Source organism: Moschus berezovskii, chromosome 6 (assembly GCF_049115385.1).
Source record: "Moschus berezovskii isolate FMDL1 chromosome 6, NW_MosBer_1.0, whole genome shotgun sequence".
Taxonomy (NCBI): Eukaryota; Metazoa; Chordata; class Mammalia; order Artiodactyla; family Moschidae; genus Moschus; species Moschus berezovskii.
This window is the reverse complement of record NC_142465.1, coordinates 71270190-71414368: the sequence shown is the minus strand read 5'-3', so window position 1 is coordinate 71414368 and position 144179 is coordinate 71270190. Positions and strand designations below refer to the sequence as shown.

The following is a 144179-nucleotide window of genomic DNA, read 5'->3' as shown; positions in this document are numbered from 1 at the left end:
CAAACAGTAACAAGTCAGATCAAACACAGACAAGTTTCATGGCCAGCCCAGGGATAGGCTTGAGCAGAGCCAGTGGCCCTGCCCTCCAGCTGTCTGTGGCTCCATTGACACCCAGTGGGCCTGACAGTGCAAATCTCCAGACTTTACTTGACAGGGATGTTCAAGGTCCCATTTATCTAGAAATGGAAGGAGAAGAAGATAACTCACAAAATGAGGGTTCTATGTGAAGTGCTCAGATGCTCAGTCATGTCCAACTCGTTGAGACCCCATGGACTCTGGCCCACCAGTTTCCTCTGTTACTGGTATTCTTCCAGCAAGAACACTGAAGGGGGTTGCTGTGTCCTCCTCCAGGGGACCTTCTTGATCCAGGGCTTGAACCTGCATCTCTTGTGTCTCCTGCATTGGCAGGCGGATTCTTTACCACTAGTGCTACCTGGGAACCCCCAGGGTTCCATGCTTCCATCCATAAATGGAGTAGTGGCACTCCCTTTGCTTACCTGTCAAGGAATTAGGATGTTGTTTGTAAATTCAGTTTGCAGATCCCTCCACAGTTTACAAGGGTTGCCATTGTTGTAATAGGGAGGCAGGACACTGACCCCCTTTTGTGTGAATTACTCAGAATACAGAGCTTCCCACAGGGCTCAGTGGTAATGAATCTGCCTGCCAACGCAGGAGACACAGGAGACATAGGTTCGATCCCTGGGTCGGGAAGATCCCCTGGAGGAGAAACTAGCAACCCACTCTAGTTTTCTTGCCTAGGAAATCCCAAGGACAGAGGAGCCTGGTGGGCTATGATCCGGTCCAGAGGGTTGCAAAGAGTCAAATACAACTGAGTGACTGAGCATGCACACACACCCAGAGAAGTGGAGAGCTTCCTCTTTCTCCTCCCATGCAAAAAGGTCTTAGTTTCTGGATCTTCAGAGCCCTCTTCTATGTTAGGGAATCCTGGAGGTAGATCATCCCTTAGATGAAAACTGCATTCGACACCAGGATCTACATGGGGAATTAATGGTCCCGGTGATACATAGGGATCAGCTACCCGGGACACGTGAATTGCTGGGGCCCTGAATCTCCTGCCATCTTCTTTCCACCCTGCTGGAGGCCAGGCCACCTTTTCTCACAGGCTGCACTCCCGCTCCCTACGTGTTTGCCTTCTCTCTGTGGAAAGGAGATGGGCCTCGTTGCTTTCTCACAGTGGCTTCTGTGCTTTTTCTCTGCAGGGAAAGGAGTTCATGTTAAAAGTGAAACTAGGTTTCCCATTGAAGGAATCATTTAATAGAATCCTATTTAGAGTGGATCCTGAATAAAGGGCAAAGAGAGTACAAAGATGAACACAGGCCTTACATCCTTGACTTGAATGGGAAATTTTGGGTGCAACCCTCAGTGTTGAGGAGTGTCAACCCTATAAACCAGGGGAACTTTGAGAAAAGTGAGTGTGCAGGAAATTCATAGCAGATATCCCTTTCCCAATAGCTATCATCTGTCTTGGGGTCTTTGCTGCCCCAAGCCTGTGCTGACACTGTCCTACCCAGGGAAAAGAAGTTCATTACTATGAAGTCTACTCTCTCCAAGGCACCCTGCCCAAAGCTACTTCAGAAGCTGCCCAGCCTGGGTTGAGTCTACCAGCCTGGGATGGCCTGTGAGAATAGGGGAGGGGATTTGGCTGAGCCTCTGGGTCGCAGCAGCCAGGCCTGCACCTGCATTAAGGAATTCAGGCTCCAAACCCATCTATTTGCTTTTTCAATACGCCTTACAAAGGGAGGGGAGGGGGGAAAGCTGGAAAAACAAAACAGAAAAAGCACAAACTATTATTTTCTTGTGGCTTTTTGGTGAGGGAGGGGAGCTGCGGGGAGGGGAGGGGGCAATTTGCAGCCACCCTCACAAATCCTTTTGAAGTTCTTCAAATAAGAAGTGATGCTGCAAAGTCTTTATTTATTTTTTTTTTCTAAAGCCCCATTTACATTATGATTAAATACCTTCCTCGGATAAGCATAAAGAAAGTCGTTAATCTATATAGCTCTCCAAAGCACCAATACGTTCTGAACTTTTGTAGGATTTGTTACACCCTATTTTGTTACAGTAGGCCAGCTCCTCCAGGTCTAGGCACATGGCTCTCCTCCCCGCCCCCCTCCCCCACCTCCTCCAAGAAAGGAAATAAAGTGAAGGTCTTTCACGGTAAACAAAACCAGCTGATTCTTCACAGAGAACCCATGAATAGCTGGAGAAGGAAAAAAAAAAACTTACAATAAATGGTGCATTTTTTCTCTGCTGGGTATAGTATTCAAGGATCGGGGCAGTATTCAAACAGAGGTCCATTTTTTGCTCAGCAAGAGAGTTTAGAAAGGGAGCGTGGGGTCCATTCAGCGCTTTCCCCCTTCACAATCACTGGGTTCTATGAAACCTATCTTCCGTGCCTCGTCCGAGTGTTTCTGGGGACCAATTAGTGCTTTGTTGCACGGCTTCTTTGCTGAATCTTTGAGCAGCAAGAAAAAGCGCTCTCGACTCTCCCCTTATTTTGACCATTTCAGTCATTACTCAGTGTAATAATTAATATGACAACTGGACGCTCCGGTTTGTATAGAAACACCTCAGCGACAGGAGCGAGCGTGCCGTGGGTGGTAACGAGCGGCACATCAGCCCGGAGAAGCCACACACACAAAAAAGGGAATGAATGGCCAGGGAGAAAGAGAAGGAATAAAGATGAAATAGTTGGCACAACGCAGAAGAACAGAAAACAGACGCGAATGCAGAGCGGGAGGGGAAGCGGGGACAATTAGAAAGGCAGGGGGAGAAACACCCGACGGAGGTTAACTTATTTTGAAACTGTTTTCTGAATAGGACCGTGGACGTGAGCGGCCGGCTGTCAGCCCAGCGCTGACTGTCAGCCCCCTCCCCTTCTAACTTTCTGAACTCTCTTGGAACTCGGTGGGGAGTGGGGGGCCAGAGTGGGGAAGGGGGGTGAAAGGAGGACTCCTGCATCCTTTAGGTTCTCCCTGAGGTCGCTTTAAAGGATGCGTCCTTCACACCACTCCGCCCAAATCCCCTACTCCCTGTTTACCTTCCATTTTTGCAAAAATCTTGCTTTCGGTTAGCAATAGAGAAGATGTGGCGCGAGTACAGACAAGAGTTGAGTGCTGAATTACCTCCCTGAGGGTGAGTTTTGGGGAGAGGGCACTTCTGATACACCCCCAACAACTCTGCAACGCTGCCTCCTGGAGCAGCGTCCCGAGGGGGCCCTGGCGTAAAGGGTCTCTCCCGGGGAGCGCGCAACCAGCCTGGGTCCCCTCAAGTGCGCCCCGGGGTGGCGACCCGCTCCGTGACGGCATAATAAATAATTAGAGGGTTTAAGCGCGTTAGACACATCTCATGCTAATGAGCCAGATAAGGGCTCAGTCTAACCCGAAGTGACAGTTTGCATATCGCAGGAAAGAAAAAAAAAAAAGCCCGGTTATTTTCCGCCCCCCCTCCAACTTGATCGCCTGTTCTCAAATTCAGGCGTCCCCAAACCCATATTCCCCTGATTCGCTCTCCTCACACCCCCTGACCTCCTGCCACATATGCAACACACACACTCCATCCCGCTTTTGACCCTTCCTCGTCTTTCACCCGGCCCGACCACCTGGTGACAGGGCAAAATCCCTGAGTGTCTCTATCTGACCTGCCAGGAAAGTTCACTCCCAGCGCGTTCGGGCCAGACTCAGCGCCCAAGCGGAGATGGTTCGTGTGTCTTTCTTTGCCAAGTAGGGAAAACACCGAGGTGCGCATCTCAGGGAAGGGCTTTGAGACTCAGGGTCAGAGGCCTCTGAGAGCTTCGGGGGCCCCAGCGCTCACCAGTGCGGGCGAGAAGCGCTACCTGCTGGGGAGAGGAACGCGGGCGCCCCGGGCCCTTGAGCTGGAGCTCCTGAAACGCTCCTGCCGTCTCCGGAAAGCAGGGGCAGTTTGCCGAAGTGACTGAGGTCAGTCGTGTGTCCCCATTGTGTGGCCACGTGTCCGGTGTCCATCATCACTTCCCCAAAGTCCGAGCTCAGCCCGACTCCTTGCGGCGCGGCCTGGGAATGCTCCCGCCTATAAATCAGCCGGTGGCTGCGAGCCGTGGGCACCGAGGCGCAGCCCTGAACGCCCGCCCTGCCGGCCAAGGGGAAAGTTTGCTCGAACCACGTTAGCTAGAAAACTGAGGCTGCCAGGGCCCAGGGTCCGCTTGAGCAACTGTAAGCCCCTGCGGTGGGGCAGTAAATTCTTTCCTCCCTCCCCACCCTCTTCCCTAGCATTTGCAGAATCTTTGGGGGAAGGAGGTGGAGGGAGGGGAAGAGGGTAATTTCTGATACATGGTTATTCATTGTCATGGAAACTTCAACACACGGCAATAAAAACAAAATTAAATGAGTTAATATTTGTAAAACGCTGAGAATAGTGCTGGGCACTGAGTGAACACTTTATACATTTGTTAAATAAATGCAGGCATCATAGGAGATGCTCTGCTCTTCTCAGATGTTAGAAAATATTGCTTTGATCCCAAAATGATCAAGATGGATATGCTCACTGATTCGTCAAATAGCTATTGAATATAATCAGAGATAAATAAGACTATCTGCCTTCAGTAACCTTCTAGTTTAGCTGACAAAAATGGAAGAGTAAAAGACAAGAAAATCCATTAAAACACAGTTTGAAAACAATGGAGAGCCCTCTGCCCTCTTCCCTCATGGACTGTTAGTGTGGACTCCACCCCCCAACCCCTGCCTCTTGTCACCCTCTTGATTACTTCAAATAAATACACAGTCTAGGTAAAAAGTGGACTTGTTGATGCAGACAGAACCAGGCCCTCTTCCCCAACCAGATGATCACTCCCAGCTTCTCCTGTGTGACAGTTCATAAGCAGACACTAATAAAGTAAACACACACACCTTTAACACCTGTTCAGTTCAGTCACTCAGTCGTGTTTGACTCTTTGCGACCCCATGAATCACAGCATGCCAGGCCTCCCTGTCCATCACCAACTCCCGAAGTTTACCCAAACTCATGCCCATCGAGTTGGTGATGCCATCCAGCCATCTCATCCTCCGTCATCCCCTTCTCCTCCTGCCCCCAATCCCTCCCAGCATCAGGGTCTTTTCCAATGAGTCAACTCTTTGCATGAGGTGGCCAAATTATTGGAGTTTCAGCTTTAGCATCAGTCCTTCCAATGAACACCCAGGACTGATCTCCTTTAGAATAGACTGGTTGGATATTCTTGCTGTCCAAGGGACTCTCAAGAGTCTTCTCCAGCACCACAGTTCAAAAGCATTAATTCTTCAGCGCTCAGCTTTCTTCACAGTCCAACTCTCACATCCATACATGACCACGGAAAAACATAGCCTTGACTAGACTGACCTTTGTTGGCAAAGTAATGTCTCTGCTTTTTAATATGCTATCAAGGTTGGTCATAACTTCCCTTCCAAGGGGTAAGCGTCTTTTAATTTCATGGCTGTGGTCAGCATCTGCAGTGATTTTGGAGCCCGAAAAAATAAAGTCTGACACTGTTTCCACTGTTTCCCCATCTATTTCCCATGAAGTGATGGGACCAGATGCCATGATCTTAGTTTTCTGAATGTTGAGCTTTAAGCCAACTTTTTCACTCTCCTCTTCCACTTTCATCAAGAGGCTTTTTAGTTCCTCTTCACTTTCTGCCATAAGGGTGGTGTCATCTGCATGTTTGAGGTTATTGATATTTCTCCCGGCAATCTTGATTCCAGCTTGTGCTTCTTCCAGCTCAGCGTTTCTCATGATGTACTCTAACACCTGTTCAGCTCAATTCATTTCAGTCGCTCAGTCGTGTCCGACTCTTTGGGACCCCATGAATCACAGCATGCCAGTCTCCCTGTCCATTACCAACTCCCGGAGTTCATTCAAACTCATGTTCATCAAGTAGGTGATGCCATCCAGCCATCTCATTCTCTGTGGTCCCCTTCTCCTCCTGCCCCAATCCCTCCCAGCATCAGAGTCTTTTCCAGTGAGTCAATTCTTCACATGAGGTGGCCAAAGTATTGGAGTTTCAGCTTTAGCATCAGTGTCAAATGAAGTGAAAAGGCAAGTCACTTGAAGTCAGAGACTCCAGGTTCTGGAACTTTCCAGCTCTGTGCCCTTAGGCAAAAGGCTCACCTTCTCCTAGACTTTTCTCATGTACCAAATGAGGGGACTGAGTAAACCACCCCCCAATCAACCCCCACCCCCAGCCACCTTCACCTCTAACTACACAACTACACAGGCAATAGAGGCACAGCCATCTGCCCCTCTACTGACAACAGCTTTTCTCTTTGAGCAGACAAACATCTTTTGCTGATCTTTACTGCAAGAACCTTCAGAAGGCGCATGACCTCATTCAGAGTTTCAAGATAGAGACCAGCCCTGGCTAGTGCCAAGATTATGGCTCCTAGTGGCCAGAGGCTGAATTATAGGGTCAGCAAAACTTTATCCCTGGGGGTTAGATGGGCCATTGTTTCATGGGGATTCATGCAAAGAAAAGAATACCACCACTCTGACTAAGACTTTGCCTGGGAAACAGGATTCTCCTTGACTGCCTGAGCAGATTTTGGTTTGGGATTTGGGACTCAGCAAAACGCGACATCCTCCTTGCTGGGTTGTGTGAATCGCTCGCCACCTTCTGGTCATTTCTTGAACCGCGGCGAGGACTGCAATTCCATACTTTACACGTCTGTTTTGCAGTCGCTAAGTCGTGTCTGAATCTTTGCGACCCCATAGACTGCAGCACACCAGGCTTCCCTGTCCCTCACCATCTCCCAGAGTTTGCTCAAACTCATGTCCATTGAATCGGTGATGCCATACAACCATCTCATCCTCTATCGCCCCTTCTCCTCCTGCTCTCAATTTTTCCCACCATCAGTGTCTTTTCCAATGAGCTGGCTCTTCTCATTAGGTGGCCAGAGTATTGGAGCTTCAGCTTCAGCATCAGCCCTTCCAATGAGTATTCAGGGTTGATTTCCTTTAACATTGACTGGTTTGATCTCCTTGCTGTCCAAGGGACTCTCAAGAGTCTTCTGCAGCACCACATTTCAAAAGCATCAATTCTTCGGCATTGGGCTTCTCTTGTGGCTCAGCTGGTAAAGAATCTGCCTGCAGTGCTGGAGACCCGGGTCCGATCCCTGGGTTGGGAAGATCCCTTGGAGAAGGGAACAGCTACCCACTCTAGTATTCTGTCCTGAAGAATTCCATGGAATGTATAGTCCATAGGGTCGCAATGAATTGGACACAACTGAGCTTTCACTCATACTCACTTAGCCTTCTTTATGGTCCAGCTCTTATATACGTACATGACTAATGGAAAGGCCATAACCTTGACCATACATACCTTTGTTGCAAAGTGATGTCTTTGCTTTTTAACACACTGTCTAGGTTTGTCATAGCTTTCCTGCCAAGATGTAATCGTCTACTAATTTCGTTATAAGTAGATTCTACTAATTTTACCCCATATAGTTCAGTTCACAGAGCATTCTGCTGTCTGTGTCACATCCACACAACACTTACATTAGAAATATATGAGAAGCCTACTAATGTTCAGATTATAAAGCTTCATCCCAGACCTACCAAGTCGTAATCTGGCCAGCTGGCCTTTTTAACAAGCTATACAGTAGTCATTTTGTACTCTGCAGATGGAGAATTAGTACTCTAGAGGTGTTCCAGGTGATAAGACATAGTCTTCATTATTCAGAGCTATGAAGAATTAATCTTCTGATAAAGAAGTTACACCAGTTCCATAAATATACTTTCTTGGGATGAAGGGGGGTCCCAATGACTTCTGAAGGGAGTGGATATGATTGGTAAGTTATTAAAGAGATGGTCTTTGATGCTGGCCCTGAAGCACGGATGGAAATTTGCAGTGGCAAGAAAAGGGCTATGGGAGCAATCTGCCCAACACAGAGCATCTTGCTTCCTTGACTTTTGACACTTCAGCAAGCTTAACTTCCACTCCCTTTTGTTACACTCCTCCAAGGCTACATCCTGGGTGTGGTCTGCACTCAGAACAGCTCCACCTTGGAAATCTTAACTTCCCATCGATTCCTTCTCATCCATGTGTTTTATTATCAAGTATATTCCCAACAAGGAAAGAAATTCTGTTTTTTTTTAATTTGAGGGAAGTTGCTCAAGCATATGATATTTCCCCCCAATTTTATAATTAATTGACAAGTTAAAATTGTGTATATTTAAGTTGTACAACTTGATGTTTTGATGTTCATATCACAATAATCAAGTAATTAACATATTCATCACCTAATTACCATTTTCTTTTTCCTCTCTCTCACATGTGTGTGTGTGTGTGTTGAGCAGACTTAAGATCCACCTGCTTAGTAAATTTCATTTATGCAATACAGTATTGTTAACTTTGTTGTGCATTAGCGCTCCAGAAAGGAAATTGTTTTAATCAGGGGCTGAAGAAAACTGGACACTTAGGCCACATTTTCAAGACTTCTGACTTTGAATCTAAGAGTCAGTGACCTAGGAGAGAAACAGTAGGAGTGTTCCTGGAAACCCTTCTTACTTCTAGACAACCAGCAATAGCTATCCATGCAAGTGACAGCAAATGACTTGAATGCATCTACTAAATATAGATTAAATGAATCTTCATCTTAACTTCTCCTTAGGTTGATCTCCAAAATGTCTGGGTCACTGCATTTAAATATTTATTCAGTACACTATCATATGTAAAATAGAGAACCAGTGGGAATTTTCTGTATGACTTAGGGAACTCAAGCCGGGGCTCTGTGACAACCTAGAGGGGTGGAATGGGGTGGGAGGGAGGTTCAAGAGGGAGGGGCCATACGTGTACCTATGGCTGATTCATGTTGATGCATGACAGAAACCAGCACAATATCGTAAAGCAATTATCCTTCAATTAGAAATAAATTAAAAAGCAAAATAGAAGTAAAACCATAAAATAGTATGGATGGAGGCATCTCTGAGGATGGCACTATTTCCATTGACTCAGCAGCCCAGAAGTTATCTTTGACCTGTTCCTCACCCTCACCCACCATATCTAAATTGACTCTTTCAACCTTCTAAGTCTTTCTCAGATGCATCCCATTTTCTTTATCTCCACCATTTTAGTTCAAGATGTCCATTTCTTGCCTGAACAACTGTAATTACCTCTGAACTGCTCTTGCTATGCTTCCCTGCCCTCCACTCCACCATCCCGAGTGATTTGTTATAATGCAAATATCATAAAAAGTGTTAGTTGCTTAGTCGTGTCTGACTCTTTGCAACACCATGGACGGTAACCCACCAGGCTCCTCTCTCCATGAGATTTCCCAGGCAAGAATACTGGAGTGGGTTGCCAGGCCCTTCTCCAGAGGATCTTCCTGACCCAGGAATTGAACCCAGGTCTCCTCCTGGCTGAGCCACCAGGGAAGCTGGCAATCTCATAGAAGAGCACCGTTTTATTATATACTTCAATGGCTTGGAAATTCTTCCAGGAAAAACATTAAAAAAAACAAACAAAATCTCTTCACTTGGTCTAGAAGACTCTGCATAGTCTAGTTCTCTCTAGCTCTCCGGCTACATCTTCAACCTTATTCCCCATTGTTTCTACCATATTTGAATTTTGCGTGTGCTTCTCCTTCTACCTGGAAGGTTCCAGACAGTTTCAGATTCTTCTCTTCCTTTTTCATCTGCTGCTGCTGCAGCTGAGTCGCTTCAGTCGTGTCCGACTCTGTGCAACCCCATAGATGGCAGCCACCAGGCTCCGCCATCCCTGGGATTCTCCAGGCAAGAACACTGGAGTGGGTTGCCATTTCCTTCTCCAATGCATGAAAGTGAAAAGTGAAATTCGCTCAGTCGTGTCCGACTCTTAGCGACCCCATGGACTGCAGCCTACCTGGCTCCTCCATCCATGGGATTTTCCAGGGAAGAGTACTGGAGTGGGATGTCCCTTTTCATCTGCTGCTGCTGCTGCTAAGTCGCTTCAGTCGTGTCCGACTCTGTGCGACCCCATAGACGGAAGTCCACCAGGCTCTGCCATCCCTGGGATGCTCCAGGCAAGAACACTGGAGTGGGTTGCCATTTCCTTCTCCACCTTTTTCATCTAGGTATTCCTAAATCAAGAAAACCTCCTGGGGAAAGCTTCTTACAGTATCATGCATGTCTCTTTCATATTCTCTGTCACAGCTGTAAATTTGAATTTATCCCTGTAATTTTACTAATCCTAAAAAGAACATAAACTCAGGGAAGCATTTATACTTGGGACTAGAATAGTGCCTGTTTTGCAGCAAAACTTTAATACATATTTTTAGTTTGTATGGATGAATCTCACTCACTTCTAGTCCCCCCAAGTATCTTCTCAATCTTGAGTTCAGCTAGCACCACCAGTCCTCCCACCAGTGAGACAGATGCAAAAGAATTAGAAAAAAATCAAGGTCTAAGATCATGCATGTGTTTTACAAGAAACTGGGCATCCTATTGGTCTAGTGGGCTGCATGTCTCCCAAATTAATTACTTTATGAATAATGGTCACAACCACTAAGACCGTAGCTTTCAAATGGCCAAGCCTACCGAGACTACAGGGACCAGGGATCTCTGAGTGGACAGAGGTGTTTATACCACCCTTGCCTTCCACAGAAGGCTCTTCTCTCACTCAAGATTCTATGGGAAAGGATAATGGGTATTTTTCTCAAGACTAACATCACCACCCCAGGTCTTTTGCTTATATCTCAGATTCCTCATCCATACAAAAGAAACATCCAAAATCTATCCCACTGGATTCTAGAATGAATTAAATAAGACAGCCTCTGCAAAATGCCTGGCACTGAATAAATATTTAAATACAGAATAGATATGTGTTCCTTTCTGTTTCCAGAGAGTAGGAGACAGAAAGAGTAAATCAGAGGGATAGACTTTTATGTCCAATTAGAAATCCAATATGGCTTTGGGAAAATTTTCTAGGCAAGCTCCTTTATTCCTTGCAAATTTCCTTCTATATATACATTTAAATGGAAAAAATAACAACCACAGCAACAAAACCTGTTCTCCCAATCACATAACTAGAGAAAATTCCTATTTCTCATTCTTTTTTGTTGTTTTTGTATGCCTCCTGACATATTTACACAATGTGGAATACAAGACTTTATGTTTTACTTTTATCAGTCATGAGTTGAATTGTGTGTATTTGGAGTATGATAAATGTTTATGAAGTATGATAAATGTTTATGATTTTTAAAAATAATTTTTATGACTGTATCTATTATGTGAATGAAATATAATTTAATTAATTCCCCTATTAATGAAGTTTTCATTTCTCCCCAAATTTTTTTGATCTGAACATCTTTGTACATATTTTTCTACATTCTCAATTAAACTAATATGAATGAGCACTTAGTATAATAAACCAGACACCACGCTTAGTCCTGGAAATTAGAAAGACTAAAATTTGGTCTCCAGACTGAGAGTTCTTAATCTTGAAGGAGCAGACAGAATAGTGAAAACAAGAGAATTTATAAGTTTAGTTATTGAAGGAAAGTCAAGATGCTACCTGAGTCAGGGAGGGGTGACCACTCCCACCTGGGGGCAGTGTTTTTTGGAAGAGGTGGTATTTGCCTTGACCAACCGAGTGCCAACACTTACTTGTAAGCCCACTACTGTGGCAACTCCCCCTGGTTTTGACTTTGGATTTTTCTTAGACCGAATCTTACTCTGATCTACTTGGATTTGATGCCATAGATCTATTGACCAGTAGCTGAGCCCACTCTGCCCTAAAGTGTATTCAACCCCTGGACTGACTTTGTTGTCTTGCTTCTGAGGCATCTGACTTCGAACCAGTCCTACTTGTGGTTTTGCTGCTGTAGCTATTGTTGATGGAATGGTGGTAAATGTTTAACAACCCACTGACTTCACTCCTCATGTGTGGTGTTTGCTGATCTCCCTGGAGTAAATATTCCTGCTTTGACAGATTTCAAGCTACCAGTGTGAGCATGAAGTTGAGAACAGAGATGCGGCAGCATATTATTACATAGTGTTTCTACCACAGATATAAAATGAACATAAATAACCTTAGGTGTGTGGATAATAAGATTTAGTAAAATAATTATGAAATAATGTCTTGAGGATTTATTACCTTTGTTTTAAATATAACTTACTTAATTTTAAGTTTATATAATTTAGTTTACAGTCAGGGATGTGTTTAGCAACAGTCTCACAAAACTGAAGGATGAGCTCTCTCACATCTATATAAGCAGGCTTTAGTATGCCGTGGCTGTAAATACAGGAACTGGTTCTGCCCACCTCTCAAAACTCAGCTCACCCCTCTCTCCCCTTCACTGTCTACTTCAGTCATGGCAGGCCTCTGTCTGTTCCTCAAAAAAGTTCCACTACTCAATGTTTCAGAGATTTTCTAAAATGTTCCCTCCAGTGGGGTCCTTCTGCTCTCTCATCTTTACATTTGGAGTTGAGCCTTCTTATGATTCAATTCACAGTTCAAATATTAAATATTACCTGGTTGAATAAGTCTTCCTTTTGCATCTAACTCAAATCGGCCTCTTCAGAACAGTTTATTTCCTTTATAATACCTCTTTTCAAAACTTTATTTCTTCTCGACCATCATTAATATTGAGTGTATCCTGCTTATTTTCCTCTTCTTGTTTACTCATCATATCCCCCTTAAAAGAATGTGAAATCAGTAAAAGCATGGACTGTCCTGCTTACCAGTGTCTTGAACCATGCCTGATGGTTCAAGAGTATATTCAGTTGCCAGGTCAGAAAGATTCCCTGGAGAAGGAATGGAATATACTCAACAATTTGTTTAATGAATGAGTGTATGACTGATACTCAGTGACTTCAACCTTATGTTGCCAAAAGGGCTAATGGCTCCAGAGTCTTAAGATTTATATCTATGTCTATCTATCTATACATATATATAATAAAAACCTTTGATCAAGTGCACTTGGTTTACCAAATGATTTTATTATTACCCAAGGAAATGTCTGAGTTCTGCTAATAATTCCTAGAATACTTTGCCTTGAATCTTACTTTGATGGAAACCACTATGTAAGTTGATTATTAGTTTGTGTGGACATTGATTGATAGTGATCATCAGATTTCTGGGTGGTCTGTGTGGAAAAAGTTAGACTGAAAAGAAGCAGACCATAGGAATGAGGTTCTGAAGAAGCTCATGGCCAGTTGACTTTGCAAGGTATGAAATGTGGGGGTCTCTGAAATTTTTTCCAATGAGGTATTGCACTGTTTTTTAAATTCTAATGAGGAAAGAGTAGTTCTTGCATAGATAAATCCATCTTAAATATTATTCTCACATCTCTCGTATTGCTAGAAGTAGATTTGACCATGAGTGGCAAAAATTTCAAAATAACATGGGTTTAAACAAAATAGAAGTTAATTTTTCTCTTATGTCAGTGTCTAAGGCAGCAGTCCAAGGCCGCTGGAGTGATGGTCCATGGTGTCATGAATCAGGCTCCTCCTGTTTTGTTCCTTCTCTTTTTTGCTCTGAAAAGCATGGCTTCCATTTCTATGCTTACCTCACAATCCAATATGGCTGCTCCATCTCCAGTCAGCATTTCTGCATTCCAACCTGCAATAAGGAGAAAATAAAAGGAGAAGGACAGGCTTCCTTTAGGAACAATTCTTAAATGTTGCACAGACTACTTCTCTTTGTATGTGCTATGTTGTTTCAGTCATGTCCGATCTTTGGGACCCTATGGACAGTAACCCACAAGTCTCCTCTGTCCATGGGATTCTCCAGGCAGAACACTGGAGTGGGTTGCCATGCCCTCCTCCAGGGAATCTTTCTAACCCAGCGATTGAACTCATGTCTTTTATGTCTCCTTCATTGGCCGGAGGGATTTTTACCACTAGCTCCATCTGGGAAGCCCCTCTCTTTGCATTTCCTTGATCAAATATTAGACCTGTGGTTATATCTAGCTGCAAGGAAACCTGGGAGATGCTTTTATTTTGGGACGCCTTGGGGCTGGATAGCTAACATTCAGAGCTTCTATTTCCTGAGAGAGAGAGAAAGAAAATGGGGCAACTGGTTACATATGCCACATCTTTGTTTCTTCTCTATCAAGTGGGTTAAGCAGTTCCCAAATATCAGTGTAACTACTAGGCTCACATGTCAAATTTCCATGAAATCGGCCAGTAAGGAAACAACAAACCCAAACGAATTTAGGCAGTAAATTTCTCAGAGCACAGCAGGCAACTTGTTTTATGTTCATGTTGGCTTCCCTTGTCCCTCAAGTTCATGGGCATCAGTGCAGAGTGAATCTGGGCAGATGCTGAGCACATGTTGGATCTGTGTCACAGCAGAAGAACAAGGAGCTCAGGAAACTCCGATCTTATTTAAGGATCGATGGCAACTTTCCCATCCTCCTCTCCAAAGTGAGGCATTATCTTTACCCCAGAACATATGAAAATCTTCTCTGGGTAGAGAAGAAAGCTTTATTCTCATGGGGTGTCTTCTGGAATGGAGAGGTTCTCTATCATGCTGATCAACATTCTGCCCTTTGACACACAAGATCTTATCTCCCAGTTCCAAGGCTGTTTGCTCTGCCAATAACTTTGAAAAGGTAGTCCAAGACATGTAGAAATGCTGTGGAAATTATCTCTTCACATTCTCCCTTTCTAAATTCTACACAAATGCATACCCTAATTACACATGTAAAGGAATATCCGAATTTGTTTGAGACCCTCAGTTCCTGTTATTACTCTAATGATATGTTAAATGTGATGGTTTCATGGTTGTTATTTTGGAGTCTGACACTCTATGCAGTACATTCTAAGAGACGCTGAAGCCCATTTTGCAACCCTCAGCTCAACACTCACTTTAAGGATGTATAAGGGGAGTCTGGTAGACTAACACAAATGGCTGGAATAGAAAATTTTTTAGAGAGAGATCTGTTAGTATGCTGGGGCATCTTTCCTTTCCACTGATTAGTGTGCTGCCACATTTCTCCTTTCTTTTTTCCCAGTCTCCCAATTTATCCCTCCTTACCCTCCCACCCTGGTAACCATAACTTTGTTTTCTGCATCTGTAACTCTATTTATGTTTTGTAGATAAGTTTGTTTGTTCCCATTTTTAAGATTTTACATAGAAGCAATATCATAAGGTATCCATCTTACTCTTTCTTCCCAGACTTCTTTCTCCTTCACCTTGCAGCAAGTTAGGGAGGTTAAAAAGAACCTAACAGAGAGCATGGCCTTTGTCCTCTGGAATTTAGGGGATGGACAAACTATGCCTGACTCTTGTATAAAGGCAAGAAACTCTCTTGCTTATTTGAATATTGAACATGAATGTGTGATCATAGTGACAGCAAGCTAGACTCCTCCGTTGAAAGGGCAGAGGTATGTCTTTCTTGAACTAGGCTACATGGTGAGATGACCCGAAAGAGACAATTCATTGTGGGGTGAACCTCTTTAAGTCAGAGGCCATCACTCAGACCACAGAACCATATTTAAAATCCCCCAATGGGAAATCTCCAAGCTATATACAAGACTCTCTGTTAGAGAAATAATCTGAATTGGGACATTTTTGTGTGTGTGTGTACCAGAGAACAACAATACTAGATTATACCTGTAGATGCTTCCATGAAGAACAGGTACCTTCCACAGTGCAGTGTAACTGGGGTTGGGGGCAAGGTTTGGGGATAAAGCCCCGAGTCTCTGTCCTGTCCAATGATTTAAACTGTAATGGGCAGGGGTATAACTCAAGGTATAAATAATTCACAGAAAAGCAAATAGACACCTTGCTCAAAATAAAAGATATTCTAATTAAAACTATAATGAGTTTTTTTCCCCTCAAGATTTTCAAAGATTTTAAAATATGTAAGTGCAGAAGAGGTTTCATGGCTGGTCTAAAGGCCACATGTGTGGGTTCTCCTCTCACAGTGATGAATTCATAAATGTTCTTGGCTCAAGTGGTTCATATTAGTGTGAAGAGATGGTAAGAGGGAAGTTAGTTCTAGGTTTTGTGCTATAGCATCTTCATCAGCTTATGCAATGGATGGCTGAGGTCAATGACTTCTGCTTGATCCAGGAAAGGCTCTGAGATCCAGACCTGCCTTAGTCTCATGGTCATCAGGTTGGTGTGAAGGCAAGTGCTGAGCTCCCATAAGGTCTGATAGATCTCTCATTCACTCAAATGTTCTAGTCTGTGTGTGTGTACTCACCCAAGAAGGCTATAGTCCTGCTCATCCCCAGATAAGGTTGATGACCATTTTGCTGTGAATCCTGACTTGGCAGATTTTTAGGTTTCCTCAAGCGATGTCTGGTTTTTCTGTGTATCTGAACCTACTTGTTAAGAATTGTCAGTACTGAGGTAAGCAACCTCATATTTGGCTGGAAAAATTATAGGAAATAGATAAAATAGGTAACAAATAGATAAATAGAAAATAGATCAAAAATAAATAGATCGGATAAAAATACTCATCTGATAGTGTATGAACTGTCAGAACCCATAAGGACTGAAAAACTATTCATAATGATTTGCCTGAGATAGTCCCAATTTATACCTGTTATGTCAGTGTAATTATCACTAGCACTACTTTCACTATCAGTTTTTGGATCTGATCTATCAACTTCTGAAGTGAGCATGTTCAGTTCAGTTCAGTTCAGTTCAGTCGCTCAGTCGTGTCCGACTCTCCATGACCCCATGAATCACAGCACGCCAGGCCTCCCTGTCCATCACCAACTCCCGGAGTTCACTCAAACTCATGTCCACAGAGTCGGTGATGCCATCCAGCCATCTCATTCTCCGTCGTCCCCTTCCCCTCCCGCCCCCAACCTTTCCCAGCATCAGAGTCTTTTCCAGTGAGTCAACTCATCGCATGAGGTGGCCAAAGTATTGGAGTTTCAGCTTTAGCATCAGTCCTTCCAATGAACACCCAGGACTGATCTCCTTTAGAATGGACTGGTTGGATAAGGTATCTATATCTATCTATATCTAAGAAATAAAGAAACCCTATTTTTTCTATTATATCTGAAAATTTTGAATATCTGAGAACAATTGGCCACATGTACTTGGTCACCAAAAAGGCTTCAGTAAACCCCAAAGAATCACAGTGAAAAAGCCTGGGCTCTTTAGTCGTGAGGCAATTCAGTTCGAAATTTTAAAACTGAGAGCTAAAACCATCTCCAGTATTTTGAATTTAAATAACAGACTACTAATAACTCTTGAATTATTGAGATCATTATATTCAAAACTTAGAACCAAACAATAACAAAAACACTAACTGTATCAAATTAATGAGACACAGCCAAAGCAGTACTTAAAACCACTTCATTTTAAATGCATTTCTCAGGAAACAAAATTAAAAACAAATAAACTAAGTGTTCAACTCAGGATGTTTGGAAGAGAACAACAAAGCAAGCTCAAACACAACACAATAAAGAAAAGTGGGGAAAACAATGAAATAGATGACAACACAAACAACAGAGAGGAGCAGTCTCGTGAAACGCCAACTCTTAGTGGGCAAACATCTGGCAGGATAAGAGAAAATCCAGATAAACAAAATACAAAGGAAAAAGGGAGAAATAAATATAGACACAATAGAACTCCAAAAAATAAGAAAAGAATGTTATAAACAGTAATATGTTAGTTTTGTTGAGACCTTAACAGAATGAATTAATTCCTGAAAAAATAGAAACTAAGAAGAAACATAACATAAATATGCCAATAAAAGTGAAATAAATTGAACTGTATTATTTTCCTGCTTTCCAAAATTTCAGTCCAACATATTTAAAAGAGGTCCGACCAAATCTTCAAGAAACAAATAATTTCTATCTTCTACAGGTCATTCCAGAAATTATAAAAACAGGGCAAGTTGTACAACTCCTTGTGCAGGACTACTATAATCTTGATTTCAAAATAAGATGATGGTACAAGTAATAAAATTTAGTTTCATTTCATTACTAAAAAGAGATGGGAAAATCTTATATAAAACATAAGCTAACCATATCTACTAGTGTAATAAAATCAATATATCATAATCAAAAGAAGATTTATCCTGGCATATAAGAAGAGTTCAACATCTAAAAAATCTACCAATGTGATTCATTATATAAATAGATGAAAGGAAATACATCACATCATTTTCTTGGTAGATACAGAAAAAGCATTTGCTAAAATTCAATGCTTTATAATAAAAACAAGCCTCAGCACACAAGGGCAGAGAGATTTTGTAAATCCAATGATTGTCAAAACATCAAAAACCTACATCAAGTATAATATTGATGGGGAAACTTCAGCTGCATTCATAAATTTGGATCTAGTGTGTATGTCTGCTCTTGACTGCTCCTGTTTAACACAAGTGTCCACAGATTATCTAACACATTCAGGGTTAAACTAATCAATGTTTCAGATGTTTTCAAAGTTTCAAATAAACTTTTGAAAACATGCAAGCAAGAAAGGGGACCTGACAACCAGATATTAAGATATACTACCAGACCATATTGTAATAATAAATGTAGTATGACACTGACACAAGAAGAGACATAATGCAGTACACCGATGGAATACAATTAAGCTTTAGAGAAAGACTCAGGTACAAATGGCAATTTCACCTTGACTCAGAAAATTCTGACATAAAAATTGGGGGGAATTTTTTGCACTTGTTATAGAAAAGCTGACTTGTGATTTGGAGAGAGAAGAAAAAAACAGCTGGGTCATTGCCGTATCCCATATACAAGAGATCCAAAAAGATTAAAGATCTGAATGTGAAAGAGAAAACTCAGGATGACAGAAGAAAGAAACGAGTATCATAGCAACATAGGAACAAGGAAGGACTTCTTTAAAAAGATCCCTATAGCACAAGCCACAACATTTTTAAGATCGATTTTTTATTATATCTGAATTATAACTTTTCTCAAGGAAAGACACCAGTTGGCAGTTAACTGAGAGTGATTGGTGACGAGATGATATCTTTAGTGATCTGAGAAAGGCACTAGGCTAATATCGAGACTACACAAATTATTCCTGCAAATAAATACAAAAGCCAGGAATCCTAATTTAAAAACTGGTAAAGTGTTTGATAAAGAACTATTCAAAGCGGAGCCTAGTGGGCTGCTGTCTATGGGGTCGCACAGAGTCGGACACGACTGAAGCGACTTAGCATGCATGCATTGGAGAAGGAAATGGCAACCCACTCCAGTATTCTTGCCTGGAGAATCCCAGGGACAGAGGAGCCTGGTGGGCTGCCGTCAATGGGGTTGCACAGATTCGGACATGACTGAAGCAGCTTAGCAGCATTCAGAGTGTAGTTCTTAAGTACATAGATACTCAAACTCATTATATGTGTGTGTGTGCATTTGCAATCGTGTCTGACCCTTTGCATCTCCATGGAATGTAGCCTGCCAGGCTCCTCTGTCCATGGAATTTTCCAGGCAAGAATACTGGTGAGGGTTGCCATTCCCTTCTCCAGGGGATCTTCCTGACCCAGGGTTCAAACCTGAGTCTCCTGCATTGACCGGCAGTTCTTTACCAGCTGAGCCACTAGGGAACATTCCTTTTCATATTGAACATATTGGCAAGGAATCAGACATTTGGAAAAGACCAAATATTGAGAATACCTAGCTTCAGGAACCCATTTGCTCTGCTGGTGGGATTGTGGACTCATACAAGCCATTCAAAGGGGCAATCTGGCATTACTTTGTGAAATTAAGGATTCATGTTTCCTACAATTCAGGACCTCATCCTAATATCCCAGAAAAAATTCTCACACAGGATGTAAGAGGACAAGGATGAGGATATTTATCACAGTGTTACTGTTGGGGGTGGTGGAAAGTTAGAGACAGCCTAGGATTAATCACTGGGGAATGGAAAAATCAAATACGGTAGTTACACAGTGTGAAATATACTACACTAGTTAAAGAAGCAAAGAGTTACTACATTCAGGAGCATGGCCACGTTCCAAGAATGTAGAAAGAAAAAAGTTAGAAACCAGAAAATCTATAGAAAATCTATATACATTGATATGCTGTAGTAAATCTATACTGGGGCTTCCCAGATCGCTCAGGAGTAAGGAATCTGCCTGCCAATGCAGGAGACACAGGTTCAAATCCTGGGTCAGTAATATCCCCTGGAGTGGGAAGTGGCAACCTTCTCAAGTATTCTTGCCTGGAGAATCCCATGAACAGAGAAGCCTGGCGGGTTATAGTCCATGGGGTCACAGAAGAGCTGGACACGGCTTAATAACTAAACAACAACAACAAATGTATATTATGACATCACTCATGTTCATGAAAAATACATACACACACCAATATTTCCTTGTAGCTAATAAATCCATGATTAAATATTAAAACATGTGAAGGATGTTGTATCTAGGGGAAGGGAATGGGAATGTGGCATGAAGATAAATAAAACAAGAGAGGGGCCTTGGAGGTTTTGATTACTTGCCATGAACTCAGAGATTATGATTAACTCAGCTCTCTACCTGTGAGGTTAAATGACAAGTGTTGAATAACCTCCAGTGATTGGGAAATGTTCAACTTCCAAGTGAAGGTCAACTCTAAGTTTACCAGGTATACAACTGCACATCTTGCGACATGGTGCCTACCTCTTCCTGGTTGGTCAGCAAATCTCAGTGGTTGACAGGCTGAATTCTCTTTTTTTTAAAAAAAATAATTTATTTAAATTGGAGTCTAATTACTTTACAGTATTGTAGTGGTTTTTGCCATACTTTGACATACAAGAGAAGACTCTACACATGGACATCACCAGATGGTCAACACCGAAATCAGATTGATTATATTCTTTGCAGCCAAAGATGGAGAAGCTCTATACAGTTAGCAAAAACAAGCCCGGGAGCTGACTGTGGCTCAGATCATGAACTCCTTATTGCCAAATTCAGACTTAAATTGAAGAAAGTAGGGAAAACCACTAGACCATTCAGATATGACCTCAATCAAATCCCTTGTGATTATATAGTGGAAGTGAGAAGTAGATTTAAGGGACTAGATCTGATAGACAGAATGCCTGATGAACTCTGGACGGAGGTTCGTGACATTGTACAGGAGACAGGGACCAAGACCATCCCCATGGAAAAGAAATGCAGAAAAGCAAAATGGCTCTCTGAGGAGGCCTTACAAATAGCTGTGAAAAGAAGCAAAGCGAAAAGCAAAGAAGAAAAGGAAAGATATAAGCATCTGAATGCAGAGTTCCAAAGAATAGCAAGGAGAGATAAGAAAGCCTTCCTCAGCGATCAATGCAAAGAACTAGAGGAAAACAATAGAATAGGAAAAACAAGAGATCTCTTCAAGAAAATTAGAGATTCCAAGGGAACATTTCGTGCAAAGATGGGCTCGATAAAGGACAGAAATGGTATGGACCTAACAGAAGCAGAAGATATTAAGAAGAGGTGGCAAGAATACACAGAAGAACTGTATAAAAAAGATCTTCACGACCAAGATAGTCACGATAACGTGATCACTGACCTAGAGCCAGACATCTTGGAATGTGAAGTCAAGTGGGCCTTAGAAAGCATCACTACTAACAAAGCTAGTGGAGGTGATGGAATTCCAGTTGAGCTATTTCAAATCTTGAAAGATGATGCTGTGAAAGTGCTGCACTCAATATGCCAGCAGATTTGGAAAACTCAGCAGTGGCCACAGGACTGGAAAAGGTCAGTCTTCATTCCAATCCCAAAGAAAGGCAATGCCAAAGAATGCTCAAACTACCGCACAATTGCACTCATCTCACATGCTAGTAAAGTCATGCTCAAAATTCTCCAAGCCAGGCTTCAGCAATAGGTGAACCGTGAACTCCCAGATGTTCAAGCAGGTTTTAGAAAAGGCAGAGGCACCAGAGATCAAATTGCCAACATCTGCTGGATCATGGAGAAAGCAAGAGAGTTTCAGAAAAACATACATTTCTGCTTCATTGACTATACCAAAGCCTTTGACTGTGTGGATCACAATAAACTGTGGAACATTCTGAAAGAGATGGGAATACCAGACCACCTGACTTGCCTCTTGGGAAACCTGTATGCAGGTCAGGAAGCAACAGTTAGAACTGGACATGGAACAACAGACTGGTTCCAAATAGGAAAAGGAGTATGTCAAGGCTGTATATTGTCACCTTGCTTATTTAACTTCTATGCAGAGTACATCATGAGGAACGCTGGGCTGGAAGAAGCACAAGCTGGAATCAAGATTGCGGGGAGAAATATCAATAATCTCAGATATGCCGATGACACTACCCTTATGGCAGAAAGTGAAGAGGAACTCAAAAGCCTCTTGATGAAAGTGAAAGAGGAGAGTGAAAAGGTTGGCTTGAAGCTCAACATTCAGAAAACAAAGATCATGGCATCTGGTCCCATCACTTCATGGGAAATAGATGGAAAAACAGTGGAAACAGTGTCAGATTTTTTTGGGCTCCAAAACCACTGCAGATGCTGATTGCAGCCATGAAATTAAAAGACGCTTGCTCCTTGGAAGGAAAGTTATGACCAACCTTGATAGTATATTAAAAAGCAGAGACATTACTTTGCCAGCAAAGGTCCGTCTAGTCAAGGCTATGGTTTTTCCCATGGTCATGTATGGATGTGAGAGTTGGACTGTGAAGAAAGCTGATCACCGAAGAATTGATGCTTTTGAACTGTGTTGTTGGAGAAGACTCTTGAGAGTCCCTTGTACTGCAAGGAGATCCAACCAGTCCATTCTAAAGGAGATCGATCCTGGGTGTTCATTGGAAGGACTGACGCTAAAGCTGAGACTCCAATACTTTGGCCACCTCATGCAACAAGTTGACTCACTGGAAAAGTCTCTGATTCTGGGAAAGGTTGGGGGCGGGAGGAGAAGGGGACGACCAAGAATGAGATGGCTGGATGGCATCACCGACTCTGTGGACATGAGTTTGAGTGAACTCTGGGAGTTGGTGATGGACAGGGAAGCCTGGCGTGCTGTGATTCATGGGGTTGTGGAGAGTCGGACACGACTGAGCAACTGAACTGAACTGAACTGACATGCATCAGCCATGGGTGTACATGTGTCCCCCATCCTGAACTCCCCTCACACCTCCCTCCCCATCCCTCAGGATTGTCCCAGTGCACTGGCTTTGAGTGCCCTGTTTCATGCATCAAACTTGGACTGGTCATCTATTTCACATATGTAATATACATGTTTCAAGGCTATTGTCTCAAATCATCCCACTCTCGCCTTCTCCCACAGAGTCCAAAAGTCTGTTCTTTATATCTGTGTCTCTTTTGCTGTCTTGCATATAGGGTCATTGTTACCACCTTTCTAAATTCTATATATATGTGTTAATATACTGTATTGGTGTTTTTCTTTATGACTTAGTTCACTCTGTATAATAGGCTCCAGTTTCATCCACCTCATTAGAACTGATTCAAATGTGTTCTTTTAAATAGCTGAGTAATACTCCATTGTGTATATGTACCAAAGCTTTCTTATCTATTCATCTGCTGATGGACATCTAGGTTGTTTCCGTGTCCTGGCTATTGTAAACAATGATGAACATTGGGGTACACGTGTCTCTTTCAGTTCTGGTTTCCTCAGTGTGTATGCCCAGGAGTGCGATTGCTGGGTCGTATGGCAGTTATATTTCCAGTTTTTTTAAGGCATCTCCACACTGTTCTCCATAGTGGCTGGACTAGTTTGCATTCCCACCAACAGTGTAAGAGGGTTCCTTTTTCTCCACACCTTCTCCACACCGGCTGAATTCTTGGATGTTCCTTTTACACCAATTTCCTTAGGGTTCACCACCACCCTTAATCACACCAACAACACATTGCATTCCATCCCAATTAAAATGATAGTTTTTTTAAAAAAAATATCAGTACAAAATTCATGTCAGCAGCAATCTCATGGTAAGTGAGTTTTAATCTTATTGCATGGATAAATTTCCCCTTTTAGCCAAAACAATTTTGGAAAGAAGCTGCTGCTGCTGCTGCTAAGTCACTTCAGTTGTGTCCGACTCTGTGTGACCCCACAGACGGAAGCCCACCAGGCTCCCCCATCCCTGGGATTCTCCAGGCAAGAACACTGGAGTGGGTTGCCATTTCCTTCTCCAATGCATGAAAGTGAAAAATGAAACTGAAGTCGCTCAGTCATGTCCGACTCTTCGCGACCCCATGGACTGCAGCCTACTAGGCTTCTCCACCCATGGGATTTTCCAGGCAAGAGTACTGGAGTGGCTTGCCATTGCCTTCTCCGTGGAAAGAAGCTACTAAATGTTTTTCCCTAAAGCAGCAGACAACTAATTGTGCTCTCCTCTCAACACAGAATTGGGTCATTTTTATGTGAGAGGAAATTAAGAATTTTATTTTTAGTAGATGATAAAAGAAAAAAAGAAGTGCTATTATTTTGTTGTCCTAAAAATCATTGCTGTTCTTATTTTTAAAAGGGAAGGAAGAGTAGGTAAGAGCCAGTGCCTTGGAACTGGGTGAAATGTAGTTTGACTTTGAACTACTTATTTAAACGTTCTGTGTCTCAGTTTCTTTATTTATAAAGTGGGGATTCATAGTTCAAGGTTTTGGAGGGGAAAAATGAAAGCACACATGTGGAATGCTTGGCAGTGTCTACCATACGGTGCACATTTATTTAAGTAAGAAGCTGTTATTGCTTGCTTTTATTCATCGCATGCCTCTTAAACAGCAACATAACAGGGCTGTCACATCCAGTGCTCTCCTTAGTATGGCAGCAACATCAAGGGATGAAGTGATGTTTGCAAGGCAGTCTTGGGGTGGAGGAAAACTCTTCATCTCGTGTCTGTGTGTATGTGCGAGCTTAGTCACTCAGTCATATCTACTCTTTGCAGCCCCATGGACTGTAGCCCACCAGGCTTCCCTGTTCATAGAATTTTCCAGGCAAGTATACTGGAGCGGGTTGCCATTTCCTACTCCACGGGATCTTCTAGACCTAGGGGCCAAACCTCATGCCTATCACACTAGAAAAACACTGGAGTCCGATGAAAGATATGGATTCTCCCGAGGGCGCAAGTCAAGGTCTTGGTCATCTGTGTTCAACAACATTGATTCTCCATTGACCACAGGGAATATTAATCACACACCCAAAGACTCCTTTTGGACAGAAATTATACTTATGTCTGTATTCATAGAAACCAGTAGAAAGCCAGACATGTAATGGAGACTCCAAGAATCCTAAACAACCCTTAAAACCCCATTTTTTTTTATTGTTTTGCTGCTTAAATTTATTATGTATTTATTTTTAATTGGAGGATAATTGCTTCACAAAGTTGTGTTGGTTTCTGCAGTACAACAACACGAATCAGCCATAAGCACATATCTACCCCTTGCCTCTTGAGCCTCCCTCCCACCCCACCTTCATATCACCCGCTAGGTCATTACAGAGCACCGAGCTGGGCTCCCTGTTAAAACCCTGTTTTAAAGACAAACTGAGGCAATGACTTGACCAAAGTTAGTGGTGGAATCAGGAGTCAGTCTGTTTGTTTTGAATCCCAAATCTGAGATTTTTTTTTTTTTTTTTCAGTCTTTTGGCAGGTGCCTGGTCATTCCTTCTAAGAATCATGGGAGGGGAATGGGTGGATTTCTAGCAGCCTCTATTATTGGCTTGTTCACTTGTTTTCTCTTAGCCCATTACACTCTCCTGGATAAATGTTAGGCAGAGATTCAAGGCCTTGACGATCTTGATTTGTTTCACATCTTTTCTGAACTTCTGTCTTTGCAGTGTTCTTATAAATTAGTTTTGCCTGCTGGGAATGAGTGTCTCATCTCAGTGTCAGAACTGAAAAAGTGGAGGTGAATGACATCTTCCTGCAGATTAGCCCATCCCCCTATTTTATTTTCTTCAGAAGGCTTAACTCTGCCTAAACTTACTTATATGTTTGCTGTCTGTCTTCCAGAATGGTAGCATGGTGGGGGAGGCAGGGTCCCCCCCTGCATTCCCATCACCACCTGACACACAAGAAAGGTCCGCAGTAAGCATCTGCTATGGTATACTTCTAAGCAGCATCTCCCAGTTATTGAGTGTTGAACTATATGGCAAGAACTCTGCGCGTGCATGCTACCTCACTTCAGTCCTTTCGGAATTTGCAACCTTGTGGGTCCTAGCCCGCTAGGCTCCTCTTCCATGGGATTCTCCAGGAATTCTCCTATCCTATGGACAGAGGATACAAGAATAGTGAAGTGGGTTGCCATGCCCTCCTCCAGGGGATCTTCCTAACCCAGGGATCAAACCTGCGTCTCTTATGCCTCCTGCATTGGGAGGCAGGTTCTTTACCACCAGCGCCTCCTGGGAGGGTGGGAGGGTGGCTCAGAGGGCAAAAACTCTGCTTAATGTTAAAGGTGTCACCTCATGCTTTCTCTTACCCACAGTCTTACTAAAACGTCCTGGTAAGGTGGTGCTACCATCCTCTTCTGCGTGCTCCCTCCCAGCAGTGATGTAAACAGCTCAGTTTCACACTGGCTGCATTTCAACCCAGGTCGTGCTCTCACCTTTGCTCCTTAGCAACAGTGCCCAGTATTCACAACGTCATCTATTTAGTTTTCGGAAGTCAGACCCCAAAAGGTCGTTTCTTTCGTGGTTAATAGAAAGGAACCCCTCCTCAAACTCAACTAAGATCTTGACTCTGCTTCTTATAATTATTTTCATCAGGCAGCCACAGATTTACTCCAGTGGCAGATAATCTGTGCCCAGGCTTTGGAGAGTCCTGGAAATGCCCAACCTGTCTAATCGCCAGGGCACAGGTGGTCCTGCCCCCCACTTGCTGGCCTTCCAACATCCCAGGAGGGCAGCCAAGTTCGGCCTCTCGGCATCCGCCACACCCTCCCCGGCCGCTCCCCCTGCCGCTTCCCTCTGGGTGGTCCGGGTCCCGACCCAGAGCCCTGCAGCGTCAGGACAACGCCCATCGCAGGGCGGTCCCGCGGCGGGTACGCGAGAGGCGCCCCTCCCTAAAGCCAGGTTAAAAACCTCAGCAAACATGTTGTTTGCGCTATTTGCAAATCTCCCTGTGGCTGGCTGACGGCCCGTAACTGTAGAGAAGGCCCGCGCTACGAGCCAGCATGTCAGCTCTGGTCCTGGAGAGCGCAACCTTGGGCAGGAAACTCAGCGACTTTGCACAGGTGAGCCTGGGGGGCCTTAGCTGCGCAGGCAGGGGAGTTTGCCCCCCTCCCGCCGTGGAAAGAGGTCAGAGCAGTGTTGGTGTTTCCAACTCCCATCAACTCACCAGGACATTGAGAGTTCATTTGAGGAGGATGGAAACGTTTAGGAAGCTGACAGATAACACATGTGCTCAACACGTTTCCCAAGGAGAGGACATCTGTCTTGCGTGACTTTCAGGGAATGAGCTCCAGGAGTTGGGGATCGGCTTTCAGAGCTGCCACGGGTGGACTCGCTGTGTGTCTTTGCACGTCTCTGTCTCCCTCTTTTTCTTCTGTACACTGGTCCTTAACAATCTGGAATGGGAGTTGGGGTCCGTCCGGATTTACTCTTCTGTGATGTTTTACAAGTGTTCTCAGCTAGGAATCAAAATGGCAAAATTGTAAGAAACTGTATACTTTTTTTCACCTTTGGGAGAAAATGGGTCATGAAGATGGTCCCAGGCTTACTCCCACCTGGGGAAGGAGAAAATGAAACACAGGAAAATACTCCAGAGTCAGCCTTGATCTTGGAATGTAAGAGAACCTTAAATGTGGCAGGAATAATGACCTGGGTGCATTCTATTCTTTAGAAAGTGTTCCCTGTCCCTTGAGGTGAACAACTGCAGAGTATGTTCTTTAATTGACTGGCCACATTCCCAGAATTTAGGGTTCAGACCTAAAGCCCAGCCCTGGGAGATAAGGTGGGTCTATGGGGATTTGTCATCTGTAGGATTACTAAGAACAATTTAAAGACCAGGGGGGCTGGAGGACAGAGGATGATTGATGTTTTAGTATAACTAGAGAGTGCAGAAAAGTAGACTTTTTTTTTAATCCGAAGAGAAAGATTTCCTTTGGAAATGGTATGTAGGACTTGGGAGACAGAACTTCATGTTGAAGAGGGACACCATGGGTGTCAGATCCCAGAACAGACCCCAGCTGTGCCATTATTTCGCTTCTGTGCTGCTGGCTGTGGAATCCCCACAAGCATGGCAGGAGGTTAGGGGCAGCAATCTGGTTAGGGAGCCATGGTAACTGAAAACTTCATTTACAGAGCACTTAGAAGCCTAAGAACCACAAATTGTCATTATTGATGACGGCAGGGGGAGGGGGGCGTGTAAAGAGGAGGGTTTAGAGAGTGCCCTGTAACACCTGTGTGTTGAAAGCAAGCTATTTAACTTTGCAGAACCTCAGGTCTATTCATTTGAAAGGTTGGAATAAAAATACCCATATCCTAGAGTTAGTATGAGAATCAAGTGAAATAACATCTTTAAAGCTCTTAGCACATTTTCTGGAGAAGTGCCAGGGGTGTCTAGCCAGAAATTATTTGTCTGTTCAACAAAATGTGTCAGAACACTGGCAGGAGGAACACACACTAAGTCAAGCCCAGTGGCTGGTGGAGCTTCTCAGTGGAAAGGTGATGGACCCGGGATCAGGTGATGTGAACTCTGTGTTTAGTTTGCTGATGCTGTGTATCATCAAGAAGTCCTCTAACTGGGTGAAGAGGCTCAGTTTGGGATCTGTAACACGGCGGGGCTGGGAGGTGGGGGAGGTGGATAGAAAGTAGTCTCTAGGAGGGCTTCCCTGGTGACTCAGATGTTAAAGAATCTGCCTGCCATGTGGGAGACCCAGGTTTGATCCCAGGGTAGGGAAGATCCTCTGGAGAAGGGAATGGCTACCCACTCCGGTATTCTTGCCTGGAGAATTCTGTGGGCAGAGGAGCCTGGTGGATTATAGTCCATGGTGTCACAAAGAGTTGAACAGGACTGAGCTACTAACACCTTTGAGTCTCTAGGACTCCAGCTCTGACAATCTACAAAAAGACACATTTATACCTCTGGAAGCTCTAACCCAGATAAGCAGACTACCCTAGGTGTAGTCCAGATAGAAAGCTGATCTACACATGCAAGCACACTTCCGACAAGAGACGTCTGGCTCATTCATTCACTCAACTCAACAAAGACTTATTGAGTACCTACTCTGAGCCAGGCACAGCTAGCTGGTATAAAGTATGCCCTGGTGAAACTTAAATTCTTGTGGAGAAGACACAACTATAACATTTAACCAAATGAACATATAATTTCATTTGGAGGATAAGTGCTGTGAAGAAAAATAGAATGGGATGATGGATTAAAAGATGAAGGAAACTCAGAAATCATAGCTCTAAATGGCACAGAGTCAGTGTTCAAACGCAGGTCTGACTCCAACACCCTGTGCACTCCTCCAACCACACTGCTTCCTCCTGTAGATAAATTCTGCAATATACAGGCTTAGTGTGTCCACAGCAGGATGTCTCCTCTTGTTTCTGGGTGTCTTACACTGAAGATGTATGTTTGTATAATCACACATGTGAAAACACACCTCTGCCCATGACCCCCCAAAGCACTAAGGTCGGCAGTGAGTGCCCCTGGAATATCTTTGCTGTAGATTAATTGCGTATAGTTATGAAAACTGCTCTTTTTCCAAATAAATTAACAAAGAATGTATTTGTTAGACAAAAGCAAAGAGAATTTATTTCTGTTGTTAAGTGTATTTCTCAGTTCAGTTCATTCACTCAACTGTGTCCAACTCTTTGACACATGCTACCTTGGACTGTAGCATGCCAGGCTTCCCTGTCTATCACCAACTCCTGGATCCTACTCAGACTCATGTCCATCGAGTTGGTGATGCCATCCAACCATCTCATCCTCTGTTGTCCCCTTCTCCTCCTGCCTTCAATCTTTCCCAGCATCAGGGTCAGTTCTTCGCATCAGGTGGTCAAAGTATTGGAGTTCTAGCTTCAGCATCAGTCCTTCTAATGAATATTCAGAACTGATTTCCTTTAGGATGGAGTAGTTGGATCTCCTTACAGTCAAAATGACTCTCATGAGTCTTCTCCAACACCACAGTTCAAAAGCATCAGTTCTTCTGCACTCACCTTTCTTTATAGTCCAATTCTCACATCCATACATGACTGCTGGAAAAACCATAGCTTTGACTAGATGGACTTTTGTTGGCAAAGTAATGTCTCTGCTTTTTAATATGCTGTCTAGGTTGGTCATAGCTTTTCTTCCAAGGAACAAGCATCTTTTAATTTCATGGCTGCAGTAACCATCTGTAGTGATTTTGGAGCCCAAAATAATAAAGTCTGTTACCGTTTCCATTGCTTTCCCATCTGTTTGCCATGAAGTGATGGGACCGGATGCCATGATCTTAGTTTTCTGAATGTTGAGTTTTAAGCCAACTTTTTCACTCTTCTCTTTCACTTTCATCAAGAGGCTCTTTGGTTCTTCTTCACTTTCTGCCGTAAGGGTGGTATCATCTGCATATCTGAGGTTATTGATATTTCTCCTAGCAATCTTGATTCCACCTTGTGCTTCATCCAGCCTAGCATTTCTTATGATGAACTCTGCATATAACTTAAATAAGCAGGGTGACAATATACAGCCTTGACGTACTTCTTTCCCGATTTGGAACTAGTCTGTTGTTCCATGTCCTATTCTAACTGTTGCTTCCTGACCTGAAACAGATTTCTCAGGAGGCAGGTCAGGTGGTCTGGTATTCCCATCTCTTTCAGAATTTTCCACAGTTTGTTGCAATCCACACAGTCAAGGGTTTTGGCATAGTCCATAGAGCAGGAGTAGATTTTTTTTCTGGAACTCTTGCTTTTTTGATGATCCAGTGGATGTTGGCAATTTGATCTCTGGTTCCTCTGCCTTTTGTAAATCCAACTTGAACATCTGGAAGTTCACGGTTCACATGCTATTGAAGATTGACTTGGAAAATTTTGAGTATTACTTTGCTAGCACGTGAGATGAGGGCAGTTGTGCAATTCTCAGTGATCAAAATTCTTTTCTTCTTGGTTGCTAGTAAATAATTTTTTCTCCCTTCTTTCTTTCTCCTTTTCTAGTTTTTAAACTAATTTTCTGTACCTTTATGCATCCTGAGTGTACATGTGTTTTTAAGTCAACTCACATATCTATTTGAAGCAAATAATTACAGATTATGAGCCAGTTTAAACACATTCTGGAAAGGGTTTGCTCAAGATCCCATGCTGGTCCACAGAACAGTATTGGAATCAGAATCCACCCAAGATCACATCATTTCCCAAAATTCCATGAGCTTCCTTTCAGTTCAGGTCCCTCAAGCTTTGAAAACGGGAGCTATTGTTCCAGTTGGGTCACTGGGATTTAGATTAAGGATTTTGGAGTTATTGGACTTATGCTCATTAGCTGAGTGTCCTTGGACAAGCCACTTAATCTTGCTGAGTCTGTTTCCTCATTTCAAAATAATGAGGGTGGTGTCATCTGCATATTTGAGGTTATTGATATTTCTCCCTGCAATATATATAGATATGCTGGTATATATATGTACAACATCTTTATCCATTCATCTGTCAGATGGACATATCGGTTGTTTCCAGGTCTTAGCTATTGTGAATAGTGCTGCTATGAATACTGGGGTGCATTTATTTTTTTGAAATATAGTTTTGTCCAGATATATGTCTAGGAGTGGGATTGCTGGATCATATGGCAATTCTATTTTTAGTTTTATGAAGCACCCGCATACTGTTCTCCATAGTAGGAGCCTGAGTTCTTAACCTGCCATGCACTGCCTGTGTGCTCTCAGGTAAGTCACTTTCTTTGGCCCATAGTTTCCTCAAAATGAGATTGCAGACAAGCCTATCTCTGTGCGTCAGTTATTCTCAAGTCCCATGTGGGCGTCAGGAGACAAACGGAATACCTAGATTGAGGAGGGATTATTCACCTTGGCTGAGGAGTACAGAAGTTTTCTGAGAGAAGTACTACCCATGGGGCTTTGAGGAAGGGTAATGGATTTGAAAAGGGAAGAGGGTGGGATGCAGTGCATTTCCTGTAGTGAGGTGCTGAAAGGGCAAAGAGGAAGTCAGTTTTCTGGAGAGGAGTTTCCTGAGGGTGAATCTCAGGAGATGAGGCACCAACAGACTTCTGAAAATTCGAAAGAGGGATTGTATAGTGTTGGCTATGTTGTTGTTCAGTTGCCAAGTCATGTCTGACTCCTTGCGACCCCATGGACTGTAGCCCACCAGTCCTCTGTCTATGGAGATTCTCCAGGCAAGAACACTGGAGTGGGTTGCCATGCCCTCCTCTAGGAGATCTTCCCAACCCAGGCATCGAACCTAGGTCTCCCACATTGCAGGCAGATTCTTTACTGTCTGAGCCACCACCAGCTGCTGCTGCTGCTGCTGCTAAGTCACTTCAGTCGTGTCCGACTCTGTGTGACCGCATAGACGGAAGCCCACCAGGCTCCCCCGCCCCTGGGATTCTCCAGGCAAGAACACTGGAGTGGGTTGCCATTTCCTTCTCCAATGTGTTAAAGTGAAAAGTGAAAGTGAAATCGCTCAGTCGTGTCCGACCCTTAGCGACCCCACGGACTGCAGCCCACCAGGCTCCTCCATCCATGGGGTTTTCTAGGCAAGAGTACTGGAGTGGCTTGCCATTGCCTTCTCCGCTGAGCCACCAGGGAAGCCCTAAATTCTGCTAGGAGCATCTAATCACTGCCAATCACTAAGGGCTGGATTGTTGTCAGGGAGAACCAGAGAAAGGCCTGACCCTGAGAGCCGTTTCTGGAGAAGGTCAGGCTGGACTGGGTGGGAGTGGGAAGGGGGTGGCTGACAGAGTTTCATACATTCACATCTGAATCGCACTAGTCGTAGGTGACATCTGTTGAAATGTTCTGTTTCCTGGAGGCCAATAGGAGAGGATAATGTAGCCAAGTGAACTAGAAATAGAAATTTTTTGTCATTTCAAGGAAACTGGGAAGAACTGAGGGCTTAGTGTTCTCTCCTAGGAAGAAGACTGACATCAGAGACTGATTTGTGTGTCTCTTGCAGGGTTAGAGACAGAAAGTAGAGTCCACAGGAAGTTGTGATTCATGGACAGAGTGCTGGTATCCACTGACATGGGTTCCACTGCTAACCGTGCAGCTCTGGATGAGTTATTTAACTTCTCTAAGCCTTCCTCTTGTCATCAATAAAAATGGCACTTGGAGAAAACCTACTTTCTAGATTGCTATCAAAATTAAATGAGATAATCCAAATCACATGCTTATTATAATGTTTAGGACAGTATACTAATCAGGTGGTACTAGTGGTAAAGAACCTGCCTGCCAGTGCAGGAGACACAAGACACGGGTTGAATCTCTGGGCTGGGAAGATCCCCTGTAGAAGGGCATGGCAACCCACTCTAGTATTCTTGCCTGGAGAATCCCATGGACAGAGGAGCCTGTTGTGCTACAGTCCGTGGGGTCACAAAGAGTTAGACATGACTTTTTAGAGGCTTTTAATATATGGTAGATCAAAAAAATTTTTTTAGAAAGATAGTACTGTGGTCCATACAAAGGTATATATAACAGTTCAGTCTTGCTATTCATCTAAGGCTCCCTCTAATCATACTTACTGATAATTCTGGTCTTCCCCCACACTGTTTCAGGGGAGGTTCTGGGAAAATCTGAATTCTCTGAATTGAAAGAATTTCATCCTAAGGGTCATCAGTGGCCACACAGGGCTTAAGATGCCAAGTCACCAAGAGCCTGCCCAGCACAGCCTTCTCACTGAGATAACGCAACATCCATTCCACTAATTTCATTAACTTGCTTACAAGAGAGTAATTGTTCTGCATGTAGTTTTTGTTCCCAGTTTTAGGTACATGATGTTTATTTGAAGGCACACATGGAACTTTGTGTATTATTGTAAAACCTAATTTAATCCTTAACTTTAAAACGTTAAGATTTTGGCCAACCCTTTCTGAAGTGGCAACCCTAGTCCCACCTTATATTTGCTGTCACATGGCTAGAGGAAGTGTTAGATCCTTGACATTCTTTGCTGTTTTAAGACGTCCATCTTCCAGTGGGTTAATTGTGTGCTCTTATGTATTCTGTGACTCCTTTTCAACAATTGGTATCTCAGATCCCAGCATCTGGGAACAAGTTAATGCTCCTGCGAGATCTTTACTGAAGGCCAATAAATCTTTTGTGGGTATTTTTAATATTTCCATCATTTTGTATGCTTTTATTAATATTATATTTTAAATATTTTCTCTCTTTCTTTCATCATCTGAATACTGTTTTGATAGGGCTTGGCATGATTATACATTAGCCTGATTTCACACATGAGGAAATTAAGAAGGTTAAACTGTTGGTCCCAAAGTGCTCTGGTAGGTCAATAGAAGAGAGAGGATTCCAATCCATGTCTTTGGAGCTAAAAGCCTGTGTTCAGTTCAGTTCAGTCGCTCAGTCGTGTCCGACTCTCCGCGATCCCATGAATCACAGCACACCAGGCCTCCCTGTCTGTCACCAACTCCCGGAGTTCACTCAAACTCATGTCCACAGAGTCGGTGATGCCATCCAGCCATCTCATTCTCCGTCGTCCCCTTCTCCTCCCGCCCCCAACCTTTCCCAGCATCAGTGTCTTTTCCAGTAAGTCAACTCGTCGCATGAGGTGGCCAAAGTATTGGAGTTTCAGCTTTAGCATCAGTCCTTCCAATGAACACCCAGGATCGATCTCCCTTAGAATGGACTGGTTGGATCTCCTTGCAGTCCAAGGGACTCTCAAGAGTCTTCTCCAGCACCACAGTTCAAAAGCATCGATTCTTCGGCGATCAGCTTTCTTCACAGTCCAACTCCCACATCCATACATGACCACGGGAAAAACCATAGCCTTGACTAGACGGACGTTGGTTGGCAAAGTAATGTCTCTTGTTTTTTAATATATTATCAAGGTTGGTCATAACTTTCCTTCCAAGGAGTAAGCGTCTTTTAATTTCATGGCTGCAATCAGCATCTGCAGTGATTTTGGAGCCCAAAAAAATAAAGTCTGACACTGTTTCCACTGTTTTTCCATCTATTTCCCATGAAGTGATACTGTTTCCACTGTTTTTCCATCTATTTCCCATGAAGTGATGGGACCAGATGCCATGATCTTTGTTTTCTGAATGTTGAGCTTCAAGCCAACCTTTTCACTCTCCTCTTTCACTTTCATCAAGAGGCTCTTGAGTTCCTCTTCACTTTCTGCCATAAGGGTAGTGTCATCAGCATATCTGAGATTATTGATATTTCTCCCAGCAATCTTGATTCCGGCTTGTGCTTCTTCCAGCCCAGTGTTCCTCATGATGTACTGTGCATATAAGTTAAATAAGCAAGGTGACAATATACAGCCTTGACGCACTTCTTTTCCTATTTGGAACCAGTCTGTTGTTCCATGTACAGTTCTGCCTGTGTATGTTCTAATTTTAGTATTTTCTGCCCTCTGTTTCTCAGGGACAATTACTGAACCATCATACAACCTTTAAGATCTTTTTCTGCTTAACTTGCTTGTTGTGTATGCGTCTATTAAGTAAAAATTTGAGCTGCTGATGAATGGGGCATCCTCTTATTCATTTGTTTCTCTCAGAGCCCTGGTTGTACGTCGTACTTGGTAAGTGTCACTGAAAGGCAATCTTTAGAGTGACTGGTGACATCAATGAATAATTGTGTGTGTGTTAATTACTCAGTCGTGTCTGACTCTGCAACCCCATGGACTGTAACTGGCCAGGCTTCTCTGTCCATGGAATTCTCCAGGCAAGAATACTGGAGTGGGTAGTCATTCCCTTCTCCAGGGGACTCTTCTCAACCCAGGGATTGAACCTGGATCTCCTGCATTGCGGGCAGATTGTTTACCATCTCAGCCACCAGGGAAGCCCCAGTGAATAATTAGAGTTTTCTAAAATTGAAATATGATCTATGAGCGTCATTTAATGTTTTACTTTCCTTGATTTACTTATTTTCCCTTGCACATATACTTCTATATAGAATCTATATAGCTCATTGTATTCCAAGGCTTAACTAGAAGAGAAAGTTCATGCTCGCTTCTTCCTTGGAGGTTTCACAGGACTGAATTGCTGAGCTGTGAAAAAAACATTTTACCCAAGTGCATTTACTCCTATAGGAAACGAGCTATATTGAAGGCAACTCTGATCAACATGCTGTATCACTGATCTTCTCACTCAAAGAAGAAGTTGGTGCACTGGCCAAAGTTTTACGTTTATTTGAGGTAAGTGCTCTGTTCACTTCTGCTTTAAAGAATGGTATAGCAGACTTCTGTGTTATCTTCTGGTTGGATGCAGTGAAAAGAACATAGGGTCTAGAACTGGAAGACCTGCTTTTCAGCTTAGGCTCTTACATTACCCAACTGTGTGATCTTAGATAAGTCTTTCATTTTATGTGAGCTAAGCTTTCTCCATTTCAGAATTAGGATCATTCAGAATCATGATTGCACACCTAGGAAGCCAACACTGGACTCCCTCTTCCTGTATCAAACTTTGCTTGAATTAACTGAGTTGGCCTTCATATTTACAAGTCATACCTCCTTCAGATTCAACCAAAATTTCTATCTGAGGTTGGTTGAATCCACAGATGTGCAGCTCACTGGTAGGGAGGACTGGCTGTATTCATTATATTAGTTCAGTTCAGTTCAGTTCAGTTCAGTCGCTCAGTCGTGTCCGACTCTCCGCGACCCCATGAATCACAGCACGCCAGGCCTCCCTGTCCATCACCAACTCCCGGAGTACACTCAAACTCATGTCCACAGAGTCGGTGATGCCATCCAGCCATCTCATTCTCCGTCGTCCCCTTCTCCTCCCGCCCCCAACCTTTCCCAGCATCAGAGTCTTTTCCAGTGAGTCAACTCGTCTCATGAGGTGGCCAAAGTATTGGAGTTTCAGCTTTAGCATCAGTCCCTCCAATGAACATCCAGGATTGATCTCCTTTAGAATGGACTGGTTGGATCTCCTTGCAGTATAAGTACTGCCATTTTATATAAGGGTCTTGAGCATCCAGGGATTTTGGTATCCATGGGGTCCTGGAATCAGTCCTCCACGGATACAGAAGGATGACTGTACTATTCTCTCAGTGTTCCCAAAGCACTTTTTAACTTTGGACTACAGACTAACACTTTCACAGCACTTATTTACCTTGTGAAATGCATACATTTCTGATTGACCCCAAGGATTATTTCTTCAGGCAGGGAACCTTGTGTGAGTCACCTTTATATCCTCTACAGGCTCAGTTTATAAAGTGTTCAATTAAGAATGAAATAATATATGGAATCTAGAAAAATGGTACAGATGAGCCTATTTGCCGGGTAGGAATAGAACAGAGATGCAGAGAACAGACATGTGGCCACACTGGGGGAAGGAGAGAGTAGGCTGAATTGAGAGAGTAGTGCTCACATACATACAGTACCATGTGTAAAGTAGATAACTAGTGGTTAGCTGCTGTATAGCACTAGGAGCTCAGCTCAGTGCTCTGCGATGACCTAGGTGGTGGGATGTGGTGGGGGGTGGTTGGTGGGAAGGAAGCTTCAGAGGAAGGGAATATATGTATAGTTACAGATGATTCACTTTGTTGTACAGCAGAAACTAACACAACATTGTAAAGCAACTATACTCCAATATAAAATCATAAATGAAAAAGAATGAAATTATATTTAACTATGAGCAAAGGAAAATAGACTTTCAAAAATGCTTTTGCCCTGGATTGTAAGAAGAAATATTTTTGAACAAAATAATTTTTTACCCCTAGTACTTTAGTTATACTCTACCTGGTGACTGAATACATAAATAGGTGAAGAGACAGATTGCCCAGGCAGAAGAATGCCAAATAATTTAAATAGATACTCTGGAGTCAAAGAAGGAAAAGAACATAACTCTCCACTCCTTAGGTGTGGGCCATACAGAGTGACTTGATGAAATGGCCCTTCACCTCTGTGATCTTCTTTCCCTAAACCCATAACCTCAGTCTAACCATGAGGAAAACATCAGACAAATTCCAGTTAAGGAACAGTGTACAGAATACTTGACTTGTACTCTTCAAAACTGTCAAAGTCATCAACAACTAGAAGCGTCTGGGAAGTTGTCCCAGTCCAAAGGAGCCTCAAGGGATATGACAACTAAATATAAGGTAGTGTCCTGAGTGGGACTGTAGAGCAGAAAGAGGACATGAGACCCAAACTAAAGAAATTCAAATAAAGTATGGTCTTTAGTTTGTGAAAGTGTATCAACATCAGTTCATTAATTATAACACATGTTCTGTACTTATACATGATACTGATATTAGGGGAAATTGGCTGCAGAATATATGGGAATTCTCTCTACTAGCTTCTTACTTTTTCTGTAAATCTAAAGTTGATCTAAAAAATAAAGTCTATTGTAACAAAATTAAACCTGGCTATCCAAAGTGAGGAAGAAAAATATCTGCCTGAGTGAGAGCAAGAAATGAGTGTAGAAAAGAGAGACAGAGAGGTTTCTGAATGGCAAGCTGATCCTGAGAAAGAATATTTCTGTAAAATACAGGAATGTCACATTTTTGCCTTTGTATTATACGGTTCATAAGCATTTTCCTTGTGAGAGTCAGACCTTAAGGTTAATAAATTAAATAATAGTAAATTAACAGGATGTTTTCAACCTAATAAATAAGCCACAAGTAACTATTTACCAGGATGAAATGCACCCAAGAAACATGGACTGCACGTGGGATGGTTGAATGCCAAAGTTCATTGACCGTGACGGGTTGTTTAATGTGTGCCTTTGTTTACTCATCTGTAAACTGGAACTAATGATCCATACCTCCCTAGGTCCAGGAGATATTGTGTGCTACATAAAATGCATGGTATGACTCTGAGTCCACAGAAGATTCTCACACAATGTCTGTTCCTTTACTGCTCCCACCTGTTATCTATGAAACCCATGAGAAATCTTTGAGACTATGTGAAGAGGATAAAGATGTTAGAAACCTAGAGATACTCAGGAGCCTTGATTTAAATTTTTTTCCCAAAAAAGTAAAAAATAATTAGAATGAATGGCTTAGTATGTATTGTGAGCATTTACAGCAAATTGCAATGACCATCAAGAGTCAAGGCTGGACCATTAAAAAAAAAGTAGAACAGTATAGAGTGGCAAAGAGCCAGACACGACTGAGCTAGTAATCACAGCACAGTAAGCACAGCTTAGTAGAACCAAGGGGTTATGGTGGCCACAGTGTATTTGTGTACTTCACGTCTCTCATGATACCCTAAGTGAGATGGAGAAGTAAGTGTTGGATACAGAACCTTTAAATTGTGTGCATGTGTGCTTAGTCCCTCAGTCATGTCTGACTCTTTGTGACCTCATGGACTGTAGTGCACCAGACTCCTCTGTCCATGGGGATTCTCCAGGCAAGAATACTGGAGTGGGTTGCCATGCCCTCCTCCAAGATATCTTCCCCACCCAGGGGTCAAACCTATGTCTCCTGAGTCTCCTAAATTGCAGACAGATTCTTTTTGGCTGAGCCCATGGGGAAGCCATTTATATTGTGTAGATGGTGTTGAACTTCTGGATCATATAAAATGAAATCATTTTTTGCCAGAAAAAAAATAAGGAGGAATCTAAGCTACACTTTAGGGCAGTATTTCCTAAACAATAGTCTATCAAATGCCACATATTATTAGGTGTTTTATTAGATGAGAGTTCCAAGGGTAAATAGGGTTGGAAAATTCTGCATCTAGATTTTGGAGACCCCTCATGCTTGTGAAGAAGGCAATGGCAACCCACTCCAGTACTCTTGCCTGGAAAATCCCATGGACAGAGGAGCCTGGTAGGCTGCAGTCCATAGGGTCGCGAGGAGTCAGATACGACTGAGCGACTTCACTTTCACTTTTCACTTTCATGCATTGGAGAATGAAATGGCAACCCACTCCAGTGTTCTTGCCTGGAGAATCCCAGGGACGGGGGAGCCTGGTGGGCTGCCATGTATGGGGTCGCACACAGTCGGACACGACTAAAGTGACTTAGCAGCAGCAGCATGCTTGTGAAAATTTATTAAAGACTTTGGAAAGCCCTGCAGAGTGGAAACTTATTCAGTATTACCTTACTCAGCATTTCCCAAATGTTTTTGACCATGGAACCTTGTTCAAGAAAGAAATATTACCATTTTGCAGGCACTAGTATCCCATTGAACTTATGCTATTATAGAGTTAGGAGCTCCAGACTGTCAGTTATGAGTGAGATTTGGGACCCTGAGGAGTAGAACAGCATTGGGATTAAGACTGTGTTGTCTGGAACCAAACTGTTTGGGTTGAAAATCCAGTTGTGCCACCTGTGAACTGGGTGACCTTAGGAAAGTTATTTATCCTCTTGGTGACTTAGTTTCCTCATGTTTAAACTGAAGGTAATAAGAGTTTTTTTGTAGGGCTGTTGTGAAAATTAAATGAATTAACACAGGCAAAGTACTTAATGATAGTATCTGTTACATAGTAAGAGCTCAATAAATGTTTGCTCTCATTACTTCTATGCAGTATCATGTTGGAGAGTCATGGAGCATCAGAGTCTTACATTCTTAGCTCTGTGACAGAGAGCTAAAGGATTAAGATTGAGGTTAATTGACTTGAAAAGGGATTATGGGGTGAGGAAACAATAGTTTCATTCAAATATTTGAAGTGCCATCTTGGAAAAAGAATGGGGCTTCCCTGGTGATTCAGATGGTAAAGAATCTGCTTGTAATGTGGGACACCTGTGTTTGATCCCTGGGTGGGGAAGATCCCCTGGAGAAGGGAATGGCTACCCACTCCAGTATTCTTGCCTGGAGAATCCCCATGGATAGAGGAGTCTGGTGGGCTGTGGTCCATGAGGTCAAAAAGAGTCAGACAAAAGAATATTGCTTATTTTTTGTTACTTCACAGGCAAAAGGACAAAGCACGAAATTACAGGGAGTATATTTCAAATCACTTAAAGGCATCATCTCTACTGTAGAAGAGAACTGAAAGGCACTGATTTCGAGCATTATTACTATCAAAACAACTAGTAAAAAGCAGGGCAGAATCAATGCAAAAATTATGGTATAAATAATCTTCAGTTCAGTTTAGTTCAGTCGCTCAGTCGTGTCCGACTCTCCGCGACCCCACGAATCACAGCACGCCAGGCTTCCCTGTCCATCACCAACTCCCGGGCTTCACTCAACTCATGTCCACAGAGTCGGTGATGCCATCCAGCCATCTCATTCTCGGTCGTCCCCTTTTCCTCCCGCCCCCAACCTTTCCCAGCATCAGAGTCTTTTCCAGTGAGTCAACTCGTCGCATGAGGTGGCCAAAGTATTGCAGTTTCAGCTTTAGCATCAGTCCTTCCAATGAACACCCGGGATCGATCTCCCTTAGAATGGACTGGTTGGATCTCCTTGCGGTACAAGGGACTCTCAAGAGTCTTCTCCAACACCACAGTTCAAAAGCATCAATTCTTCAGTGATCAGCTTTCTTCACAGTCCAACTCTCACATCCATACATGACCATGGGAAAAACCATAGCCTTGACTAGACGGACCTTAATAAAGACAAAGGAAAAGTCCATTCTAGTTCCTCCAAAATTGGCAATGGAGGAGAAATGTTATATGGCAGAATCACCTGCGCCTATGAGTACCTTGCTAAGTACTCTTCAGTCACCTCCATCCTTAATGAGCACGACTGTCTTTTCCGTAGCTGATTAACACCAAAGTCGTCATCCCACTAAGCGGTGATTCTGCCGGCCAGTGGGCTCGTGGTCTATTAGACCTCAGCTGATAACAACATCAGAATGCAATGCACACCTGGAGAGGTGGATGGGTGGCGGTGGGAGGGAGGCTCACGAGGGAGGGGATACTCCTGTATATCTATATATACTCACAGCTGATTCCTATTACATAGCAAAAGCCAACACAGCATTATAAAGCAATTATTCTCCAACTAATAATAATAATGCAAAAATAAATAAATATTCAGTAACTTAAATAAAGAATGCAGTAGGCTTGATATTTGCATTGGCGATACAGAGGTATGGTGTTTACATGCATTGGTTGTGTGGTGATGGGGGCAGTGAGGCAGATGGTTTTGTGAATTGGGGCCAAACAATTAGGAACATACTCAAACCTCTGTCTGCTAACCCCCTAAAATCCCACTGTCCTCGGTACATTGGTCTCTCAATTCTCTGCATTTTCCAAAGTTCTCTTTATTTTTAGCTTCTACTCGCTCATGTCCTGTGCTACTTAGAAAAATAGTCTCCTGAGAGTCTTTATTGCAAATGGCTTAGTAATGGGCTATAAAATTAGAATCAAACTCCTGGGGGAAGTTGCAGAGACGAGGTCTCTCTTCCTCTGCCAGAACTCCACTAATCAGTTTACCTCGAATTCCCTAAGGATGGGAATAAGCCATCAGGCACATACACAGAACTCTGAAGTACATGATGAGTGTGCTCAGTTGTCATCAGTTAACTGATGGGGACACACAGGTTCAGACTAAGCAAGCTGCCCAGGGCTAGACACTTAGAGCTAAAAACTGCTTCCAAGTTCACCCTCCGTTTTCACAGTAGATTTGAAAACAAATCTATATATGTGTTTATAGTCTGAATGTTTACAAGTACAGTCTATATTTGTCACAGTCACTTTCTGTGTTCCCTCTCTGCCCAGATGACCACATCCCACCCTCATAAGATACTCAACGAGCTCATGCTGCCTCATTCATGCATTCCATTAACCTTCTGTGAGTATCAGCTGTTATCAGGCCGTATATAGGTGCTGAGGAGACTGGGATGAGTGAAGCAGTCATTCTCTGCACCTACAGAACATGGAGAAGCTCAGGCTTCCACGAGCATTCTTATCCCGGGCTGGGGGAAAAATTGGTTAAGAAGTTTCTTGCAGACATAATGTTTAAGATGAAACCTAAAGGGCTGACTAGTGAGGAAAACAGGGGAGTAAATTCCAGAATGAAGAAACAAATGGCTTGAGGGGAGAGAATAAACACGTGGCCAGGTCGCGGAGTCCTTGAATCCTTTACCATCCACCAACCTCAGTGTTCCTGGGAACAGAGGCGGGGTTGCAGAGGAGATGTTTGGTAGATAATAAGATGTTTACTACTCTCAAGTTTGGACTTTAGGTCCTGCCTGTGACTCCTGGGTCTGGTGAGCAGAACAGCATCAATATTGAATCACGAGGGTTCCTTTTATCCTTTTGGCCTTGGTCCAGAGCAGTTGTGGCAGTAACATGCTTACAGGGAACATTCCATCTTTAATCAAAATAAGAAGAGCATTGAGTTTCACTGGGGAAAAGTTCTTACAACCCAGATGACTTTTTCATCTTATTTAAATCCCAAAATATAGACAATGATATAAAGAATGCCCATGTAACTCACTTCCTGTTTAAGCAATAAATCATTACAGAAATGGCTTAAATCCCTGGATACCCCTTCCCCATGTACCTCCCTCCTCAAAAGTAGCTATTAATCTGAATTTGATACATATTATTCCCATGCATCTTTTTAGACTTTGTTATATAAAGATATCCATTAGGATATATGGCATGGTCTTGCAAGTTTTACTTTTTTGAAGTAAAGATGATTTACAATGCTGTATTACTTTCTGATATGCAACAAAGTGATTCATTTGTATATGAACATATACACTTTATGTATATAGACTTCATATTTTTTTCCATTACGGTTTATCACAAGATATTATATATAATTCCTTGTGCTATGCAGGACCTTGTTGTTTATCCTGTAAGCTTTTAATCTTCATGAGATTGAATCATATTGTAAGAGTCTGTCTGCAGTTTTCTTTTTAAGGAGAAGATGGGGGACATTGTTTTTGAGATTTGTGCATATATTTTTGCTCGTTCATTTTTTTCCCTCTCTATTTTCCATTGTGTGATGATACTTTATTTCTTATTGATGGATCTTTAGCTTTCTTCTATTGTGTGTCCATGCAGATGGTGCTGCCTCAAACATTTTGTGTAGGTTTGATGATCCAGTTATTGAATAGAGGAACCTCAAATGGAAAACTGGCACTGTTTTCAGCTGTTCACCTGTTCAAAACCAGGCATATTTGAGAAACAGTAGTTGGCAAGCCACTCCAGTACTCTTGCCTAGAAAATCCCATGGATGGAGGAGCCTGGTAGGCTGCAGTCCGTGGGGTTGCTAAGGGTCAGACACGACTGAGCGACTTCACTTTCACTTTTCACTTTCACACATTGGAGAAGGAAATGGCAACCCACTCCAGTGTTCTTGCCTGGAGAATCCCAGGGACGGGGGAGCCTGGTGGGCTTCCATCTATGGGGTCACACAGAGTCAGACACGACTGAAGTGACTTAGCAGCAGCAGCAGCAGCATGGAGCTGACTTTCTAAATTTTCATCATAAAGTTAAGTCCCACGTTGTGAAAATGTAGACGGTGTGCTGTGGTCCATTGATGGCACGAGGGTTGTGATTGCTCATGGATAGCTTGGACTGAAACAGGCCACTGGGCCATTTAGATTTTATCTCTTTGGTGCCAAAAAAAAGAGGGTAGAAAGGGGAACCTGGGACAGGACAGCTCTTTCCTGTAAAGCCTTGAAAAGAGCCTGGATTAAGCTGCTAGCCTGGTTCTTCCCCAGGAAAGGGATTCCCTCTGAACTGGACACAGTTCCAACCACATGGAGGGGAAGATGGGGCAGAAATAACCCAACAAAGAGGGACAAGCCAAAGGGAAGGGAAGACCAGAGCTGACAACAGAGACACTCCCAGGGGAGGCGAGAGTGGGATCCTAAAAGATGGTTTCCAGGGGGTGAATCCTGAAAGTTCACTTGAACCTGCCTGAGAACTCACCACTAGCGTGGAGTTGGGGAGAATCTTGAGCTCCCTCTAGACTTTAACTGTGCTGTTCCTGCTTTCCTGAATGTTTTTGGTTTCCTGTTTAGCCCAGTGGGTTTAATTTTTAGACTGTTAGTCAGCTATGGCTGTTACTGGGCCTCTCACAAGAAGAGATCAGTAAGATACATGAGAAGCCCTGCCTGTACCTCTGTGAGACTTCTCTATTTTTGTAACTGTTATTTCTCACCCCAGATGTTGTGGCTGTCCCCAGACAGTTTCTGCCTTTGTCCTGTTGCAGTCTTTTTTTTTTTTTTTTGTGCCCCAAGGTTTGTGGGATCTCAGTTCTCCAACCAGGGATCGAACCTATGCCCTCTGCAGTGGAAATTCAGGGTCCTAACCACTGGATCACCAGGAAGTCCCCAGTCTATTCTTAAAATACCTGCCAGAGTGCTTCATTGAAAACATGAGTCAAAATCTCTCTTTCCCTCTGCCCTACTACCTCTCATAGCTTATTTTATTGGAGTATAGTTGATTTACAATGTTGTGTTGGTTTCAGGTGTACAGCAAAGGGTTTAAGTTACACATATACATACATTCATTCTTTTTTCAGATGAAAGTGAAAGTCTCCCAGTCCTGTCCGACTCTTTGCGACCCCATGGACTATACACTCCATGGAATTCTCCAGGCCAGAGTACTGGAGTGGGTAGCCTTTCCCTTCTCCAGGGGATCTTCTCAATCCAGGGTTCAAACCCAGATCTCCCACATTGCAGGCAGATTCTTTACCAGCTGAGCCGCAAGGGAAGCCCAAGAATATTGGAGTGGTTAGCCTATCCCTTCTCCAGTGGATCTTTCTGACCCAAGAATCGAACCGGGGTCTCCTGCATTTCAGGCAGATTCTTTACCAACTGAGCTATCAGAGAAGCCTTTTTCAGATACTTGACCTTTATAGGTTATTACAGAATATTGAGTAGAGTTCCCTTTGCTTACGGTAGGTCCTTGTTTATCTATTTTATACATAGCTTCTTAATATCACTCCAAGTGGAAACCAAAGTTAAGATAATGGCTGATAGGTTATTCTTGGTTACTTCTCTGCCTCATGTCCTGTTGCCCCCTGCCCCCTGCTTATTCTGCCCCTGTCATACTGGCCTCATTGATGGTCTTCAGTCATATTGTGAAATGGCTGACCCCAGGACCCTTCCACTTGCTGTTCCCTTATGACTTGCTTCCTCATTGATTTTAGGTCTAGGCTTACATGTCACCTGTTTATTTTTTGAGGATTTCATGACCCAATTGTTTAAAATGGCACCTCGATTGAACCTCTGGAATACTCTGTCCCTCTTCCCTGCTTATTTTTGTATGTTCCATCTGAAGACCATATATTTTATTTATTTATCATAGTTATTATTTGTGTCTTCCTTCCAGAATGTAAGCTCCAGGAGGGCAGGGATTTTTCCTACTTTGTCTGCTCTTGTAGCCCAGTGCTTAGGGCAGTGTTTGGCACCAGGAGGGTGTTGGATTGAATGAGTTATGAAAGGCTCCTGTCTGTTAACCTGAGACCAGTGATGTGGACCATCATCTGTGACTGTCTTTGATGTTGCTTCCCACCCCAGAAAGCTCTGAAACAGACCAGGACGTAACTTCATTTGAGCTTATGCCAAGACAACAGCATGTAGGGGGTTCAAGAATTCAAGAAGGTCCCCTTTTCCAGTCTAGTCACATCTGAAAATATGCTCAGCATTTCATTCTCCTTTTGGAAACATACCTTCAGGGAAAAATCTGAGAAAAACTTAAAGTACAGCAAATATTAAAGGGGAAGTGACTCGTCAACTTAATGTGTTTCAGTTTCCAGGAGAATATATATCTGTGCCAGGTTGAGAAAGGTAGGGTATACTGACTTCTTACTGAGTAACTGTGATTGAAGCCACAATGGTGCTAGGCGCTTTCTCTCTTGTTAATGCTCATTAAGCTGCCAGATAATATTGTAATTTTTATATTAAACATGGAAAATAAAAGTTCATAATGGCTAACTAATGTATCCAAAGGCAGTGAGTTCAGAACAGAATTTGAACTCAGATTAGCCCCAAAGCCCACACTTTCCACATTATCATTCTTCTTTCCTTGAGGGATGAAATGGAAGAGGAGAGGAAGGAGCCTGAGTTCAAGAAAAGGTCCAGAAGCATGAATCCATTTTTCACATTTCATCATATTCATTCTCTGTTTCATCTACTTGTGACGAATCCCCCTTTAGGAAGATTTTCCTCATGGATGGGAGCCCAAAAGTGTTTCTGGTCAATCCTTGTTAAAATAGACCATTCATTTCACTTTGCTTTTTTCTGGTCCCCACACTCTGTTCAAGAGTCCTGAGTCATCAGGTTGTTACTCTGCCTTCTTGTACGCAGAAATTAACTACTGGGCAAATCGTGAAATTGTCTAACTTTTCTTGCCTCTGCTAAAATGTCCACAAAGATGTGGTGAGTGTGCATGGGTCAATTTTCAACTTGCATAGAGCCCTCATTTGAAAATACAAATTCAGGGACTTCCCTGGCTGCCTGGTGGTTAAAACTCTGTGCTTCCACTGCAGGGGGTGTGGATTCAATCCCTGTTGGGGAACTATGATTCCACATGCCACGTGGCATGGCCAAATAAATAAATAATAATAAAAATTCATTTCTTAGAAGGTAACTATGATCATATTCAGATTTGGAGGTTCATTTCTAATGCATTTCTTAGCAACCAAAATTATTGGTATCTAAGGATCCACACTATTAAACCAGAGAAACACCACTAAGGAAATTGCATGCTAAACTAGAGAGTTAATTGATTCAAATGGGAAAGAAATCATCTGAAGAATTTAGCTGTGTGATCTTAGCCAGAAATTTCACTCACATTAAAAAGGTATATTTTAATTTTTGTTGCATGGGTAATAGTATGAAACTTTTGGCAAATAAACGGAAGTTACACATAATCTTGTCATAACATCATGATGCCTTTCATTCTAGCCTTTTTCCCTTGCGTTGGATGGAAGTTTTAAAACATATTTTAATTATCTATCACATGGCATCACCGACTCTGTGGACATGAGTTTGAGTGAACTCCGGGAGTTGGTGATGGACAGGAGGCCTGGCGTGCTGTGATTCACGGGGTCGCGGAGAGTCGGATACGACTGAGCGACTGAACTGAACTGAACTGAACTGAACCTGTATCCATCATAAATATTTTCCTAAGGGTCTGTCATTTAAAAGAGAAAGTTAAATTTTAGTAATAAATATTGTTTTTCGAAAAGTTGAACTGTGATCAAAAAGAAAATAGAGACAAAAAACACCCTGCAGCCCATCACTGGAGTTGTTTAGTCTCTAAGTCATGTCTGATTCTTTGTGACCTCACGGGCTACAACACACAAGACTTTCCTGTCCTTCACTGTCTCCTGGAGTTTGCTCAGACTCATCACTGGAGTGATTATACGCAATCACTGAATGATTATACTCTAGAGTCCATCTAATATTCCACTATTATGTAGTTGGCTTAAAAATTTTGATAAAAAGTTCTCCCATAAGTTAGGTCTCTAGAATGATAAAAACTGAGTCATGGGGCATACGTTGTTTTTATTTTTTTTAATTGGAGCAAAATTGCTTTGCAGTGTGTTTGTTTCTTCTGTACAATGTAGTAGTGAATAAGCTGAAAGTGTATGTATATTCCCTTCTTCTTGAGGCTCCCTTCCTTCTTCCCTCCCTTCCATCCCACCCCTCTCGATCATCACAGAGCACTGAGCTGAGCTCTCTGTGCTATACAGAAGCTTCCTACCAGCTATCTGTTTTATTCATGGTAGTGTACATACAGCATGCATTGTCTTCTGGCTATTTCCAAGGTGAGAGGCTTCTCCCTGGGAAGTGGTGTTGTGTTAGGAGGGGTGGGATAGAAGTGGGGAAACTCAATCAGCGTAGTTTCTGCCTTCCAGCCTTTAAAATTTTTTTTTCCACTCTACACTCCTTCCCACCTCCTATACCAGCTGCCCTCCCTTGCTGTCCCACAAATAAACATGCCCAAGGTGCATCCACTTCTATTTCTTGGCTTTGCTGTTTTTTCTCTGCAGGAATTGGTCAAAGTTTAAAGTTACTTTAAACTTTATTTAAAGTTTCAGCTTAGATCAATAGGCGGAGATTAACCATTCGCTTTCATCCAGAGCCAAGAAGGATGACATTGCTCTTTGCTTTCATTAGGAAGTCACCTCTGTTTGCAAAGAAAGCTTTAGAACAACTGCTATCTGTCTGGTCTTCCTTCCTTCACGTGATTTTCTCTCTCTCTGGTCAGGAGTCCCCACATTGGGTTACCTGGTCAGGGGTATGTTCTTCTGCAGCTGGTGCCCATATATAATGGCTTCATCATGTACCCCTGAGAATTATGGGGAAGAAGGAGCAGGAAGCAGTGCCTGTGTAGGATTGCTTATTATTGTGTTTACTCCCATAGTGTTTTCACTTTGAGGGACTTGGCATAATAGTAATAAGAATGATGAGACCTGGTATTTGTGGGATGCTCATCATGTCCCTGGCAGGACAGGTTGTGTGGTTAAAAGACCAATGTCTGAGGTTAGAGAAAATGAGCTTCTCTCTCCAGCCACTTAAAAAAAAAAAGATGTGTAATTGCTTTGGGCTTCCCAAGTGGCTTCCCTGGTGGCTCAGATGGTAAGAATCTGCCTACAATGCAAGAGACCCGGGTTCCATCCCTGGGTTGGGAAGATCCCCTGGAGAAGGAAATTGAAACCCAATCGAGTATTCTTACCTGGAGAATCCCATGGACAGTGGAGCCTGCCGGGCTATAGTCCATGGGGTTGCAAAAGAGTTGGACATGGCTTAGCCACTAAACAACACTAATTGCTTTACAATGTTGTATTAGTTTCTGCTGGACAATGCAGTGAATCAGCTATATGTATACATTTATCCTCTCCCTTTTGGACCTCCCTGCTACCCGGCATCCCCTATCCTAGCCATCTGGGTCATCACAGAGCATCGAGCTGAGCTCCCTGTGTTACACAGCACCTTCCTCTCTGGCCCCTTTTAACAAAGCATCTTTGTCTCTGATTTCATTTTTCACATCTTCCTCAACCTCTACAAAGGATTCTTGAGAAGGTCACAGAAAATAATTTGAAACTGTAACGTGATATTATTTGAATATCATTACTGTATTTAAGTATCATTACTGTAATTATCCATGTGCTCTTCAACCATATGCCACCAACCATCAAGGAAAAAGATACACTTCTTGAACTCTAAGGTTGATGAATTTCATTTCTTTGCAATTATAGAATTATTCAAGTTTAGCATTTTTTCTGGGTACATTTTGTCCATTTTAATGTTTGGAGAAATCCTCTTTTAAAGAAAAATTAATAAAGAGGATACTCCTTGATTTTCTTCACAAAGAACAGTACTATCAGAATTTTGAATAAGTGATAATGAAAACCACACATTGAAATTTGAGGGACAGTTTAAGTAAGTGACTCTTTTTACTGATGAACTCCATAAGGGCTAAAGTATCACCAGCTAGAGACATTGAAATGGAGAAGCTGTATTAATTGATTATTATTTTGTGGCATTTAATGCACATGAGTCATCCCTTCTCAATGAGACTTCACGTGTCCATTCTATCAAATACTGCAAACTGCCCTGTTGCACTCCAAGACTGCGTGTTCCCTTCACCCTGCTCTGCTTTGTATTTTTCCCTAGCCTTTATCATTATAATACATAAATCAGTTATCTTTTTTGTTTGTTGTTTGTATATTCAAAACTTGAATGTAAACGCTATTAATAAGGAAAATATCTTTGTTTTGTCCACTACTGTATCCCAGCCACCTAGAAAGTGACCAGTACCTGGTGGGTGCTACATATACATTTGTGGCATAACTGGAATGGAAAGTAATTATATAAAAATATACTGGATAGTTTTAGCTGAGCATGTATTAGGTACCTGGCAGTCTGTATGATCATCTCATTCAGTGTTTCCTACAAATTTATGAACCAGGTACCATGAATACCTGGAGAAGGGCATGGCAATCCACTCCAGTATTCTTGCCTGGAGAATCCCATGGACAGAGGAGCCTGGCAAGCTACAGTCCATAGGTTTGGCAAAGAGTCGGACACGACTGAGTGTTTAAGCACAGCAAACACCCACAAAATTACAGATGGTTAAACTGATCCGACTCGATGGACATGAGTTTGAGTGAACTCCGGGAGTTGGTGATGGACAGGGAGGCCTGGCGTGCTGTGATTCATGGGGTCGCGGAGAGTTGGACACGACTGAGCGACTGAACTGAACTGAACTGAAACTGATGGTTAGAAATATAAAAGTACGTTTTCTAAGGTCTCATAGCTGATACAGTTAAGAACTTTGATTTAAACCCAATAAGCCTGACTCTTGTGGACTCTATCCAAGCAGAACAGTGTTGCTTCTGTGTACCAAACTGAAATCTTATGTTTGCAATTCTAGGCCTTGAGCAGATTTCCATGTGATTAAATTCTGTGACATTTGAACTATTTCCCCAACATTTGATTTGTTATTTGGTTTTGCAGAAGAAAAAGTAAACAATTTTTTGCTGTGTTAAAGGCTTTCTTCTACTCTTATATTGGACAAAAAAAGGAAGAAAGAAAAAAAAAGAACTCTTCTTCCTCACAACTCCACATTTCGTTGTGTTTGCTCTGGTTTTATGTGTTTGGTCTGTGTCAATTCCAGTTACTGTCCCCTTCATACTCCTTACCTTCTCTTTTCTAGGAGAATGATATAAACCTGACCCACATTGAATCAAGACCTTCACGTTTAAGGAAAGACGAGTATGAATTTTTCACCAATCTGGATCAACGCAGCGTGCCTGCCCTGGCAAACATCATCAAGATCTTGAGACATGACATTGGTGCCACTGTGCATGAGCTTTCCCGGGATAAGAAGAAAGACACAGGTGAGAGACAGGAATTTCACAAGGTAAATAACTCTACATCCTCATCATAAAATAACGACAAAGAACTTACCTGGGCTATTTTTAGTAAAATAGCCCAAATTATATTTTTATGTTAAAAAGAGAAGTTAGTTGTCTATTGCAAGCTTCTTGGTGCAGGAATCCTTTGTTCTTGCAGGTGTCCCTGTAGGTCAGGTCATGATGTTCCTGTGAATCTCCAACAAAACAAATGTTATTCTCTGTTTTGCAACTTTTTACCCACGTATGTATAAAGCCCTGAGAATGGGCTATCTTGTATATTTTAGGTTCTAGGAAACATTCTTTTACAAAAGGTGGAGAGCCAGTGTGACTAACCACTGGCAGCAGAGCACAAAGATTAAAATAAAAGAAACATTTAATATGGAGTCATGTTTGTTCTTCCCTATTACAAAATATTGCCCTGGAGAGGAGTTAGGGCGATAGAGTGTAGGAATTGCATGGGCTTGGCCTTGGAGAGGCTTCAGTTCAAGCCCTACTTTTTCCACTTACTGGCTTTGAGACCCTTGACAAGTCTCTTTAACAGCCCTGACCTCTATTTTTCATAGGACTTCTGTGAGGATTAAATGAGATCTTGTATAGTCAGTGCTTGAAACAGTGCCCAGCTGGATAAATGATAGTATGTGGTGGTTGTTGAACTGATGAGCCATGCTAATAGGTGACTATTAACTAAAGGCCAGAGTTTCCATTAGGGATAATGCTTTGCATTGTATAGTTCTGTTGATTTTGACAAATGCATAATGTCATGTGTTTGCTATTTCATGTCATACAGAATGGTTTCAGTGCTCTCAAAATGCCCTGTGCTCCACCTGCTCATCCCTCCCTCCTTCCCCTTTCTCCCTGGCAACCACCCATCTTTTTACTGTCTCCATGATTTTGACTTTTCCAGAATGTTATTCTGTATGAATATGGAACCACAGACTATATATCCTTTTTTAAAATATTTATTTATTTGTCCGTGTTGGGTCTTTATTAGGTCTTAGTTACGTTATGTGGGATCTTTTGTTGCAGACTCTCTAGTTGTGGCATAAGGGCTTAGTTGCTCTGAAACATGTGGGATCTTAGTTCCCCAATCAGTAATTGAACCTGTGTCCTGTGCATTGCAAGGCAGAATCTTAACCACTGGACCACCAGGGATGTCCCTATATCCTTTCAGACTGGTTTTTTTTTCATTTGTTTGTTTGTTTATTTCACTTAGCAGGTTTTCTTCATTCCTTTTTGCGACTTGATAGCTCATTTTTTGGTAATCACTGAATAATGTTCCATTGTATAGATGTACCGCATCGCGTTTATTGATTTTGCTCAATCTACTGAAGGATATTTTTGCTGCTTATAAATTTTGGCAATTATGGATGAGGCTGTTAAATATTCATGTGAAGGTTTTTCTGTTTTCAACGTTTTCAACTCATTTGGGTCACTACTTAGAAGTGATTGCTGAGATGAACTGCTTTTTCCTATATAATCAAAAATCATTTTCTATTGTAAAATCTAAAATCAAAAGCTTTTTTTTGCCACAACATTAAAGGCTAGCTCAAGAGGGTTTCAGGCTTTGCAGTTGAAGATAACATGTTAATAATTACTGCAGAGATGAGACATAAGACTGCACCACCCCCACCCCCCCAACCCCCGCCCCACATAGGCCATTGAAACATTTTCTAAAAGACTCCTCTGAAGCCATCCTAGGGGATTTCTTCTCTTCCTGCCCTTGCTGTAACCAAGACCAGGAAGTCTATCCTGGGTGTCTGCCCTTGCTGAGAGTGGCAGCCATGCATGCAGGCTCTGGTCACTGGTGGGGAGGGGGGCACTTGGAATTCCTCCTCAAATTAACGCTATCCGCTTCCCTTCTTCTTCTACCTTCTGAGTGAGCTGCTTCCCTGATGACCTCCTTCTCTTGCTTTTCCGGCCACCTGCTCCCAACAGGAGCCTCAGGCCCACAGGGCAAAGGGCCTGCTGGATCCTGGGGCGAGCTCTGCCTCTGCTGGGAGCAGGTGGAGGCTGGCCAGCTGGGGCCCTGGGGTAGAAATTCAAAGCAATTGACAGGCAGGCAGGCAGCCCCTCAGGGAGGCAGGGAAGATGTACATAGATCAGCTGAAGGGCTGGCAGCCTGAACTGGAGGCTCAGAAAGCAGATGTGGAAGAGCAGTTAGGAGCCCAGACTCCGGAACCAGGACACCCCCTTGGTGTGATTTTGGGCAGATTATTGATCATCATAGTTTATCACTGTATTGAATTCAAGTAAGAAGTCTCTGTCTTACAAAATTAATGAAATAACACCAGTGGTGTATTGAGGACAGTCCAGAGCACATTTAAGGGCTTAATAGAGGTTCTCTATTCTTAGTGTTATATCATTGTTATTATAAATAATGACTTGAGCACAGGGGTCATGAAAAGCCAGCCGGTACACAACTACATTTTCAGAGGTTCTGGGAACTGGAAAATGACCTTAGAGGTCATGCAGCCCAACAACCTCCTTAATTTTTCTTCTGTTAAAATCAGAGGCCACAACTTGTCTTTGCGTACAGAGTGAATTCTGTGCAGTTATGGGCAAGCGGGTGTCAAGCACCGCTCTGTGCCGAGCACTGTGCTTGGAGCTGGAGGGAGAGAGAGAGTTGGCAGGGCCTGTCCTTAGGGAGCTCACAGGCTAACGAGGGCAACTGGTCAGCCGGGTGAATGCAGAAGAGGGGTGGGTGCTGTGATGGAGACATGGCTGGTAGAATTTGGCCTCCATTCCACCTTAACTCTGAGGACCAGCAAGTGTGAAAGTGAGGAAGCCCACACTCTGACATTGAGCCACCACATCATCAATGTTGGGCTCATCAGAGGTGGAGCGTGACACAGGTCTGATTCCCTGGCGGGGCCCAAAGTGGCAGGGTGTTGATGTTTAACATTGGGTCGATATTTTACCTGGTGAGGAAAGCACTGCTCAGACTAACCCTCCAAAACACTATGTGTCTCAGGACCCTTGTTTCTTTGGATGGTTCTTCATCCCAGCCCATATTGGTAGCCCTTCCCTGGCATGGTTTCCTGACCCTTGCACCTGCTAAATGACATGGCCCTTTGGGTTTCTGGGTTAGTTTTTGTGAACTGGAATCTGGGCCCAGAAACAGATTTTTGTTTTTTTTTTAGGGGAAACAGCCATCCCTTTGCAGAATTGTTCTTTCCGTTGAACTCCATGGGAGGATGAATAGGAGAAGAAAGCATCTTGGTAGATCTGAACCTTTGATTCTTTCATTCAACAAAGTGCCCTTTCTATTGAGGGGCTCAGATCTCAGGAGCGAGTCTGACAACAGGCTGAAGGAGGGGGAGATCTGAACCCCTCAAATCAATTGGGCTAAATCACTTTCCATTCTAGTTGTTAAAACATTCAAAAGGCCGTATGGGTGCTAGAAAATGAAAGTTTTCACTTTCTTAATTGCTAAAGTTCCCCACCCAAAACAGCTTAAGGGAAGGCTAATTATGGTGACAAGTTAAAGAAACCCCAACCTTCTCAAATGGCTCCTGGCTGATAGGAATTTAATAGGATTTTAATCCATAGAGTCTTTTGAATACTTGAGGTCTATTCTCCTGTTCCCCTGTCTCCTGATGACCTCAAATCCTTCTTCAACCCAACATGAAAGAGTGTTAATATCTTCCATCGATTAGTCTACTAATCCTTTTACCTTTCTCTTTGAATCTTTTGCATGACATTACATTTAGCTGGGGGAGGGGGGAGGTGTGTAAAATTCCTACACGGAGCCAGATTGCAGCCAGGAGAAGCAGATGGACAAAATGTCTTGGCTAGACAGAGATGTAGGATCATCATCTTTCGAGAAATTTATCTGTTTGGAATTATTTTCCAAGAGCAATTGGACTTGAGAGTTATTTTCCAAGAGCAACTGGGTAGATTTTGTTCACGTTGGGGTGATTATAAGGGTCTTGGTGTGGAAACAAAGCGCATCCAGATTGCCAGGACAACTGTATTTTCTGTGGGGAGTAGAAAGGCTATTTATTTACTTATTCATCTATCTACTACCTATCTAGCCTGGAGGTGCTGATGATTTTGTCTTTTTTATTTGTATTAATTCCTGAAGCAATGATTTAAGTGGAAAAATTATTGCAGAACACAAAATAACATTATATCTATTCCCTCCTTCTTATACATTGTATTTATTCCCTCCCTCTTCTATGCCCCTCTCCCCTCCCAGCCCACTTGAGTTTTTCTCTTTTCTGCTTCAACATCACTGCTCTAAAAGGCAGTGTCATGATAAGGCTGAAGTTTCAGATCCATCACGGAAGGAATAAGGGTAGGGTTCCTTGGAGGAGTCTGAATAGCCCCTGGGATTATGGGCAAAGTTGTACACATGCACCTGCTTGCATATATTTTAGGAGAGAGGATTTTCAAAGGGGTCATAGTTCTCAAAGAGTTGAGATCCTGTAGAGAGAAGCTGCTTAAGGCAGGAGGGGGGTCCAGATGGTCAGGATATTTCTCCATTTCTACCACCTGCACCTGCCTTTCCTCTGGCTCTTCCTCTGCTCTACTCTTCCATTTCCGTCATCTTCCCTTTATCTCCCTCTCACTTCTGAACCTCCTCCCTTGCATTTCACTTGGCCCCACATGTGTCTCAGGGCTGGAGATGCTCGTGGACCTGGGTCTGTTGGAGACCTGGGATCTGCATGTTCATAAAGACATACATTATTGATTGACAGCCTTTTCTAGTCTACCTGGATGCTTGCTACCTGTGGCAACATCGCTCTAAGTCCTCTGGCAGCTGGGAATGGGACTTTTGTTTCAGAAGACTGCCTCATTGCGATAAGCATGCCCACAGCTAAGAGGACAAACCTGTTGGTGAAGAGGTGGCAGCAACCCTGAAGCTGGAGGCTGGCCTTGGGCTTGCCCTCTTGCAAGCTGTCAGAAGCATTCTTATTCCCTGGTGAGGGAAGATCCTGAGTAAATGCGGTTTCTGAGACCAGTCTGCTTCCCAGGTTCCAGGGCTTCAAGCTGAGAAATATCATAAGATTATAAGCAGGCTTTCATTCTAACAGGAATTCCTTATTTGTGGGCCAAATCCAAAATATTTTCCCCTTAGGTTGTCTCATTGAAGCTTTGCAACTCAACTGGCCAGAGTAAGCAGATAATATGATTTTTATTCTCCATATTAGGAAATGAGGCAGAGGTACACTTGAATGGTAGTGTGGATTTTGGAGTCTTCATTTTTCCTGTTCAATTTCTGGGCTGTAGTTTTTTGGCCAAGTTGCTCGCCCTCTGTAGGCCTAGCTTTTCTTGTCTGTAAAATGAAGATATCGGTGTGCCAGTACAGTTGTGAAAATTCTGTGATATGATTGTACAATGTGCCTGGCATAAAGGATCCATGCAAAAAGGTCAGGAAACACATGCCTAGTCTTTTCTAAGGATACCCAATGAATCTCATGGTGGAGACAGAATCAGAATCTCCAAAGTCCTGATCTTTGATGAAGAAAAGCTACCATGATGTGCTATTTGGATCAATCCAAAGGATGGTGAAGATTACAAAGAATTAGACTGAGAACACCCTTTCTCTCTGTACAGATGTGTTCCCTCAACTGAAGGAGGTAATAAGAGAATATGAAATGCTTATAATGGAATGTCAATTTGCCATTGATGCTGAGTTGAGGGAGCAATATAGCAAGTGAAAAAAAAAGCAACCACTTGAAAAGAGTCAAGAACCAGGATGGGAATTCCTATTCTGTACAATGCCAGCTAGGTTTGAATCCCATCTGACTTCCTGTGAGCTGGGAGACCTCTTTACCTCTCCTTCCTCATCTGTAAAATAGAGCAGAGATCCACTCTGTCACTTTCTGGGTCTCACAGGGGCATCATGCAAGATACTGAGTATGTTAGGATGTTTGATGGATTGAGTTGAACTTGCTTGAGTTGAAGAGGCCCTTGGTCTTAGAGATCCTTAAGCCTCAGGAAGGGGGGAACTTTATGGTCTGTTGCTGTTGTTCAGACACTAAGTTGTGTATGACCCTTTGCAACCCCATGGACTGTAGCCTGCCAGTCTCCTCTGTCCATGGGATTCCACAAGGAATGCTGGATTTCTTTCTCTAGGGGATCTTCCTGACCCAGAGATGGAACCCATGTCTCCTGCATTGGCAGGCAGATTCTTTACCATTGAACCACCAGGGAAGCAACTGCAGCTTAGTCTCAGGCTATTTGCTACCACCAGCTCCTTGGGGTGGACACTCACCAGGCTAATAACAAATAGAGAGTTGGTGGCAGCCACTCCTTCACTGGGGCTAGTGCCACCTAGAAGCCAGGGAGTCAACCTCCCATGTGGGATGATGTGAGGGCACCTAGGAATGATCTCTCATTCACAAAGATGATTTTCTGTGAACACAGCTTGGATGTTTGCTATTATCCATGTGATTCTGTATTATATTGGAAATAGCACTGGTCTAGGAGATGGAATGGAGAAGGCAATGGCAACCCACTCCAGTACTCTTGCCTGGAGAATCCCATGGACGGAGGAGCCTGATAGGCTACAGTCCACGGGGTCGCTAAGAGTCGGACACGACTGAGCGACTTCACTTTCACTTTTCACTTTCATGCATTGGAGAAGGAAATGGCAACCCACTCCAGTATTCTTGCCTGGAGAATCCGAGGGACAGAGGAGCCTGTTGTGCTGCCGTCTGTGGGGTCGCACAGAGTCGGACATGACTGACGCAACTTAGCAGCAGCAGCAGCAGGAGATGGAAGGCCAGCTTCACATTCAGATTTCCTGCTTTTTCCTCTTTGTTCTTCTTTTCTTCCCTCTGTTCCTTTTTTTCCTTCTCTTCTTCCTCACCCTTCTGACAGCATTCATTACCAAAAGCAGTAGCCTCTTTTTTGTCATCTTCCTCCTTGAAATATTTGTAACATTTGACAGCAGTTTTCTCCCTGGAATCTTCTCTCTCCTTCATATTTGCTAAATCACATGGGTCTTATTTATTAAAATCCTGACAATTGGGGTTTTCGTCCTTTTTCTTTTACATCTTCTCCGAAACCAGAGTCTGCTTTACCACCTTCTTGTCGTTCATTCACATTTATGCCCTAATTCAGTGGATCGTTCATCCATACACCTCATATATACTGAATACCCATTCAGCGGCAGCCACCTGGAGGGATGCATTAGGGAAAATCAGTCACGTGGTGTCTTGACTCACGTGTCTTATGGTCTAGGAGGTTGCTGTTCGGCCATTTCTGTGTAGGGATAGGGGAGTGGGTGTGTGCCGGGCATACCAAGGATCTACACTGAGGCCAGTCTTGGGCATGGTGGGGAGAGGGGAGCAGGGGTTGGGGAGGGGCTCCTGTGGGGGGACAGACATGATATAGAAGAGGCTTTAGATGCACTCTGTTTGAGCCAATGTAGCTTGACCATAACTCCAGGGGCAAGTAGCTGATAATCAGATCTCACTGCAATGTGGAATTCAGTATTTGGGAACATAGTGAACATCCCCATCAATGAGTGAGTTAATAAGATAAGTGACATCTTAAAATGGCTGTTGGGAGGATAGCTCCAGTCTAGATTGGTGATTGGAATACACGCCCTTTTCTTTGTTCTTCATTTCACTGGCATCTCTCACTCGTTCCATCCATTTATTCATTTTTGACACCTTTTCAGTCTTTACTTCCTGGTGGATGCCTTTTATTCACCCGGTTTCATTCTCATTTTGCTGCGTGGATGGAGGGATCACATGCTTTGTCTGGCCTGTCAGTGACAAGTGAGCCCTGCCTCCACCATGCCTCCATTTGGTCCAGGAGGAGGTAACTGGCTTGGCACCATCATCCGCATTTGGCTCACCAATTCTTGCCAAGACCTTCACAGAGAGTGTTCCTTCTCCAGAAAGAAAACAGAAGCTCCTTAAAGGAGAAACCTAGTGCCCTCAAAGGCATTCATCCTTCAGGAGGTGGGCACACCAGCCCTGTTGAGGTCAGTTCGGTGAAGGCTTCTCTGCTGGACTGGAGGCCATGGCCTCAGAAAAGACATCCCGGAGCCTCGGAAGGGGGGGAGTGAACACCCTTCTATTTTGGGTCTTGGAAGCCGAGGATTTATTGCTCTCCCTGAGACAGGCTGGAGGCAGAAGTCTGGGGCAAGCCTGGGTGACTTGCTGGCTAAACCCTGGGGCTGCTGAGCATCTGGTGGAGGGAGGGGGTCAGATGGGATTCAACCTGCACCTTGAACTGCTATAAATCTTCCTGGCCAGGAAGCAGGCTCCAGCCAGGCCTGTGGGGGGCGGGGTGGTGGTGGTGGGGTGGTGATGCTTTTTGCTCAGGAGCACCCCTGAGCCAGCCGCCCCTCGGCGTCCAGGCTGAGCAGTTGACCCCGACTTAATGAGACTACAACGTGGGTGTCCAGGGCCAGCTCTCCCGTGGGCTGCTTCCCTTGGAGCCAAATCAATATTTATTAATGATCTGCCCCCCTCACCCTACCCCCGGATGCCTCTGGCTTCACAGAGGCCCTCTGTTGCACCAGCCTGCCGGAGCCATTCATTAACCACTGAGCCCCGCCGCCCATGAGGCCATGGAGGGGCTCACAGAGGCCAGCCCACCGCGGAGGTATTTGCAAAGGTCATTAATGAGCTAATCTGATTTCACTTTTCCAAACAGAAGCCTGGGTCGCTGGGGTCAGTCTCTATTCCCAGCTTTGTGAGTGAGTCTGGTTGGGAGGGGAGAGGCCTGTGACCATCACTGAAGAAGAGAAAGGGACTAGAAAGGGGTCTTGGAAGAACCTAGAACTTGCATGTTAAAAAGCTATCACTTCTAAAGCCAGGGTACCTGATGGAAGGTAGGGAAGACCTGTGGCTGTCCTAGGGATTTTCTATCAGCCCCTCGAAATTCCTGTTTTAGTTTGTCATTTCCTCCCCCTCTCTAGATGGGAGAACAGAAATCTAAAATCAAGGGTCCCCCACCCTCACTTTATTCTAAGCCAGCCCAGTGGTTCAGTGCACGAGCTCCAGTTCTGATTCCAGCCCCGCCAGCTCTGTAATCTTGAACAAGTCACCTCATCTCTCTGACCTTCAGCGTGCTCCATTAATAATGCAAAAATAATCCTGTCTACCCCCCAGGGCTTCCCTGGTAGCTCAGATGGTAAAGAATCTGCCTGCAATGCAGGAGACCTGGGTTCTATCCCCGGGTTGGGAAGATCCCCTGGAGTAGGAAATGGCAACCCACTCCAGTATTCTTGCCTGGAGAATTTCATGGACAGAGGAGCCTGGCGGGCTACAGTCCATGGGGTCGCAAAGAGCTGGACATGGCTGAGTGACTAACACAAACACCTGCCAGGGTTACTCTGAGAATTAAAACAGACAGTGGAAGTCAAGTGCTTAGAACAGCATTTGGTGGCCAAGAAGCTCTCAAAAAGTGTAACTTTAAAGGAAAAAAGCAGTTACTGTAACCTTGAGACTGGGAAAATTGAAAGAACCCATAAGTTGACAAATGGGGACATGGGTAAGTGTCCTATCCTGGCCAACAGTGGCCTGCAGGACCTTACTTAACCAGACAAGTGTGTTCTGAGCCTTTTCTGAATGATGATGGGGACCAGAAGCTACCAGGAGCCCCTGGACTTGGATGAGGGCCCCATGGCCTCACAATGCCACCTGGGTCTCCCTGACAGTCTCCCTGACGGGGTCCTAGGGATTGTTAAGCTGCTTCAACCTTTGTCTTCTCTTTGCCAAGACTTAACACCTGGGGGATTTCCTGGTAGCTCAGATGGTAAAGAGTCTGCCTGCAGTGTGGGAGACCTGAGTTTGATCCCTGAATCGGGAAGATCCCCTGGAGAAGTAAAGGGCAACCCACTCTAGTATTCTTGCCTGGAAAATCCTATGGATGAAAGAGCCTGGAAGGCTACATACAGTCCATAGGGTCACAGAGTTGGACACGACTGAGCAACTTCACTTTGCCAAGACTTGAATCCTTTGGGTCTTTGCAATCCTCTCAAGTTCTCTGGTTTTTGTTTTTCCCACCAAGAGGCCTGAACCAAGCCATGTGGCCCAAGTACAGAGTGTTTTCTTTTTGGAGGAGAGGAAAAGAGAAAAGGAGAGAAGAGAAGGGAAAAGAAAAGGAGAGGAGAGGAAACGAAGAGAAATCAGTCAAAGCTGAACGTAAGCTGGTTCTGCTGCCCTCTGGCGTTCAGCTGGAAGCTGACCAGCACACCCAGCTCTGAACCCGGGTGGGGGACAAAGAAGCTTGTCTCTGGAGCAGAGCCTTGTTTCTTTGGGAAATAGTAGGGTCAGGCATTTGGGGAGCTGAAGAAACACAGTAACTGTGCTTCCAAGAACAAGTCAGGCTGACACATAGATTGACTGAAAGTGTATTTTCATGTGTCCCCTAGCCAGCGTTAGCACTCCACATAGGCATATGGAACCCCAAAAGGATCACAGCAGCTGTGAATCCAACAGCCTACATTTTTTGCAGGGGAAACTGAGCCCAAGATCAGAAAACCTGTTAACATCAGAGCAGAGCCTGTCTGAGAAGGTGGTTCTGACTCCAGTCTCCCTTCTGTATTTTTTACAAATGGCAGGTTTGTGAAAGCCCTGTATGGAGCAAGTCCATAGCCGTCATTTTTCCAACAGCGTTTGCTCGCTTCCTGTCTCTGCATCCTATGCTGGTTGTTCTCACAATATTTCAGCCTTTCTCAGGATTATATTTGTCATGGTGATCTGAGATCAGTGATGTTACTGCTATGACTTGCTGAAGGCTCAGGTGATACTTAGCATTTTTAGCAAATAAATATTTTTTAATTAAGATATATACATTGCTTTTTCAGACGAACACTATTGCACACTTCAGACTATAGCATAGTGTAAAAACACAACTTTTATATGTCCTGGGAAAGCTCAGAGTTCATGTGACCCACTTTGCTGTGGTATTCTCTTTATCGTGGTGGTCTGGAACCAAACCCCCAGTATTCCCAACATGCCTAAGTGCTCAGTTGCTGCAGTTGTGTCCGACTCTTCGCAAACCTATGGACTGTAGTCCACCAGGCTCCTCTGCCCATGGGATTCTCCAGGCAAGAATACAGGAGTGGGTTGCCATGCCCTCCTCCAGAGGATCTTCCTGACCTAGGGATTGAACCTGCGTCTCCTGCATCCTCCTGCATTGCAGATGGATTCTTTACTAATGAGCCATCAGGGAATCCCTATTTCCAACATGAATCTGTATTTATTATGTGCCAGGCTCTGTTCTCAACAGATCACACATATTAACTCTTTTAAACTTGTGTTCCTATAAAGTGGTACTTTATTATCCCCACTTTACCGGTAGGAAGACTAAAGCAGGGTTAATTATTTGTCCACTTGACTTCGCAGACCAGGATGTCTGGCTCTAGGCTAGTGATCACACCATCGTGATTATCTGGGTCGTGAAGATCTTTTTTTATACAGTTCTTCTGTGTATTCTTGCCACCTCTTCTTAATATCTTCTGCTTCTGTTAGGTCCACACCATTTCTGTCCTTTATCGAGCCCATCTTTGCATGAAATGTTCCCTTGGTATCTTTCATTTTCTTGAAGAGATCTCTAGTCTTTCCCATTCTGTTGTTTTCCTCTATTTCTTTGCACTGATCGCTGAGGAAAGCTTTCTTATCTCTCTTTGCTATTCTTTGGAACTCTGCATTCAAATGTGTATATCTTTCCTTTTTTCCTTTGCTTTTTGCTTCTCTTCTTTTCACAGCTATTTGTAAGGCCTCCTCAGACAGCCATTTTGCTTTTTTGCATTTCTTTTTCTTGGGGATGGTCTTGATTCCTGTATCCTGTACGTACAATGTCATGAACCTCCATCCATAGTTCATCAGGCACTCTATCAGATCTAGTCTCTTAAATCTATTTCTCACTTCCACTGTATAGTCATAAGCGATTTGATTTAGGTCATACCTGAATGGTCTAGTGGTTTTCTCCACTTTCTTCAGTTTCAGTCTCAATTTGGCAATAAGAAGTTCATGATCTGAGCCACAGTCAGCTCCTGGTCTTGTTTTTGCTAACTGTATACAGCTTCTCCATCTTTGGCTGCAAAGAATATAATCAATCTGATTTCGGTGTTGACCATCTGGTGATGTCCATGTGTAGAGTCTTCTCTTGTGTTGTTGGAAGAGGGTGTTTGCTGTGACCAGTGTGTTCTCTTGGCAAAACTCTATTAGCCTTTGCCCTGCTTCATTCTGTACTCCAAGACCAAATCTGCCTGTTACTCCAGGTGTTTCTTGACTTCCTACTTTTGCATTCCAGTCCCCTATAATGAAAAGGATATCTTTTTTGGCTGTTAGTTCTAGAAGGTCTTATAGGTCTTCATCGAACTATTCAACTTCAGCTTCTTCAGCGTTACTGGTCAGAGCATAGACTTGGATTACCATGATATTGAATGATTTACCTTGGAAACAAACAGAGATCATTCTGCCATTTTTGAGACTGCATCCCAGTACTGCATTTTGGACTCTTTGTTGACTATGATGGCTACTCCATTTCTTCTAAGGGATTGCTGCCCACAGTAGTAGATATAATGGCCATCTGAGTTAAATTCACCCATTCCAGTCCATCTTAGTTCATTGATTCCTAGAATGTCGATGTTCACTCTTGTCATCTCCTGTTTGATCACTTCCAATTTGCCTTGATTCATGGACCTAACATTCCAGGTTCCTATGCAATATTGCCCCAGAGACCACATTCACGCCTAGGTTGTCTGCCTATGTAATCAGGGCCTTAACCATAGCTAGATTGTCTCTCCTTGAAAAATGGGGGCCCTGATCTGGGCTGGGGACAAACTCTGGCTATTCCAGTCCCCTTGAGCCATGGCAAGGTCATGTCATATCTCTCCGACCTTGGCCCTGGGGTCTGGAGCCATGAGATGTTATATAAAATAGTATCCTCTTCCTTTTCTATTTCCTGGCACTGCTTTTTTTCTTCTTCAGGGACTTCCTGGCATTGTTATATTTTTTAATTTATTTATAGCTTCTTCCTTATCACTCTCTCTCAGATGTAAGCCCTACAGGAGTGAAGACATCCACTGTATTCGCTCCTCAACACCCAGAGCCTGGCAGTATAAGTGCTCAATACGTAGTCATGAAAACTCCTTTGGAGGACTAAGGGTCCCCCAAGTCAGAAGATGGTGCAGTGAGGAAATGCTGGCTTGCTGTATCTCCAAGGGCAGCTGTTATTGTCAGAATTATGGATAAATTTCTGGCAAAATAGAGGCTGTGAATGAGCAGGGACAGGCAGCCTTGGAAGGGAAGTGACAGGGCAGCATCACACTAGAGCAACAGGAAGGGTCTTGGAGGGGGTCCTGAGTCCTGACTGACTACAATAGGATGACCTTCCTCATGCCCTCCCAGACCCATGGAGGGAACAGACCCCATATTCAGTGCTGACAACAGAGATCCCTCATGCAAGGCCCTGGATTCAAGGAGAAAGAAAAGCTTGAAGAGAATTCAAGCGACAAAGTGGGAAGTCAGGTCTCATCTTCAGTGAGCTGAATGCAGGGCTGAGTCATCCCAGACTCCAAAGTCTAGCATCTGGGACAGTGGAGGTCTGTGGAGGGACTTATCCTCCCTGCCCCTTGGTTTCCTCTTCTGAAAATGGGGGTGATGATAATACCAACCTCACGGGGCTGGTATAAGAATTGGGTGAGGAAGGGTATGTAGTGTTAGGACAGTGCCTGGCATGAAACAAGAGCTCTGTGAGTCTTAGCTGGAATTACTACCACAATGTCTGTTCCTGTTATTACTGTTTTGGGGAGCCCACCTTGAGAACTGGGCTGGGCTTAGGGGCATGCAAATCTCCAGGTGGGAAACTGTAAAGAAAATCAGGCAGTCGGGCTCCAGAGCCAGCCCCTCTGCCCAACCTCTGTGCTCCCCACCCCCGTACCTGGCAGGATGGATTTTGTGGTCCAGACTTGAGACCACAGCATCACCCAGGCCCCAGTTTGAATACTGAATCCACTGTTTCCTAGCAGTGTGTGTATTTGGGTTTATCACTTAACCTCTCCATATCCCAGTGTCTTCATTTTCAATATGGGGAGACCAGTAGTACCACCAGGCTTCCCTTGTGGCTCAGACAGTAAAGAATCCACTGCAACGCAGGGTTTGATTCTTGGGTCAGGAAGATCCCATGGAGAAGGGAATGGCAATCCACTCCAGTTTTCTTGCCTGGAGAATTCCATTGACAGGGGTGCCTGGCAGCCTACAGTCCATGGGTCTCAAAGAATTGGACACAACTAAACAATTAACACACACACACAGTCAGTTCAGTCAGTTAAGTTGCTCAGTCATGTCTAACTCTTTGAGACCCCATGGACTGCAGCACACCAGGCCTCGCTGTCCATCAGCAACTCGCGGAGTTTACTCAAACTCTTGTCCATTGAGTCAATGATGCCGTCCAACCATCTCATCCTCTGTCATCCCCTTCTCCTCCTGCCTTCAATCTTTCCCAGCATCAGGGTCTTTTCAAATGAGTCAGTTCTTCACATCAGGTAGCCAAAGTATTGGAGTTTCAGCTTCAGCGTCAGTCTTTTCAATGAATATTCAGGACTGAATTCCTTTAGGATGGACTGGTTGGATCTCCTTGCAGTCCAAGGGACTCTCAAGAGGCTTATCCAACACCACAGTTCAAAATCATCACTTCTTTGGCACTCAGCTTTCTTTATATTCTAACTCACACATCCATATATGACTACTGGAAAAACGATAGCTTTGACTAGATGGATCTTTGTTGGAAAAGTAATGTCTCTGCTTTTTAATATGCTGTCTAGGTTGGTCATAACTTCTTCCAAGGAGCAAGGGTCTTTTAATTTCATGGCTGCAGTTGCCATCTGCAGTGATTTTGGAGCCCAAAAAACTAGTCTGTCACTGTTTCCATTATTTCCCCATCTAACTGCCATGAAGTGGTGGGACTGGATGCCATGATCTTAGTTTTCTGAATGTTGAGTTTTAAGCCAACTTTTTCACTCTCCTTTCACTTTCATCAAGAAGCTCTTTAGTTTTACACTTTATGCCATAAGGGTGGTTTCATCTGCATATCTGAGGTTATTGATATTTCTCCTGACAATTTTGATTCAAGCTTGTGCTTCATCCAGTCCAGTATTTCTCATGATGTACTCTGCATATAAGTTAAATGAGTAGGGTGATAATATACAGCCTTGACATACTCCTTTCCCAATTTGGAACCAGTCTGTTGTTCTATGTCCAGTTCTAACTGTTGCTTCCTGACCAGCATACAGATTTCTCAGGAGGCAGGTCAGGTGGTCTGATATTCCCATCTCTTGAAGAATTTTCCACAGTTTGTTGTGATCCACACAGGGCTTTGGCATAGTCAATAAAGCAGAAGTAGATGCTTTTTTCTGGAACTCTCTTGCTTTTTCGATGATCCAGCTCATCGAATAGTACCCACCAATAGCACATACACACAATAGTACCCACCAATAGTACAAATACTAAGTAAAGTATTTGGAATTATACTCAGTGTTAGTTAGTTTTTATTATTAACAAAGGAGGAAGAAATACTAGCATCTCAGATCTATGGAAAGGAGGCTGTTAAGTGGACCTTTATTACTTGTGTTCACATAATCATCTTGTTTTGATGGAATGCAGCTGTTTCCTGTCTGATTCTCTAATGTGTAGACCATGGGTGACAGTTCTCCAGTATGACCACCAGATGGCACGCATGATCTTTCCTGCCTGACGAGCAAAGCCAGACAAATAATACGCAAGCAGTGGAAAGCTACCTTTTATCATCCTGACGCTAGGCTGCATCCTTGGCCTATATTCTCATTTACTCCTCACAGCCTCACAGCAATGCCCAGATTAAAGGACATATTTCACCAAAAATGTTAAGCACAATTCCTGGTATATGACTTGTTGCTGCTATTTTTACAGAGTTGGGACTGAGACACAGAGAGGGTAAGTAAGCAGCTGGAGCCTGGGTTCTAAAAGGTAGACCCAACTGGCTGCAAGTTTAGCATATTTTCCCCTAAAATTTCCTCCCTCCGAAATGTCCTCATCTCTGTTCATTCATTCCTGGGACAGTTCCACTCTCAGTGTGCCTTCTTTCTTGAAGGTCACAGAGATCTGGGTGCTACCACCGGCTCTGCAGGACCCAGCCACCGTGGGCCACACCATTCAGACCCCACCTACCCTCCCACTGTACCGCTACTGCTTCAGAGCAAGCCCGCGGGCTTTTAGGTACTGCACAGTGCCGTCAAATCCCAAACGGCTGGATGGTGTTTATTCCATGTCACCATGGCTTTGATACCGAAATATTTCGCAAGGTTTCCTGGAGGCCCTTGGGAGGGAGATACATGAAAGGAAGATGGGTCGCAAGAGGAGGGTTCTTGGGCTTACCGGTGCTTACAATAGAACAGGCTTCCCAGGTGGCGCTGAAAGAAAGTGAAAGGGAAAGCTGCTCAGTGGTGTCCGACTCTTTGTGACCCCATGGACTATACAGTCCGTGGGATTCTCCAGGCCAGAATACTGTAATGGGTAGCCTTTCCCTTCTGTAGGGGATCTTCCCAACCCAGGGATCAAACCCAGTTTTCCTGCAGTGCAGGCGAATTCTTTACCAGCTGAGCTACAAGGGAAATCCAAGAATACTGCAGTGGGTAGCCTATCCCTTCTCCAGGGGATCTTTCCGACCCAGGAATTGAACTGGGGTCTTCTGCATTGCAGGTGATTCTTTACCAACTGAGCTATCAGGGAGCCTCATGGTAAAGAACCCACCTGCCAATGCAGGAGACACAAGAGATGTGGTTTCAATCCCTGGGTTAGGAAGATCTCTTGGAGGAGGGCATGGCAACCCACTCCAGTATTCTTGCCTGGATAATCCCATGGACAGAGGAGCCTGGTGGGCTAAAGTCATAGGGTCACAAAGAGTCAGACATGACTGAAGCGACTTAGCATGCATAGAATGCATATTCCAGAATATATCTGGAACATATATCACATGAAATATTCTGCTGCTAAAGTAAACCATCAAACACCACTCCATTGTGCCAAGATAGGTGGACAAGAGATGAATTTTGAGATCATTCAGAGAAAATCTCCAGGAAAGGGAATAGGTGAGGGAACATGTTTTAAGTGAAATAAGCAAGACTGAAAAAAAAAAAAAAAATACTGAATGGTATCATTTGTATATGGAATCTTCAAAAAGAAAAAAAAAATAAATTCATAGAAACATAAAGTAGATAACTGGTTACCCCGGGGCTTAATGGTGGGGAAATAGGGAAAGGCTAGTAAAAGGGTACAAAGTTTTCAGCTATAAGATGAATGAGGTCTGAGACTTCCCCAGCGGTTCAGTGGTTAAGACTCTGTGCTTCCAATACAGGGGGCACGGGTTCAATCCCTGGTGATAAAACTAAGATCCCACATGCCATGTGGAAGGCCCCCCAAAATAGATGGATCAGGTCTGAGGATCTAATGTAAAACATGGTGACTGTAGTCAATAACACTGTAGTGTATTGTTGAAGTTTGCAAAGAGAATAGAACCCTCAAAAGATAAATATGTGTGGTGATGGATGTGTTGATTAACCAGATAGGGGGAATCCTCTCACAATGTGCTTGTCTATCAAACCATCATGATATACGCTTAAGCTATCGTCAGGTTTTGTTACTGGCTTATTGAATTTCAATGTTGAATAAACCAATAGGTATATACAATTTGTTTCCAAGGAAAATGAGATTTGACTTTTGAATAGGAATTTGGGGGTTATCTGGGACCCCACTTGCCAACACCATGGGCTTGCCTCATTGGAGCTGATCCCCTGCTTCTGATCTTGGTGAGACCTTTGGCCACGTTACACCCATCTGCTAATCAGGTCTTTGCCCTTTCTGTGTTGCAGTGCCCTGGTTTCCAAGAACCATTCAGGAACTCGACAACTTTGCCAATCAGATTCTCAGCTATGGAGCTGAACTGGATGCAGATCACCCGGTGAGCCTGTGGCCCTGCCCATGAGGTTTCCTCAGTTCCTCCCTCCACCTCCTCCACCTGCTTGGAGCAATGTGTCTTTGTTTGCTTGTACAACAAACATTTATTGAGTGTCTACTTAGACATCATCATTATCATGGTTATCTCTGAAGCAAATACAGATCACCATCCAGAAACTATTATTTATTTATCATATATGTATGTAATGGATGTGTATTCACACATGCACAAAACACATATGCACATATGTGAATCACCTTTATTTCTGGTTTGGTCCTACCACAGAGGTTTAAATCAAGTGCTTGGGCAACACTAAACTACTAACAACTCCACGAGGTACAGTGGGGCAGTGGGGAGTGGTGACCTGGAACTGGATTTCAAAGGCTGAGAACAAGATGCTAGTCGTATAAGGAACCAACAGGCTCTATGAGCCAAGGGAATAGCATATGCAAAGGCTCAGAGTCCTGATAGTATCTGGAATATTTGGACATGAATCTGAGCAAATTCCAGGAAATGGTAAAAGACAGGGGAGCCTGGCGTGAAGTCCATGGGGCGCAAAGAGTCGGAAACAACTCAGTTACTGAATAACAAAGACAGTATTTGGGGAATGGCTGGGTTGATGTGTTAGGCGTGAGGGTGAGAGTGTCAGATGAAGCTGGGTGGTGGGTTACAGTCAGATTTTAAAAGATCTCATGTATCAGATAGAGCATTTTACTGAATCCTGTATCCATTCATATTTTTAAGTAGAGGACCAAGGTTGGAGTCTTATTCTCCTTTTTAGGGAGGAGGATTCTAGAAGGAGCAGCCTGGATGTGAGAGATGCCACCATCGTGTTGACTGTCATTTGCTCTCCGACCAGGCAAATGGTTCCTCAGTCTTTAAACAACTTGGAGACTGTTTTCATTGGCGATCGTTACTGTAACTCACTTAGAGCCTCTGCATTTTATCAGGACTCTGTTTTCTCCTCCGTCTCAGCTATGTGGTCTTTGCAGTTGAGCAGGTTGTGAACTTGCTCTTCACAAAGGCTCTTTTCAGTAAGCAAAGCTGATGTTCCCATTGTACAGACAGAGTCACTGAGGCACAGCAAAAGTAAATGACTTCCCTAAGTCATCCTAAACTTTGGATCCTTCGACTCTTTCATCTGTGCTCATAGTACCTGAGGACAGAAGTCTAACCAGTGTCAGAAATTCAGGCCCTTTCACAGAGACAAAGAGCAAGCTATTTGGGCAAGCTAGCCTTTTAAAATATGAACAGCTGTTGCTTGTTCCAATTCAAATAGTAAACCCCTTAGAGTGGACTCAAAAGTGCAGAAAAGCATAAGGAAGAATATGAAGATCATCCTTAATCTCAGTTATTTCTCTTTTTTCTCTTGGTTCTATTCTGCATTTTTTTTTTTTAACATGGAGAAGGTATTTTATATGCAGAAGCAAAGGTGAATTTCCCCCAGCTCCTATACTTCAAAACAGAAAAATGTCACCTGTTATACTGTCCAAAATCATCAATATTTTATTAATTTATTTATTTAGACACACATGAGTACACATGGCACTTCCCAGGTGGCGCAGTGGTAAAGAATCTACCTGCCAAATGCAGGAGATGCGGGAGACTTGGTTTGATCGCTGAGTCGGGACGATCCCCAGAAGTAGGAAATGACAACCCTCTCCAGTATTCTTACCCTGGAAACCCCTTGGACAGAGGAGCCTGGCGGGCTACCATCTGTGGGGTCACAAAGAGTCGGACACGACTGAGCATGCACGCACACAGCATGAATATACATATTTTAAGTCAGTGTTATCATGTACTAACCCGCCCCCAACAGGAAGCTTGTAGGACGTTTCAGTCTTTTAGGATGATTTGGCAGTGAATCCTCCTGCCTGTGCATCTTTATGTGAACTTCCCAGAGCTTGGATTTCGGGCTCCTCATATCTATTACTTAAACACCTGCTCCCTGCAAAAACTAGAGGTAAAGTTGCAGCATTTGGAACCTCGTCCCATCTTCCTGGGTAGAAAGCAGCCAGTGGAGCCCACGGAAAGGTGGGCACACAAGGTGTGCTCTACATGCCCCATCTGGGGTAGACCCACTTTGCCACCCACCCAGGGAGACGAGCATCTCCAAAGACTCCATTTCTCAGAAATGCTGGCTGGCCACCCTGACCCCGACCCTGGGATGTTTTCTCCTCTTGCCAAGCTCCCTGCCTCCCGCCCGGCTCCGTGTCCCTTCCCCTGGCCGCGTGCTGGCTCCCTCGGAGCAGCGGGGGACGAGGCCAGTCCTCAGAAACGGCCGTTCCCTCTCCTCACCCTCGTGTCACCTCAGAGGCAGTCGGGGCTGGTCTTAAAACTCCCTGGAACTCATTTTCTTTACAGACCCAGCCCATGTCTTTGGCTCACTGGCCTCTCCGTGTCATGCTTTTTATCATAAAAATGCAATTTATCAGGTACACGGTCCCCCTGACGAGGAGGCCAGGATCTCTGTGTTCCTATCTGTGACTTTCCATCAGATCTGGGGAACTCGCAGGCCAAGGACAGAGCAAACCCTCCAGGGTGCTTCCCTGCAGCCTCCTGGCCCCGCAGGGTCTGGCCTGGCCGCGAGGAGTGGCTTGGGCCTTCTTCCCGAAAGGACCCTCTGTTCCTCCCGGTCCCCTGGTGTTCAGGCTGACCCCCTGCCCTTGGCAGTGTCCACTGACACCTGACCCAGCATCTCACTTCAGGGCCTTCAAAACAGCCCCTTTGAGAAATGAGGCCAAGGAAGACTTGTTCCCGAAGTGCAGGGTAGAGGGCACCTGCCTTTCAGCGGAATGTGGAAGGGGCCAGCTCACCTGCCTTCTCCTCCCGGCTCTCTCCCGCCTTCCCCTCCACTCCCCTTCCTTCCACAGACATTGATGAAGCAAATAACATCCACAGCTGATGTTTCTCCAGTGAGGACTGTATGCCAGACGCTGTGCTGAAGGCTTTACCCACATTTTCAAAATTTCAATGTTATAACCTCCCTGGGAGGATTGGATTTTCTCATTTTCAGAGGAGACAACTCAGATGAGTGGGCTGTATGGCCTCATGTGTATGTGGACTGTGTCCCAGTCTGTGGAGAGGAAAGTGAGTGGAAATGATTAGTGAGACCTGGTTCCTCCTGCCTTCCACAGGCCTTTGGTTGTGGGGTAGAGCAGGGAGGGGTGTCCAGTCTTCCCAAATGGATGTCAGAGGAGGCTAGAATACACCCTGGCAGGTGGAATTCAAATGGGTCTAGTTTTTGTTTTTCAGATCATTAATTAATTTGGTCGCTTTGGGTCTTGTGGGATCTAGTGCCCTGACCAGGGATCGAACTGGGGGGCCCCCTGCATTAGGAACACAGAGTCTTAGCCACTGTGTCACCAGGGAAGTATCCCAAATGGGTCTCCTTTCTCTGACATCTCCCGGCCTCTGTGCTCCTGTTCATGTCATTTCCTTTCTCTGGGATATTTTTTCTTATCCTCTCACTTGTTTGCCTGCTGGTAAACCTGTCTTTTCATCTTTTAAGGCCCAGCTCACATATCTTGGCTTCCCTAAAGCCTTCCTCCTGACCTCTTTCTCCTGGTTGAGTTTTTCATACTGATGCTGCAGAACTATGTGCCCTGGGTTTTATACTTTGAACTCAGTATCAGCTCAAAATAAATTCATTGCCTCAGAGGACTTCTTTAATGGTCATGTGCACAGTTCTTAAATTGTAGTCTTTGAAAAAAATTCTCATGATCAAGGACTGAAGTCTGTATTCTCGACTCTCATTTTAAGCATCTATCAGTTCCATTATCTCACTAGAGCCTTTGGAAAATCCTATAAAAATGAAACCCATTCAACCTAATGTTCCTTGAATTTATTTACCCATGGAACCCCCTTTTCATGGAATACCTAGCAACACTATCTTGAATGATAGTGTTCCATGGAACATAGTTTGATTTCAGTTCAGTCGTGTCCGACTCTTTGCAACCCCATGAACCACAGCACGCCAGGCCTCCCTGTCCATCACCAACTCCCAGAGTCCACCCAAACCCATGTCCATTGAGTCGGTGATGCCATCCAACCATCTCATCCTCTGTCGTCCCCTTCTCCTGCCCTCAATCTTTCCCAGCATCAGGGTCTTTTCAAATGAGTCAACTCTTCACATCAGATGGCCAAAGTATTGGAGTTTTAGCTTCAAAATCAGTCCTGAACACCCAGGACTGATCTCCTTTAGGATGGACTGGTTGGATCTTCTTGCAGTCCAAAGGACTCTCAAGAGTCTTCTCCAGCACCACAGTTCAAAAGCATCAATTCTTTATTTGGTAAAATCATAACACACAAAGCATATGGTTAAACATGAGGTTTAAAGAGTCAGATAGTACATACTATCATTTCTAAGGTTCCTGTGGACTAGAATGGTTTGGGAGACTTATGGAAAGAGGGAGATCTGAGGTGAGCCCTCTTGTAACAAGGTCAGTAGTTGTTGTTGTTAAGTTTCTAAGTCGTGTCTGGCTCTTCGCAACCCCATGGACTGCAGCACACCTGGCTTCCCTGTCTTTGACTCTCTCCCGGAGTTTGCTCAGATTCATGTCCATTGAGTCTGTGATGCCATCCAACCATCTCATCCTCTGCTGCCCTCTTCTCCTTTTGCCTTCAATCTTTCCCAGCCTCGGGGTCTTTTCCAGTGAGTCGGCCCTTCCCATCAGGTGACCAAAGTATTGATCAGTAGAGCCAAATGCTTATCAAACAACCCCCAGATCTCTATGAATTAATCCAGTAAAAGTTCATTTCCAATGTAGGGAAATTTCCTCCTACAGTCCTGCAGAGATCAAGTCTCCTTCGATCTAGTGGTGGCACCCTCATCTGGGTCCTGGGAGCCGTCTCCATTCTGCCAGGCCTTGCTCCTGGGAGGTATTTATGGTCCAGGATGAAAGGTGACTCACATCCCTTCTCTTCAGTTCCACTGCCTGCAGCTCAGTCACAGGGTTGCTACTCCCTGGAAAAGAGACCAGGAACAGTGGTTTAGCAATCTTGGGGACCACCTGCAGCCTCTGCCACACACATCCTAACCCCGTAGAAATCTCTTCCAGTTTTCCTGGTACCTGTACCTGCTTCTAAACTGAAGATCTGCCTGAGGGGAGGTTTTCTGGTTGGGAAAACATTAGCCAATACGACTGCTTTTCTGTGTCTCTTTCTACTTCTTGATTTAAATCTCTCAAATTGCTTTTCAGTATTTCTAGAACATAGATGCTGAGTTTTCCTGCCCTCCAAGAAGAGCCTTGCTCTTTCCTGAAAGCAGGACTATCTTCCTAATACTTCTCTTTCCCTTTTCCTTTGCCCATCCAACCTTCTCCACCCCAGGGTCCTATCAAGGTCTGCTCTAAGGATCAGTCAGAGAGTTGAGTGATCAAAGACTCCTTGTGCTTTTACTAAGCTGCTCTGTCAAAGCATAACTTTTAAAAAGTTAAAAACAACTGTCATATAGGTAGATAGTGAACATCTCTCAAAGATCTATAAACTCTGGAGTAAGGGAATCAATAACGTGGCAAGGACAGTGCAAAGGAAGATATAAGAGACGAAAACATATATGGTCATTGAAAAATGGGATGCTAGAATGAGATTACAAAGATTGGCACACATGGTTAATGTCCTATAAAACAATAAAGTCCCAACCACGAGTGTTTTCTATGGGACAGAAGTCATTTGCAACTTGATCATAAAATGTTTTGCAACTTACTAATCTTCTGTAAGGGCTTCCCCGGTGGCTCAGCGATAAATAGTCTGCCTGCAATTCCAGAGACACAGGTTTGATCCCTGGGTCAGGAAGATCCCATGGAGGAGGGCATGGCAACCTCCTCCAATATTCTTGACTGAAGAATCCCATGGAAGAGAGGAACCTGGCAGGCTACATTCCGTAGGGTTGCAAACAGTCAGACGTGACTGAAGTGACTTGGCACGTGTGCAGTCTTTCTATAAGTCAACCCTACTGAAGCAAAATCATACTGTTCAACACCCCAAGTAAAAAAATTGCTGAGATTAAGGCAAGAGATTCCAGGTGGACTGCGGGTGATGTTACAACTTTGCATCCTGTAGACTTCTCACCATCTTCCCATCCACTATGCCTCTCTTCCGCCTCCCCCTACCACTCCTTCACCAACAATATATTTTCCTGTCAAAACATACTTGGTTACATGCAGTGCAACCAAAAATTGCTGCTATTAGCTTAATTGAGACAGGATGATTATAAATAAATTGTATGCAGTCCTACCGAAATTGCTGCTATTAGTCTAAATTGAGATGGGATGATTAGTCATCACCAACTGTAGCTTAATTCAGAGTGTCTTCTGCGTGGTCACAGAGCCCTGCCACCTGGCAGCCCAGGGGATGCAAGGCTAAATGCTTGAGAGGTGGGCTTCAAGGCTGTAGATCTCTTTTGCTGGTAACAGAACAAAAGTCTGTACTGCTTAGTTGGCAGAGTTCCTTTGTACGTTGATAATGAACTTCTTAGAAACTTGAAGTTGGAAAAGACCAGAGTTAGAAAACTTCCCATATAGAAAATCTTTATAAAATAATAGTATACATAATTATATAAATAACATATAATAGTATATAAAATATTATGCAATATAAAATATAATAATATTATATTTGGATGTGTTGATATAGCTCACTGTATCATCTTCTGTCCATTCCCATAATGATTTGAGATGGGTTTTTAATATTATTTTACTTTTTTTCTAATTATAAATGGGGTAGAGATAAATTGGGCTTCCCCAGTGGCTCAGCAGTAAAGAATTTGCCTGCAATGTAGGAGACTCCCGGAGAAGGCAATGGCAAGCCACTGCAGTACTCTTGCCTAGAAGATCCCATGGATGGAGGAGCCTGGTAGGCTGCAGTCCATGGGGTCGCTACAAGTCAGACATGACTGAGCGACTTCACTTTCACTTTTCACTTTCACACATTGGAGAAGGAAATGGCAACCCACTCCAGTGTTCTTGCCTGGAGAATCCCAGGGATGGGGGAGCCTGGCGGGCTTCCGTCTATGGGGTCACACAGAGTCGGACACGACTGGAGTGACTTAGCAGCAGCAGTAGCAGCAGTAGGAGACTCTGGTTCAATCCCTGGGTCAGGAAGATCCCCTGGAGAAGGGCATGGCAACCCACTCCAGTGTTCTTGCATCGTGAATCCTGTGGACAGAGGAGCCTGGTAGGCTATAGCCCATATGGTTGCAAAGAGTTGGACACAACTGAAGAGACTGAGCGTGCATGCCAAGATAAATTTTCAAGTTGGGATTAACATATGTTGTTGTTGTTTAGTCACTACATTGTGTCCAACTCTTTTGTGATGACCTCTCTCTTTTGTGACTATAGCCTGCCAATCTCCTCTGTCCATGTGATTTCCCAGGCAACTGGAATGGGTTGCCATTTCCTTCTCCATGGGATCTTCCTGACCCAATGATTGAACCTGTGTCTCCTGCATTGGCAGGCAGATTCTTTACCACTGAGCCACCAGAGATTGACATATACATACTGCTATATATAAAATAGATAACTAACAAGGACCTACTATATAGCACAGAGAGCTATACTTAATATTTTGCAATAACCTGTAAGGGGAAAATCTGAAAAAGATACATGTATATATATGTATTCAGTTATACATATATATAAATGTATAACTGAATCACTTTGCCGTATACCTGACATTAACATGATAATGTAAATCAATTGTACTTCAAATAAATAAATAAAAATGAAAAAATAAAATAAACCCAACTGCAAAAAAAAAAGAGGAGGGAAAATGAAACCCACAATCACAGTTTAAAAAAAATACTGTGTATTTTTACACATTAAAAATACATTTAGAAGTCTAAATGGCATGGAAGAATAAGAGTTCCCATTTCACACCATTGATTGGATTTGGGTGTATTTATTCTATCATTGTTTTTATTCTATTTAAATAATCCCTCTGACATAGCTGCTACCTACTGGAGATTCAATTTTATGTTAAGCTTTTTTTTTTTTATTGGTGGAAAAACGTTTAAACTACCTAGACAAAATACATTGAAGGTAAAAGTAAAATGAGCCAAATGGTAAGAGAAATTGTCATGGGCATCCCATTCTGGAGACAGCATAATAAAGTGGAAATCCACTGAATAAGCGAATTTGAATTCTTCACTCCTCTCCCTGGGTAACTATTTCAGATCTCAAACCACATCTCACCACCTGGCTAGGACCAGAAAGCCCAAGTGGAGGTGTTTTTTCTGCAGTTAAGGGCCCCTCAGCAAATGGCTCTATGGGCTTCACTTTCTGTGTATCTACATCAAAATATAAAAATAGATATTCTCCAAGGCAACTTTACAAGTACAAATGCTATGCTTTGTATTTAGGGACTGAGAAAAGCCATGACCATTAAATACGACTTGTAGTGAGGATGACTGTAAGTCAAGCATTAATGACTGACAAAGATTAAGGTTAAATTTTGAGTCTTTAAGTTTGGAGATGTGTTCTTCATTTAGCCCAGGAGACAGGTTCCTCAAAGTGTTTGTTAGCGCTGCTTGGAAATAAAATGATAGAGTCCAACTTTCTTTAATTTATTTTTGGACACACCACAGGGCATGTGGGATTTTCCCTGACCAGGGACTGAGCCCACGGCCCCTGCACTGAAAGTAAGGAGTCTTCACCAGAGCACTGCCAGGGAAGTCCAGCAGTGTCCAGTTTTCTTACTGTATTGTCCCAAAGCAATTTACTTTCATCCAGAAGAACTGGGTCCAGCAGTAGTTTTAAGTTTTCAGATTCCTAAGCTTTCCTGCCTGTAGTTAATAATTTAAAATCATTCCGTGCTTGAGGGAAAACACTATAGTTATGCATTGTAATAACTATGTTATGGAATCTTTTCTAAGCTGAATAATTGCTTAGTTTGAGATTTAGTTTTGGAGTAAAAAACTAAATAATATGGAAATTTTGCTTTATTTTTTCAGTGTGAAACATTTAGATTTTTCTTTTTTTCAAAAATTATAAATATCCTAGGAAACAAACTAGGGAACTCCCTTCTCCCCTTCCTCCCTCTCCCCCTCTGTTTATCCCTCCCTCCCCCTTATCCTTTTCTTCCTTCTCTGTTTTAACAAGTGTTGGTGGTTCTTTCCATATGCCAACCAGACTCTATATGCTATGGATACTCAGGTGAAACTACATTGTATACATGGACCCCTGGTTCTTTGGAATTACTGGTGGAGTTGGGTTTTATAAAACAAATGAACACAATAACCAACCAACCAATCAAGTGAAGCAGAAAACAATATCTGAAAGTCAGGGAATACTTATCCTTTAAAAAGAGTCTTTAAATATTACTCTCCATGGCAGAAACCTTTGTTGTTGATTCATTAATGCCTTGGTTTGGAGGGATGGTGGCACACAGAAATTGCAAGCTAAAGTGATGGATGGTATGGTTTATTGGTAGGTGCTTGCAGGGAACAAAGCAAGGTTCTAGAGTGATGACACTGGTATCTTGTTTAACTAAAATACAGATTACAATCAAATTTTTTTTGGAAAATTGTCTTTTTTCTAGCTTTTTTGAAATATAATTGACATACAGTATCATATAAGTTTGGACTTACAACATGATGATTTGATATGTGTGCATATTGTAAAATGATTGTCATATGTGATTACTATATATATTATAATATGATTACCATATGTAAGGTCAGTTAACACCTCTATCTTCTCACATAATTACCATTCTTTTCCTGTGGTGAAAACATTTAAGATCTACTCTCTTATCAACTTTCAAGTATAAAGAGTAGTATTTTAACTATAGTCATCATCCGGTACGTTGGATCCCTAGACCTTGTTCATCTTGTAACTTGAAGTTTGACCCTTTAACCAACATCTCCCTGTTTCTCCCACTCTCCATCCTCTGGCAACCACCAATCTACTTTCTGCCTACGAATTTGGCCTTTTTAGATTCCACATATAAGTGATGTCATACAGTACTTGGTCTTTCTCTAACTTATTTCACTTAGTAAAATGCTCTCAAGGTCCACCCATGTTGTCAGAAGGTTTTTCCTTCTCTTTTATGGATGAATAATATCCCATTGTATATATGTACCACATTTTCTTTATCCATTTATCTGTCAGTGAACACTTAGTTTATTTCTGTATCTTGACTGTTTAAATGGGGATGCAGTGGACATGGAGGTGCAGGTACCTCTCTAAGAATGATTTTATTTCCTTTGGATATATACGTAGAGGTAGGATTGCTGGATCATATGGTAGTTCTATTTTTAATTTTTCGAGGAACCTTCGTACTGTTTTCCAATGTAGTTATACCAATTTACATTCCCATCAATAATACACAAAGGGTTCCTTTTCTCCACATTCTTGCCAACACTCATCTTTTTGATAATAGCTATTCTAACAGATAGGAAGTGATAGCTCATTGTGATTTTAGTTTCATCTTACTGATGATTAGTGATGTTGAGCATCTCTTCATGTACCTGTTGGCCATTTGTATGTCTTCTTTGGGAAAATGCCTGTTCTGATCCTCTGCCTATTTTTAAAAAAGACAATTTGATTTTTATCTATTGAGTTGTTTGAGTTTCTTGTATATTTTGGATATTAATTCCTTAGCTGATGGAGAGTTTGCAAATATTTTCTCCTATTTTTATTGATTGCCTTTTCATTTGGTTAATTGTTCCTTTTGCTGTGCAGAAGCTTTTCTGTTTGATGTAGTCCCACTAATTTACTTTTGCTTTTGTTGCTTGTGCTTTTGGTGTCATATTCAAAAATTCATTTTCTAGGCCAAGATCAAGGAGCAATCCTGAGAAAGAACAAAGCTAGAGGAATTACATGCCCTGATTTCAAGCTATATTACAAAGCTATAGCAATCAAAATATTTTGGTATGGGCATAAAAACAGACAGATGATCTAATGGGACAGATTAAGAGCCTGATAATAGACTCATGCACGTATAGTCAACTAGTGTTTGATAAGGGAGTGAAGAATACTCAATGGGGAAAGGATAGTCTCTTCCATAGATGGCATTGGGAAAACTGGATATTCATATGCAAAAGAATGAAATTAGACCCCTGTCTTATACCACTCAAAAAATAAACTTGAAATGCACTAAATTAAGACCTGAAATGATAAAACTCCCAGAAGAAAACATAAGGAAAATGTCCTTTTAACCAATTGGGATCATCTCCAACCCTAGGATGTGACCTCCCCGAACCTCCAACACTGAAAGACACACTTGACCTCTTTTCACTCAGAAATGTTTACAAATTGTTGGGGAAAGGCTGCCTGCAAGTCAGCCTCAGAGGATAAACTAGTATCATCTTTTTTATGCCCTGGGGCAGAACCTTAGTTAGTCAGGCCCCTGCCAAGTTGTAAAGGTTGATATTTCCTGAAATGAAGTGAAAAGAGTATGGCCTGAGTGATTCAAATCCTAACTTTATCTTTACTGGACTGCTCTTCTCTGAACCACTGTTTATTCTGGAAAGAAGGGATCATCACACTGGTTTACCTTACATGTTTCTTGTGAGAGTTATAAGCTCCTAGCATGCACAGACTGGCACATAATAGACACTGAATAAATGGTATTTTTCAAAATTGCAATATCAGTAAACATTTACCTGCTAGTCTATTAAGAAGTTTGGAGGCAGAGCTGGACTCATACCATTGGTCAGGAGTTGAGTGGCTATTGTATATCTTCTTCATAGACATTTATCCTAAGAACTCTGCCTAATTTAACACATTTATAGATTAGAAATGCTATAGATGAAATTTCTTTAAAACCCAGACACCATTTGCACTTAGGAATCCCAAGGCAGAGCTCACATTGAATTGAAAGTGTGGCTAGTAATGTGTCACTCATGATATCTTGTGGGACAATTTATGCTCAGATTAACTGAGACTTTATTTTCAGAGTGTAATCAGAGGAAGGCGAGATGAAGTGTCAGTGGTCAAAGGCCCTCATTCAGAGCATGTGTAGATAGGCCAGGTTTCAAAGCCTGAAGAAATCAAGTGTCTCCTTTCTTCCTAGGGATTTAAAGATCCTGTATACCGAGCAAGACGGAAGCAATTCGCTGACATTGCCTACAACTATAGACAGTAAGTCTGTTCTGCATGTTGGTGGGGGATGGGGAGAAGACCATACTCTCCTTTGCCCAAAGTTAGAAAGTACCAGCTTGGAGAATTCTTCCCTCTGTGTATGTTTGTGTATGTTTAAGCCATCCCTTTAATAACACGCATTAAAAAAGTCACCATGAGATAAAACAATATTACCCCCTGTACCAGGGCCCAGCTCTCTCCCAAGCTTTGTTGTGTAATTACGCAGTAACGTCTGACATAATTATAAAAGGCCTCAGTCCTGAATAAAAGAGCCTCTGGTGTTTCTGCATTAAACCAGGAAAAAGGAGAAAGAAGTATTTACATTCAAGAAGGAGTTGGCTGCTTTACTGAATTAGTGAATCATTGGAGGTTTCAGGAGAGCCAAGCCTCAGGGTTCTACTTTTATCTGATCTGACCCAGATGTGAAGGGCAATTTTAGAATGAGTTTATTTTTTCTTTCTGGGATTCCGCCAGATTTTAGCCAGAGGAAAATGCAAATATCAAATGTTATTTGGGAAGAGATTTGTTTTGCTATTTTGAGTTCTTGGGAACTACAGAAATGCTCCTGTGAGAAGCTTAGTGTTTGGGGACCTGAGCTGCATTCCTGAGTTAAGGGTGTGAGAAAAGGCATGCTTGAGAAGAAACATACAGGGTTTAGAACATGAGGTGATGGGACTTTAACAGCTTTGCTAGAATATGGGGGAGATAAAGGAGATGCTAATGCTCTGTGCACGGAATAAAAATGACCTTCACAAGGGAAAGGCTTCCAGAGAAAATGAGAAAATTCCTTTATCTGAATGCATCCTGGCAGTAGAAGGATCCAGAACAGTGCTGACCTTAGTCATGTCTGGACCCAGCTGGACTTTGGCTTGTGGCAAGCAGGAATCACAGAATGTGGTGACCTCTCTCCCCTGTCCCCATCATGGCCCCAGCATGGTCAGGTGGACACATCAGGCACAGGCAAGAGTCCTTCAGACAGTCAATAATAATAGGTCACTTTTAATCTCCTTGCTATGTCTGGGGCTTTGCTAAATGCTTAATGTACATAATTTCATTTAGTCTTAATAATAACTCCCCAGTTTTCAGATGGAAAAACTAAAGCTTTAGAACAGCCCAGTAAATAACTTGCCAAAGTCATAGAACTGGAAGGTGGCAGAGCCTGGTTTTGAACTCAGGCTTTTTTAACCACAAAGTCATTCTCAGCCACTTCCTTGAGTGTCTGGGGACTCTCCAAATCAGGAGACCACACTTTTCCAGATGTCCCAGGAGCTGCTTATGGTGTGCATTCACTCCTTCTTGGCTGTTGGGACTTGAGGGGTTCAAACCACCTCTTTTCCATAAAAATATACCTGGTGAAGAAGTGTGGAATTGGTTGAATGCCTCATGATTCTGGATGGTCATGAGTTAAATTGGCTACTGAAAACCATCCAGAGATGGCTGGTACTCAAAGGCACACCAGATATTTTCAGGCAGTTTTACACCTCATGTTCAGTTCAGTTCAGTTCAGTTCAGTTCATTTCAGTCGCTCAGTCGTGTCTGACTCTTTGTGACCTCATGAACCACAGCACGCCAGACCTCCCTGTCCACCACCAATGGCCAGAGTCTACCCAAACCCATGTCCAATGAGTCGGTGATGTAATCCAACCATCCTTCATCATCCCCTTCTCTTCCTGCCCTCAATCTTTCCCAGCATCAGGGGCTTTTCAAATGAGTCAGCTCTTCGCATCAGGTGGCCAAAGTATTGGAGTTTCAGCTTCAACATCAGTCCTTCCAATGAACACCCAGGACTGATCTCCTTTAGGATGGATTGGTTGGATCTCCTTGCAGTCCAAGGGACTCTCAAGAGTCTTCTCCAACACCACAGTTCAAAAGCATGAATTCTTCGATGCTCAGCTTTCTTCACAGTCCAACTCTCACATCCATACATGACCACAGGAAAAACCATAACCTTGACTAGATGGACCTTTGTTGACAAAGTAATGTCTCTGCTTTTTAATATGCTGTCTAGATTGGTCATAACTTTCCTTCCAAGGAGTAAGTGTCTTTTAATTTCATGGCTGCAGTCACCATCTGCAGTGATTCTGGAGCCCAAAAATAAAGTCAGCCTCTGTTTCTACTGTTTCCCCATCTATTTGCCGTGAAGTGATGGGACCGGATGCCATGATCTTAGTTTTCTGAATGTTGAGCTTTAAGCCAACTTTTTTACTGTCCTCTGTCACTTTCATCAAGAGGCTCTTTAGTTCTTCACTTTCTGCCATGAGGGTGGTGTCATCTGCATATCTGAGGTTATTGATATTTCTTCCAGTGATCTTGATTCCAGCTTGTGCTTCTTCCAGCCCAGCGTTCCTCATGATGTACTCTGCATAGAAGTTAAATAAGCAGGGTGACAATATACAACCTTGACGTACACCTTTTCCTATTTGAAACCAGTCTGTTGTCCCATGTCCAGTTCTGTTGCTTCCTGACCTGCATTCAGGTTTCTCAAGAGGCAGGTCAGGTGGTCTGGTATTTGCATCTCCTTCAGAATTTTCCACAGTTTATTGTGATCCACACAGTCAAAGGCTTTGGCATAGTCAATAAAGCAGGAGTAGGTTTTTTTCTGGAACTCTCTTGCTTTTTCAATGATCCATCGGATGTTGACAATTTAATCTCTGGTTCCTCTGCCTTTGTAAAACCAGTCTGAACATCTGGAAGCTCAGGATTCACGTATTGCTGAAGCCTGGCTTGGAGAATTTTGAGCATGACTTTACTAGAGTGTGAGATAAGTACAATTGTGCAGTAGTTTGAGCATTCTTTGGCATTGCCTTTCTTTGGAATTTAAATGAAAACTGACCTTTTCCAGTCCTGTGGCCACTGCTGAATTTTCCAAATTTGCTGACATACCGAGTGCAGCACTTTCACAGCATCATCTTTTAGGATTTAGTGAAGTGAAATGCACTTCATGGAGTGAATTACCTCATGCAGTGAAGTGAAATTAAGACACTTGCTCTTTGGAAGAAAATATATGACAAACCTAGACAACATATTAAAAGGTAGAGACATTGTTTAACGGACAAATTCCGTCTAATCAAAGCTGTCGTTTTTCCAGTAGTCAAGTATGGATGTGAGAGTTGGACCGTAAAGAAAGCTGAGCACTGAAGAACTGATGCTTCTGAACTGCAGTGTTGGAGAAGACTCTTGAAAGTCTCTTGGATGGCAAGGAGATCAAACCAGTCAATAATAAAGGAAATCAGTCCTGAATATTCATTGGAAGGACTGATGCTGAAGCTGAAACTCCAATACTTTGGAAAAGACCCTGATGCTGGGAAAGATTAAAGGCAGGAGGAGAAGGGGATGACAGAGGATGAGATGGTTGGACGGCATCACTGACTGGATGGACAGGAGTTTGAGCAAGTGCTGGGAATTGGTTATGGACAGGGAAATCTGGCATGCTCCAGTCCATGGGGTCGCAAAAAGTTGGACATGACTGAGTGACTGAACTGAATAGTGAAGTGAAAGTCACTCAGTCTTATCCAACTCTTTGTGACCCATGAACCTGCCAGGCTCCTCTGTTCATGGAATTCTCCAGGCAAGAATGCTGGAGTGGTTTGCCATTCCCTTCTCCAGGGGATCTTCCCAACCCAAGGATCAAACCCAGGATTCCCACATTGCAGGCAGCTGAGGTGTCAGAGAATCACCTTGTATAGATGAACCTCAGATGGTTATGTGATGCACTGAAGGGGGTATGTCTCATTAGGGACTGAACTTGTCCTCCAATTTAAAGCCTGTTTCTGACCTCATCTCCGCTCGTCTCTTTTGAACTTCTGATGCTGTTTTCCATCCCTTCCTTCTTTGCTTTTGTCTTTTATCTCAGCATCTGTTACAGTTGATTCTCATTCTTTGAAGGTTACTTACTTACATTGATTTGAGACCCCCGCAAACACAGGGCATTTCCACACTCATCCCCAGATACACGCAGAGCAAGGAAAAATGTGAGTCTCCTGATGCATCATTTCCCAACTGAGGTCAAACAAGGCAACACTGCCTTCTTGTCTCGGCTTTTCTACTGTAAACAAGTGTTTCTTTTGCGGTCTCTTTAGAGCCATGCTTGTTGACTTTTTGTTCTTTTGGTTGGTAATTTTGTTGTTTAAAATGGCCCTCCAGCATAGAGCTGAAATTCTGTCTCGTGGTCTTGAGTACAGGATGGCTCTGACATGCCTAATGGGGAAAATGTGTGTTCGATATGCTTCCTTCAGGCCTGGGCTGTAGTGCTCCTGGCTGTGAGTTCAGTGTGAATGAATCAACTATATACATTAAGTAAGGTGTCTTTAAACAAAGCCACATGCAAGACAAGGTTGGGATTATGAGTTGAAAATGTGATCTGGGTCCTGCATTTCGCGTAGGAGCAGCAGTTCAGTGTTCACATACTCAGAGTTCACAGTGTCTTGATGGAGCAGAACTGCTGTCAGTAAGGAGAATAAACTCTGTTCTACTCTCTGCAGGTTTCCCTCCTCTTCCTCTTTCAGGCTTCATCTCAGTCTCCTCTGGCCTCCTCCTCCTACCCCAGAAATCATCATGCCTTTCAAGGCCCATTTGGGACCTTCTTCCTTGGGCTCTGCCAGCCTCCATGCCAACAGCCCCACATTCTGGCCTCTAGCACCTTCCCAATCATCCTTCCACATGGAGGTCAAAATCCTGCCCCTTGAGTCATAGACTCACAGGATCAGTTGATCCAGTGTGTTTACTCTGTTCCAGAACACATGCCAAGAGCAAGACCAACAAACTCCATATCCTCTGGGGATTATTGAGAAAGACAATGACAAAAAGAACAATAAATGCAATCGGTATGACCAAAGTCAAAACACGGGTGTCACGAGGCCATATAATTAGGAACTTTAATTCTGACTGGAGGGTATTGGTTAGAAGAAGTGACATTTAGACTGAGAACTAAAGATGGAGTAGGAGTTTATCAGCCCAGGAGAATGAAGAAAGTGAACGGGAATGCAGGTATGGTTAGAAACAGGGCTTTTGTTGTAAGATGTATATTTGGGTCCAGAACTGAATTACTGGAGGCAGTCAGGAAGCAGCTACACCCTGTTAGCAACCTCTTCTTGCCCCATCCACCAAGTGATGCTCTGGCTCCTCCTTAAGAATATTTAGCAAAAGTCTTAAAACATCAGTTTGAAGAGGCACTGTCAAATTACTCTTGTGTTTAGGGGCACCAAATTATTTGCCTTGGTAATGATTACATGTATGGGGACTTGGTGTAAAATAAGACTGGGTGAGGAAGCTGATACTTTCCTGGGCTATAGGTGCTGGGCTATCTTAAATGCCATCTTTGGTTGGTGGAATAATTCAAAACCAGTATCTTCTCCTTAAAATATGTTGTTTTTTTTTTTTTGGAGGAGAGATCCCAATTGACTGAAATCATATTTCAAGCTAAATTGATACTTTTCATTTCAAGCCAAAGTAATACTTTCCCTCAAATATCCTGGTTTATTTTACTTCATGAGATCATTCAGTTCAGTTCAGTTCAGTCACTCAGTCGTGTCCCGACTCTTTGTGACCCCATGAATCACAGCACGCCAGGCCTCCCTGTCCATCACCAACTCCCGGAGTTCACTCAAACTCACCTCCATCGAGTCAGTGATGTCATCCAGCCATCTCATTCTCTGTGGTCCCCTTCTCCTCCTGTCCCCAATCTCTCCCAGCATCAGAGTCTTTTCCAGTGAGTCCACTCTTCGCATGAGGTGGCGAAAGTATTGGAGTTTCAGCTTTAGCATCAGTCCTTTCAATGAACATCCAGGACTGATCTCCTTTACAATGCACTAGTTGGATCTCCTTGCAGTCCAAGGGACTCTCAAGAGTCTTCTCCAACACCACAGTTCAAAAGCATCAATTCTTCGGCGATCAGCTTTCTTCACAGTCCAACTCTCGTGTTCCCATAACATCATGGGTGTTCAATAAATATTTGTTGAATGAATGCACGAACCTAGGAGACCCTATGACAGTAAAGATTCAAAGTACCAAGTCAAAGATGGCGCTGGGGATTGTGTCTAGAACCACTTAGAAGGCAGCTGCTGCAGAATTTGATTATGTTTCCAGGGTGGGGCTTAGACTTTAGAATTTTATCAAAGAATATGCTAAATGGACTATAAGAATTTTTATATTTTAGCCACAACTGAACTGAAACAAAAAGGGTGTTTTATTGGCTCATACAAGTGCAAAGTGTAAAGGGAATAGCTGAGGTAGATCTAGGAGTCCGCATCTCATTCTCCTTCCTTCCCCCTGACTCTGGTGTCCTCTGTAGTGACCTTGCTCTGAGGCACTGGCCTCCTCTCTCTCAGAAGTGGACCCAACACCTCTAGGCTGACACCACAATCTGGCCAGAGGTTCTATCTCTTTTCAACAGAATCAACAAAAGTTCTTTAACTGAGTCTCATTGGCTCTGATCAGGAAATGGGCCCATCTCTCAGCCAATCACTGTGGCCAGGGAAATGAGACACTCTAATTGGCCAGGCCTGGTCACATGTCCCCTCTGAAGGTAGGAGGGGTGGAATCTCCTCTTACTTGAACCTGCAGACTCAGAGGGAAGAAGGGTTCTTTACTGGAAGGATGGGAATGTGTATGGAACCCTGGAATAGCAAATGTCAACCAAGGGGATATCTCATTGCCTAGTATGTTACAATCTCTTGAAAATGTGTTGCTGCTATAGCAGAGACTTTGCTTTCTAAATGAGAATCTGTTATGATGATAATTTCCAACTATCCAATGGTATTGTTTGTCAGCACCAGTGTTAGGAACTTTATAGATAGCATTTCACTTACCTCTCCACTATACCCTCCAAAGAGTTACTTGTTATTAACCCAAGTCCTGGCTGTATAGGCTCAGAGAGGTTTACTAAAGAGCCTGAGGCCACTCAGCCAATGGCAGAGCAAAGCAGTCTACTTACCTCTGACCCTTTCCAAAGCCTATTCTTTCCCTTTGTCAGGAAATGGCAACCCACTCCAGTGTTCTTGCCTGGAGAATCCCAGGGACGGGGGATCCTGGTGGGCTGCTGTCTATGGGGTTGCACAGAGTCGGACACGACTGAAGTGACTTAGCAGCAGCAGCAGCAACCCTGAAACAATGGTGCCTCTGTAGGCAGGTCTTACATGGTGTTCTTTTCACAGTTCCTACACCATTATATACCCTCTGGGCTTTTAATTCTTAAGCAAAAAATCAGCTTTCCCCCCTGCCTCCTGCCCATCACTCCATGGAACATAACAGTGACTTTGCTTTAAAGTCTTTGGAAGAGCTACAGCTCTGAAAGGGCAAGAGGGACCTAGTTTGGAGCCTGAAGATGATCCATAATTCTAAGGTAAACAGTCTTGCCTTGTCCCAGACACTGTGTACCCTGTTAGGAAACAGGCCGGCAGCCCAGAGAACAGTCATGGGTCTTTGAAGTCAGGCTTTGTTTGGTTTTCGTTTTTTGCTGTTCAGAACGTGGCTCACTCTTAGCTGGTTTTCAAAAGGACCTTTTGAATTAATGACGCTTGGATAATAGAGTGTCACCTGGGAGTATATTGGAATCCAGAAGCCTGGGCTCTCCCCTCCCCCACAGGTTCAGGATATGAGGGGTAGGTCCAACATATGTACTTTAGCAAACACTCCATAGTTTTGTTATGTCATAGCAACAGATGCTGGGTAAGCAGATCTTATACCTAGCATGCATTTAAATATTCTTATAACATCCTAGGGGCAGACATACCAAATCCAGCAAGTTTATGCCCACTCAACAAGGGATCTCAAACTCACGGTGCATATAGTAAATCCACTTGAGCCCACAGGTATGGTTGCTTTAGCTGACAGTACAAAACACTGTTGTTTTGCTTGAGCTTGGATGCTTCCGTTCAGAAAGAGGATGTGTTCTTCACTTGTCTCAGTCCCCATCCTCCTATGATCTATCCCTGCTACTTTACACATTTATGCTAAATGCTAAATGTTAAATACACTTCTGAAGGTAAGTACATTTCCACACTGGGTAAAGAGTAGGAGATAGAAGAGCAGATAAGCCCAGTGGTTTCCCAAAATGAGAAAAAATCTTTGGTGCAGTGGGTAAGGTTGCAAGCTTCTGTCCTTGCTTAACCAAGTCACATGGATGTTTCCTATATCAAGAAGTGGAATTTTCCTCTTTCAAATAACTTATGGAATAGGAAATCCACTGTCATCTGGGGTGGCAGCTCATGGACTCTGGACCCATGTCCCTCTGCTCAAGCTCCTTCATCCTCTCCTCTGCACCTGCCCTGCTGCTGACAAATATTTCGTGTCTGTTTCCTAGCGGGCAGCCCATTCCTCGAGTGGAATACACGGAGGAAGAAAAGAAAACATGGGGGACGGTGTTCAGGACCCTGAAGTCCTTGTATAAGACCCATGCTTGCTATGAGCACAACCACATTTTCCCCCTTCTGGAAAAGTATTGCGGCTTCCGTGAAGATAACATCCCCCAGCTCGAAGAGGTTTCTCAGTTTCTGCAGAGTAAGTGCACATCTGGGTCAAAAGGTTGGGGGCTGGGGATGGAAAGGGGAAGAGAAGGAAATTTAGGCAAGTGTGAGTGTGTTTGTGCTGATCCAGACAGGTTGATTCTCCTAGGAAAATGAGTATTTCACTGCTGGGCTCTGCCTCCCTGCCAGGCCCTGCCAGTAGAACACTGTCATCCAAGAAAAGGCATCCAGTGTGGATTTTGCCATGTCTATATCCCTGAAAGGTTTTTTTAATACTCAAAGCCCAAGGTGCCTAGTCAGGGTTCTCCCCCCAGCTCCTGCTATGTTATGAGCTGGCTGCAGTGTGCATGCACTATTTGTGCCAAGAGATCTGAACCCTAAGTCTATGCATCTGGTCTCTGGAATCTTGTTTTGATCCTCTCTAGTTGGGAGAACCTTCCTTAGTTTAGTCATTTGTCAAATGGAGACCATCCACCATTTAGTCTTTCTCATAGGGAAATTGTGAGAATGAAATAAAATACTGAACGTGAAAGCCTAGCACTCATGTCCAGTAGGTGCTCACTGAATTTGGGATGCGTTGGAATCCGAGTAACTCAGTAGGTAAACAGGTGATTGAACTGACCTGCCCATCATTTCAGGGGAGAAAAGTGTTTTCTTTTCTGCCAGGAGCTGTTGACTCAGCAAAACCAAGATAAACAGTCAACACATGTTAAACACCTACTATGTGCTAGGTGAAATGTGGGAAATTAGGGAGACAGACCACAGAGTTATAGAAGGAAGAGTTTTCTATGCCTCAGAGCTAAACATAGACAGTGTGGCCAGCTCTAGGGCAAGAAGCCAGGGAAGCTACCTGATAGGGAGGGAGGTGGGAGCTGGACTAGATGGGGAGTGAGTTGGATGACCTTTTGAATCCCTTCTATTTAGGGTCTTTACTATTCAGATAAAGAGAGGAGCAGGGCTCAAGCAAAATGAACTTCAACCCGAGGGTCTAAGACACATAAGCCAAGGGACAAAGGAGTCTTAAAGATATTCTTTGGCTAATTACCCGTGTTGCTATGGCCAATAACAAGAAGAATACAACAGTAACATTAGTAGTTGTGTGTGTGTGTGTGTGTGTGTGCGCGCGCGCGCACGTGCACACGTGCGCACATGCTCAGTCATGTCTGACTCTTTTGCAGCCCCAAAGATTATAGCCCATCAGGCTCCTCTGTCCATGGAATTTTCCAGTCAAGAATACTGGAGTGGGTTGCCATTTCCTCCTCCAGGGGATCTTCCTGACTCAGGGATTGAACCGTCTCCTGCATTGGCAGCTGGATTCTTTACCACTGTGGCACCAATTGGTGGGGTGGCAGGCGGGGATGGGAAAGAAGTGTGTGCTAAGTCATTCCAGTCATGTCCGAGTTTTTACAACCCCATGGGCTATAGCCCTTCAGGCTCCTCTGTCCACAAGGATTCTCCAGGCAAGAATACTGTAGTGGGTTGCCATGCCCTCCTCCAGGGGATCTTTCCAACCCAGGGATCGAACCTGGGTCTTCAGTGTTGCAGGTGAATTCTTTACCGTGTGAGCAACCAGGGAAGGCAATGGACTACATACTGCACCAGTGCCTAGGAGAGAAGTACAGTTCAGTTCAGTTGCCCAGTTGTGTCTGACTCTTTGTGACCCCATGGACTGCAGCATGCCAGTCTTCCCTGTCCATCACCAACTCCCCGGCTTCCTCAAACTCCTATCCATCCAGTCAGTGATGCCATCCAACCATCTCATCCTCTGTCGTCCCCTTCTCCTCCCACCTTCAATCTTTCCCAGCATCAGGGTCTTTTCAAGTGAGTCACTTCTTCACATCAGATGGCCAAAGTATTGGAGTTTCAGCTTCAGCATCAGTCCTTCCAATGAATATCCAGGACTGATTTCCTTTAGGATGCAAGGATTTCCTTGCAGTCCAAGGGACTCTCAAGAGTCTTCTCTAACACCTCAGTTCAAAAGCATCAATTCTTCAGCGCTCAGCTTTCTTTATAGTCCAGCTGTCACATCCATACACGAGTACTGGAAAAACCATAACTTTGACTAGACAGGCCTTTGTTGGCAAAGTAATGTCTCTGCTTTTTAATATACTGTCTAGGTTGATTCTAAAGGAGATCAATCCTGGGTGTTCATTGGAAGGACTGATGCTAAAGCTGAAACTCCAATACTTTGGCCACCTCATGCGACGAGTTCACTCACTGGAAAAGAGTCTGATGCTGGGAAGGATTGGGGGCAGGAGGAGAAGGGGATGACAGAGAATGAGATGGCTGGATGGCATCACCGACTCAATGGACATGAGTTTGAGTGAACTCTGGGAGTTGGTGATGGACAGGGAGGCCTGGTGTGCTGTGATTCATGGGGTCGCAAAGAGTTGGACACGACTGAGCGACTGAACTGAACTGAGGTTGATCATAGCTTTTATTCCAAGGAGCAAGCGTCTTTTAATTTTATGGCTACAGTCACCATCTGCAGTGATTTAGGAGCCCAAGAAAATAAAGTCTTTCACTGTTTCCATTTTTCCCCATCTATTTGCCATGAAGTGATGGGACCACATGCCCATTGGAGAAGGCAATGGCAAACCACTTCGGAATTCTTGCCTTGAGAACCCCATGAGCAGTAGAAGAGAAGCATCGAGTAGCAATTATAGAAACAGACTCTGAGGCCAGAGTGCTGGTAGCTGTGACCTTGAGCAGAGTTTTAATCACTGCATCTTCTCAGCTCCCCCATCTGTAAAGTGCAGAGAATAAGAGCTCTACCTCCTAGAGTTATGATGAGGATTAATTCTTGTATATAAAGTGCTTAAACCTGTGTCTGACACATGGTGGGTATTATACAGTGTTAGCTATTACTATCGTGATCATGGTCGTTACCATTCTCCTTCCAAGTCTGAAACTAGGAAGATTGAGAGACAGATACAAGAGCCAGAGGATGGGTGATCAAAATGTCAGCTTTATTACTGATAGAAGCTGCTTCAAGAATGTGGTATAGATGTGTTGGTAAAATGGACTTTCTAATGTTTCACCCCTGGATTAGGTAAACTAGCTTGCCAATTAATTCAGTGGCGCAGTATCTAGTCCATTGGCTGACCAAGAGCAGACCAGAATGTGTTCCTTTGTGGACAGTCGAGAGAGAAAGGGCAGAGAGGGTGAAGCTGAGAATATTCATTTCCTCTTCTCAAATCCTCAGGCAGAGAAGTCACTGCTCCTCACGGGGTGTACCTATATGTGCTATATGGGAAGAACTACAGAAAAGCTAAAAGTGCTCCTTTCATATTCTTCCCTCCTGGGAAGCAGAATCAAAACTCCCTGCTACTCTGGAAACATGAGAAGTAAGGAATAAGTGTTTCACCTTAACAAACAATAATCAAAGTTTAAATTTATTGGAAGTTTCCATGTGCGAGGCTCTAAGTCTTTTATACTTATTAGCTCTTCTGATTCTCAGAATAATCCTAAGAGATATCTCCCCACATTTTGCACATGAGAAAACAGACTCAGAGAGGTGAAGTTACCTGACCCAGATCACCCAGCTAGAAAGTACAAAGGCATAGATTTGAAGTCAGTTCTGCTTGGCATCAACATCCACGCTCTTGGACAGTTGAATGTACTGCTTTCCTCCCTAATGGTCTTCAGGCCCCTCTGGCTCCCTGTGATGGGCTCTGAGTTTTCTTTGTCCTTTGCTTCCCAGGTTGCACTGGTTTCCGCCTCCGACCAGTGGCTGGCCTGCTCTCTTCTCGGGATTTCTTGGGTGGCCTGGCTTTCCGAGTCTTCCACTGCACTCAGTACATCAGACATGGGTCTAAGCCCATGTATACACCAGAGCCGTGAGTACTGCCCTTTGCTATCAGTTTCTAGCCACAAAGAGTTCCCTCTTCCCCGGCTCCAGGAACAAGCCTGGGACTCACTGTGGGCTGGGCCACAGGACTCGTTGCCTGCACTGTTTGATGATAGTGCAACAAGGGAAGTTCATCTCTTCTGGGGATTTCCCCCATCCAAATAGCCTGTACTGATTGGAGATTTAGGCATCTTTTGAATCAAAGGTTCAGATGAGCGAATGAGAGTTCACATTCAAATTCCAAAGAGACTGTAGAAAAGACAGAGCTGTGAAATGCCAAATGGGAACAGGAACAAGTGACAGCCAGCCTGTCTCAACGCTTCCTGATTCCCGGATCACATCTAGATGATTCTCATCTCTCTTTGTCTAGGTTGGGTCTCAGCTGAAGATATAGAATGTCTGGCCACTATGCTTCTTATTTTTGCATGTAGCCATCTCCTTAGACAGCTAGAACTGGAGTAGTTTATGTGGTCAGCAGGATACCCCAAATGATCTTTCCCAGCCTGTAAAATTCATTACTAGAAATTGGAAAAGACCTATTCCTAGTAAACCTGGCACATAGAGTGTTAAATAAATGTAAGTTTTCTTCTGTAACCATGTCAGCCCCCTCCAGGATAAGACCGGAGCATCATTAATATTATTATTGTTGGTGGTGTTATTGTTATTACTTCTACTATTATTATTATTTAGCTCTCATGGAGAATAACTGAGCATATGGTATCTGCTCAGGGATGTCAATACCAAGGAGAAGACTTGGGATGGGAAGTGTTTGTGATCCATAGTTCATTCAGGTGTATGGCTGCCCATAGGAATACTGGCTCTTTTGTTCTGCATCCCACTGGGCATACGCTCAAAATCCCCTGGCTACTGTGTTTTGTCCTGTCCCTTACATTTCTTTTCCCTTCTTCTTTTTCTCTTGTATCTTGTTTCAACTGATACCAAGCCTTACATACCCCTTATTCTTAGGAATGAGGTTATAAGACTTAATGAGTTGCTTGTTGCTTTCTGCCCATTCCTCGAGTAGAAAAACTGAGTCCTGCATAGCTTATAACCTTCCTCCCCTCCAATCTCTGTGCTTTTTGTTTTTCAGTGACATATGCCATGAGCTCTTGGGTCATGTGCCTTTGTTTTCGGATCGCAGCTTTGCCCAGTTTTCCCAGGTGAGCAATTAATTTCTCTAGCCTTCTAGTTACAGGGTAAGACCTGGATTGCTCAGATAAATTGAACCCATGGAGGGGCCCTCATGTTCTCTGCGAGGGTGGAATCCAGGTATAGTTCTGTGACCCCATCACAGGTGGGAATGTGGTCCCATGGGGCTGGCTAATTACCAATTCCAGGGACCAGAGCATGGAGCTGGTGATTTGGTCATCCTAGGAATTGTGCGTTATTGACTTAGCTAATTTCACCTGTCCTACTGGATGTAGTTTAAGAGCCTTTTCATCTATGAAAACCTCCCAGATCCCCATGCAGAAGTAACCTTGCCTTATTCCAAGTTCTCGTGGTATCTTTCCCCTCATATTTTGGGTCTTTGCACTTTCTGCCTTATCAGGCAATCATTTTTGGATATGCTTTAAGTAAGTAAGATGACATTTTCCAAGACTCTAGTGCCAATAGCCTGACTCATGGCAAAAATAAAGAGCCAGTTGCCTTCTCACCATCATCAAGGCAACAGGCTAAGCTTTGATTCCTCTATTACAGTGGTGAGCAGGCTCAAAAATGCTTTTTGGATGAGTGAAAGAATCCTACAAATTCTCTTCTGGCACTGAGAGGCAGCCCCAAACCATGGTTGGGCAACTGGGATGGTGGGAGAGTGGAGTGGTAGTGCTCTGTAGCCCGGAGCAAGTTGCCACGCCACCCTGTGTCTCAGTCACCACAGAAGTGGATCAATAAAAAGCCCTTCCTGATAGTCTCCTTCCTCACAAGGAAGAATAACAATCAAATAGAATGACCTATGAGCAAATGCTGGGCCAAGGATGAATTTCACAGTAACGGGATTGTATGTGAATCTCTTGAGCATCTTCCTTTACCCAGAAGGAAAGAACTATTTCTACTCTTGAATGAGGAGGCTTCTACATGGTAGCTGAAACAAACAGAAAGCAAAATTAACTGCTTACTAAACAAAGAAAACGGAGAAGGCAATGGCAAGCCACTCCAGTACTCTTGCCTGGAAAATCCCATGGATGGAGGAGCCTGGTAGGCTGCAGTCCGTGGGGTCGCTAAGGGTTGGACATGACTGAGCGACTTCACTTTCACTTTTCACTTTCACACATTGGAGAAGGAAATGGCAACCCACTCCAGTGTTCTTGCCTGGAGAATCCCAGGGAAGGGGGAGCCTGGTGGGCTTCCGTCTATGGGGTCACACAGAGTCGGACACGACTGAAGTGACTTAGCAGCAGCAGCAGCAGCAAACAAGGAAAAACTGTTCTTATTAGACACAGTCTCTCTAAACAAAGAAAACAACTGCTTTTATGTGTGTTAGATGCTCAGTCATGTCTGACTCTTTGCGACCCCATCAACTGTAGCCCACCAGGTTCCTCTGTCCATGGGATTCTCCAGGAAGGAATACCGAAGTGGGTTGCCATTTCCTCCTCCAGGGGATCTAACAAACCGAGGGATTGAACCCCTGTCTCCTGTGCCTCCTGCATTGGCAGGCAGATTCTTTACCACTGAGCTACCTTACGTGGGCTTGGGGGAATTGTGAAGTTCAGAGATTGTTGGACTTTTAGAAGTGGTAGTGTTTAGAAATTAGGTGAACCTTTGCTGTGGAAGTGTCACCACAGGAGTAGCTGACTTTCAGAAGTGTGGTTCCTGCTGCCAAGATGTCATAGATTACTTTCAAACTAGGATTGGAAGTTTTTATTCTCATTACTAAAAGTTTTACTTCCCAGTCAGAGGCTAAATGGCCATCCTCCTTAAGCCATTTCCATTTTGGGGATCCCCACAGAGGGGTTGGAAGTCACCTGAGTCAGCAGACAGGAGCTTCTGGCTCATCAGTGTTCCTGGTTCCAGTTTTGACCTGGACAGTTCCAAAGCAGGGAGTTATTTTGAGTTCCCTGAACATATTCTTTTTTGATCTAAAAGTAGGACTAGTTTCCCACTGGAGTGCAGGATGAAGCAAGGATGAAGCACTTTGGATTCCTTGTTTTAGGCAAGATCTGGGCTCACAAAGAATAGTGGCTGTGAGAACAGGGAACCCTTTCAACCTTGCATTTATTGATGATGACTTCTGTTAGACTTGGGCTTCCCAGGTGGTGCTAGTGGTAAAGAACCGGCCTCCCAGTTCAAGAGACGTAAGAGACGTGGGTTCAACCTCTGAGTTGGGAAGATCCCCTGGAGGAGTACATTGCCTCTCCTTAAAGAGATTTTTCACAGGCTGTGCATTTGGCCTGTACAATGCTCTTTCCTCCGCTATCAGCAGAGCCAATAACAGCCTCACTTCTATCATGTCTTTGCTCAAATATCACCTTTCTAATGATGCTTTCAAATTGTGGTGCTGGAGAAGACTCTTGAGAGTCCATTGGACTATAGGGAGAACAAACCAGTCGATCCTAAAAGAAATCAACCCTGAATTTTCATTGGAAGGACTGATGCTAAAGCTGAAGCTCCAGTACTTTGGCCACCTGATGTGATGAGCTGACTCATTAGAAGAGACCCTGATGCTGGGAAATACCGAGGGCAGGAAGAAAAGGAGGTGACAGAGAATGAGATGGTTGGATGGCATCACCGATTCAATGGACATGAGTTTGAGCAAATTGAGTGAAGCACAGGGAAACCTGGAATGCCTCAATCCATGGGGTTGCAAAGAGTCAGACATGACTTCGAGATTGAACAACAGCAACACAGTGATTTTTTAAAATCATTCTGGGGCCTTATTTAAAATCACAGTCTTGGGACTTCTCTGATGGTCCAGAGGTTAAGAATCTGCCTTCCAATGCAGGCATTCAAAGGTTCAATTCTATCCCTGGTTGGGGAACTAAGATACCATATGCTGCAGAGCAACTAATCCCGCATGCCTGAACTAGAGAGCCTGCATGCCGCACCTACTGAGCCTGCAAGCAGCAACGAAGACCCAATACAGCCAAAAAAAAAGATGAAGGAAAGGGCAGTCAAAGCCCCCGACCCTACCCCTGCTTCTCTGGCACTCTGGATCCCCCTTGTCCCTTTCTCCTTTTGTTTCTTCTTTCTGAAGAATTTATCACCTTTAACATGCTTATTATTTACTGTCTATCCACCTAAATGTAAAGGCCAGGGATCTTTATCAATTTCATACATTGTCCGTCACATAGAAGGCATTCACTAAATATTTTTGGAATGAATGAATCCATATTAGTAGGAAAGAAATATAATATATATGCACACACACATATACATATATATATATATATATATGCTCTGTCTGCTGCAAGCCATGGAGCAAATGTTGTAAAAGAGAGACCACTAGAGGCTTCTGAGTTGGGAGCTGTGAAGAGAGGTGGCCCGTGACTTCTCAGACTCTTCAGCTCTGCGTATACCTGGACAGATGTCAAGCACTTCACAGCAAGTCTCCTATGGTGTCTTCAGGGGACTTGATGAAGTCTCATCTGGTGCAGCAGGAATATTCCACTTGAACTGTGGAAGGATAATCAGGACTTGAAACATTAGACACAGCCTACCGTGTGACCTTGAGCAGGTCATCTCTTTTCTCTGTGCCTCGGTTTTCTCTTTTGCAAAGTGAATGGAGGACCAAGTGATGGAGAAAGGTGTCCTCCATTCTCGAGATCTGTGATTCTATGAAGTGTGGTCAGGGAAGCCTTGACAGAACAGTTAGAGAGTCTACCTGGGCCCTTCTGAAGGTATCTAGCCACCCATCCCCTTCCTGTGGTCAAATACAAGGTTGGATCTGAGAGTCAAGGTTGAAGGTCAGCGGACCCCAGCTGTGTCAGTGACTATTTCTCTGCCATTACAGGAGATCGGCCTTGCTTCCCTGGGTGCCCCTGACGAATACATTGAGAAACTTGCAACGGTAAGTACCCTCTCTCCCTGGTGGATGGTGGGAATGTCTCGGGTCTTTGAAACTTTGTTGTTTTCCTGAAAGCCAGATCATTTGAAAAAAGATAATATCTGAATGCCTTGCTTACATTTGTACAAGTGACATTTCACATTTTGACTTCTTCTTAGTGGTTTGATTTTGAAATCAACTACATGCAGATGTTCACATGTAACTTGAAACAGTATGTCTTGAAAGTACCAACAGACTATAATGATAGTCGTTGAGAACCCCTTTGAGTGGGTGGGAAGTAGTCTAGATTCACATCTTTGAAAAGGAAAATATTTACTTTCTACCTGACAGTGGAGCCAGCATTGGATCTTTCCTTTCTCAGATCCAAGATAGAAGTGGGAATTGGTTTTCCCCTTCTAACCAAACACTCTCTTCCCCAGGGGTGTGATGACTCTCATCCATAGACACCATGGATGAGTGACTGCACAGCAGGATCTTTCCTTCCTGCAGACCCCTTTCTAACTTGAGTGATTCCCTCCCTAACCTCTAAGCCACATTTTTTATAATGTGCTCAGCTTGAAAGATAAGAAATAAAACTTTATAATGGAACTAGGGACTTCAGATTAATGCACACATATCATTCAGTTCAGTTCTAAGCCACATTTTTTATAATGTGCTCAGCTTGAAAGATAAGAAATAAAACTTTATAATGGAACTAGGGACTTCAGATTAATACACACATATCATTCAGTTCAGTTCAGTTCAGTTGCTCAGTTGTGTCTGACTCTTTGCAACCCCATGGACTGCAGCACTCCAGGCTTCCCTGTCATTATGACATATCAGTTTAGAAGTCTGTGAATTTAATTTAAGAGAAGGTTGAAACCTCCCAGATCTTTTCTCACTGCCCAGCTTCTCTGAGACCCTGGGCAAGTAGCATTTGCACCCTCACCTCGAAAAATGGATACAATTGTTTATATCATTTCCATCTCAAAAGTACATCATGAGGATCTTGAGGATCAAAAGAGTTAAATTTGTGTGGATGTAAGTTTTTAAGAAGACTCTTGAGAGTCCCTTGTACTGCAAGGAGATCCAACCAGTCCATTCTAAAGGAGATCAATCCTGGGTGTTCATTGGAAGGACTTATGCTAAAGCTGAAACTCCAATACTTTGGCCACCTCATGCGACGAGTTGACTCACTGGAAAAGACTCTGATGCTGGGAAAGGTTGGGGGCGGGAGGAGAAGGGGACGACGGAGAATGAGATGGCTGGATGGCATCACCGACTCTGTGGACATGAGTTTGAGTGAACTGCGGGAGTTGGTGATGGACAGGGAGGCCTGACGTGCTGTGATTCATGGGGTCGCGGAGAGTCGGACACGACTGAGCGACTGAACTGAAGTTTTTAAACACCAGATGCTGTGGTGATACAAAAAGCAACTTTCAAGGAAACTGCAGAACTTGACAGAATCTCTCATTTGTAAGAAAAAAATAAACTCAAATACAGAGCATTAAGTTACCTGCTGTAATTGTGATAAGAGTATTCACCACCAACCTAGCTTCTGAAAAATAATCTTATTATTGATATACTGATCTGGGAATAGTCTTGGGCCCCTTGCTCTGCCCTTGAGATGCTGTTTCACTTGACCCTATTCAGTAGGAAAGAAAGTGAAAGTCACTCAGTCGTTTCTGACTCTTTGCAGTCCCATGGACTATACAGTCCATGGAATTCTCCAGGCCAGAAACAGGAGTGGGTAGCCTTTCTCTTCTCCAGGGGATCTGCCCAACAGGGATCAAACCTAGGTCTCCCACATTGCAGGTGGATTCTTTACCAGCTGAGCCACAAGGAAAGCCTGAGAATCCTGGAGTGGGTAGCCTATCCATTCTCCAGTGGATGTTCCTGACCCAGGAATAAATTCTAGGACCTTATTTCCTAAGCCATTTATCTGGGACATGTTGCACTGGGAGCTATTGAAAGAAAAAGACTTGGGAGGCTGAGTGCAGTGACTGACAGGGTTTTAACACAGATTGTTGGATGGTGGGGATATTGAATAATAACCTTAGAACTTTGAGGCCAAATAAGGAAGCAGATAATAAAATGCAGTGATAAAGTTTAATGTGGGTAACTTACACACAGGAAGGGGCGGATAGAGAGCAGCCAGAGGCTTTGGCAACCACACTCTATGCCATGAAAAGGATACAGGGGGGTTAAAGGGGCCAATGCTACTAAGATTCAGTGCAGCCAAATTAAAATTTATTAGTTAATTAATTAAAGGGGCCAAAGCTAAGGATAGAATCTGATTACTAAGGGAGAAGAAGGTTCACACTGTCAGGAGTTAGGGGTTTTTTTCCCTCCGCCCAGAAGGTCTCATGACCATTATTTCTTGTGAGGCATTACCCATCTCCCTCAGCAAAAGTTTTCATATGTCAGACGAAGTTTTTATATCAGATAAGAAGGGTAAAAGTTGATGAGGAACTTGTCTGGTGCATTCCTTGTGAGTAGACTAAAGTTCAACCATGCAGAAAAGGATGGGGTTAGGACTTCAGGCTTCGATGGAGCTGACAAAATGAAGTTGGTGAGATTCAGCCACACAGATGACAAGATACTCCCTCAAGGATTCTATCATGACCCAGTTCCCTACCTCCCCAGAGCCTGAGGGGAGTGTCTGGTAACTCCAGCCAACTTGGGGGAGCAACTCCCTCTCGCTGATGCCACAGAGAAGAAAGTGGAAGGGATGGAGGAGTTCCTGGCATAGAGAGTGGCTTGTTGGGGGTGTCCTTTGGGGGCTTCCTTAATACTCTCCCACAACTTCCCATCATATCTTGCATTCAGTTCAGTTCAGTTCAATCACTCAGTCGTGGCCGACTCTTTGCAACCCCATGGACTGCAGCACACCGGCTTCCCTGTCATCACCAACTCCTGGAGCTTGCTCAAACTCATGTCCATCGAGTCGGTGGTGCCATCCAGCCGTCTCATCCTCTGTCATCCCCTTCTCCTCCTGCCTTCAACCTTTCCCAGGTTCTTCATATCAGGTGGCCAAAGTATTGGAGTTTCAGCTTCAGCATCTTGCGTTCAGCCAGCTCTTAATTCAACAGGTAACTAGATAGGGTAAGACATAGCAGACGAAACCATGACCCCAGGTCAGGCTGAATCAGAGAACAGACCTGCACAAACTCCCACCTGGGCACCTTGTCTCTGGCCCTGGGTTACCTGTTTCTTCCTTGTGTACGCTTTCAACTTGAGTTTCCATTTCAGATTTACTGGTTTACTGTGGAGTTTGGGCTCTGCAAGCAAGGAGACTCCATAAAGGCATATGGTGCTGGGCTCCTGTCATCCTTTGGTGAATTACAGGTATGAACCGAACAGTAACCATGGATGGTTTGAGAGTGGTAGGTACAGCAGACCATTCATTTTCCCTTTGTGCTGTCGAAACCCTCTTATATCCACTTTGAAACTGAACCTCGGAGTGTCTCCTCAAGTGATTAACCTCTTAGCAGCTATGATTTGGTCATGACTGTGGGTTTTAGAGGTTGAAATTGAACTGCAGGTATACAGGTCTCCAGACCAGAGGGGCCTCCTGAATCTAGCATTGAACTGTGCATTGGGACATAGGCAAACACATTCCAGAAAATGTGGCTGCTCCCACACCATCTGTGGATCACCTTACTTGAAAATGGTTGGGGTAAAATATTCCTTTTGATCCTGATTGCTGTCTAGTATGTGCAAAATAATTTAGTTCACCTGCACTGGGACTAGGGTATGGAAGGAATAAGGATAAGGTGGGAGGGGACGCACAAATAGCCTAGGAATGTGGGAGGGACCAGCATCCCTGACTTTACGATGACCACTTTCCATTTGGGACCCGCAGTATTGCCTATCAGGCAAGCCGAAGCTCCTTCCTCTGGAACTGGAGAAGACCGCTGTCCAGGAGTATATGATCACAGAGTTCCAGCCTCTGTATTATGTGGCTGAGAGTTTTAATGATGCCAAGGAGAAAGTGAGGTGAGATGGTAACCAAGCTGGGCCAGCAGCCCTTGGGCCCTCCTGACTCATCCTGGTGCCGCTGGTCTGTGGGAGGTTGGGCAGGAGAATGGACTCCAGTGCCTACAGCAGCGGCGTGCATCAGACAGTATTCTCTCCCCACCCTGTCTCTTTCCACTCCCTGTTGAGAGAAGTGCCTTCCTTTGCAGGACCCCATTTCATAGCTTATTAGCCGAACATGATGACCCCTACAGACAGGCCTACCACCTCATCCTTGCTCAGTGCAGCCACCAGGTCCGCCCCTGAACTCTCCTATGTTCAGAGCGGCCACAGAGGTACCCCCATCAAACAGCCCTAGATGTCTTCTTACCCAGGGAAGTCCCTTGTCACTTTAATCTCCCACATACTTGCATAACTTACTCCTCCCCTCTCTTCAGCCTTTACTCACATTTAACCTTTTTTGTGTGTCTTTCTCTAACCAACTTACTTAACATCACTACCCAGCCCTGCCCCCCCGCCCCAGTACTCCTTACCCACTCTGTGATTTACTTTTCTCCTTAGCACTTATTAATGTCTAAAATCTTGTATGATTTAAGATCCATGGGGATAGGGAGTTTTGTCCTTTCTGCTCTTTCCCTGCACTTCAAGAACAGTGCCAGACAGATAGCAAGCACTCAGCATTGCTATTGTTCAATTAATCGCTAAGTCATGTCAGGCTCTTTGCAACCCCACAAACTGCAGCACACCAGACTTGCTTGTCCTTCACTGTCTCCTGGAGTTTGCTCAAACTCATGTCCATTGGGTCGTGATGCCATCCAACCATCTCATCCTCTGAATCAGTGAGTAATTGGCAAATGTACCAATCTCAGAGGCAATTCAGCACCAGGCTGGTGGAGTGGTACCAGGACTCCAAGACTCTCAGCCCCCTGAGAAGATGGCCCTGCCATCAACCTGCTAGAGCCACCCTGCTCCCAGTGGGAGGTAGGCTGGGCAGAGCCTACTTAGACAGGGCAACCATGATACCATTTTTACCACTTCTTTTGTCATATCTTAGCAGTGATAAATAAATGTCAGTGATAAATAAATATTAGCAGTGTAATAAATGTAAGTCTTATAGGCTTCTGGGATTTCATGAAGCTGGGCATGTCAGCTTTGAATGCACCGGGCTTAGGTAACCAACAGTAAAATGGTAGCCCAAAAATGTACTTTATTTGACCCCAAATGACTCCTTTTACTCTTTTCTCCAGGGCCCTTAGGTCCTTCCTGCCATTCTTTCCCATTTTTCTCCTAAATTTTCACCCATACTGGGAACCTAGTCTTCCTGTAGCCCTAAAGGTTCCACTCTGCCATTTGTGGGACTCCTTTAGGGTTATGGATTTTCATGAGTTCATGCATTATTCCACCAAGGTAATTATAATTACAGGTAAGGTGGCTCAGACAGTAAAGAATCCACCTGCAATGAACGAGACATGGGTTTGACCCCTGGGGTCAGGAAGATCCCCTGGAGAAGGGAATGTCTACCCACTCCAGTATTCTTGCCAGGAGAGTCCCATGGACCAGGGAGTCTGATGGGCTACATGCCATGGAGTCACAAAGAGTTGGACACATGTGAGCGACTAACACTTTCACTTTTCAAGATGCCTGGTAGCTATTTTGTACCAAACATTGTTCTCAGTGCTTTTCAGATATTAATTCATTTAGTCATTAAATAAGACCACAAATTGTGGATAGGGGTACAGAAACAGTGAAGGGTTAAGTAACTCACTCAGAGTCATACAGCTAGTAAGTGACTGGCCCAGGGTGTGGACTCAGGCAGTGGAACTCAGATCCGGTACTCTTAACTGCTGAGTCTCACTGAGATTCCCATATGGACAGGCCCTTCTGGAGCTGACTCCCTAACTCAGGAAGTGATCAGCCCCAGGCCAACAGGGAAGACCTTGCCAGGACATGGGCCTCTCTTTGAAACCCCACCTGCTCCGCTAGTGTCCGCTTCCCCTGGTGACTCAGTGGTAAAGAACCTGCCTGCAATGCAGGAGACGTGGGTCCATTCCCTGGGTCAGGAAGATCCCCTGGAGGAGGAAATGGCAACCCACCTCAGGATTCTTGCCTGGAGAGTCCATGGACAGAGGAGCCTGGCGGGCTACATATAGTTCATGGGGTGGCAGAGAGTCGGACATGACTGAGCACGTACTCACTGGTAGTATCTAGAGCACAGAGGAGAGACAAAAGCTCTCATCTGCTGAGAGGTGGCTCACAGAAAGAAAGAATTCTAAAGAACACAGTTCAAATAAGGAAGGGACCTGAGCATCTCTGGGATACCCTCAGAGCATCCCGACTAAAGGAAACCGATGCCAACGATTTTCAATTTCGGTATTCAAGTTCTAGCAGAGACAGGGCTGAGTTTGTTCACACACCCGCTGCTTGACCTGAAGAGGGCTGAGTGGGCCTCAGACTGACAGCCCAACTCATATACCTCCAGTGGGGGAGGCCGATTCGCCAAAGGAAAAACAAGGTGCACCCAGAAATAAGAGGGAAGAGGGGAAGAGCAGGCAGTCACGGGTGTCTGCTACTTGGTTCATGTCACCAGCTGGACTGAGAAAGCTTTCTCCAAAGAAGAGATGGGGCAGGATACTTAACCACATATTCTTCATGCATCCCCTGCTGCTGCTGCTGCTGCTGCTAAGTCACTTCAGTCGTGTCCGACTCTGTGTGACCCCATAGATGGCCTCCCACCAGGCTCCCCCGTCCCTGGGATTCTCCAGGCAAGAACACTGGAGTGGGTTGCCATTTCCTTCTCCAATGCATGAAAGTGAAAAGTGAAAGTGAAGTCGCTCAGTCACGTCTGACTCTTAGGGACCCAATGGACTGCAGCCTACCAGGCTGCTCTGTCCATGGGATTTTCCAGGCAAGAGTACTGGAGTGGGGTGCCATCGCCTTCTCCGTCATGCGTCCCCAGTCACTAATAAAAGATTCCTCCGAGGCCCAGGAGTGATGCACCAGGGAGGCAGGGAGGTGAGGGATCCAGGCCAGATTCAGACTACCTGTGTCCTTCCCCTTCTTTATAATGTATTGCCAGCCTGGCCTTAGTAGTTATTTAGCTTCCTCAAGCCTCAGTTTCCTCATCGTAAAATGGGAATAATAAAATGGTACCTTCCTCTTAAGGTTTTTATGAAGACTAATTTAGTGATAATAGTTCTTAAGAGTATAAAACAGTTGAAATTTGCTATCGTTCTCAAACATAGGAGGCCCTCAATCCATGTAAAGTTTCAGTCATAGTATTGTCTTCAACTTTGAGAACCATGTTTCCTTCTTTGCATTGATGGTCAAGCATCTCAGAGCTTTTTTTTCTTCTATAACATTCTTTGGCTAGATTTTACTTACTCCTTTTATTTTATTTGATGATAAGAATTTGGCCTTATTGTATACTGGGCTTTTATTGTAAGCTACTTCTGACATTTTGGAGGCCCGTGCATAAGTGTGTTTGTATAAACACAGACACACCTACCACATACAAAGGCTTCCCGAAGAGGACCTAAAACTCCATTTCACTTCTCAGCCCGTACTGAAGCCCCTGGTGAGGTTTCAGTGCTACTAATAACCAAGTGAATGCCACTGAAAAATCTTTTAAAATTATTTTTCCCCAAGTGGTAGCCTTCACTCAGACCTATGATTTTGGTTTCAGGAACTTTGCTGCCACAATCCCACGGCCCTTCTCAGTTCGTTATGACCCATACACTCAACGGATTGAGGTCTTGGACAACACCCAGCAACTTAAGATTTTGGCTGACTCTATCAGTAGTAAGTAACATACACCCTTTGAGGCCATTCTTTCACAGAGGACTGTGTTTTCTTACCTTCATCAGAGGAATAGTAAGAAATGTATTAAATATTTAAGAAAAGCATTTCCAGGGAAGCCACTGACTTATTGAGAGAGAAAAACTTAGCAATAAAAAGCCAGAATTGCCCTGAGTGTCCTTTCTGCTTTGACCTTCCTAGATCCCACCCCATCTCCTACGACGCACCTTTGCATTTTCACCCCTTTCCCTCTAAGTGTCCACTGGACCTTACTCTGTCTGGAATACAAGCTCCTAAGGATAGATTTTATCTACTTTATCAACCACAGAGTAGTTCATCCATTGGTCTTTTATTTTTTCTGGACAATAAGAATATTATAATAGTTGTTCTTCAAAAGTCATTGTGCTATTATGTTCATCTCCCGATTCTTTCTAGCCTTCAAATTCCCCTCGAGCAACACTGACCAGCTCTTAGTTCCCATGCTTTCCCCTGGCCTTTGCCCATACAGTTTTTGTTTAAAATACTCTCTTTACCACTCCCATTTAGGGACCCCATCCCAGTTCATCTTTTAATCGTTCATACATGTCTCTTCTTAGGGTAAGCCTGGTTTGGGTGTCCCTGCTAGATCTTGGCCTTCCCATAGATCCCTCTCTCAGAGCACTTATCATAATTATTTTATTTTATTTTTATTTTATAATTGTTTGCTTGTCTGTCTCCCCAACTAGACTTGAGCAGAGGGCCATGTTAGGTTTGCTGTCAAATCCCCAGCAGTTAGCCATAATTCCTAAAAATCGTATTAGGTACTCAAGAGCTATTGAATGAATGGACAAAACCACCGAAGGATCAAGCTTAAAGGGAGAAGTTCTAGTCCAAGGGGTGGGGAGTTTCTCTCTGGAAAAATGTGCTAACAAAGGCCAGAAGGGCTGGTGGACTTGGCGTATCCCTCTCTACACCTGTGATGTTGCCTGAGGCCACTGCTAATATGTAGAACTAGCCCATTATACTCGTTCCCATCAGGGATGGCCTCCCTCCCATAATGAGCCATTTTGATAAAGTCCAAGGCTGATTCCCTCCCATAGATGCCATCTTGAACCCTCAGCTGGAATAATCTGTTCACCAAAGAGGCCAGCCAAGGACTCTGGAGGCTGGGGTGTGAGAGAGAAGGGTTAGGCCATAGCTGTTTTTTCTTTCTCTCTTTCTCATTTCCCCTGAGAAAGCAAAAATTATTTCAAAGACTATTATTTATAAGAGGTTTCTAAAAAATCACTGAATAACAGATTTAGGGACTGGAGGGTCCTTAGAGTTTTGTGACCTTTATGAGGCCCCATCATCTCTATACTGTTCTCAGGATCTAGGCAGGAATAAGGCTGGTCTCTCTCCAAGTCCCCTTCCACTTCTATGAAGAGTCTGTGTCCTTGTGACCCCATGGCATGTGAGAACCTGGCATGAATGAAAGTGACTCCATCTTACTTAGTCTGGTGATCTGGCAATGTAGGCTGAGTTATCTGCTTAGACCATGCCTTCTCAAACCTCGTGTGCCTCAGAATCACTTGGAGAGCTAGTTAGAAATGAATAGTCCTGAGTTGTACTCCCAGACTAAATTCCCTGAGTGTGTGATATGAGTCAGGGATTTGTATTTGTAATGAAGCCCCAGGGAATTCTGACATGGAGTGGGGATGGGGGGCTATGTGAACCCTACTTTTAGGTTCTGTGGCTTAGCCCCTTGAGAGCATCTGTGGATGGTCATGTGAAGAGGAATCAGAAAAGCTAATGATTTCCCTGGGGAGAAGACTATTAACTCTTTCCCTGAGAAATAGACTATGGAAAGAGGAAGCTTAATTACATTAATAGCTCTTTAGCACTTCCTACAACTTGGAATCATCTGTAATGGCTCAGATTTTATCACCCTAACTAAGCTGTCAGCTCCTTGAAGGTTGGGGAGTACCTAGTGTATTCACCCACCCCACTGATTCCCTAGACTTTTACACACTGAAGACACTTGAAGGGTGTTTGTTCACAGTATGAGTGACTCCTTTGTTTTTCTTTGTAGGTGAAGTTGAAATCCTTTGCAGTGCCCTCCAGAAATTAAAGTGAAGTCACGGACAGAACCTAAACTGAGAATCTCTTGATGGAAATCCACAAGAGATCTACTTCTTTTATTTCATCTTAAAAAGTGTAAAAAACAAGCCTTAATTCAAAATGACAGCTTTAAATGTTTTCTAGAGCAAGATGGTAGGTCAACAAACAAAATCATCCGAAATGACAGCATATTAATAAAACCCAAAAGCATAATGGTGGATCTTTTGGGGTCATCTGTGATTTAGAGATGATAATCTCATACTCTTAATTGAATTAAAAATCAATAACCTGTCACATTTCATCAAAGTTAATGAAAATTTTGGACCTGTTTTATTCAGCCTTCCTAAATACTTTCATTATTTGCTGTAGAGAATTCCTAAAGGGACATATATCCCTCATTGTGAAACACAAGCCTATCAGAATTGAATTTCTGGATTTAATATAAATTTTAACCTACAAAAGTCATTTTCTGTTTCAGAGAACTATGATTCTACTTACTGCTTTGTTATTTTGCTTATGTAGATTTTCTTTAACTCAGAAGCCTATTAAAATCAATACAGATATTAAAGTTCATAGTATAATATCAAAATATTTCTGTATGTTTTATTATCATCATAAACACTGGTATGGAAGGTGGTAGAACTTTCCATCTGATTCAACTTGCAGTATCATTTTCCAATCAATTGTCAAGTCTGTTTTGGGAGACATTTTGAAGACATTTAAGATGCAATGCCTTGCCTGGAAAATCCCATGGGCGAAGGAGCCAGGTGGGCTTCAGTCCATGGGATTGCTAAGAGTTGGACACGACTGAGCGACTTCACTTTCACTTTTCACTTTCATGCATTGGAGAAGGAAATGGCAACCCACTCCAGTGTTCTTGCCTGGAGAATCCCAGGGACGGGGGAGCCTGGTGGGCTGTCGTCTATGGGGTCGCACAGAGTTGGACACGACTGAAGTGACTTAGCAGCAGCAAGATGCAGTGCATACATGCTAAGTCACTTCAGTCATGTCTGACTTTTTGCAACCCCATGGACTGTAGCCCACCAGGTCCCTCTGTTCATGGGTTTCTTCAGGCAAGAATACTGGAGTGGGTTGCCATTTCTTCCTCCAGGGGATCTTCCTGACCCAGGGATAGAATCCAAGTCTCTTAAGTTTCCTCCATTGGCAGGTGGATTCTTTACCACTAGCACCACCTGAGAAGCCCCTTTAAGATGCAATAGATGTTAATTAAAATCTCAGCTGGTAGATTTTCAGTAAATACTCATTGAATGAATACATTATTAAACAGCAAATCTTCAACAAATGTGAGAATTTTAAATACATTAAGAAAAACTTTAGCAGTTTCTCAATTTTGTAGTTTCTTGAAATGAAATAATCCTCTCATTGCCCTAGAAATATATTAGCTGGATAAACTTGTAACATGAAAGAATGATCAGAGTTTCAGATTTCCCACCCATTGCAGGGGATCACTGTGATAATCTAAGTCAAGTCTGGGCAGTTGACAGAGTTTGACGTTTGTTGGTTGTGCATGTTATGTGACTATACAAATATAAGAAACAGTGGGGAAAAAAGCAGGGTCTTAAAAGCTTTGCTTTGAAATTCTCACACCACTTTTTCATGGGAATAGTTAAATCGTCAATGATTTTTTTTTAATACTTCTGCAAGTATGCCTCTCAGACCAGTTGTATTATTATCAACAGTAAATCCTAGGCACAATCCCAGCCTTGTTGTCCAGTCACATCCGACTCTTTGCAACCCCATGGACTGAAGCATGCCAGGCTACCCTCTCCTTCACAATCTCCCTGAGTTTGCTCAAACTCATGTCCACTGAGAGTCAGTGATACCATTCAACCATCTCATCCTCTGCCCCACCCTCCCTTCTTCTCCTTCCCTCACTTTTCCCCAGCGTTAGGGTCTTTACCCAAATAGAATATCTGGGGATGGGACACAGAGACCTGTGTTTTTAAGCACTCCAGTTTATTCTCTTATGCCCAGCCAATCTACTGGGTACCTTAAGTTTGAGAAGCCCTGATTTCTGGTGATCAGTTCTGCCGCTTGCTAATGATGTCACCTTGCATAAGTCACTTCTCCTCTTTGGACCTCGGTTTTACTCTGACAATGAGGAGTTAAACTAGATGAATCAAGATCCCTTCCAGCCTTGAAATATAATTCAAATGCTAACATGTGTCTTTAAACAGCTGTCACTAATCTACTAATAGGGTGTAATAATACCCGCCCAAGTATGCCAGATGGGTGGAAAGAACAATTTGGTCTGAATGTGCCTGAGGTTTCATTGCTTTGAAAGGGGGATTTTCTTTTCTCTATTTCCTCATGTCTTTGAAGAACTCACTGACAAGCTCTGATTCTAAAACTGGAAGTGGACTTTTTCTCTGGTGTTCATCTAGGGTTCAAATACCCTGCAAAGGAACTATTTTGATAACTATTGTTTTGCTCTGCTCAGTTGCTAAGTTGTGTCCCATGCTTTGCAACCCCAAGGACTGTAGCCCACCAGGTTACTCTGTTCATGGGATTTTCCAGGCGATAATACTGGAGTGGGTTGCCTTTTCCTTCTCCAAACTGTTTCTTTACTTCACGTTAAATGTAAGTTAGAACATTTGTTGATTTTGGTACTGAAATATTATAAAGTATTTTATACTGTATATTTTAGTGATTTTTAGTCCTACTGAAGATAATTTAGTGTGTTCTAAGTGAACGCTTAGGCAGGAATAAATTATGTACTGGATGGAAGCTAGTCTCTGAAATTTTCATGTGTTACTCAGTACTTAGCTTTTTTCATCTGGATATAAAAGGTACAGCAATTGGATTCAGTATATTTCCATGTGTGAGTACTATTATTTGTTCAATACACAGTAAATAAGCAGTTTTAAAGAAAACAATAGTAATGTTTTACTGACAGCTAATCTTGCTATGTCCAAACAAAAGAAATATATGAAAGAATATTAAAACTGTAGTATTAGTGTTCAGTAGGTTTCTGAAAGGAGGAAACTAAATTTTAATTCTAAATTTCTAAGTTATATCATTTAGTTGTGCTTCAGAGAATCTACCACTAAAATATCATCTTCATGAAGTCAAGAACTTTTATTATCTTTTTCACCAACTGAAAAACCTTGGCATGTTACACATGGTAGATGCTCAATACTCTTTAATCTTTAAAACTTTTTCTGAGTTTAATCACAAGGAGTGTAGTGAGACTGTCTCTCACAAATAAACTATTTTGCAAGAAAAATTTGAGAACAACTGAACTTGTGATTTCCCCTTTTAAAATCTATTGAAAAATATTATTCTAAGCTATGACTTTTTAAAAGAAAAATATCATCTCCTGTTTAGGTTATGGCTAGGTAGTTTGTATCTTACACTGCTTCAACAACTGACATTTAGAAATGCTTGTCCTGTGGGAGAGGGTGAGGGTGGGATGGTTTGGGAGAATGGCAATGAAACATGTATATTATCATATGTGAAACGAATCGCCAGTTCAGGGTCGATGCATGTTACAGGATGCTCAGGGCTGGTATGCGGGGATGACCCAGAGGGAGGATGGGAGGGGGCTTAGGGAGGGGGAACTCATGTACATCTGGGGCAGATTCATGTCAATGTGTGGCAAAACCAACCTATATAATATTGTAAAATAATTAGCCTCCAATAAAAATAAAAATAGAAATGCTTGTTGTTGCTTAGTTGCTAAGTCATGTCCAACTCTTTTGCAACCCCCTGGACTGTAGCCTGCCAGGCTCCTTTGTCCATGAAGTTTCCCAGGCAAGAATACCGGAGTGGTTTGCATTTCCTTCTCCAGGGGATTTTCCCCACCCAGAGACTGAAGCTGCATCTCCTGCTTGGCAGATGGATTCTTTACTGTCTATACCACCAGGGAAGACCTTGGAAGTAGTTCAGTTCAGTTCAGTTCAGTTGCTCAGTCATGTCTGACTCTCCACGACCCCATGAATCACAGCACGCCAGGCCTCCCTGTCCATCACGAACTCCCGGAGTTCATTCAAACTCATGTCCACATAAATGTCAATTAATAAAGGGGACAAAAATGCATTGGTGAAACTTCAGAGTTATCCCCAGTGGGGCTGAAATGGTCAGAAAGCAATAAGTGACTTGTCTAAAGATTGCAAAAAATCCCCGGAGACAAAATAAGAAAGTTTAGTAAAATGTGGACTTTTCAAAATTAGAAGGAAAAAATGTGATCAAAACTTTCCCTTCTCAATGAAGTATGCACACACACACACACACACACACACACACACACACACACAATCACTGCCTTTGAATAGCTTTCCCATTCAGTTTCAAAAACTATAAGCCATAGTAGATTTGATACATATTAGAAATGAAACTAGTAGTTTTTGTGCCTTGAATTTTTACCTCATTTATACTCTTAACTTTGCTAGCTTCAAGGAACAGTTTTACCATTTCATCTGTAGTAAGCACAATTATTTTAAAAGAATAAGTTCAGAATGATAAGCAATTGCAGAGAAAATTGATTCTAGCTCTCCAGGGTCTATACAACTCATCTATAACATTATTTATGATTGTTCAGGGCTACTCTTTAACAATATTTGTTTTGTATGTCTCTTGCACACTGTTTCTTTTATGACAACAATCTGAGTAATAGAACACCTATGAAAAATAAAGAGACAAAATGTACTTCACTGAGAGATGTACCCAAAAGGAGATGCTACTGCAAGAAGAATAATACTTGCTTGTTTTTAGGTCTGTCTAAATGGGTAAAACGTGAATGGTGATTCATGTGAACTGCAGTGTGTAATTTTTCTCAGATCATCTTTAGGAGGTAGGTGATGCCCCCAAATCAGTTTCTTTCATTGAAGTTATTAAAATTAGTACATGCTTTGGATGTCTTCTGTTTATTCTTCCCAGAAGCAAATTAAAGACTATCTATTAAAGAAGAAATAAACTTTAAGTCTTCTCTGAGGCTTCTTTATTCCTACAGGTTTTCAAAAAATGTCAGCTGCATCCTGTCTTTTTCTGCAATCACCTTTCAAATGGAGAGAGTGTTGGCAAAAGGCTTACTGTCATTGTTCCTTGTGAGTTGTCAGGGGAGAGTGGAGTTTAGACTTAGAAAGAAATGATAAGGAATGTACATTCCTTTGTTTTCAGTTTTTCCCTTATGGCTCTCTTTTAAAAAATGTGGCCCTTGGGTTTCTTTGAAAAGAAACTCATCCTATCATACACCCACACACACCATTCCATTGACCTCTAAGAGACTTTACAAAAGATGAGTTGGGGGCTGAGTTAAGGTCTCTACAGATAAAGGCACATAGGGCATATTTGGGGGTGGGAGAAGCATGTTTTAAAGCATTTCTTTGAGAGCCTCCAGCCATTGACACCACCCAGAATGAGAGATTCAGCTTGGAACAATAGCAGTACTTGCAAAGGGTAACTGTTGGCCTAGAAAGGCTTTAAATTGTCTCTAGCATCCAAATGCTCCTCCCACCCACCAGCACTAAAGCCGTGGAACCTTCTAAGTTCCATTTCTTTGGCCTAACAAAAAATCAAATTTCCAGACGAGAAATGAGGAATCTGAACCTTTCCCAAACTTCCCATCCTCAGAATGTCCTTGGGAAAGGGAGGGAGACAAGAGGCTCCTGTAAGAGTGTCATTTGGGGGAGAAAATAATTTCCCAGTGCACAGAGAAGTCTGGGATTACAAAATAGCAGATTACAGAACAGTGGTTTTATGAACATGAAGTGCCAGATAAGAGAAAATATGCCTGAGGTCGGAGTGGAGGAGTGCAAGCTAAAGTCACTCAGTTGTCTCTGACTCTGCAATCCTATGGACTCCTCTGTACTTGGAATTTTCCAGGCAAGAATACTGGAGCGGGTTGCCATTTCCTCCTGCAGGGGATCTTCCTGACCCAGGGCTTGAACTTGTCTCTTCTGTCTTCTGCATTGTCAGGCAGGTTCTTGACCACTTTAGCGCCACCTGGGAAGAAGGCGTAAGTGGAGGGAAAGGGCCCTACTTATCTAAGCCTCCCGAAGCTGAGTGTCTCAGCACCGCGGACAGCACCCACGCCCAGCTGGGGAATCACTGACCTGGAAGAGGATGGAAAACCTGAAGCCTATCATTTCACTGAGCAAAAGTAAGGAGAAGGGGGAAGAAAGTAGAGGAATAAGTACACAGATGAAGCCGCAATCTGTCTTGCTCACTACAGACTGAATAAATTTTGACTGGGTAAAGGCAAGGCAGGATGGACCAGTGGGTCATGGTCCCCTTGGCGACAATGCTTTAATACAGATGAAAGTCAGGTATCATATTTTTGTTAATGGTACACACCCACATCTGAGATCAGAAGACATAGCATCTTTCAGTAGCACTGCTCTGGTGACACCGATTCAAATGCCAGTTTTTCCATCAGGTTGAACCTACTTGGACAGACTCTTAATCTCCCTGAATTACAGTTTCCCTCTCTGTAAAATGGGGACGAGGTATGCTCACCTTATAAGATTACCACATAAATCAAATAACATATATTGTGTGTATAGGCACCTCTCAATCATTTTTAGTAACATTCTAACAATTTAAAATGTTTATTTATTGCTACTGTTCAGTGTCTAAGTTGACTCTTTGTGACCCCATGGACTGCAGCACACCAGGCTCCCCTCTCCTTCACTATATCCTGGAGTTTGCTCAGATTCACATCCATTGAGTCAATGACACTATCTAATCATCTCATCCTCTGCCATCCCCTTCTCCTTTTGCCCTCAATTTTCCCCAGGTTATTATGCTGACATAAAGCACAAATGAACTCCCATGAAATTTGGTTGTTATTATTATTATGGTTGTTTTGGTCAAATAATAAGATTGACCCATTTTTTCCAAAGAGATGGATAATTGTGGAAGTGCCCTACATAAAGACTATTTACTTTACACTTGAGAAAGGAGTTTGACTAAATCAGAATATAAATTTTTCAACACATTCCAAATCTATGTACACATATACATAAAAGTTTTGAACTATAAAATAATGAAATGTACGTCAACCCAAAGCTAAAGCTCTACCTTGTAAAAGATAACTTTGGAGATTGAAATGGAAGTTTCCTGTTCAAAGTTCAAAGCGTTGACTTTCACTCCTTTAATCCCATTTCTGCAATTCCCACATCATTGCCTGTTTTCTTTTTCCTTCTGGAGCTATGGCATTGCCAGCACTGTTTAAAACCATAACCTCCAAAAGCCAGCATTCACTCTTCTGCTAATACCACTTCTTTCTGCTGGGAATATCATATTGTGCTCAACAAGATGGTTAACATAAACAGAATTGAGATCATCATTCTCTAGGTATGTTGTTTTACTGAGGAACCAACACAAGGGAACTTAGCTTCACTCTGCTGCCCAGTTTTAAGATCACCTTGGGCAGGCTTTTTATCTTTCCAGGGGCAGGAAATAGAGATCATTTTTAAAGAATAAAATTAGCTGGTACTATGATCAAGCCATTTCACCCTCTGAACATTTTGCTCCAAAGTCAATCCAAGGAACAGCCAATGTAGAAGACCAGATGGAAATAACAATTCTTGCAGAATAGAATGAGTCCCTCAAAGATGTGGATGTTATAAGAAGGTATCCTTATAAAAGGATTATAGCATAAATGCCTCCAAAATTTGTCATTGGCTATATAGTTTGATAGAGGGAAGAGAGAACCAACCAGTATACCAGTATACAAAGCTTAAAAACTCAAATTTTATTGCACTTTCTGGGTTTAATTCAACAAGTATTTATTTGGCTGTCTACTTCCTGCTCAGCCCTGGTCCAGGCTCATTAAAATGATTACTGGGAGGGCAGTTCAGCAGTGCCTGTGTCCGTGGGCCCTCCACTGGAGTGTTGGTTTAGCTAGTATGCTTCCACCTCTGTACCATCCCATTTCCTGACCTCCTTTTCTCTTCCCTCTCAGGAGCCCACTGAACTGAAAGATATCACTTTCCATGGTTCAGTCCTAGATCAAACTCAGTTCAGATGGAACCAAAACATAGGCTCCACTTCTACTTTTTTAATTGGAGTATAATTGCTTTACAATGCTGTGTTAGTTTCTGTCGTATAACAACATGAATCAGCTGTATGTATACATATATCCCTTCCCTCTTGAGCATCCCCTCCCACCCCTCTAGGTCACCACAGATCATCGAATTGAACTCTCATTGCTACATAGCAGCTTCCCACTAGCTATATATTTTATACTTAGTAGTGTATATATGTCATTTTAAGGGGTTCAAACCTCACTGACCCAAAGATCCAGTTTTTATTTGACAAAATTAAAGTTGCGTCCCCCGGACTTACAGGCCAGGGCAGTGCATTTTAAGCCAATCCCAAATTCATTCCACCCTGAAACTTTCAGGATCAGGGCTTGGGGTTTGCGAGTAAAGCAGGAAAGGGCCATGTGGCTTTTCTGCCTGAGCTGGGAATGGTGCTGGAGGAGGAATCAGAGGAGGCAGGCTAAGAGGGTAGGAGGCATCAACATCTTTTTAATTCTCAAGGGGAGATAGTACTAGCAGGAAGTGGAAAGACTTTCAGATTCACCCTGACAATTGACACATGGTTGGGAAGGTGCTGAAACGCGGCACTCAGACTTTAATTAGCCCTCCTGCAAGTGGGTTAATTAAAACCAATTCCAGTACCATAGCTCCGTTTTACTGCTTTACCCGTTTTACTGCAATATGGGCTGGCTGCTGTTGGCCTTAAACATCCACGCGTTGATGTCGGCCAGGACCATGGATAGCTGCCATCCCTAGGTCCTTCTGTCCTCCCAGCCCTGGGCAGTCTCCAGTTCCACCGGGGAGGACCAGGACTGTGGCTATCGGAATCGACTTCCTCTTGCTCAGCTCCCTCCCCACCCACCCCCGCGACTTCTGGGAGCCTGGAGTCAGGCCTTGAGCTAAGAGCCCTATGAAGGGTCTAAGCCAGAGGGCCAAGAAAGGGGCACCCCCCTGAGTACCCAAGTCTGCAGCGCTGGGAGTTCAGCTTCCGCATCAGAGAGGCAGCACCCAGGGAGATGACAGAGGAGGAGAAGGCGGCCACGGGACCCAGGAGACGTCAGGGCGGAGGTGATCTTACTTTTCTCCCCGAAGGAGGGCGACTGGTTTGTCAAAGACAGCCCAAGCCCTCTAGGTACCCCTTCCCTTTCAAGTGAGGGAAGGGAGGGAGATGTGTTAGAAGCATCTCTGCACAGTGGAGCTGAGATTTCCCAGGACGGTAAGTTGAATCTCCCCATTTCCCCCTCCACTTCCAGTCTCTACTCCCTGGAAACGCGGCGCTTTGGGGGGAGGGGTGGCTAGATGTGGAATTCTCTCCGTATTAGTCTTGCATCTCAGTGTCCCCATTTCACCAGTCACTGGGTGGTCTCCACATTCCCTCCCTCCTCTCTTTCCAGATCTTGCCATCCCGAGGTCCTGTAGAAAGAGCTGAGAGGAAGGTCGGGTTACCAGGGCCCGGCTGGGGGTTGAAGTCTGGAGGTCCTGACCTTTTGTAGGAAGGTAGGGAGGGGATTTGAGATCCTTCTGCTTCAGATTGGTCTTCTCTGCTGGCTTCCATTCTAAGTGTAGAGGCAGAGGTCAAGGAGAAAAGTCTTCCTCTCCATCCAAGACCGAGGAAGCTTTCTACAGATACCGTCTTTGTTAAGGAGCCAGAGCTTGCTTTGTGTGTGTGTGGTTGGCTTTGTGTGTGTGTGGTTGGTGGGTGTGTGGCAGAAAGCACGGGAGGCATATTTCAATCCGACTGAGCAGCATCTTCTAAGGTTTTGATCCCTGTGAATCCCCAGAGTGCCCCGGGCTGACCCGGGAGACAAGTCAGGGTTGAAGGCTGGACCTATGACAAGGTTGAGGGGGCGGGGAGAAACGATGGAGGAGCCGGGAGGGAAGATGCCCCCTGGTGTCAGAATGGGAATGCAGGCACACAATATTGCCTTTGGGGATTTATAATTTAAATTATTGCTAGTATTAGTTGTGAGTATCTCACCTAGAATCAGAAGCAGGAATTATTTGTGGAAGGGGGTCTGGGACTCTGAAAAGTAAATATTTAGTTATGTTTTATCTGGGTGGTTGGGGGTTGGAGGGAATTCCAACCACCTGACACCTTCAGGCAAGTGCTAAATGCACTAAAAAGATGAACTGGGCAGTGTAAAAAAATATACCAACATGATTTCTATAGCACTTTTTGTATTAACAAATATTTTGAAGTAAGCCAAATGTCCAACAATAAGAGATTGTTTAGACAAATCATAACCTATATACTGGAATATTGTACTGGTGCGGGGGCGGGGGTGGTGGTTTAGTCACTCCATCATATCCGACTCTCATGACCCCATGGACTGTACCCTGCCAGGTTCCTCTGTCCATGGAATTTCCCAGGCAAGAATACTCGAGTGGGTTAATAACGTTAATCATATCCTTTTTGTTTGTTTTCTCTTTTTTTTTTACTTTTTTAAAAAAATTTATTTTAATTGGAGGCTAAACACTTTACAATATTATATTGGAATATATATATATATAAGAACAAAAGAACAAAAGCACTCTCTGACCTCTATCCCAGCCTCAGTAGTAACCCTAACCACGGGTGACATTCTGCTGCTCACAAGTCTTTTTTTTTTTTCTTTTTTCTTGTAATCATAAAAAGGAGAATATTCTCCTTAAAGAAGATTTTGGGGGGGCATCTCAAAAGAAAATGAGGTGAATCTATAAAAACTATCAGGGAATCCTAGGAGGTGTGGTTAAGTGAAAAAAATAAAAGCATGATCATGTTTTAATTAAAATAAAAGCTGTCAATGGTGTGTATGCCTGTATTTAGCCTACAGGTATATTTTTTATACTCACAGAGGGAAAAGAAAGATTTTTGAGCACGAGAATGTTACCAGTGGTTAGAGTTATTACAGAGACTGGGATAGGGGTCAGAGACTGCTCTTGTTCTTTACCTTATATAGTAGTTTTAAGAAAAGAAAAAAAATGATGTGATTAAAGACAATTTCAACTTTGTTTTTCTGTTGTTTTTATTCTCATTATTTCAGTATTTTCTGTAATAAACAAATACCACTGAAATGAGAAAGAAACAAGCACACAAAGATGTCAATTACTGATACATCTCTCTCTTTCAGTCCTTGGAAACAAAAATCCTCTGTCTAGAATCAAAATTTACTCCCAAGGCTAGGGGAGCTTTGTCCCAGCTGGAAATTTACATGAATATGACATTTCTAAGTCCAGTGTCAGCCTGTCTATTGATGACTTAAAACAAGAGCTCAAAAATATGCATGTTCACCCAGAGGCTTATCATTGAATTTTTCTATTCATACTTTCTGAATCAAAACTGAGTGGAGATGCCACTGGATTGGCTATGCTCACTAACTTTATCTCCTTTTAAAGATAGTTCCTGGAATTGCCGAGTGCTATCTACTCAAAACTTTGTTCTTGTAAAGAAGACAGCAGAACATAGTGATTAAACAAGGGCACTGAAGTCAGACTGAACCTTGGGTTTTCCCATTCACTGAATATATGGCCTCAAACAAATTATTACCACTTGTGTTTCTGCTCCCTCATCAGTATGTTGGGAATATAATAGTAAATGCCTCATAGATTTATTAAGATAAACCCTTTAAAGAGTTTAGGAGAGTGCTAAGTGTCAGCATTAATTATCAACAACACTACCTACAAAATGCTAATCAAGGGGCAATGGAAATCAGTTAGAAGCAACTTGTTTGTTTTTTTTTTTTTTCTGGATAAAAATACCCAGCATAACCATGAAGAATTGAGCTATAGAAATGGGAATTGATTAAGGAGCCTACATAGATGGGAAAAGATAATAATTTTTAGAGTCAGACCCCCTGGATTCAATTCCTGGCTTTAGCATTTATCAGCTATTTGCATGTGAGCAACTATATGTTACCTCTCAGTACTTTTGGTTAATTCCAAAATGACAACAATAATAGTGCCCACTTTATATAGTGGCTGTGGTCATTAAGTGAATCTAAGCATTCAGTAAGTGGTAGCTTCTATGTGTCTCTTGTCCTCTAAAGGCAAAATTGCTTAGACAGTCAGTTACCCACCCATATCCCTCTGTCCTCTCCACTTCAGTGCAGAAAAGCTTGACTCCCAGCTGCCAGCTCCTGCATTTCTCTTCCTGAAAGTTTTATCTGGATTCTAAGGCATTTTGCCTGCCCTATGGTAAAAAAGAGTGCCTGGAAATTAATAACTTCCCATCAGCTTTCTAGCAATGACCAGTAAGAGTTGGTAGTGATTCTTTTTTAATGTATATAGACACTGGCTCCCAGAGTTTCCTCAGTGAGATGAAGCTCAGCTGCCCACAGTAAGAGCTGTTTATCACACGCCCTTTAATCATTGCCTTATTTTTCTACCTTCAGTTCCTAAATAAACTATTTGTACCAGAGTCCTTTTCTTGGGTTCATCTTCTGGAAGAACCCAAAGTAAGACAGAGGCACATATTGTTTCAGTAATGGTTATAGTGGTGACATGCGTTTCTCTTACAAGCTTCTACATTATTTTCTTCCATGATGGCCATTCTTAAGCCTTATTCTATCACATAATTGCTCTCTTTTTTTGCTCAGATGTCTTCATTTCTCTTTTTAAAATTTGCTTTGATTCCAAGGAAATATATAAGCTCTTGACGATTGCCACTACCTGGTGATCAAGCATGGACACAATTTGGGCCATTATCACTTTGTCTGGAATTTGTTTCGTAGCTTACACTTTGTACTCTCCAAAGTTTTAAAATTGGACTCCAGACAGGCTTCTCATCTGCACTGAGAATACAGTCACTGTCAGGCAGGAATTTGACAGGCAGACCCTGATCTTTCCTAATAATATGGCTGGAAATATGAACCTGGATTTAGACCAGTGTGTAGGTACTGCACAATCTCTGACTCCAGACATATAGACAAAGGGAAATTGGACTCTTTTGTTCATGAGTATCTTAGAAGGAACAATTGCACACAGTAGAGCTGGTAGCTTGAAGTCACATCGGTTAGGGTTTCATCCCAGCTCTTTCACAACTAGCTATGTAACCTTGATAAGTTTATCTTTCTAAACTCTGATTCTCCTCATTTGCAAATTCAGGATAATAATACATATATACATACCTCACAAGGTTTTTTAGCAATTAAATATGCTAATACATTTTAAGGACTTCCCCAGTGACTCAGTGGTAAAGAAATCCACCTGCCAATGCAGGACATGTGGGTTCGATCCCTGGGTCAGGAACATTCCCTGGAGGAGGAAATGACAACCCATTCAAGTATTCTTGCTGGGCAAATCCCAAAGACAGAGGAATCTGGCAGGCTGCAGTCCATGGGGTTGCAAGAGAGTCAGACATGACTTAGTAACTAAACAACAAGTACATATTAAGTACTTAACACAATGGCATATGTCTAAGAAATGTCAGTCCTCATTGTAACTAATAATAATAATAATAACAACAATATCTTGTAGAGGAATCGTAGAGTACCATACACTATACAATGAATTTATACCATCTGGACACTGGAAGAAGATTGTTAACATCCTACAGCACAGCAATCCTCTAACTGAGGTAAGGGGAGGTAACATTTTACAGTCTACACAATTGGCTTCAACAAACAAATGTAGTCATTGTTCAGCACATGTTAGATATGATTGTTGGTGTTGCTGTTGAAACCACAGGCAAATGGTAGAGCTAGTTGTTGAAAGACATAAGGCTACAGGTCAGTACAGAGCCTATTCACTGTCACCCAGCAGGTGGCATTTGTTGTTGTTTAGTCGCTAAGGCATGTCTGACTCTTTTGGGACACTATGGACTGTAGCCTTACCAGGCTCCTCTGTCTATGGGATTTCCCAGGCAGGAATACTGGAGTGGGTTGCCATTTCTTTCTCCAGGGCATCTTCCTGAGCCAGGGATTGAAACCTTGTCTCCTCCGTGCAGGCAGATTCTTTACTACCGAGCCCCCAGTGGAATCCACAGGTGGCCACAGGTAACATCTAACACCAACTGAGAAAGGAGACCATCTCTCTTCTCCAGGCCAAGAGTATGCACAGGACCCTGATTACCTTGGAAAGGAAGGCAGGGCTTCCTGGGTGCAGTTTGCCAGAGGCAGGGGTGGGTTTCATTAGTGTGGCACTGAGCTGGAGGTACACTGAGACAGAGAAGGAGCCTGGTTTCTGCCTCCTAGGTCTCACAGGGCAAATACCTTGATTGGCTAGTTGATAAGTTCCCAGGATACAATGAGCATCCATATATGCGGGTTCCATTGCTGCTGGTAGAACACACAGTGACATTTACCCTAGAAATTTCTGTCCCTTGTCTCCAAAGCCCCATATTGGAGACCCTACTCAGAGTGAACTCTTATATCCTATCTTATCACACTACTGCTTTAAAAAAATGTATTTATTTATTTAAATTTTAACTTTTTAGCTGTGCTGGGTCTTCATTGCTGCACGGGTTTTTTTCTAGTTATGGTGAATGGGACCACTTTCAAGTTGCAGTGCATGGCTTCTTATTGCAGTGGATTTTTTTGTTGCAGAGCATGGGCTCTAGGGCACATGGGCTTCAGTAAGTAGTTGTAGCTCCCAGGCTCTAGAGCACAGGCTCAGTGGTTGTTCAGGGGCTTAGTTACTCCACGACATGCGGGATCTTCCTGGACCAGGGATCAAGCACATGTCTCCTGCATTGGCAGTGGATTCTTTATCACTGAGCCACCAGGGAAGTGCCACAGTATTGTTTTCTAAGGAAACATCATTCTTGTGGCAAAGGGGCATGGTTGAACAATTTAATTCCTTACTGGAATCTTTGGAAAGTGCACCTAAAGGTAATTCTATTTCTTTTATTATAGCAAAACATCCCGATACTCCACAATTTCTCTCCTTTCTTTCTCCTGTACTTAATATCTCCCAAACATATAACCTATGAAGCTTGTCTTTCTCTCCTTAGGAAGGATATTTACCTTTCTATCTACTTCTGACTTTCTGGCTCTAAAGATAATACAGTGTCATGGTTCAAAGCATAGTCTCTGGAATCAGACTGGCTAGCTTTGAATTCTTGGAGAAGGCAATGGCAAGCCACTCCAGTACTCCTGCCTAGAAAATCCCATGGATGGAGCAGCCTGGTAGGCTGCAGTCCGTGGGATCGCTAAGGGTCGGACATGACTGAGCGACTTCACTTTCACTTTTTACTTTCACACATTGGAGAAGGAAATGGCAACCCACTCCAGTGTTCTTGCCTGGAGAATCCCAGGGATGGGGGAGCCTGGTGGGCTTCCGTCTATAGGGTCACACAGAGTCGGACACGACTGAAGTGACTTAGCAGCAGCAGCAGTAGCTTTGAATCCTAGCACTGCCATTGTTTGTTTGTAGCCTTGGACAAGTTGCCTAATAATATTAGTTGACATACATTGATTTTTACCTTGTACCAGGCAGGTATTAAGTAACTTGCCCAAGGTAACTTAGTTCCTCAGTGATAGAGATAGGACCTGAGCTCAGGTGGCTTGGCTCCAAAGCCCACATTCTTGGAGACTATGCTCTTCTGCTATGATATGCCTCAGTGTTTTCATCTTTAAAATGGGGATAATACTAATACCTTCTCATGGCAGGGAATGCTATGTGCTAGTGAATGGTAAAGCTTTAACTAATTTCCTCAACTGAAGTTCAGAGAAGCTAAGTTACTTCCCTAAGAGTCACATCAATAAATTGCTAAAGCAAAGTGGATTTAAATTCAAATCTATACTACATCTAGACTAGCCATTCAAACCATATTCAGCCATCTGCTAATGTTGTGGTATTAAACACGTTTCTCTGTCTCTCTGGGCTTCAGTTTTCTCATCTTTAAATTCAGGATGAAAAAACCTGTCCTGTCCACTTCACAAAGTTGAGATAAGAATAAAAATCAAATATGACAGTGTAACTTGTAGACCTTCAAATAGCATGGAAATGAAAGTTAAGGTACCACTAGAGCTTTCTAGAAGCTTCCCCCTAAGTGGCACACAGCTGGAAAATGAACAAAGTTTGGAGGACACACCAGACACCCTCGAATTATCCAAGGACACCACCAATGACCATTTAGTCTATGGGGAAGTCTATTAAGAAAACCTATTGAGGAGAGGACAGCGGGTGACTTCTAGGGTCCCTGGAGCCAGAGGTACAGGGGAATCGAGTGCTGCCCCTGCTGCACATTGAGGATGGGAGGAGAATCTCTGCTGTACTGGATCAACAGTGTACTTAAGAGATTATTATGGAGAAGGAAGCTTCGATAGTTGGGCTCATGGAGAACCCAGTTACCTACACATCCACTCTTCCCTCATCCCCATCCTAACAGAATCATTAGGATTGCCTTCTCTTAGGGGACAGGCTGCCTCATTCATTTGTTCAACAAATATTTGTTAATTACCTACCATGTGTCAGACACAATTCCAGAGAATATGAGAAAGTTTCCTGCTTTTGTGGCTCCTGCATCCTGACATTTAAGGACGCAGGAGGGGAGACATGAAGTAAAGAATGTAATCATTTTGTGTGATAAGGGCTATAAAGATGATAAACATCTAATTGTTCATGAAAATAATTTCTGATGATAGATCACTATATACTTTTGGCAAATAATTTGAAGGTGTTCAAATAAGTCAAGGACATTACTATAATAAACCTTATATTCTCATTTGCCTATTTATATCAATAAATACCTAAAATTAAAAAAAAAATTAAACACACAAATAGAATCAATACTGTTTCCTGACTCATTCTAGGAATAAGTAAATTAGTTCTGTATGAACTAATGGAGGTTAGAAAAATCTGCATTTACTTAATTAATAAATGCATTTCCAATTAAAGTGAACTTTTATAGTTTTTAATAACTTATAAATTGTGTACTAATAATATTTGTACATTTTACTCAATCCAAAAGAAATATTTTAATGATTAGGATCTTATAGTAACAGGAAATTTTTAAAAAACACACTCACCTTTAACATATATTCATATTTTTATTGCAAAGATCAACAAAATGCTTTAAGAAATGAAGCATGTATATCATTGGGATAAAATTCTGTATGCAATATGGAATGGAAATATGACTTTTTTAAAACAGGAAGATACAAATTTTCTAACTATAAGCAAAGCGTTTATTCACATATTTTGAGTTGATTATGGTGAGTACCAAATTGGAATGGAATTCAGATTTCACTGGATACCTATAGAAGTATGGTCTATGGTTTTATTTTATTGTTTGTTTTTTATTTTCTTAGTTTTATTTTAAATGTCAATATTTTAATACACTAGGAATTATATTCTTGGCTGCTGCTGCTGCTAAGTCACTTCAGTCGTGTCTGACTCTGTGTGACCCCATAGACGGAAGCCCACCAGGCTCCCCGATCCCTGGGATTCTCCAGGCAAGGACACTGGAGTGGGTTGCCATTTCCTTCTCCAATGTGTGAAAGTGAAAAGTGAAAGTGAAATCGTGTCCGACCCTTAGCGACCCCACAGACTGCAGCCTACCAGGCTCCTCCGTCCGTGGGATTTTCTAGGCAAGAGTACTGGAGTGGCTTGCCATTGCCTTCTCCAATATTCTTGGCAACACATGATAAAATAATAACTTCAAAATATATAAGGGGTGTGTGTGTTAGTTGCTCAGTCATGTCTGACTCTTTGCAACCCCATGGACTGTTGCTCACCAGGCTCCTCTGTCCATGGAATTCTCCAGGCAAGACTACTTGAGTGGGTTGCCATTCCCTTCTCCAGGGGATCATCCCAACTCAGGGATTGAACTTGGGTCTCCTGCATTGCAGGCAGATTCTTTACCATCTGAGCCACCAGGGAAGCCCTATATAAGGGGTATATGGTTTTATGAAATTTTTGTAGGGGGTGTGTGAGATAAAAGTTTGAATAAAGACTGTCTGTAATCCGTAGGCTGCATTATATTCCATGGCCCCTAGAGGGAGTCTCTTCCCAGTTCCACTTTAGGACAGTTTGGACGGGTGGAGAACACTCATTTGCACTGATCTTTCCATAAATTATTAGAAACGCCCTGGATGCAAAGTTCACTGGGAGGGAAATGCTGCATAGTAGAAATAGCGCTGGATCTAACATAAGTCGAGTCTGCTTGTAACTCGCTCTTAGGCTCTCTGATCCATCGTTTCCCCATTTGAAATATGGACATAAAACCTGCTCCTCCTAAGCCACAGTGTGCTAGAAGATAGCAATGAAGAACACAGACCCCTGGATCTGACTGCCTAGGTTCAAATCCAGCTTTTCCGCTTCCCAGATGGGTGACTTGATGCATGTTTTTTATATCTCTGTGCCTTGTGTCATCTAATAAAAAATGGAATAGGATCAATAATAGTGCCTACTGAGTAGAGTTGCTGTGATAATTAACCAAATTAACAATTATAAAGTGTTTTGAATAACTCGGTCACAAAGCTATTATCGTTACATATTACCTTAGTTATTACTGTCATGATAATCATTCACATGTTTATTGAGAAATCAAGTGGGACAACGCACAGGAAGTGCTTTCAGTCCTCTGGCTGCTACAAAGATAAAAGAAATACTGATAAAACTGTGTTGGCTGTGGTGCTTTCAGCGGCAATTACAAAGCAAAACCTACTAAAACTGGCGTAACCTGTGAGAGGATTTCTAATTTCCCGTAACAGTAACTCCACAGATGTGAGTCGGGATTCTGGTGCTATTACTGCAGCTCTGTTCATGACTGCGCTTGGTCTTTTACAATGACATCCCTTATGCTCACACAGGATGGTCACTGACAGAAGCTGAAGTCTTGTTCTTTCCGTCTTCACTGGTCTGAATGTTTATGTCCTACCTCCAAATTCATGGGGTCTTCCCTGGTAGTTCAGTTGGTAAAGAATCCGCCTGCAATGCAGGAGACCCCGGTTCGACTCCTGGGTCGGGAAGATCCATTGCAGAAGGGGTAGGCTACCCACTCCAGTATTCTTGGGCTTCTCTGGTGGCTCAGCTGGAAAAGAATCCACCTGCAATGTAGGAGACCTGTGTTCGATCCCTGGGTTGGGAAGATCCCCAGGAGAAGGGAATGGCTACCCACTCCAGTATGCTGGTCTGGAGAATTCCACGGACTTGCGACATGGGGTTACAAAGAGTTGGACACAACTGAGTGACTTTCACTTTCACTTTCCCTAAATTCATATGATGAAACCCTCAACCCCAAAGATGATATATTTAGAAGGTGGGACCCTTGGGAGCTGCTTGGGTCATGAGGATGGAGCCCTCACAAATGGGATCAGCATTCCTTAAAGGACCTCACAGAGATCTTCAGTGGCTCAGACAGTAAAGAAATTTCCTGCAAGGCAGGAGACCCAGGTGAAATCCCTGGGTCGGGAAGATCCCCTGGAGGAGGGCATGCCTATCCACTCATATTCTTGCCTGGAGAATTCCATGGGTAGAGGATCCTGGTGGGCTACAGTCCATGGGGTCACAAAGAGTTAGACATGACTAACTAACACTTCCACTTTTTCAAAGAGACCCCACAGAGATCTCTCTCCCGATGTGGAAAGGGAGACAGCTAGGGGAAACAGCTAGAAAACACCAGCTATGAATCAGAAAGCGGGCTTTCACCGGAGCCCTCTCACCAGAACTCTGGTGCCTTGATCTTGGACTCCCCAGCCTCCAGAACTGTTAGAAATATACTTCTGTTATTTATTTTTACAGATTTTTTTAATATGGACTATTTTTTAAAGTCTTTGTTGAATTTGTTACAATATTGTTTCTGTTTTGGTTTTTTGACTTTGAGGTATGTGGGATCTCAGCTCCCCAGTCAGGGATCAAACCCAGAGCCCCTGCATTGGAAGGCAAAGTCTTAACTACTGGATCACCAGGGAAGTTCGTCTGTTGTTTATAAGCTACCCAGACTGTGATGTTTTCCTATGGCAGCCTGGATGGAATAGGAAACACCTTCCATCTAATTAGCCTGCCTATGGAAATTAGGTGCCCATCTCTGGATCAGAAACATTTGTTAAGGAAGTACCATGCACTGAGTGCCTTCATCCGAGGTGTCTGAATTGATTGCTGGCAAATGGGATGCTGTGACTAGATTAAACTAGTCAGGATCCAGCCCTTGAAACTGGAGATGTGAGTCATGTGATGTCTTAGGGTCCCAGCAGGAAGTAGGTGGCATATTAGAACCGGTTAGATGAGGAAAATTTAATCAAGTGGTCATTTATGAGGTTGTGGGCAAAGCTGAAGAAACTCAGCAATGGCTGGTGCAGTGCCCAGGGGCTGGCAACGACAGAGAGCCACCATTGCCCCTCAGCCTGAGCAGTGCAGAGCTCTTATTAGAACACATGCACAGGGCATTGGATGGCGAGGGCGACCCAAGAGGATCTTTGTTCATTCATAAAGGGATGCTGTCACCCTGCAATTACTTAGCCATGGAGGAAGCCAACAGAGTAAATACTCCAACTTTACTCTTCTTCCAGTTGCTGAAATTCACAGGGCCAGAGAGCCATTAATCCCACCAATGCATGCCCATCACCAGGTCAGATGGAGAAGGATAAAGATGGATTTGGAGGAGCAAATGGAAGAGGGAACACAAAGGAATACTGAGCACACTCAGACCATGAGGGGGAGGGTAATGATCACTCAACAAAAACCATGACCTGCTAGGAAAGAATAAGGGAAACGCTGGCTAGATAGCTAACAGGATTTGCTAGAATGATCCTTATTCAAAATAACAATAGATTGTCTAAAATTGCAGACATCTCTTATTTGGAAGTAAACGGCATCTCCAAGGGAGCTGCACCAGAAGATAACAAAGGCTGAGCTGCCACTAGTTGATGAGGAATACAGGAAAGGGGGATGTACTGACCTTTCAGAGAAAAGTGAAGAAATCCATTCCCATAAGGGATTGCAGAGAAGTGGCTGTTCCCTTGATAAAGCCAAAGAGGGCAAGCCTAATGAGGCCTAAGCCAGTTACATGGTGTAATTTACTGAATGGTGTTGGCTGCCTTGCAATATTTCAAAGCAATTTTTTTGTTTGTAATACATGATTAGTAGGAAAGGATTTGGATGTTGCCATTTTCCAAAGGAAATTTGACTACACTTGGTAATAGAGAAAAATAGTCTCCTTGGAAAGTCTCATATTTCTATGCAAAGCAGTACCCTAAGTCAGAATTTACACAATGTATTATTGCCTAATGTATGAGGATCAGCTAATTAATTCAGAACTAAATGTCAAGATAAACAGACCCAATCCCAAAGGGACTCCAGGACTTAGTGGCAACATCTAGTGTCCATTAAAAAGCCTACATCAGTGGTTCTCAACACTGGTTGTGCATTAGAACAACCTGGGGAGCTTTAAAATTTTTCTACACCCAGACTCCACCCTAGAACAATTAAATAAGAATCTTTCAGTGGGGTCCAGGAATTGGTATTTTTTGAAAAGTTCTCTAAGTGATTATAACACTCTCCAGGGGTTGATTATAACACTCTCCAGGGGTTGAGAAGCTCTGGTCTATAGGATACTTACATCTCTGGTGGATGCAATATGCCTAAATCAATCAGATCACTTGCTTTGCTAATTAACTCATCAGTTCAACCCAAGTAGACATCCTGGAATGTGGATCTGCCTTGCTGTGTCTTACAGCCCAATACTGAGGCCGTGCAACAAAAGGGTTATGAGTGGGGGCTCTGAGATCAGGCCGCTCAGGTCACATTCCAAGTGTACTCATGGGCTTATGTGGCTTTGGGAAAGTCATTTAACACTTTTGAACCTTAGTTACATAATCTGTACAATATGGAAGGGGTAATGGAAGAAATTACAGCATAGATTGTTTTGAGGATTAATTTAGAATTCACTTCACATTTATGAAGGTCTTAGTGCAGTGCTTAGAACAGAGTGACTAATGTATGAGGATCCATGATGCAAACTACTATTACGTGTCTAGATTTAAGCTAACTGGATGTCTCAGACGTATCCCTACTTTCTGCTCAACTGGCTTTCTGGGGTTCTCTCTGACACAGGGTTAGGGTGGTGGGGATGTTAAAGCTGCTGAATCTTTTGGCCCTTTCAACTCAGAGTCTAAGGGTCTATGAGTTGCTTTGAGGTCACTGCATAAAAGGCAAGGACATTAACAATCAACAGGCAGAAAATGACAATCATGCCAATGAAAATGACTGTTGATTCCAGCCCATAGTGTCAGGCACCATGTTAGGCACTTTCCATCTTTTCTCGCTTAATCCTCACAAGAATCCTGCAAAAGCAGAAAGTATCCCCTGTAGTGCTGATAAGGATCCTTTGACCCAGAAATGGTGAGTAACTTTCCCAAGATTATCCAGCTAGTAATTGACTGAAGGATTTCCCTTATAGCTCAGCTGGTGAAGAATCTGCCCACAATGAGGGAGACCTGGGTTCGATCCCTGGGTTAGGAAGACCTCCTGGAGAAGGAAAAGGCTACCCACTCCAGTATTCTGGTCTGGAGGATTCCATGGACTATATAGTCCATGGGGTTGCAAAGAGTCGGACACAACTGAGCGATTTTCACTTTCACTTTAATTGACTGAATTAGGATTTGACCTTGAGTTTGTCTGGCTTTGTGGCTCATCCTTTGTCAGCTGAGCCATCTTGCCTCACTGGAATGACACCCCTCAACATTAGGACTGCTGTAACTTCTTCTCCTAGGGGAAAAATAAATCCTTGCTGAATGAATGGAACCATGTCCCAGGGGTGGTGCTTTCTCAGCTCATCTCTTCTTTTCTAGGACAACACAGATCTGGAGCACAGAAGTTAAGAGCAGACCTTATGACTTTGGGCTATGGAGAGTAAGCAAACCACTCAGGCAGTGTTCCTGGGTCCATAGCTTTCCCTGGAAAGAGAACTATTTTCCTTATAGAAGTGTTTTTTTCTTGAAGGATGGGCCAGCAGCAGTGTTGCTCCATGGAGAAGAAGGGGCAATGTCTGCTGGTGGAGCTCTTCAGAAGACCCGATCTCTTGGCGTTCAGCAGTGGAGGGTGATTAGTGGGTGGATGAACTGCTCACAGTTCATCTCTGAGATCTGAATATCACAGTGCATTACCACTGAGAACCTGATACTTCCTTGCGCTGGCCAGGGCTCCACAGCCATTGTGGTCCCACCCTCTCCTGCCCCAAGTGGGCACACTCATACATTTTTTTTTTTTTTTCATTTTGAAAAGTGTGTGAAAATTCTCAGAAAGAGAATATTTTTAAACAGATTTACATATATATATATATTTAAAATAACCAAACCACAAATACAAAATAAAAATAATAGCCTAGTCTTATTGAGAGTCTTTGCAGCCCAAGCTTTACATGTATTATTAACCCACTGAAGGCTCACCACAACCCTGTGAAGTACTGATCCAATCTTCCGGCTGAGGAGACTGTACCCCAGAGAGGTTAGATAATCGCCGGGTGAATTCTGTGGTTGATTTCTGGTATCTATCATATCCCAGCAGTAAATAGAAGAGATACTCAAATTGGGTAAATCAGGAAGAGTTTAATATTCAGACTAGATATGCTAGCTGGGCTTCCCAGGTGGCACTAGTGGTAAAGAACCCGCCTGCCTATGCAGGAGAACTCAGTCCCTGGGTTGGGAAGATCCCCTGGAGGAGGGCATAGCAACCCACTCCAGTATTCTTGCCTGGAGAATCCCATGGACAGAGGAACCTGCTGGGCTATAGTCCATAGGGTCACAAAGAGTTGGACATGACTAAAACTCCAGTACTTTGGCCACCTCATGTGAAGAGTTGACTCACTGGAAAAGACTCTGATGCTGGGAGGGATTGGGGGCATGAGGAGAAAGGGACGACAGAGAATGAGATGGCTGGATGGCATCACTGACTCTGTGGACATGAGTTTGAGTGAATTCCGGGAGTTGGTGATGGACAGGGAGGCCTGGCGTGCTGTGATTCATGGGGTCACAGAGAGTCGGACACAACTAAACTGAACTAAACTGAACTGAACTGAAAGCAGCTTAGCACATACATACACTCTAGATAGAGTGGGCAGGGTATAAGGAAACTGAGAAAGCATAGGCAATACCTTGGCTCCAGACATAAAAGGAAAGAGCTCTGCCAGGAGCTATGACTTTGAGTGGGGGGAGGTACCAAATACCCCCAGTTATTCTCCTCCCTTCTACCTCCCTCCAGTTTCCCACAGTGCTTTCCATCAGCCAAATCCAGCTGCAAGTAAGAGGACAAGAGACCCTTGATTCGGTCCATACAGGTTGACCTCCCTGGGGCACGGGAGAGGATGGAGAAGAATAGAGAATGGATCTGGAAAAGAAAACATTCAGTGCACGTGTTATCTCAGTTTGGAAAATTAGCTCTTCTTGCTCTAGAACTTGAAATCGAAAACAGAGAGACAGAGAAACTGTCATTAAAAATGAATACTGTTAATGGTGCATGACAGAATGCCCACCAGTTTCTGCTGCCGAAGAATCTCGAACTTTTCTGCTTCTATTTCTTCTACAAATTGGTTGCTCAGCAATCCAGGATGTTTCCTATACATCTCTTACTTCTCCTTAACACGATGGAAGTCATTTACTGTCACTTGTAACTGAAAGGTCCCTAATGAAGCAATGCCCAAACTTTAGTATTGGCATTTAGATCACTGCATTTATGGCTACATTCCCAACTGTACTCAGGAAAAGAACTTACATAGAAGAAGAAGAAGTGGAGGAGAAAGGGGAGGAAAGAGAAGAGATACGGGAAAGAAGGAGGAGAGAAGGAGGGGGAAGGGTGGGAAAGGGAAGAGAAAGAGAACAAGAACACAAATGATTATAAACTCTTGGAAAGTAGGAACTTCTTCGATATGATCCTGCTGAGAACCACTGTCCCTCACCCACATTCTCAGATGGCTCTTTCGGAGAAAAACTTAATTATTGGGTTGTAATTTTTTAGAGTTAGCTATTTTTGTTAATTGAATTTGCTAGTTAACTGTCCATCACCTTTGAATTTTAATCTAAGCCATATTACCTGAAATCTTATATAGATCTGCAGCAGTTACTTGAGACCCCTAAAGGGAAGATTGGAGAGACACAACTCAGTTGGATTTCTTGCCTCTCATTGAGAGAAATCAACCAGGCAATCATTTAGTTCGCAAACATTTGTCGATTACCTTGTATGTGCGTGGAGGGTTCCAATCAGGACATATAAAAATGAAATGACAATGTCTTTTTCATGGGAGGTGACTTAGAGCCTTAGCTTTTACTACCCTCTGCCTGGCAAAACCTATTTTATATTTAGTGTTTTAATAAATAGCTCCTTTTCCAAATTATTTTAAGATATGTCTGAACAGAAAAACCATTTGTGTGTGTGCGTGCATTTCACTTTCTCTTAATTGCACCTGTGGAGAGAGCTTGGCTCTTTAAACTCCAAGTTTCTGACCAAGACCTTTCTGACCGCCTGGGGGCAGCATAACCTTACACAGAAAGGCACCTTGAAGGAACCAACTGGCTTTCTGAGCTCCTGGCTTTCAAACACAAGCCTTTTAAGTAATGTTTCCCATATGATTGACTCGAGAAGAATTATATTTGAAGAAATGGTCCTATAATTAAACAAGTTTAGGCAACTCTGGTTTAATCAAAGTTAACATCTGAGGTTTTACCAGAAAAGCGTATGAAATGTTCTGAGAAGTCTTTCAGGGAAGATATCTTCTAACTCGGATGGGAAGTTATTTTGATGAGAAGGCCCTTGTCATTTAATCTGTTCTCAAAGTTAATACTACTCAACCAAGACTAAAGCGTGTATTTAAAGTATATCTCATGTTGATGTTTGACAGAAAACAACAGAATTCAGTAACGCAATTATCCTTCAATTTAAAAATAAATTATTATTATTTTTTAAAGTATATCAAGTACCAGTCAGAACTGAGTTTTCTCCAGAATAAAAAGAAAGGTAGAGAGGTAAAACTAGAAATTCACAGGTTTCAGCAGGGAAGCTAAATAGAAAATGGAATGTTCTGAGGAAATACCGCTTCATGGGAATCCAAAAACAAGACTGAGATTCTAAATAATATTGGAGAATCAAAGCTGGAATAAGATTGGTACCTCTGACCAACACAAGGCCTTTTTAGAATAAAGTTAAAACATCTGCAAAACAAAAAGTATTGCTCACCATCCAATTACACAAGGATCAAGTCACTAGCCACTGTAGTCGCTGACCGACAGTGCACCCCGAGAGGCCTGAGCAGATGTGTTCAGTCACTCAGTTGTGTATGACTCTATGTGACCCCATAGACTGTAGCCCACTAGGCTACTCTGTTCATGGGATTTCCCAGGCAAGAATACTGGAGTGGGTTGTCATTTCCTTCTCCAGAGGATCTTCCCAACCCAGGGATTAAACCCAGGTCTTTTGAGTCTCCTGGATTGGCAGGCGGATTCTTCACCACTGGGCCACCTGGGAACCCCTGAGAGGAATTCAGGACAAAAAGCCAGATGAGGCATTCTGTGTTTTGGGAAAATAGGCCCCCTAGATAGTTGATATATATCTCAGGAAGAAGTTTAATGAGTCGAGATTCTTGCATCTTCCCATACATAGAAATACTCTAAAATCGTTAACTAATATTTCTGTCCTTGTGACTAACAGTTATCTTAACTGAGATGTGTGCTTGACTGCAGGTTTTCCCCAGCCAAAAATCATATATATAATGGCTTTTCCCCCTCCTGGGGACAGTTTCCTCAGAGCTATTGAGAGGCTGTTTCCCAGGCTATAGTCTTCAGTAAAGTCCCTGAGTCCCTTGGACTGCAAGGAGATGAAATCAGTCAATCCTAAAGGAAATCAGTCCTGAATATTCATTAGAAGGACTGTTGCTAAGCTGAAGTTCCAATACTTTGACCACCTGATACAAAGAGCTGACTCGTTGGAAAAGACCCTGATGTTGGGAAAGGCTGAAGGCAGGAGAAGGGGATGACAGAGGATGAGATGGTTAGATGACATCACTGACTCAATGGACATGAGGTTGAGCAAGCTCCAAGAGTTGGTGATGGACAGTGAAGCCTGGGGTGCTGCAGTCCATAGGGTCGCAAAGAGTCGAAAACGACTGACTGAATTGAACTGAACTGAACTGAGTCTCTGAATAAAACCACAACCCACAACTCTTACATTGTGCGTTTTATTTTTTTCAGTCAAAAATTTTTGGTGACCGTAAAGGAACCCAGAGCAGACTTCTCTCCTTCTCCTGAACTCTATGAGGGTCCAGAGCCATGGTGCCAGCAAGGGACCCTTATGTCCATCTGCCTCCTCGTCAAGTCCAAGTAACTCAGCAAGTCTTTCCTGTCTCAGATCTTCCATCTTGGTAAATCCTGAGTTTTATTCTGTGATGGTCGAAGAGGTACCTGAATCTGATCCCTCTAGAATTTGAAACTCTTAGTGAACAGTCTTATTTTCATGACCATATTGTTATTTGCATTAAGTTCAATAAGAATCTGTTCTTCCTAGGACATAATTGGAAACATTGTATCACCAAGGTTTTGAATGCAATGATATATTTGAGAATATATGCAAAACCAAGTATGACCAGTTAGCTTTAAAGAACTAAGGTGGACTTTGGGAAGCAAAAAGCCCCTTGGCAAAACAACCTGGTAACTTACTCACAGGATTCTCTGCATCCTTATAAGATGAATAAAGAAGGTCACTTCTTGGCAAATGCAAGAACCTCAAAATAGTTGGGGGACCTCAAGAAGAGAAGAATTAACCTAAATATGTAGACACTGTAAGCAAAATCACATGGCAAGCATTTGGCATAGCTTTCCTTGCCTTGAGAGGCCTTTTAAAGTTCAATCTGAGATTCCTTTGAAAAGTTCCAGTGAAGACAATTTAAAAGAGCTTATATGATCAATGACACTTGTGTAGTAATCAAATTTATTGAAACCAGAATTACTTTGCCAACAAATAGTCTTAGTCTGGCTATATTTGATGGAAATAAGGGTCAATTTTAGAGAAAAAAAATGTTTCAGTGAATATGAAGTTCCATTGTTGTTAACTGCCTTTTAATTGTCTTTGAGTTTTGTATTTACAGGCTAAGACTTATTTCCTAAGTGACTCCTTGTAACTATGTTGCATATTGTAAAGTTTAATTGAATTATTAAAAGTACATCCTAAGCTTGTTTCTGATGCTTATCTTTTTAAAAAAGTATCTATCTTTAGATGAAGATTAGATGCCCATGACCTGCAACCAGGAGAGTATATATACTGGAAAAGACATCATGTAAAGGACTCCCTACAATCTAGATGGAAAGGTCCTTAGCAGCAGGTTTTAACTAGCTCAAGTGCAGTGGGAAAAAAATGAAAGAAATTGACACTTAGGTTTCTGTTTTCCCAATTTAAAGGGGACCCTGCACTGGACTAGTCTATAGCGAGGATGTGCATGCATGCTAAGTTGCTTCAGTTGTGGTTGACTCTTTGAGACCCTATGGACTGTAGTCAATGAGGCTCCTCTGTCCATGGGAGTCTCCAGGCAAGAATACTGGAATGGGTTGCCATGCCTTCTTCCAGGGGATCTTCCCAACCCAGGGATCGAACCTGTGTCTCTTATATCTCCTGCATTGGCATGCGGATTCTTTACCACTAGCGCCAACTGGGAAGCCATAGAGAGGAGTGCTGACCTCAAAATCACCTTAAAACAATGTTCACATAGAGGAGAAATGACACTCATGCCAGGACCAGAAGATGACACCAGAAGTAGACAGTTATCCCAAGGTGCTAGACTTGACCCATACGATTATTTATACTATTTTCTTGATTTCTTGAACATCTTGCATATGAATTGAATGATTTTCTATCATGGGCACGACCCTATGCAGAGCCTAAAACTGAATCCAATTATTGACTTTATAGTAAATTACCTACATCTAGTATTTCTGATTTACCTTGGTGGATTTCTCTTCTCCAAGACTCTGATTAGATGGTCCTCAGAAAGTTATTTTAGAAAAAGGAAGTTATACGTCTGTTCTGGCCACTATTGATATTACTAGATAAGATCCTGTTATTTGGCTAGTCAATCATGCTTGCTATGACTCCTGCCATATATGCGACTTTTCTTTAAAAGTTACTCAAGCTAATTCAGAGCAATTAACTAAATTTCAGTCAAAAATCATAACCACCCACTTATTATGAGGGACTCTCCCTATGTTATGGGATGGATTTGTATGGGTAAGACCAGGTTATAGTATATACGTTTAAAGGCCCCATTACATCAGGGTAATTAGATCATACAAAGGATAATCAGCCTAATAACACTAGGAAACTGGGTTGGATGCCTTATAAACAATGCAAATATGTCATTATCCTTAAAAATAGCAATGGGTATAGAACAGACTGGATCAGACAACTGGGATTATACGGGGCTGCATCTAATGAAAACTCTTGGCTTAAATTCTTATGTGTGACCTAATTTGTGCTACTAGGTATATTATATATTGTATTTTGCCTATTTTATAAGATCGTTGTTTCACGTATTACCTAATGCATGACCAAGTCTCTGACAAAAATAATGATGACTAAGAGACTCAAAATGATTGCCCCAAAACATAGTTCCATTTACGATTAATATTATTGTAATAGTATAACTCTAAATATGGGAAGACGCAACTAGGGAGAATCATTTCCTGGACCATAACAGGCTAGTAAAGACAGGTGGTCCAGAGACTTTTTTGGCTACTATTAACAGAGTCCAGTCCCATTGTAGCACATTGAATAACCTATCAAAGAAACCCTTACCTGACTTATGAAGTAGCCTTCCTAGCACTATAAGACAAATTGGTCATGAAGTGCCTTCCATATGAATTTATGACCAATAGGGAGGACTGTAAAATGAAGACCATTGCTCTCCATCCTGTTCTACAAAGAACAAAGTCATGAGCCAGTGCAGCTGCAGACCTACAGCGTATCCTGAAAGGAACTCATGCCCGAAAAAATTCCAGGATGAAGCACTCTGTGCTTTGGCAAAATAGGCCCCTTAGATGTATATCTCAGGGAGAATTTTAATGAACTCAGATTCTTGCATCTTCCCATACACAGAAACACTCTAAAATCATTAACTGAGATATCTGTTCTCCGTGCCCAGCAGTAATCTTTTACCCAAATGTTTGCTTGACTGTAGGTATTCCCTAGTGAAAAACCATATATATGCTGGCTTCTCCCCTGCCTCTTGGGGAAGTCCCCTCAGAGCTACTAAGAGGTTGTTTCCCAGGCTATAGTCTTCAGTAAAGTTCCTATATAAAACCAAACCCTGCAACTTTTGTATTGTGTTTTTTTTTTCAGTCATCACATGTAAGGGACAGTCTACCATATAAGAGTGGTGTTCACTTTAAGTAGTATTTTCTAAACCGTACTCATTCATAAACATACTAACTTCATGACTCTTTTATATCAAGATTTATCCAGTATTTTTCATAAATTGTCTTGTATTTTTTTAAATGCTTAATATCTGAAAATTCATTGTTTTGGAGGAATAATTATTTTTCTAATATGTAAATTTAAAAATAAATAATTATCTATGTTCCATCTAAGGTAATATGTATACCACTATTTTGGAAATTCTTTTCTAAAGAATTTTGGAAATTCTTTTCCAGTGCTGTGAATAAAGAAAAGGGTAGAGTTGAGACTGAGCTGTAAAAGTTTAAAACAAATCTGAAGAATGAGACTATTGGTGAGAGATGAAATATATACACACACACACACTCTGAGGTATAATTTTAAATTCCTTTCTAATGTTCTAAAAATACTAGTTATACTTTTGCTTATATTTTAATATTGTAGTTGAATAAATAGATTATCTACTTTGATAAACAGATTATTTTTCTTAGTTCTAATAACTGCAATGAAAATATAAACTGTCAAGTCAAAAGAATTTCCATTATATGGGATATTTTATATATGACAACGCTGGGCTGGAGGAAGCACAAGCTGGAATCAAGATTGCCAGGAGAAATATCAATAACCTCAGATATGCAGATGACACCACCCTTATGGCAGAAAGTGAAGAGGAACTAAAAAGCCTCTTGAGGAGAGTGAAAAAGTTGGCTTAAAGCTCAGTATTCAGAAAACTAAGATCATGGCATCCAGTCCCATCACTTCATGGCAAATAGATGGGGAAACAGTGGAAACAGTGGCTGACTTTATTTTTCTGGGCTCCAAAATCACTGCAGATGGTGACTGCAGCCATGAAATTGAAAGACGCTTACTCCTTAGAAGGAAAGTACGACCAATCTAGACAGCATATTGAAAAGCAGAGACATTACTTGGCCAACAAATGTCCATCTAGTCAAGGCTATGGTTTTTCCAGTAGTCATGTATGGATGTGAGAGTTGGACTGTGAAGAAAGCTGAGCGCATAAGAATTTATGCTTTTGAACTGTGGTGTTGGAGAAGACTCTTGAGAGTCCCTTGGACTGCAAGGAGATCCAACCAGTCCATCCTAAAGGAAATCAGTCCTGGGTGTTCTTTGGAAGGACTGATGTTGAAGCTGAAACTCCAATACTTTGGCCACCTGATGCGAAGAGCTGACTCATTGGAAAAGGCCCTGATGCTGGGAAAGATTGAGGGCAGGAGAAGAAAGGGACGACAGAGGATGAGATGGTTGGATGGCATCACCGACTCAATGGACATGGGTTTGGGTGGACTCTGGGAGTTGGTGATGGACAGGGAGGCCTGGCACGCCACGGTTCATGGGGTTGCAAAGAGTTGGACACGACAGAGAAACTGAAATGAACTGAACTGATATTGCAGCTTTGTGTTAATTTTAGTTTTATGGTTTTTTAGAAATCAGTTTTGAATTTTTAAAAACATCTTTTGCTTCTAACAAGTAAATGTGTATTAATATACTACAAAGCTCACTTTACCAAGCAGCATTTCTTCTATTCATAGATTAATCTTGGTGGTAAATAGTCTTCCTTATTGTTATTTCACCCAGAAATTGACATACAGATAATTAAACCTGTTCCAACAATATGAACCAGCAGGTTATTTGATAATAACAAGACATTCCCTGTAACAATATTATCCAATAGAACTTTCTGTGATGATGGAAAAGTTTGACATCTGCACGTGAAACAAGTAGCTGCTGCTGCTGCTGCTGCTAAGTCACTTCAGTCGTGTCCGACTCTGTGTGACCCCACAGACGGAAGCCCACCAGGCTCCCCCGTCCTTGGGATTCTCCAGGCAAGAACACTGGAGTGGGTTGCCATTTCCTTCTCCAATGTGTGAAAGTGAAAAGTGAAAGTGAGGTCACTCAGTCGTGTCTGACCCTTAGCGACCCCACAGACTGCAGCCTACCAGGCTCCTCCACCCATGGGATTTTCTAGGCAAGAGTACTGGAGTGGCTTGCCATTGCCTTCTCCGGAAACAAGTAGCTATTGAAATGGAATTGGTATATTGCAATGTGGCCCAGGACCTAAGCGTGAGCAATAACTGTTGTTGATGTTCAGTCGCTAAGTCCTGTCCAACTTTTGCGACCCCATGGACTGCAGTACGCCAGGCTCCTCTATCCTCCGCTATCTCCTGGAGTTTGCTCAAATGACTGTTTAGATGCTGTTTAGACAGTGATGCTGTCTAATCATCTCAGCCTCTGCTGCCCTCTCCTTCTTTTGCCTTCAATCTTTCCTAGCATCAGGGTCTTTCCAATGAGTCATCTCTTCACATTAGGTGGCCAAAGTATTGGAGATCAGTTTCAGCATCAGTCCTTCCTATTAATATTCAGGTTGATTTCCTTTAGGATTGACTGGTTGATCTCCTTGCAGTCCAAGGGATGCTCAAGACTCTTCTCCAGTACTTCAATTCAAAAGCAACAATTCTTTGGTTCTTAGCCTTCCTTATGGTCCAACTCTTACATTCTAACATATGGAAAAACCATAGCCTTGACTGTATGGATCTTTGCTAGCAAAGTGATGTCTCTGCTTTTTAGCATGCTGTCTAGGAGACGCAGGAGATGTGGGTTCAGTCCCTGACTTGGGAAGATCGTATGGAGGAGGAAATGGCAACCCACTCCAGGATTCTTGCCTGTGGAATTCCATGGACAGAGGAGCCTGATGGGCTAGAGTCCATGGGGTCGCAAAGAGTCAGACATGACTTAGTGACTGAGGACACATACACACAGATGTTTGTCATAGCTTTCCTTCCAAGGAGCAAGCGTCTTTTAATTTCATGGTTACAGTCACTGTCTACAGTAATCTTGGAGCCCAAAAAAATAATTTGTCACTGTTTCCAATTTTTCCCCTTATATTTGCCATGAAATGATGTGACTAGATGCCATGATCTTAGTTTTTTTTTTTTCTTAATGTTGAGTTTCAAGCCAGCTTTTTCACTCTCCTCTTTCACCCTCATCAAGAGGCTCTTTAGTTCCTCTACACTTTCTGCTATTAGAGTGGTATCTTCTGCATATCTGAGGTTGTTATTTCTCCCGGTTATTTCTCAAGTTGATTCCAACTTGAGATTCATCCATCCTGGCATTTTACATGATGTACCCTGCCTACAGGTTATATAAGCAAGGTGACAACATACAGTCTTGTTGTTCTCCTTTCCCAATTTGGACCAGTCTGTTGTTCCATGTCTGGTTCAAACTGTTGCTTTTTGATCCACATATAGGTTTCTCAGGAGACAGGTGAAGTGGTCTTCTACTCCCATCTCTTCAAGAATTTTCCACAGCTTGTGATTCACATAGTCAAAGGCTTTAGCATAGTCAGTGAAACAGAAATAAATGTTTTTTCTGGAATTCCCTTGCTTTCTCCATGATCTGATGAATATCGACAATTTGATCTCTGGTTCCTCTGCCTTTTTAAACCCCAGCTTGTACATTTGGAAGTTCTTGGTTCATGTACTGCTGAAGCCGAGCTTGAAGGATTTTGAATATAACTTTGCTAGCATGTGAAATGAGTGCAACTGTACAGTAGTTTGAACATTCTTTGGCATTGTTATTCTTTGGGATTGGAATGAAAATGGACACTTTCCATTTGTGGAAAGTTCTGTGGCCATGCTGAGTTTTCTAAATTTGCTGACATATTGAATGCAGAACTTTAACAGCATCATCTTTTAGGATTTTAAGTGGCTCTGCTAGAATTCTGTCACCTCCACTAGCTTTGTTTGTATTAATAGTAATGCTTCCTAAGGCCCACTTGACTTCACATTCCAGGATGTCTGGCTTGAGATGAGTGACCACAAAATCGTGGTTATCTGGGTTACGAAGATCTTTATTGCATAGTTTGTCTGTGCATTCTTGCCATCTCTTCTTACTCTCTTCTGCTTCTGTTAGGTCCTTATCATTTCTGTCCTTTATCATGCCCATCCTTGCATGAAACATTCCACTGATGTCTCCAACATAATAGTCACATACAAATCACACAGTTGCATAACCAAAAATTAATCTGAATAACCAATGAATTTTTCACTATTTCTGCCTGAACCTCAGATTGGTAGAACAAATTCTAACCTATTTAATCAGAGTCACACACCTGTCTCTTGTGGTAATGTTACTTTCAGGCTTTCTAATAGCAGTAAGTTCTACTCATTTTCCTTATTACCACTTGATTGCAGTATAAAAATTGCAAATGCAACTTGAGTTCAATCACTTGATAAACATTTATTGCAAGCCTATGCTTGGCAAGATCCTGGAGATGCAGTACTAAACAAGAAAGAAATGGTTTTTGACTTTAGAGAACTTAAAGTCTAGTTGGGTGAGGCATGGTGGTGTTAAGTTTCATCAATGAGAAAACAACCTTGTGAAAGCACTGCCCCAATAATTCAGAAACTAAGGTGCCCAGAACTCCTCAGACATGTATGCTTAACTCTTATACCCATGTAAGAAGAAACTAATCTGAAAGCAAGAATCTATTTACAATCTATTTACAAATGTGTTTTCTCTTTTCCGTACGTTTCAAGTGATGATCCCTTTCCAAGAGCTAATTATACACCACAGATTTCAACTTAGTGAACATACTCTTTTTTTTAACATTTTAAAATTTTCTTTTCTTTTTTCCTTCCTTTCTTTCACTCCCTTTCTTCCTTCATTACTCACTCCCTTGCTTCTTCCCTCCCTCTCTTCCTTCCTTCCTTCATACATATTGAGTTTACATTTTGTGAAGGGAGTTTCTAAAAGCATTATAAATATATTCTTTGTGTAACTTTTTGATGGCTCCAGCATGCAGGCCTAGATAATTTGTTGCTCTATGTGTCAATCCCCTTGGCATTTTAAAGCAAGTGAATAGAGAGGTTAAGGCTTGGATCTAGCCTAGCATGTCCTTTGTATCACCAATGGATAATCTTAAATGTCAGAAGAGAGCCAAATTGTGCACCTCAGATATACTTGGCAATTTGATGTATAAGACCTGTAGGCAGGGAAGTTATAATTTATAAAATAACAAGAGCTGGGGCTAGAAAGCATATTCAAATTTTTATCTTGAAGTATAATATCACAATTCCAGGGCTAGGTAGGAAATAAGAAT

General features: G+C 43.0%; 1 protein-coding gene across 1 annotated transcript; it reads left to right on the top strand.

Moving 5' to 3' along the window:
* The first annotated feature begins 26913 nt into the window (after positions 1-26913).
* Positions 26914-111606, top strand: PAH (phenylalanine hydroxylase). The gene is made up of 13 exons (XM_055396355.2): positions 26914-27044; positions 36001-36105; positions 51431-51614; positions 69457-69545; positions 81558-81625; positions 89925-90121; positions 93791-93926; positions 95028-95097; positions 98883-98939; positions 102168-102263; positions 102781-102914; positions 106576-106691; positions 108739-111606. Exons 1-13 carry the CDS (start codon positions 26985-26987, stop codon positions 108780-108782), a joined length of 1356 nt encoding a protein of 451 aa, XP_055252330.2. The 5' UTR covers positions 26914-26984; the 3' UTR covers positions 108783-111606.
* Positions 111607-144179: the final 32573 nt, after the last annotated feature.

Excerpts from the sequence above, each read along its gene's own strand:
- PAH (XM_055396355.2), top strand. The coding sequence starts at position 26,985 with ATGTCAGCTCTGGTCCTGGAGAGCGCAACCTTGGGCAGGAAACTCAGC. Across the intron at positions 81,626-89,924 it reads ATTGCCTACAACTATAGACA|CGGGCAGCCCATTCCTCGAG; the intron begins GTAAGTCTGTTC and ends TCTGTTTCCTAG. Across the intron at positions 95,098-98,882 it reads GCTTTGCCCAGTTTTCCCAG|GAGATCGGCCTTGCTTCCCT; the intron begins GTGAGCAATTAA and ends CTGCCATTACAG.